Source organism: Sparus aurata, chromosome 3 (assembly GCF_900880675.1).
Source record: "Sparus aurata chromosome 3, fSpaAur1.1, whole genome shotgun sequence".
Lineage (NCBI taxonomy): Eukaryota > Metazoa > Chordata > Actinopteri > Spariformes > Sparidae > Sparus > Sparus aurata.
This window is the reverse complement of record NC_044189.1, coordinates 11742497-11871473: the sequence shown is the minus strand read 5'-3', so window position 1 is coordinate 11871473 and position 128977 is coordinate 11742497. Positions and strand designations below refer to the sequence as shown.

General features: G+C 44.7%; 1 protein-coding gene across 1 annotated transcript; it reads left to right on the top strand.

Annotated features, from left to right (window-relative positions):
* Positions 1–46317: 46317 nt before the first annotated feature.
* On the top strand, positions 46318–116364 carry efna3a (ephrin-A3a). Its single transcript, XM_030412906.1, has 5 exons — positions 46318–46964; positions 103527–103828; positions 104098–104163; positions 105746–105817; positions 113772–116364. Exons 1-5 carry the CDS (start codon positions 46855–46857, stop codon positions 113888–113890), a joined length of 669 nt encoding a protein of 222 aa, XP_030268766.1. The 5' UTR covers positions 46318–46854; the 3' UTR covers positions 113891–116364.
* Positions 116365–128977: the final 12613 nt, after the last annotated feature.

Below are 128977 nucleotides of genomic sequence, written 5' to 3'. Positions count from 1 at the left end.
TGGCGTCATGAAAACAAAACCTTTTATCAATCAATTGTTGACAGAGTGAGACCCAGAACAATCTCTCTCTCCCTCCCTCCCTCCCTCCCTCCCTCTCTCCCAGGCTGCACTCCCAGCCCTCTGGGACGTGTATATTTGCTGGACGTCACTGGCGGCACACTTTTATAACTAATGATGGAGTGGTGTTGAACTGCAGCCAGTGACCATCACGAGAAAGTCAGCAAGTCCATCGCAAAAAATATGACACATTTTATTTTCAGGCATCCTATACATCAGAGGTTCTTAAAGTTAGATGCCTGAATGCCAACGCAGGAAGCTGGTATATGATTGAGGGCTGCACAGGAAAGCCTAATAACTTGTTAGATTTGCGATCGATCTCATCATTTCTTGACCACCGATATCACCCGTTGCAGATAAGACAGATCACTAAGACCCCAAGGTCCGACAAAGTAAGAGTCGATCAATTGTTTCTGAAACTTTCTTTTTTCCCCAGTCGCCATAATAAAACATTGGGAGTGATGGTTCCCCAAACCACTGACAAGCGCACATGTGTACCTTCTACATGTCTACGAAATATCATATCACGTTCACATTACATGCTTATCACCTGACTGTGATGTCAGGAGGTGGATCGGATGGTGATGGAGTTACGGGTGAGAGGGCCTGCAGGCCAGTGACCTGAGTTCAAGACTGTGTTCCAACATTTGTAAGGGTCACACCACTGGATATTTTGAAGGAGTAATTTCCTGCTAACTCCTAACCCTAACCACTTTTTTTTGTGTGTATGAACCTGACAAAACCATGTTTTCAGTTCAACAGTCGTAATTCGTCATTATATGTGAACTGCTTGTCAGAAGTTGCAGACGTTTACATTATTGCTGACTTGACCTCGGAGCCCTTCACGTGCAATACTGACACTAGACGGGGGGAAGGCAGGGCATCATGGGTTGAGGTTTAGCGCCACTGACCCGGGCTGCCGTGTTGGAGGAGTCGGGAGCGAGAATTTGCTGCTATATCACAATGATAAGAGAAATCCCTGGAGACAGAATGAGAGCAGACATAATGTTTTTTTTTTTTTTTTTCCAACTTCATGCTGGTAACCACTGTTAGCCATTAATTTCTGTATCTGCTGGGTAAACAGAGTCTGACTGACCGTGAGACGAATCCCACCTCCTCATCACCAGGTTCATATTTTCTTTTGTTTCCTGGAGTTAGTCCATCCCTGAAAAATCACAACTAATTACCTCCATCAGTCCAAAACAAGAAACTAGTTTGCAACACATGAATCAGAATGAGCATCTCCAGCTGTTCCTTTCTCGCTTGGCAGGGATCTCTTGTTGCCCTGATTTTGCCTTGGAAAAGAAAGATTCATACATGAGATATTTTTTTTTCCTTTTATTGAGGCTGTCGGGGGAGCCTTTAACATAGAAATAGTGCTCAACAGGGTGTGCTTACCTGTGATCGAGGGTATGAAAATGATGCCATAACCAAACATTAGTGGCTTCTGAAGTTTTCTTCAAAGTTGTATAGATATAAGAGGAAAAACTGAGAAAATAGGTGGGGGGTGGGTCTCTATAGCTCCTTGATTATTAGAGACTTAATAGAGCAGCCAGAAAAAAAAAAAAGAACAAATAGCCATGCTTGATGGGAATAAACACCTCGACTGGATAATATCTTGCGCTAATCAAGTTTCTTGGACACAACCCATCATAAAAAAAAGAAAGAAAAAAGAAAGATGCCTGCTTTTCTATGCCAAAATGTGCGTGTAGCGAGAGCCCACTGACTTGTTGCCAAGCCAGGTGAGTGTTTTCATGAAGCTGCATATATTTTCATCCTGCTCTGACGTGAAGTGATGGGGGAGAAAGGAAAAGGGAGACTGAGGGAGGAAGCAGTGCAGCGGGCAACTATGACGAGGCCCATTAACAAGGCTGGTTGTCAGTGTCAGCGGGCTCAGCTGTGGACGGTGGGCAACAGTAGTTGCAGGGGGAACATTGTTAAAAAGGAGCAGCACTGTCAGATCTGGACATTCTCCTAAAGTGTACACGGCTGAGGTCACAGGGCGCATGGTTAACACTAGCAAAGGAGAATAACAAGTCCGCCGCTTTGTACAGATTGACTCTGAAGACTGTCCCAATGTGAATATCAAACCTCCACCATGACAAATAGGCGAAGGGGGCGAGGGATGAAGGACCAGGCAGGAGTCGAGAAAAGAGGGTGGCACGAGTGAACTGATGGAAAGAGGTTGCGGGGGGGAAAAGGAGGGAGGGTGAGACAGAGGAGGGAGAGGAGGATGTCAGGCAGATGGAAGGAGGTGACAGTGCAGGGGGAGAGAGAGAGAGGAAGAGAGGAAGAAAGAGACAGAAGAAAGAGGAAGGTTTGTGTTTAATTAGCGGCCCTGGAGAGTGTCTTGGTTGAGCCAAGAAGGAACATGGGATGTCCTCTAATTGGCCCTGTTCTGTGGTGAGGGAGGGGAGGGGAGGGGGGGAGGAGGAGGAGAGGAGAGGAGACAGGCACAAGAGGGAGGAGAAGAAAAGGAGGAGGAAGGACTGGACTTTTGTCTGCTTGGCTGCACGTATGAGCGCGCTGTTGTGTGCTGTATGCATTCGTCCATGGAGATACGTGACTTTACTGTGCTCTCTTACATCTCATTTAAGCCGTCCTCACTCATTTATTAACTCCGCCATGGAGGTTGTGTTTTCACTCACGTCTGTTTGTTGTTTTGTTGGCAGGATTACACAAAAAACTACTGAACATACTTCCATCAAACCTGGATGGAGGACAGGTCTCAGCCCAGAACAGACCCCGTAAACTTCTGGGGAGGATCCGGATTAAAGGTTTGACTTTTTTTTGTCATTTTTGTCAGTTTCTCAGGGAATAATGCATGGATCTTGACAAAAGAGTCAGGCATATTTAGGTGGTTGGTTTTCTAGATTACAATTTATGTGAGGATTAATATTGGATTACATATCACCGATTTCCAGGGGACTTTGGGTTCATGGCGGAGGTATGCTCTCTACTGAGTGCCATTCTAATGTTGCATAATTAAGCTGTGGTATATACCGTGGTAAATTATGTAAATTACCGTACACTCTATTACTTGTACTGTTGCAGAATTTTATTAATTAATAGGCATTCATCAATTACAGCCCTATAGCTATTACTGTTGTTAATGTATAATGTTTAGAATCACTCTGTTGCAGACAGTTACATTGAAGAACACTGTAATACGCAGCTGGAGCTGGGAGATGGTCGGCTTTGCTTGGCTTAGCATCAGGGCTTAAAACAAACCAAAGAATAGACCATATTTACACTGCCGCCATTTTCTTCCGACATCACTTTCAGGGTGGGAAGCTTAAATGTCATACCGCTGTGTTCCCGTTAGACAGAAGCTAACATTAGCATTCAACCACTTCCAAGCTAACGTTACCGTTTGATGTTGTTACACGACACTGATAGGAAAGGCGTGAAACACACTGTGTGTAATCAAATGGTAATGTTTGCTAGGAAGTAGTTGAAACGCCTAAACATTCTGTAATAGGAGGTTGTTTTACCTAATATCACACGCCCATGTACCTCAAAGTTTTCACTATCCATTGTCAATTGTCCATTGTCAGTTTCTGACTAACCAGGCAGTTGTGATATGATCGCAATTTGTCAAATACCCCACGTTTAAACGACTTGCAGCGACGAACACAGCAGCATAACATCATCCCAGCACGCCCATCCCCAAGCATGATGTCAAAGGAAAATGGCTGCTGTATGAACATGGTCCGTAGTCAACTTTGAGTGTGATCTTGGAAGCACCGATTGTAGTGGGAACTAGCACAGAAGCAGTTTAGAGTGCTCGTGTTTACAATGTTTATTCGATATCGTCACAACTGTACAAGGTACAAGAAGCAGGAAAGAAAACCTGACGGGTCCGTAGTTGAGATCGAAAACGAAGGCCGAGTTTAAAGATGGCTGTGGTGATAACTTAGTAATCACTCACGCCAACGCGTTGACAGGCATCGAGACAATATGCTCTTGTCAAGACTAGTTTCTTTGCGTGTTGTTTTTGTACAGATAAAACAAATCAGTTTATTAGTGCATTTTTGAGGTACTGGTAAGTAGATTTTTTTTCCCCCAAGCTAATTGTTATCAGCCGTGACAACATTGGCTGTTTTCACCTTGTGAGTCTGTTTATGTGTGGTGTCCAAAGTAAATAGTGGTATAGATAGATAGATAGACAGATAGACAGATAGATAGATAGATAGACAGATAGATAGATAGATAGATAGATGAGGTATACTGTAACATGGACAGAACTAAAAAATGCATAACCTGAAATGGTACAGTCACGTATTGACGTATTTCACAGTAATGTGTGTGTTTCTTCGCTGCACAGGGTCAAGGAGAAACTTGGTTGCCATGACACGCAACAAAGAGGAGTGGAGAGAAAGCTCAGAGGATATGAATAAGGGAGCAGGAGAGATGGATGAGGGGAGTGGGGAGAGGCAGCAGAGAGACAGAGATGGATGGAGTGAGGAGTGTGGCTGTACAGGGGCACCGCTACGGAGAGAGACAATTCACAGATGCACAGAGGAGATCCGGGAGAGACTTTGGAAAAATGACAAGTCAAGAAGTTGGGGGAGGAGAGATAATGAGCAAAGACAGAGAGTGTGAGTTTGTGTGCGAGAGGGGGGAGAGACGGAGGCCTGGAGGGAGATGTGGAGGAAAAAAAAAAAAAATGGGGAAGTTTATGGAAGAGAATTTAGAGAGGAGAGGAAGAGAGGTGCCGAAATAAGGGCGATTCGGGGGAAATGGTTAGAGGAAATAACTGTGACAGAGAGAGGAACGAGAAGAAGACTCCGGCGGGAGAGGGGATCTTCCAGAAACAAATCACGGCCGGCTCAGCTCAGTTCTTCTTCATCCAGCCCCATTTAAAGACGGCGACATTATTCTAACCATAGCCCTAATCAATATGTGTGACAGCGTATTGGTGATCAATCAAAGTGCCAGGACAGAATTGATCACGCTCAGTCAAATGTGACATAAGCAAGGCCTCGCAGTCGATATGATGTTAGTGTATTCGGACCGAGACAAACACCCTGTATCTCAATTAACTGCTCATTTCGCCCACTGTATATTTTGATAAAGGGAGTCATTTATGTACACCTAAGCAGCCGCGGAGTGAAAGATGATGTGTCGGAGCAACCGCTGGCCAAAAAAAGATTAAGTTGTGTCTCATTATTGCTTTATAACTTTACCTTTCCTTTATTTAGACCTGAACAATTGCATATCGAGCCGTAATGCGCTTTTGTTTCCCGGCGTCGTATGCACAGGGGACAAAAGTAAACTGCGAGAAACAAACTGGAAGGGAATTACACAACGTGTACACTCAAAGCATTTAAGTTCAAGTGAGCATCTTACTTAAGAAACAATCAGCAGAGGAACAAATTTTTTTTTTTTTTTTTTTTTTTTTCTCTTCTTGCAAAGTTAATAACACAGCACACCACAGCAAAACAATCAGATAGCGAAGAGCCAGGAGAGGTGCCTTAATTACAGCTAGGGGCTAATTATGCTAGATTGAAGTTATGCTTGCCGCGCCGATGTCACCGCTTTAATGAGACAGAGTGGAGCGAGGGTCACGACGAAGGTGCACAAGGCAAAGGACCAAGCGTCTTCATGCCGGGGTCATGCCATATCCAGACGCAGATTTTTTTCTTTTTTCTAAATCTTCATTAAAAGCTGTAATAATTGTGCAGCCCATTGGATGTAAACGAGTCCCGAAGATCGATACCCACGACGCTCGGCTCGGTCTAATGGAGAAAAGAGTGATGGTGATACACGGTTATAACGGCGCTGCCTCGCATTAAGGATAACCCTTGCTAACCCCGCGTACCCGCTACACCAGCAATTAAACGATAATGCCTGTGGGAGAGAGGCCCGCCGCTCAAAGCACAGATGCTTCTATCACAGCTAAATGATACTCAGCCTGACCCGGGGTGTAGCTAGCCACGGCGCTCAGGGAGCACTCGGAGCTGTAATGCACCATTATGATATTGAACGTCCGATAGGCCCCCACCCGCCATACATAACCCCCCCTCTGCTCCTCCCCCCATTCGGTGCTTATCCATGGAATGGGAGAGCGGTAGCATGATTTCCAACCCTAAGGGAGGAAGCAGAATGGGTGAATTGACCAGATTACTGAGACTAATTGGTCCAATCCCGAAGAAATGGCTCATTAAGGTGTGTGAGGAGATAAAGAAGCTCGCCACTGGATGCAGAATGTGTGAAAAACACGCATGCAAACACTGTACAAAGTACACACACACACACACAAACACATATTTCATATAATTGAAAGTGTTTTTCCCTGCATGGCACAGCATGTATAAATGAGATATTTGTTAAAAAGGGTCAGGATTTTCTCACTCAGCTCTAGTAGTCTCTTGCCAAGAAGCATGTACTTGTTCAGGATCTGAGGTTTCTGCCTCCACTTGAGTTCTATCAGCACAGCAGTTCCATTAGGCAACCCTGTCTCCGAGAACACATGTTTGTATAGAATCACTTGGCAACAGCAAAAGAACGTCGTCAACAATGTAAAGTCACCTGGATTACATTTTTTATCAACAGTGAAATGTTAGTTAAAGGGTCTGGCAAGTCACCAGATGTTGATACATAACAAATATCCGCTCGCAAGATACAATTAATCTTCTCCAAGCAATTAAAGGATGACACTCCGTTAAAGTCCCTCTGCAGTCAAGGATTTGTTTTTCTTCTTCCTGCAGTTGAATGTTTGACCTTCACTTTGCAGAGTTTGACACTAGATGTTTTTTTTCTTCACATTTGTTGCTGAAAGTGTAACATTTTCTCTGAGCTTGCTGAAAATCTGATTTTAGGAGGCGGGGCTATCAGCATGATTTGTGACATCACAAATAGTCTGGAAGCCAATCCTGGTTCAATATTCAGTACACACAAGTGCAATGAGGAAACTTGAAGCCTTCAGTGTATATATACTGAGATTGACTGGAACTCAGTCCGCACATCGAGTGGAATAGCTTTAATTGAGATGTTGTGGTGGGGACACGTCTCTGTAAAGATGTGGGCACAAGAGTCTCTGATTTCACATTGTTTTGCCAGCCTGAGTCACACTTGTCTAGTTACTTTTGCATCTTTATACACTGCTGTTGCCATCGGGTTTGAATGTGTTAATTATACCTTTTCCATGTCAGACATACATTAAAGGTTTCTTGTATGCCTTGATACATCTGGAAAACCTTGCCAAAGTGCTTTTGTTATTTCAGCCTATTCATACGCACTTAGGATGCAGATGCAGATCTCTGGTGTTCAAGTCCTGTGCTTTGTACACCCGACCACCACCCTAGTCACCCCTCAAAGTCACCCTGCCTTTGAGTTTCCTTTACTTTTAGTAGTAGAAATAGTTTCGAGGTGAAAAGGAAGCCCTATTATAACTGTTGACATTTGTTCTGGCAAGAGTTTTCAGTTCTCTGTACACCACAAGCAAAATTCCATTCACCTCCAAAGAGACAGAAATCTCCGAAATTGATATCTCCAAATCTGAACTGCTATAAAACAAGAGAAGAAAATATGTTTTCCTGTAATTTTGACGGACTGACCCTTTAATGCATGAGGGTTGACATGCAGACAATAAATAATTAATCACAATGATGTTTACGGGCAGTAAAAGATGGCAACAGAGTGAAGGAAGGGTGTGTTTCCCTGTTCTGAAGGCCTCGATCGCTTCATCGCCCCCTTCACCCCACAAGCCATCCCTCCATCACAGAGTGAAAGAGGGGAACGGACAGCGTTGCCTGAAGCCACCAGAGCGGTAGAGCGAGCAGCAGAGAGAGAGAGAGAGAGAGACAAAGAGAAAAAGTGAGAAAACACAGAAGAAAGGAAAAGGCAGAGCCAGGTGTGGAGGAGAGAAAATACAGGGAGACGGAGCAAGAGAGCATGAGAGGGACGCAAATGCTACCCGGAGAAGTTGTCCTCTCCTCTGGTTCTCCTCCATCACCCTGCCTGTGTTTTTCTCCATCCCTGTGACTTTCTTCATGGCCCTTTGGCTCTGTGACCCCTGTGTCGGCTGCCATTTCTCAGCCCGGCCCTGTCACTCTGCTCCCGGCTCACACGCTAGCCCACACCGGAGGGTCGAGTGTCGTCAGCGGAGCTTGAACCTCACACCATTGTTGTAAGACAGAGCAGATCCTGTGACGGACCAAATGTGACAGTTGAGCTGCTGACCTTTGGTCCGGAGACAACAGACAGAGACCGGCAGCAGGAGCAGCTACGCCCATGCACACATGGGTCCTCCACGGAAACACAACTGAAGTAACAAACACACACACTCAGCTGCGTTATTGTCCGTGTATGAGTGTGTTTGCAATTCACTTAAGCATACAGTTTATTAAAATGTAGCGTGTGCGTTTCGTAAGAGATGGGTTCAAGTACAACGATGTAGTGTGAAATAAATGTGTGTGTACGAGCATATTGTTTCTGAAGAAATAACATTTCAAATTAAGGCGACGTGTGGAGCGTCCTCCTTTTTGTGCTTCTAATTAGTGTTGTATAAAGAACAGCGGCGCTGTGACTAAGCCAGTTTTAATTGTGCCACGTTCCAGCCCGGTGCAGGCTTGAGTGAGCAGAAAGGAAAACACACCGAATCACACACAAAATATCTGAGTGAGGAAATTAGTACATGATTAAGAGGTGTGAGAATAAACACAGTGAAGTTCGGCAAAAAATGCATCTTAACAAGTCAAGCCTTTGAGTGTGAAAACCTTTTTTACTATCGCTTTTTTCTCTACTTCTGTTACTTTTTTAATTACTTTTCATTTAACGTGCTGTACTGAGCAGTAAAATCCATATTTTGTTATAACAGAGGGATCAGAATGGTTCATATGAAATGAAATAAACAATTCCCCCCCCCCCGAAAGGAAAATGTTGTCATTGCAATAAAGAAATGGCAGTAGCAATACGGTGCTGAAGGTATTTTCCACATTTTGGGAAATATTTGATTTCTATTGCAGAGAATCTAGAAGTATGGAGCCAGATCAGGGGGAGATTAGCCGGTCCTACAACGATCCCTTATCTTAAAGATGAGTTATTAGCATGTTTTATTTTGTTTATTTGTTCCCATCCAAAAACCAAAGCGTATCTCCTAACATGCTGGGAAACACACACTGCCTAACCCTAACCCATATATTTATATAATGTATATAAATCCACATTTGGAGCCATTTTCTATTGAACAAATCATGTTTATTTACAACACCTTGTGGGTAAAATGCCCTGGTATCACACACTAGCTTACATGAAGTTTGACTATGTTTTCATCATGTTATTTCAATGTGTATACATGTAATTCACTTTGGCTAATGTTAGGGTAAAGACCCAATTTGCATATTTGGCCACAAACTGAAGAAAAAAGGCAGTGTGAGTTAGTCAAAGATGTTGCTGTTGGGTAGATATCAAAGGCGCCATCAAAGCTACACAGTACATGAAAATACAGTTATGGCTGACAAATGACAACAGAAATAAACAAGTTTGCTGATTCCACATATCTCTTCAATGACTGTTACGTGACCTCATGGTGATTCGGTGTGTGGCTACTTATCCTGGATGTCGGCGGGCAGCGAGCCAGCTACGTAGAAGAATGATTTACAAACATTTTGTCTTCACAACTCTGATTGGTCAGTTGTTTCCTGCTAACTGCTAAAATCAGGATTCACTGAAAGCGACACTGGACTTAAATGAATTGCGGAAATACGTTTTAAAATTGAGCTGGCAATTCAGAGTTCACCATAAAAGTCACATTGGGACCACCTTCCCAGAAACCATCCGAAAGTGAACGTAAACAGTCCCAAGATGAAAATGCTGTTTCTTTACTTCATTTTTGACCAACTTTATTTGTTAGTTATAAGTAAACATATGCTGTCAGTTCAGTGTTTGGTGCTTCGTCTTCCTCCGAACACACTAACTAGCTCTCGTTGTGCCGATTCCAACACGGAGGATTTGTTCACAAGCGGAACAAGGATGTGACCCCTGCTGATAGTGAGTTTACTGTGTCCTCTCAGATTTGAACCTGTCATATTTTTCACAGGTCTCTCTGTTGAGTTGTGTTTGGTACGATTTCTCATTTTCTAAGCGATAGTTATAAATACATGCATACATATAAGAATCTTTTGTTCTGGAGGGGTCACAGGGAGGATTCTCAGTCCGTCTCAAACATATTTTTCTATCATCCCGGGAAGCCCGTCGTCTCGAGCCCTGCTTTGGATAATGAAGTCATATATGTTGATTACTTCCAAGACTTTTTAGCATCATTTAAATTTTACATAAGCTAGAATAATTGTTCTGAATTAATAATAAACCCATGCACATGCACAGCGTAATTCGCATTAATAATCCATGCGCCGTGTATGAAACGAAGCTCTAGCATTTTATTAAATACATCCACCATATCGGCACTATGCTAAGACATGAGGAAGCAGCGTAAGAAGTGCGGGATTAAAAGCTCACTTCTTAACTACGGCACTTTAGCTGAGCTACCATTGGTTTTTGTAAATGTCAATTAGTTTAAATAGGTTGTGTAATCCCCGCGGAGTCGTGACACAGGTCCCTCCCGCGACGGGCCGAGCCAACACTGGCTGGAGTGAATATGGAAATTACGGGGATTGGAGGTAAAAGGTTTCTCTGTCGCAGCCGCTCCGTGTGAGTTAAGGCTGAAACGTCCCCCGAGGCATTTTCTCCCCCCTCTGGCAGTCATCGCTTCTGTTTCCATCCACTCGCTCTCCTCAGTCACTTACTATTTCTCCCCGTGCTTTTCCACTTCTTTATACCGACCACATTTCACCTTCATTGCCTCCATCTTTGAAAAAAACAAAACAAAAAAAACCCGCCCCACTTCTGAGTCTCATTCTGGGCCCTGGTTTAGTAATTGGGGCTCTTTATCTCTCTTTCAGGCGACACGCACCATCCACCTCACTTTATTTACACCCATGTGTCTCCTCCCTAATGTCTCTCTTCTTCTTCTTCTCCTTCTGGCTTGCTTTAAAGATGGCCTGCAGTCGACTCTCTTCCCTTTCTTCCCTCGCTGTCTTTAGCCCTCGGAGCTCTCTCTTTCTCCCCCTCCCTCTCCCCCCTCCCGCTCTCTTGCAGTGTTTATTTAAGCAGTTTCACAGTCGCTGCACCCTGCTCCAACTGTGTCGAACGGCAGCACCACCCTCCCCTCCCACCCCCCGCGCCATCTCTTGCGGACGCACTTTGCGTTTGTATCTCTGTATCTCACCATGCACTCCTCCTTTACTGTATCCCTCCATCCTTTCTCTCTCTTCTGCCTGGTACTCCCCGCTTCTTCTGTAGACGTTTCTGCGATTGAGAGTTGCTTTAAAGACTTCACAGCTCCCCTCTGTCATCGGAGCTTTTTAGATCTGAGAGGAGCCGGCAGCAGAAGAACTGGGCCAGATAGGACCAGGCACAGGCAAGAGAAAAATATATCTTTACACTTAGACTGTCTCAGAGACGTGTAATTGTTAAATAAAAGAAAGATCTTTCTAGGCAGCTCGTAATTATCAGAAGAGATGGATGCCCTCAATGGGCAATTTAATAACCTGGAGAGGGCAGGGACTGTCGGATCCAGCTAATGTTTGAAAAGAGCAGCGTTAAGACACTAATCCCATTCATCGCAAGTTCTATATTCATTTTTCTTGTGTTAATAATAGTCGCACAAGGACACGCGAGCACTTCAGCAGCCTCTGTCTCTTTCATCTTTTTAGCTTTAAAATGAGTTTGTAATGAAATTATAGCTATCGTATCTCAAATAGGCCTACCTGCTGAGAGTAGTTATAATTATAAGAAGATTTTCCTCCTGAAAGTGGCGGCTGCGGCCAGACACTTCCACCAGCGAGATGGGCTGATTAACAATATGTTTACTGTTCCAACGTGTGAATTTAAACGGGCTCTATGTCACACTTTGCGCCAGTCGACATGTATTAATCACTTTTTTTATTCGAACCGACTTTCATCCGTTCCACTCGGTTTCTCTATACGAGCTTGTGGATGATTTGCAAGAGTTATTTAATGCTGCTGGACTGTAGATTTCTTTGTGAGGGATTCGGGTCAAATTTTCCACGACAGTCCAAAGGCTTTATGCAGGTATTGTAGCGTTTCGTCTCAGTGTCTTAGCTTAGAAATGGAGTCCACGAACTTAAACTAACGGCCGGCTTCCAGCACTACATAAAAGTCTAACAAAGCCCCATTTAAACTTCTCCCTGCCATATTGACGCCAATGTGAAACTCAAAACTTTACATGAAAGTCTGTCTACAGGTGCGTAGGTGTTTAAGTACCAATTTGTAAGAAAGCCGATTTTTTAGTCTCAATCGTCACATACCGACGCTTTGGAGACGGCAGCTGACCTGAACCAAGGCCAAGGCTCACCAAGACTCAAAAATCTACATCCTTAACAAATTGGACATTCTGAGGCTCCAGTGGGAGCTGTGTAAAGTCAAATGAACTGCCTCGAGTGATCCCACTGTAGTCAGCGTTTGAAAACTGAAAATGAAATCTGTGGGTGTAGCCCGCTCCTCAGCGTTGCTCGAGGCTTGCAGCTCGAGGCTACGGCCTAAGAGCCAAGTTTTTGCAAAGGACGAAGAATGTGCGTAATAAAAAAAAACAAAAAAGGCGATAATGTTGGTTCTGTTGCATTGATTTGTCTGGCCGTTGCGAGTATGTAAACGTTAGCTACAGGAGGGCAACATCAGCAGAATACTACATTTTCTACTTTTACTTGCTGAGAGTTAAGAGATGAGAAGTCCGATATGGCTCCTGCATCTATTTGAATTTAAAGCAGGCAGCACATTAGCTTAACTGTGGGGGGAAACAGCTAGACTAGCTCTTTCCAAAGCTACAAAATCAGCCTACCCACACTTGAGGTGCTCACTAACATATCAACTTGTTTGCAAGACTGTGAAAAACGGTGTGAAGGCGACGCGTTACGTTTTTTGAGGGCGGTTGTGCGTCGCGCCATCTGCGTAACATCCATATTGTGCATGAAGCCCGTGAAGAACGTGCATAATATCGCTTCTTTATGCATCTTCCATCTTTTGGAAAATCTGACCTGAGTCCTCCAGTAGCATTAAACAACAACAGAAATTGTCCTTGTATAGGCGACCGAGAGAGACGAGGGAGGTCTTATTTTTCATGTTGCGCTACAATCCGCTCACATGCAGCCAAACAAAAAAGATTCATGCATGTAAATTGCTGCAAATTGCTACCTTTCAGTAAAATAAAATCACCAGCTGCATTTTAAAACATGTTTTCCAGCCTGTGCTAAGCTAAGCTAACGTGGCAGCAGGTGGTAGCATTGCATTTAATGGACAGGTACCCGACTGGTATCACTCCTCTCATCTAACTTGGCAATGCTCGGCGCTGAAAACGCCGTCAGTATTTCTGGACTTCCCCTCGCATTTTAGAGATGAAACACTCATAAATGAAAGCTATTTAGCCATTCATCCATCAGTGAGATCACATTTGTTATTGGAATTCACTAACACGAGCCTATCTACTACGGGACTCTACTGCACTACCACCCACTGCTACACACTCAAACACACACACACACACACACACACCCAAAGCCCACCCCCTACATCATTCACGGCTCCATTGACAGCTAGAACACTTTGTAGTTCTATAGAATAGGTTGTGTTCTGCGTTCCCCCTCGCTCTCAAGAATACTTTCTAGCCCTGTGAGTCAGGGGAACTGTGCCGTCGATGACAGTAATGTATTCCGGCCCTCCCCACAGGCCTCCACGGACCTGGCTCCCTTCCTCTTCTTTTCCTCCTGGGACTTCCTTGATGTTGTGGGAGCTGAGGCCTGTTGACTACCTCCCCACCCCTCCTTTTACAACGTGTTTCCTCCCCTGTCGATTCCGTCTTCCTGCCGTTATTATGGGTTAATGTCTTCTCTCCCGGACCCGGAAAAAAAAGCAGCATCGTAGAAACTGTAAGATGCGTAGAGAGAGAGAGAGAGAGAGTGCAATATAGTCTCATATCGCTGAAAATGCAGAGTACGCGCCATGGACCCCAATAATGCCGCGATTACGTTCCCCGCTCCAAAAGAATTGGATTTTTGTAACAATAGCTTGATTTGGATTATGAAAAAGTGGCACAAATTGGATGAGCCCCCTTTTTTTGTATCAGTGTGTCACATGAAGAGCTGGATAACTTTCACAGAGACACAACATTGATTAAGATTGGTGGCAAGTTTTAGGGAGCTATAATGTGGCTGGGTTTATAAAATTACAAACAAGTGAATTAAGAAGGCACTCTGTAATCCAGAGTTTTCCCGCATCCTTCAACTCAAATCTCTGCACCCTTCTCTTCCGTATCTCAGTGTCAAGCTGCGTTCTCTTTGTCTGTTTCTAGTCATTTCATCCACTTGCTTTTTTTTTTTTTGCGCAGAGCTCTCTTTCATTGAAACATTTCATAATGTTGCTTTAAGAAAAGTTCTGGAGACCAAACTTTAAAGCCTGTAAACAATAGACCGAAAAATACAGCCGTCACTCCTCAAGGTTGTGCTAAACTCAGTTCACAAACAGTTTGGACTTTGAAAAGAGCGACGACTTCATTGTGTCTGACATTTTTAAGGCAGTTACTGTCAAATGTGAGCGCAGATTTGGCCGCTATCTGCAATGCGTATTAGATTTGTACTCGACAGCTAGAAGCTGCAGATGCCGGTAACCGGGAGATGGAGATAAGAGAGATGTGACATTCTCACATTTTAGACCACTTCATTGTGGCTCCACCAGATTTTCTTTCACACCAGTCTTTTCAGCTCCACACATGGGAAATGAATTGATTGATTCACTTGGGGAAAATGCTCAAAAGATACTTTTTTCTTTGTCACACAACTCGATGGACATGCAGACAACTCTGGTTGAGGTAAATTATTATAGATCTTCTATAGATAAAGATATATAGAAACATATGCCACTCTAAAACCAAAATAGTTCCTTCTTCCTGGTTGACAATTGTTTCTTTTGGTTTTTAATTTCAGCCACAGCTGTAACATTAGAAAATGTATAGCTAAATATGGTGGTATGACCCATCTGCCGTTTGCGCTGGGCTTGTTTCATGCACTGTAAAGCTTTGCTCATGTCTTTGAACAACCATATCTACCCAGCACTGACATCCCATTGCTGGTCAGACCGCTGCTAGTTTTGGGTAAACTCTCTGATAGTGTTTTTATGAATATGGGCTCTGTGGAACTTCTGTGTTGTGCCATGTCATTTATTATTTATTTTATTAAACGTTAGCTACCGCTGCTCTCCGTTGGCAGAGAGTGGAGAGAGGCACTGAGACGAGGCACTAGAGAATGCGCATTGAACATAGAACAGTCTCATCCATCCTCCAACCTGTTGCGTTAAACAAATTGTCCTCAGGCTCATATAGGCAACCCAGAGAGACGGGGAAGGTTTCACTGTTCGTGTCATGTTACCATCCGCTCGCATATGGGCGATAAAAAAGTGATTAATACATGTAAATTGCTTCAAATTGTTACGTAGGGCCCCTTTAAATGATTAAACATGCATTTTAGATGAGATAGAGCAGTGCACACTCAAAACATTCTGTCCAAAAGGGTCCGATTAATATTAAACATGTTTCATATTTATGATTTAAGATCTTGATGATTACATCGGAACATTCTGAGCAGGACCACAACAAACTAAAGTGACAGGTACCCCGGGGCCCCCTGACGGTAAACAATCTAGCCCTTGATGCTAACTTTAGCTAGCATTTTACTGTTAAGAGGCTGTGAATCTCACCTCCAGTTCTCGTTGAAAAATACAAAGCCCATGGAGAGGGATCTCATGAGGTGCGATAACCTTATCCGTAGTGTGTGATGCAGTATTATTATAAAATCTTGTATTGTGTGCATGTTTAGGATCAGAGAGAAGGAAATCTGTGGAGTTTCTCGTGTGACACAACCATTTTCAAGTCCTGTAGTAGTGTGAGCCCAATTTCAGTCTGTGAAGCCACGCCCCCATTACTGCACAGAGCGGTGTTCGCTGTTTATTCAAAATGTATAAAAGCGTGTTCAAATGGCACCAGATTCAACACTGCACGTCCATGGGTCCTCAGCAACAAACCTGCCAAGTGTCAAATAGATGAGAAGAACAGTTCTCGAGATATGTGAATTACAGACAGACAGACATGGATTCCTTTCTTCATAATTGACTAGATGAGGTGTTTTCACTGTGAAATAACAAACGAAAATAAGAAAATTGAATTGTATGTAAGCTTCACGATTCTCCGTAACCAATTGAAAACAAACGCTGTGATTGTTTCTGTAGCTGCTGAAGTCGCCACCATTTATCTGTACTGAACGTCGCCATGGTTACGGACCTTAATCACAACTAAGGCATTATTCATTGGTTAGGGGAGCTGATTGAGTTTACCTGTTGACACACGCAGTGAACTACTCATTTCTTTCTGCTCCGCTGTGCCCCGCAAATTGAAATTCACTCTCATTACCAGATAGCTTGTCAATCTCAAACAGCGAAGGTGTGGATGTAGCCACAGATGCACAGCGGGGGGCGGGAAGGGGGACCCGGGAGGAAAAACAAAAAAGAAAACAAACACTGTATCACGTTGGAGATTTTTTTTGAAACAAATCTGTATAATCTTTTGCCAGCCAGTCATGATGTCGAGCATGTCTGCCGTGACACGATCGGCAACCAACGATTTGTAATACAAGCATGCACGGAGACCGGCGGCGATCCGAGCCGCTAGCTGTAGGCGTGGATGCACCCAGATGGCCCGTGTGTGTGTGTGTGTCCACCTTAAACAAAGAATAAATGTTTGCATGGACGGAGAGGCATCAGAGTAATGCTGGTGTCTTTTTTTCCTCCCCTCTTCCTATATTTTCTATCTAACAGTATCTCTGTTTGTGTTCTTGTGGTGCCTGCCGTGTCCCCTAAACTGAATGATCACATTGACGCACAGATAAACAGATACACATATACACGGGCTGCAACACGCAGACTCCAAATTGTTAACAAACTAATGCCCGCGGCGGTAAGAACACGCACACACACAGAGACACAATCAGACACACACCTACAGGGAAACTCCAGTCAGCTCTTGGTATCTTCGGTAAATCTGTTTTGCACAAGTTGAATTTGGCAGTGCACTTCCTCCACTGCGAGTAACACTCAAACTAATGAGTTCATCTCCTCCACTCCTCCTTTCTCTCCCCCCGTCTTCCACATTTGTGCTCTTGTTTCTCGCCCTTCCTCTCCCTCAGTCGTGCCCTCTGCCTCGATCCGTCTCTCCCGTGCACTCTCCGCCCTTTTCGTCTCCCTTGCTAGTCTTCGCTGTTTTCTCTTTCTCTTCAGCGCCCGCGTGGACACCCTCTCTCTTCACCTGCACAGATGGTTTCGGCGGCTCCTCTGAGTCTTAATTATTCCTTCAATTACTGTGGGAAAATGTGCAATTAAAGTGGACGGTTATTCTGTGCCGCGTGGCTCCGTATTTATTAGGGTTACAACCGGATTTCGGGGGCTGGGGAGGATTTTTCGGAGAGCTCCGCGCCATCTTTTCTGTCACCTTTTCGGCAGGCGTGAGGGACATCTTGTGGGAATTTGCACAGTTTTTACTTCCCTAATCTTTTTCTCTGTAGGGATCCCCACTAATGGATGAAATAGTAATGTGAGCATATGGTCCATAAACAATTAGGACGCCACGCTACAGTATATCATATATCTTCCTGGATTGGATTTAGTGCTGAAATAGGAAACTGCATTCAGAATCTCTGTAATGGCATTGATCTGTTTTCTTGATGTGCCAATCCTACTCGGGGCTCGCTGCGCTCATTGCCAGCTTCACGGCAACCCGCAGAGAGCATTTCCCTGGGAATGAGTTTGTCAAATCACAAACTGTGGCGCAACCAAACACTTATGTGCTGCGTTAATCCGTTGGAGTACTGTTCTAACCTAGCCTTTGGGTCGGCGCCTCTCCCTCCGCTCTTCATTACGAGGCCTTAATCCTGACAGCGACACTTCATACGCGGGAGGGCAGCGAGAAGACGGACGAACGACAGGAGACCCGGAAAAACCCTGAAGTAAACACGGGCAGCTGCTACGGGTGGGTGAAGCTGACGGACGGAGCAGTGCGAGGGGGGAGAGGGAGGGACCTATATGCCGATCAGTACACAAAGTGTGACCAGCAGTCGTACGATCTGGATCTGTACCCAGCGCGCGCGCGAGAGAGAAGCACATTCGGAGAGAAAAAGGGGAAGATGTGAAGGGGATGCTTGGCTGAAGAGGAGAAAAGACTCCAGAAGGGGAAGCTGAATAAAAAAGGAGGGAAGTGGGTGGAAAGGGAAGAAAGAGAAGGAATACGAGTGAAAGATTAATAGGGAGAAGACGGAGATGGAGGACGGTGGTGGGGCAGAGTGAGGGGCCCGTGGCGCCACTCTAAGTCATTCTAACCAATGAGGGCCTGGGATGCTGAGAAGGCTTGTTCACAGCAGGCAGCTGCTAGCACATCATTTTGAAACCTCGCTCACATCCTTCTCCCCCCCACACACACATGTCTTTTCCTGCTCCCCTGCTTCCTTTTTTGCTTAGACTGCACGTCACTTTTATTACAATTGTTTATTTTAATCATTTTGCTGTTGATTTGTGGCTTACTTACGGAGCGGCTGCCTCGGCTTGAAAGCGAGATCATGGTGGGAGTAAGTTGGATGAAAAAAAAAAAAAAAAAAGGTTAATTGAAATTATAAAATAACATCTCTCCTCCTCCTCCTCTTCCTTTTCTCTCCATCTGTAGACTGGCAGTGGATGCACAACCTCTTCCTCCCGCTCATTATTGAAAAGATGTGAAGGAAGCCGAGAATATACACAACACGGTTTCGTGAATACATTTCGCTATCTCGAAGGAATATCGACTTTTTAAGCCTTTACAAGTTAAGGGAACGTTGAAAAAAACAAAACGGGCCTATCTGGCGAGCGCATATTTACCATCGCGCAGACATTTCCTCTAGTCTTTTGGTGCCAACTTCAGTCTCATCACGCTGATTGACAGGCTGACGGGAGCCACACTGTGTCGGCTGACTGTGGTGTCGAACATTAAGTCCATACTGTCACTCCATTGAAGTTCAATGGCGGCGAACGGAGGAGGGGGGAGAACGCATCGCGCCACACTGATAATTCGCGGCTAATGGGAAGCAAGAAGAAAACAACAGGGGACCTTATCAGCCGCGTGATGTAATGTTTACCGGCTTTTTAATTAATTATGAAAATTAGCCAACGCGGTAGGCACACTGAGAAGTGAAATCAGATCTTTACGCTTATCGCGGCCTCGCAGCACTCACAGCGCGCCACTTTGAATGACATCTCGCGCAGGAAAAAAGAAACGCACGGCCTCACACGCCGTCCCTCCCCGAGCCCACACACACACACACACACACCTGTACACATTATTTAAAAAAAGCATCTGCGAACACACACTCACACACACACACGTGCACACAGAGGCTTAGAAAGTTCACAGATTGACATTAATGTATGCAAACACAAAAAAAAAAACACACAATGCACCAAGAAAAACAAACAAACAAACAAAAAAATTGCTATTGATTGGATTTGGTTGAGTAAAATTAGATTTTGCCCTTTGATCCTTGAATGATGGCAGAGCGCGCCTCATTAAATCCATCTGTCAAAAAAAAACAAAAAACGGACCGCTAAAAATGCGAGCTCGCCTGATCTATATTTGTATGCATTGATCTGGGAAAAAAAAAAAAATGGTGAGCAAAATTATGCACAGAGGAGAAAAAAACTAACACGCAATTACTCCCATTGGCTGACATGACATTTCTGTTATTCGAAAAAGCGCATTTTGTTTTGTCGTGTCTCCGATCAGCGATCAGTTGCCTCAGTGTTTAGCCTTCAGGGAGAGTTTTTTCCTTTTTGTTTTCTGGTGGAGGCGAGTGTTCACAGGCGGCTGAGAATATGTGGGCTGTGGTAGTATCGCTGGCATCGCGTCATTGTTTTCAGTCTGTAGCGTATATCATTAACTGTGCGGCGCCGTGGCATGCGCGTGTGGGGGGGGGGGAATCTCCTCCTCTGTCAGGTCTTGATTACTCATCACACAAAGTTGGTCCCTGCAGGATGGAGATGGGCAACAGGCAGAATCCAATATTGCACCTTGGAAGACAACCCGCTCCTGTCATCTCCAGTCGGATTAGGGAACAGGATATTTAAAAAAAAAAATTGAGAGACACAGAGAGAGAGATAGAGAGAGAGAGAGAGAAAAGCCGGGCTGCCAAGTTTCCACCTCGTCCTTTTTCCAATTGGGTTTGTGTGTCGAGATGTAAAAAAAACGTGCACAAGACAGGAGGCTCTGTAACTTCAGATCAAAGTAGGGGAGCCAAGAGGTATCTGCAGGGAGAGGCAGGATTAGCTGGATTAGCCCAAAACTCACCAGCGATACAGGACTGGGCACTGCCGAGCAGGCAGGCTGGCAGCTGGAACCGTGTGCAGGGAGCCAGATGATCCGGGCCCAGCATTGTCTCGGTGAAACATTGCTCAGGACTGAGGTTAGCCGCACCTACCACTCGCCTCCTTCCCCGCGTTTGTTTATCGAGGATAAAACGGACAAGCTTTTGCTGTCAGGTGCAATGAATTCTAGTTCGGGCCTCGTGAGTGGGTCTCTCACCTCCTTTCCTTTTGGAGAATTTCCTGTTTTTCTGCATCAGTGCGGCTGATGGAGCGTTATGTGTTTGCATTGCTCGACCGGGCGGTTCGGGTTTTCGCGAAGAGGCACTGCTATTAATCACCGAATTATTAGGGATTTTCTTTTAGGTTGAATAACAAATGAATAAATAAGGAAGCATAAGCATAAAGCAGTCATTTATTTGGATGGTCGGCCTTGTGAGACCGCATTAATGACATGCTGTCACTGCACCCCACGCTCCTCTGATTTAACACAATGTTTTCCTCTTTGGATGTGTTTTTTTTTTTTACTTCTCCTCTATGCATTATGTATAGATTTTACACTGGATTTTACGCTGCAGATGCTTTGTTGCAGTCATAATCCCCACAAGTCCTCTCTGGCAGCATGTGTGCTGCACACTGCTGAATTTAAGCACTATATATCTATATGCATCTCGTGTGATACGGCCCTGGCACTCATTTCTCCGCGTGTTGCCTCAAGGGTTCCCGGCAGAATAGATTTCCTGTACTGTATCTATAACGGAAATCACACAAGAGAGAGAAGAAGGAAGGAACAAAACAGAGGAAGCGAGGGAGCGAAAAAAGGGGAAGGCGAGCGGTGAAAAGATGGGAGGAGAGCCAAAGTGGGGAAGCGAGAAGAGGGAGAGGGATGTGGAGTGGTGTGTTATTAGGCACGTTGGTGTCACATTACAGCACAGCGGAGTTGGTAAAGTGGCGAGATAACTCTCACCTGAGGCCATGTGCCGCTGCCTTCACTCACAAGGACGGTCATGCGGCGAGACTAATGCCTCTGTGCCCACTTCTGCCACTGTGCTCGCATATGTTTGCGTGTTGCCGCATGTGAGTGTGTTGGTCTACATGTGTGTGACAGATATATTTCGTTACTGTGCTGTGTAGATTGTTCAGGGATCTGTATCTTTTCATTTCTCTTTTATTTCTACATTTTCAACACAAATATCCCCACTTTCTACTCCTTATGCTCGTTACTTGAATCTGAATGAATCGGAACGAGAAATGCCTTTATTAGTCACAGGATCCAAAGGACTGTTCAATATACCAATAAACAATAATGATAAAAAGTTAAGAAGAAGAGCTACAGCAGAAATAGAAATAGAATCGTATACACGTAATATGTTCGATAGTATGTGATTGCATCTGGATTTTCTTATTTTCTTTATTTCTTTTCCGTGCTCGAGGCAAATACTGTGTGTATGTGACGTCCTGAGACTCTTTGCGGTGCATTGACGAGCAGCTCGGACAACAAATCCTACTGATTCTACCTTTGAGTTCAGTCGTCTTTATATTATATTGTTATCAGCAGGTCGCTTGTTTGATTCCCCTGGTCTGTGTCCTTGGGCAACCCCAAACTGCTCCTCACGTGCTGGTCGGCACCTTGCATGTCAGCCACCTCCATCAGTGTATAAATGTATGTATGAATCACTGTAAGTCGCTTTGGACAAAAGCGTCTGCTGAATGCCCTTCATGTAATTATTGCTATGACATGAGGTTCAGTTAGCTTTGCACAGAAATGTCCTTTAGAGGAATACTTTTCATTTTTATACTGTGAGTATACTTCGGAGCCTGTAAGGAATCAGTACTCTGTACTTAAATATATGTGCTTTTGCCACCTCTGGTATGTGAATAAGTGTAGCGTGTGTCGAGGAGCAGAGCTACAAAAGGAGCTGCTCCTGTAAGCCGGCCTCAGCTGGTCTGTAGAAGCCATGGAGCGGCTGTGATTAATTCTCCGGTCTGCATCGCGTCCAAGGAGTCAAGCATGTACTGTTATTTATCTGCTCCCTGGTCGGTCCCTGGGAGGGCTCCCTCTTGGTCCCCGGTGACACCGTGGGCTTGCACGAGACCGCGGTCTTATTGTTGTTCACCGCCGTCTTATCTGCAGTCGTGTCAGGAAAGAAAAAAAGGGGGGCGAGGACGGAGGTGGAGGAAGGAAATTGGCAGCAAGAAGGGCCGCCGGAGCGTTTTCAGTCCAGCTTTGCTAGAAGAGATTGCAAGTAAAGGGATACTGTAAAAGTCCTGGTCAATTGAGACAGTCATACATTTGAATGTAGATTAAAAATTTTCTCTTGCCTCTCGTCTGAGCGTCTGGGATGACAACTCGTTGAAACGCACTCCAGATATAGCACCCCGCCGCAGCGTGTCAGGGGTGGCGTATGTAGATGTCACACAGACTTATTATGGAGATTTACCGGTGGTCGCGCATATAATCCCCCCCCTCATGCCTCTCGTGGTGTATTACATGATCTGTGGATGTAGTATATGTGAGTGTGTGTGTGTGTGTGCGTGTGCGTAGGGAGACAAAGGCACAGGGAAGGAGAAAGGAGACATACAGTAATAGAGGACGGCTGTTTGTTACAGTACATTAGAAAACATTACGGCTCGCTTAGCAGAGCCTCGATGATGAAAGAACAACACCGGCAGGAAGGCAACGCACACACGCACATTTGCACAAGCACACCCAGTAATCACTGTGTGCAATCACACAGCTAAAGGGTAATTGCACATAGTATGAAAGTGCCACGGCTCGGTGCGGTATGTGAAGCACGTACTGGTACAGGAAAAATGACCTCTACGTTCCGTGTTCGGTCTCACCTTTTTTTGTCTTCGCTCTGCCGACATTATCACCTGCCCACTGTAGTAAAAGGCGGGCTGTAACTGCTTGTGATTTTACACAGCGAGGCTCAGAAGCACCCTGGAAGCTGCTCACAGTAAAAAAAAAAAAAAAGGAAAGGATTGAATCACTCCCCCAGCAGGGTTAAAAAAAAAAAACTACAGACCTATCGCAGCCTCACGGAGCCCCGGGGAACACGACCTGCTTTTTCTGCTTGTGTTAAAAGATGTTGCTCATTTTTTTTACTTTTTTTTTTTTTTTTCAAAGTCGAGGATTTTCGTCCTCTTCAAACAACCTTTGAGTCAGTTTTGTACATTTTAATTCCTGATGCTGGTGTTCTCCTTCCCTGCGCCTCTTTTTATTGTAATACCTACCCTGATTCTGGCGGTGCTAGTAAATGGTTGGCCCAGTTTGCCCCCCTCCTCCTCCCCCGCGCTCCCGCTAGTGAAATTACCACTCGGTTACTATAGAGACGTGTTTATAAATGCAGTTTATGTCCCCCTTTCTGCCCTTTTTCTCTCGCTGCGTTTACCTCCTCATTTTCCACACCTATCGTCCCCTCTTCTCCTTCCAAAAATGACATCTTCTTCCTTTTCCCCCCTCTTCCCGTCTGTCTGTCTCGCCGCTTTCTCCTTCATCTTGTCCCTTTCCGCCCGCTTCTTCTTGCCCTTTTTTTCTCTCCTTTCTCTTTGTCGAAATCTCATTATTTTGTTAATTTCGTCGCCAGCCGCTGTCAACGTGACTTGATATGCAAGTCTCATAGCGTCGAATTAATACCTAATTTACCCAAACAACTCGAACGGGGCTCCATTCAAACAGCCTCCCCAATCTAGGTGTTTACAATACCGCAGGGCCTCCATCTTTGTCTGGAACTTAAGTAAGTGTGCGGCTCTTCTTTAAGATAATGCGTTTGTGTGTGGGTATGTCCCGTATATCATTGTTTGCACAGCGCCCTTCTACCTTTGTGACCAGAGAGGTAATGTAAAGGAAATAAAAGCTGTGGGCTGTCTTTTCTGTACCCTCATGAAAGTCTAATGGAGGGCTGATTCATGCGCCGCATCTCGCCAAGAAGACAATGGACGTATAGGCGTATTTACACCACTCAAAGCAAAGTGCTGCTGAGGCTTCAGTTTTACTCCTACTGGGTTCAGGTGTGGAGGGGAGCTAATGCACAACAAAGGGTTACGCTTGATGCAATTATGTAATCTACCTCCACTATCTCGGAGCGAGACACTTATCGGCGGCTTGATTTATTCCACGAATTCGGGAGAGGTCGTTTAAAAACGCATCTACCGGTCTTGTAGTTGGGCGGCCGCGGTTAAGTCATCATGTGGGTTTGACTTTACCACTTCAGAAACTTCACCCGTGCCAAATTCAACAAAGAACTAAACTCCACTGAGAGGACGGCCACTCCATTCTTTTGTGGATGCTCTATTATCTTCATATATGTACGTTTTTGTGATCGACGGATCAAGAAACGGTACGGTCCACTTAAGGATTGTCTGAAATTGTACTGAAAGATTCTTACGGGTGTGAATACAGGACGTATAGATTGCGATATTTAAGATTACAGATAAGTATGATTTGTAAATGTTTTGAACCCCATGAACTCTTTTGTTTTCATCTCTTTTGCGGTCCAAGTCAAAGTCACCTGATCCCTTCCGCGAAGGTCCCTCTTCTCTGCAGCCCGGGGAGTGTGCAGCAGCGAACAAGCTGGCAGCCTCCTTCTGCTGCCCGTCCGTCCAGCTTGTAATAACACTTTCATTCTGGCAGCGTCGCAGCGTGTCAATCTGGCTCCATTATGTGCAGAAGGTAAAGCAAACTGAGCCCCATGTCACCTTTAATACATCGAAAGCAAAGAAAAGTGCGAAGACTCCACTCTCGTCTGTTTACTTATGGCAATGTGGGTTTTTGATTTTGAATGTTTCATGAGTTGCTTCTTGATGAGGCATCGTTAAAAAAAAAAAAAGCGCCTCATGGTCGTTTCTGCCTTCCTCCCACGAGACTTTTCTGTTTTGCAGTAAACTCGCCTCTTCCCCTTATTTTGTTTTCACAGGTATGTGTTACTGGGGGAACCAATTGTGAGGCAGGAAAAGGATGAATTCCTCCGCTCAGTCACTCCATCAAACGCAACGTGTTACGCGACTGCGTTACATTCTGGTTTATTTACACGACTGTGGTGAGAGCCTGCTGGTTTGCAGCGTTTTTCTAGTGTATGCAGAAACATTTCTGCTATCCAACTCGAGTGCCGTGGCGCCACAAATCATCTCGCTGTGATTTTATGCCAATTATGTCCGGCCATATATCTGCAGCCATAAGAAAAGCGTACCGACAACTTCCATCATAGGCCTGGCATTATAGGGAACAAATTCAACAGAGATATATAAGTCGGTTTGAGAAGGATATAGCCGCGTGTGCGTGGGCGGATATACGTCTGATTATGTCTGTCTGTTTGTGTATCCGCCTGCATCTTGTCCCCGGTTTTGTCTGTCTTGTCACTGCACCTCCATTCCGACGAGCTGTGCTGGCACGGCGGGAAAAAAAAAAGCCCGGCTGGTTAGATTATACCGTACAAGACAGTGGGACGCGCTGCCATGACATCGATGACACGACGCGTGTCACCCCTCCGCTGTTTCTCTGCCATTTAGCGGCGAAGCGCTCTGTGTGGGGGCCCACTCTGTATATTTCTCTCCTTCCCCCTTCTTTCAGCGGGATGTGATGAGGTGCAGTAATATATAAGAAATGACTTGGTGGCAACTCATCTAATATGATTTGTGTTGGAGCTCATAAAACCTCGCCAAGCGTAACTTTAAAAGAATGAAATGGAAGGGGCCATGTTGATTCGGCTCCCTGTGTCGCATTGCAGGGATCGTAAATGTGTTTAGAGCCGAGCCACGGGACGAGGACTTTTCCTGCGAAATTTCTTTCAGCGCTAATGACAAACACATCACTTCATCCTAAAAATGGAAAAAAAGTGTACGACGTGTGTCATCCGGCATCCGCTTCCATGACAAAGACCTCCACCTGGGTGACTACTCCTTCACTGTGTCATCCTGTGAGAAGAAGCAGTGGGGCGTCTGATCCCCCCTGCAAAATAAATAATAAACACATTTAATTAAAATGAAAACGCGCCGCATTTCCGCGTTAATCCTAATTTATTCGCCTTAATTGAGCCTCCGCTCGCTTTGCCAGTGGTTGGCAGAAGTGTTAATAAATAAGCCATTGTCTCAGATGCCACGGAGCATTTAGCTGAGCAAATCCTAATATACTGTAGCACTTCACCTGCCTAATCAGCAGGAGGGAAAAACTACTCAATGTCACAAAATTCCATATGCAGCATCACACGCCGCCGACACGCTGCTGCACGTATGCGAACGCACGCTCGAGCAACACCCCGGCAATCCTCCCACAATAATTACATCCTTTTCATATTGGAGACCCACCCCAACATTAATTATAACAGTATAATGCAATCACAGACGACTGTGTGTCGTATAATGTGCTGTGATAATATTTCCCGGCTCGTTTATCTCTCTCAGCCCCCCCCAGCGTTTGGTGTGTGGCCGGACAATCGATCTGTTTGTCCCCGCGCGTCTCCTCCTGCTCTGTGTGCTGCTTATTAGTGTCATTTGGTAAAGAGGATATCTTTGTGACGCCCTCCTTTGCTCTTCGTCTTTCCCTCTTTTTTTCTTCTTCTTTTCTTTAAAGCTAGTTCTCCTTCTCTCCGGGCTAGAATAATCTTTTTTTTTTTCCTACCCAAATCGAGGATTTAATTGCGAGTTAAAAGTCTTCTTACGAGTCTTTCATTGTTCTTGAACCATGCTCCTTTTTGTCTGTCATCGAACCAGCATGGAAGTCAACTCTCTCTCTCTCTCTCTGTCTCTCACTGCCTCTTCCGCCTGCGTCTCTCTTTCTCATTAGCGAACGTTTTCCCTTCATTACCCTAATGTCACAATTTTGTCTCTTTCTTCTTCGTTTTAGGAAAGTGTAATTGGGCCTGTGCGTGCTGGTGATTGTCGACTCTGCCTGCCGCATGTAAAATCAGCGAGAGTGAAATTTCACCCTGGGCGTATTTTCACCATTCTCTTAACCTCCCTGTTGGCGTCCCTGGTCTCCTGTTGAGAGACAATGAATAATTTTTGGGGGGGAGAGTGCTGAATTCAGAGAGCATGAAAGAAAAAAAGGTTGAACGTGGGGGCAGAATTGTCCTGCTGAATGTTTTTTTCCAATCTGACCGCTGACGGGCCGGCGCGGTGTTACGCTTCACGCATTCGAGGCGGTGTTTATTCGGAGCATCTGATCGGAGTCCATGTGTTTTTCTAGGGGCGTCGCGGATATCTGGTGGTATATATATCAAGTGGCGTGGTCCTCTTTCCATGTGGCTCCGGGCGAAGCATCTGCACACATCTGCAGAGTGCAGAGTATCCCCCGTTGCCTCGTTATCTTCTCCAGAGCTGCTTAGTGATTTATTTACCTGCTCACCGAATGCCGCTCAGGCAAAAAGGACGGGGGGGGGGGGGATGGTTGAGGACAGGTGAAGAGGGACAGAGGAGGAGGGGAGAGAAAGAGGGTGATAAGCGAGAAAGAGCGCTCAGGCGATGATAACATGCTGATGATGAAAGGGGGCAGGTGGAAAGACACATTCGGTCGTCGTTTACAGACTGACAGAGGCAATGAAGGGCGAGAGGAGCGAGGGGGGGAAATGAAAGCTACATGGCGGAGATTCAGTAAAGCTCATTGTGCCCCCTCGCGCGCCCGCTCTGAGTTCTAATCATGACATTTTTGGTCTGAGGAAAATAAAATCCATGCAAACCCCCGAGTACGCCACTTCACATTAGTCCGGACCCTGTCAGCCGTTCAGAGACAGCCGAGGGACACCAGGCGGTGGGAGAGGGGAGGGGAGTCAGTCAGCGACAACTGAAGAATTTCAGTATTTTCAAGCGCAGACACACAAAGATGCGATCTGTGCTCCGAACGTAAACAGAACCCTAAATGTTAACGACACCCCGCGAGCAAAACTCACCGCCCTATCAGTCTGAAATGATTTGACAAGTGTTTTAATGCTGGGAAACAACACAATCTTAATTATTAATACTTCCCGGGGCTGTTTAAGGCGTGTTTACATCAGTAAATTTTGGTAATCATTGGTGTAAAATGATTCCATAGTCTCGAGGATGATCGACTGACAAACACACTAATTATCCGGGAAAAACTCTTTAATTATGTATCGGAAGTTGGCTGGAGCAGTAATAAAAAGACAGAAGCGGGCCTTAAGTATTCAAGTTTATTGTTCGGAAGGTGTAAATGTACGGTTGGTTCTCAGAGCCCCGGAAACACTTGGTTACTAATCTTATAGTATATCTCCACAACATGAAATATTCACAGCTTCATAAACACCACTCAGAGTTAATAACACTTTAAAACTCAGCTTATCTGCTACATCAGGACTCTGTGCGTGTAGTTTGATCAGATTTGATTGACAGCGACACCAAAACCCACCAGCTGTCATCGTTTTGTATTTCAAAAAGGCTGAATTCTGATTGGTGCACAGGTAAACGATTTAATTAATTAATTTCTCAGGTTTATGGCGGTTTAAGTGATAAAAGCAGATGCTACATGGAGAAGAAGAAGACCAGTGCATTTGTAGTAGCGGGTTTTCATTTCATCGTAGAGATGTAGGTTTATTGTTCAACAGAAACTATACAACCAAATCATCAAAGTAAACGACACGAGATGTAGCTCACGCTTTTGCTGGCTGACACTCTCAACTGCAGGGCAGGAGCTGTATGTTCCACCGCCGACAACACCCACATCCATGTGTTTGTCCAACAGCTGTGCTGTGCTTAGAAATCAGTGCTGTGAACCTACGAGAAGATGTTGAGTGTTCTCTTCAGTCAGCTGAGATTGAGCCGGAAAGAGGGGTTAAGGCCCCGACACACCAGGCCGATGTCGGCTCTTTGGCATCGTCAGAGCCGTAAGTGAGTGTCGCTGCGGTGTGTCTCGCACCCGCGGCACTGGGTGAGCCCCTGTCTGCATCTTTTCGCCGGCTTGTCGGTGAGAGAAGTCTCTCTGATGGCTCTTCAGGTAAGTGGATCAGTAAACAAAACAGAAACAGGGGAAAACAAATGGAAGCCTGTTGCCCTGGTGCTCATGATTTCACCCATTTAGTGCGGTTTCTCCTTATTTTTCTCCTCTGCAACTTGTATCCGAAATACTGTTGATTAGAAGTGATTAGAAGTTGATTATTAGCGAGAATGGTGTCAAAAAATGCTGCTTAATCATAACAAATGTTTATTCGATCAGCAGAGGGTTATTGCCTTTCACACAGGCACAGAACCTACAAACCTGAGGCCACCAGCTGTAGCCTTTGCGGTGTGTTCAAGCACAGATTTGACCGAGACACAGGGGACATTGTAGCTCACTGAGCGGTTTTATACGAAGCTTAATGGTATTTTACTATCTTTATTAAAAACTTGCAAAAGTATCGTTGTGTCAATCATGGCACAGTTCCAACAGGATTGGACGTTTATTTTTCTCCTGCTACTCACCACTGTATAGATATCTTCAGAAATAAAGTTCCGCGAGGCAAACTGGAGGTGGCGTGACTCCGCCACTTCAGTTGCGTGACGTCATACATCTGTAAATATATCTGTATGCACTGTCTGCACTGTATTAGCATTCACCTTGTGCGATGACGGTGAGTAGGTGAGTCTGGAAAATGCCCAAATGGGTCGATACAAATGTCAAACTACCAGCATCATATCCGACTTAAAAGTTTCTCTCGACGTTGTGAGACCATCATTGTTTTGATTTTTGATCCATGAATTAGTTTTTTGTTGGTCTGTTAGGTCCATGCCACGTTCTAATTTTCTATCAACAAACCTGTAACAAGGCACCGCAGCTACCTCCCTAACCATTACATCTCTATAGCGAGCAGATGGGTTGGCAGCGAGTGCAGGCTTGCCAAGGTCAACCCCGGGGTACTCAGAGATATCGGCGCCTGCGAGGCAGCACTTTTATCCACAGCCAAGACTCACGCTGCTCCCTGGAGCTCTGCCTCTCCTCCCCATGCCACCCCCTCTGTCCCCTCTGGATCTGCAGGCTTAGCTAACTCAACCGTGTAAGCACATCTCCCCCACCGCTGGAACCAGACTCCGTGGGGGCCCTCGCTTGCTTTGCCACACAGCACGCACCAGGCACGCACCGCCAGTCTCACTGGAAGCCAGACAGACGTTCATGGAGAAATCCCCCCGCAACCACCCTCCTGTGCACTCAGCCCTTTCCCAACCCAGCATGCTGGTTTTACTCCAGAGGTTCAGTGCCAGTCATGTCACAGCAGAGCCCTAAATCGTCCGGGGGTCTGAGATCCAGCTACCACATTCCACTGATTTCTGTCTTGCTGCAGTTCGGGGGGTGAGGGGGGGGGGGGAAGAAGGCCTTGTTCAGACCAATCAGGGTTTTTTGGAGCTAGAGTGCTAAATGACCCTCTTAATGTCACTGGGGAGAAAAATGGGCAATCTCTCAATTTGGCATGAGCAGGTCAGTGGCAGCAAGGCGAGGACTTGATAGAGTGTGGAGGTTTAAAGCGGCAGGAAACCTGGTGACCTTTCCCTGTTTTCTGACGCGCTGACTCGATTGCCCTTTTGAAAATGCTAATACCAAATGGTTCTCCACAAAACAGGTCCTCCGAGGGGGCCCTCGGCGTGCCGAATAAAAAGGTGGGGGACGACCACGAGCGGTTTGTATTCAGAGGGCACTGTGTCAAGTTTAGGGGTTCACGCTCTGTGTAATGTGCGACTTGGCTGCATTCATTTCGGAGTGTGTTTCTTGTTTTTTCACGGCAGAACAACTTTTCGGCAAACATCCGAGTAAGTTCAAACAGCCAATTTAGTTCATGCAAGAAACATAACGGTCTTGCTCTCTCAAGATTTCAACATCTGAGAGGGTTATTTCGAATTTCATGGAACTGTTACGAAACCACCGAAAGCCTGCGGTTTATGATAAAGCATTCCTTCCTCTCCTCGCAGCACCTGGCCCAACCTCGCACTCGGCACGTAGCCGTTTAGTTTCTTGAGCTCTGCAAAGAAAAAGAAAAAAAACACATAAAGAGCAACTTAATTACTTGAGATTTTATTCATTCAACGGGCCACAGAGGTGTGCAGAAGGCAATGGAAGGCATAATTATCTTAATGGAAGACTGAGATGATGCCCTTTGTAACACAAGCACCTCTTAACAGACAAATCAATAGCGCACCACGGCTGTGCCCTCAGCCCTGGAGTGGATCACCTCCATCTCCACTATCGAGCACTGATGATCATAATAAGCTGCTTTGATGCAATTCACATCACCGCAAATAATGAGGCATCCTCAATCTAGAGAACGGCATTAGATTTCCCATCTCTCCCTTCGTCGCTCTCTCTCCCTCGCTCTCCTGGGGAAAGTTCAACGTTAATGCAACCAAACAAGTTTCTCTTCGATCCTCTCCAGGGTTTCAGTTCCCACCCAGGCATTTACTTTTTCGCCTCGTCTCGGTCCCTTCCCTGAAAGTGCGAGTGACATTTCTCAGATGATTAATTAACATCTGGAAAAAACCCATCATGTTGGGGGAAACTCAATCTGGCAGCCAGACGGGGAAAAAAAAGAACAATAGAGTCTGATGACCACCCCGGCACAATAATGCCCTCGTCGATTCGCAGCTCGTCTGAGAGCGCAGGAGAGGAAACGAGCAGGACACATTCATCCTTTCCAAGATGGCCGCCACACATTTGTGTTTATCCGGCTTAAAAGCAGATGTTGCTCCACGAGGATTGCGTAACCCCACGCGCCACCACGTCAGCTGTGTGTCACTGTGCTGTGTACAAGTAACACTGATTGCTTGGCTCATTACTCCTCCTCCTCCTCCTCCTCACTGGACTGCTGACTAACATCACTCCTCTGAGACGCTGCACTTGGCCTTTGTACAAGTGCTTACAGCAGAGCGGACTGTGAGGCTTGCTGAAAAAGCTCTCTGAGCATCAGCTGATCCCCCTGTGGCTCGTACTGATGTTCACCAAAAAAAAAAAAAAAAAGGAGCCAGGGCGCTTTGGGAGAAGCCGGAACAAGTGGGATCTAAATAGAGGCCGATGCTGCTTCGTGACTCCCAGTTGGGAATGCTGTCGTATAGGGTCACTGTCTGACATCTGATCGGGAGCAGACCTCCTAACTTGTCGACAGTGTGTGCTGGTGGTTGACCCGTCTGTATGGACAAATCTGGCAGTTGATTTCAAGTGATGGCATCAGTGAACTGCACACATTTACACTGACAGTAGAATCAGAGATGGTTTGACATTTTATTTGTATTATCAGGGACGCTTTGGCAATATTGTTCTCCTGAAATTATTGCCATTAAAGTATATTGAATTCAATATTAGCAGTCGCCCCTTCTGACAGCTGAGACGGTCAGCTTTTAGTCTCAGCTGCGAGATGTATGTTGGCAGGGGGTCTGCCATGTTTCACATACTCTCTTAGCTTTAAGTGTGTGGAAACGCAATCTCATATCTGTTGTCCTCAGCTTACGGAGCCATTACCTTGTTCGCTAATGGTAGCTATAGCTGCAGCAAAGTATAGCAAGCAACGAGCAGCAGTTATTATCAGTCTGGTGATACGCTGCCCACTATTTACCTCCAGATTCTGGCCATATTTTACAAATGACACCTTTTAGCTAAAAAAACCAAAACAAACAAACCTTAAAATGATCAAACTCCTCAATTTTATTCAATAAAGTCTTCAAGAAATACATGATTTGATAGAAATTGGTAACATGATAATGTAAAAGAATTCACAAAATTCAAAAGATGCTATGCAGGTTGTGGCTTATAGTCTTGTTAGAGCGGCTGACAACAGTATAGAAGAGAAAGAGACATCTTACACCTATACCTAGACTGAACGTTTTTATTTGAATGGCATTTGATGACTATAATTTCAACATGTGACAACTTCTAAAGGATGTCTTGGACAGGCTTCCTGGCAGCAGAGCTTGACGCTGTGATGGCGGCCTGTCTACTTTCGCCGACAACCCGGATCTGTCCGCAGCAATGAATGAAAGGCATCGAAAATGTTTCATTTTAGCCAAGCCATTGACCATCTGTTCTCGCTGTCACTCCCTCTGTCACGTAGATACAAGCACTGAATTAAAAAAGCCCACACACACACACACGCGTGCGCTCACATACATCCAAATCAGCCACATGCCAGACAGAACCGCAATTATTCAAACAGCTAATTAGGTCAGTCAGCTCCTTCGGCCCCGCAGGAGGAGGGTTGTGCAAGATGGTCAGGCCTGACATAGTGACCTCATGACGGCTTTCCTTGGCATCGGTAGCTGGGATTGGTCCAAAGCCAAAGGGATGAGTGACCCGAGCATCAGTTGGACTCATGATTGAAATCCTGAGCATCAAGTACAGGCCTTCTGGGCGTTCTGCCATGTGTCGCTGTGATACTGTACTCCACGGATATGAGACAACCAGGAGAAAGTCTTTTTCAACAGTTGGACAGGGTTTCATGTTTCACTCAGAAGCCAAACCCCTTGAATGAACAAGCAATTTGATTTTGGGGGGATAAACACGGACCATTCACATGCATCTGTGCAGGAATTGTCTTACTTAAATTGTATTTGCAAATAATTCCTAGCTTTGCAGTGCCAGATGGAGTCGACAACGTGGTGCAGTACGACAAGGAGAGAGGCGAAATGATTACAAAGGAGAGTACAGTGTGAATGTTTTCAGAGCTTCAACATCTACGGTTCCAAGCCAGCTGGGCAAACTCCATCTGCTGAGGAGGACTGTGAAACGGTCAAAAGCTCTGGGACAAAAGAGGATGTGTTGGAGTTGAGATCGGTTCTTCAAACAAGTATTCTAAGAGGTTTAAATGTCTTTTTTTCTGCTTTCCTGTCCTGGTACACTTGTCTGTGAGTCCACAAGTTTCCAAAAAAGGAGATCAAGGTTTGCTACACACACTTATCCGTGTTTATTTGACTTGGAGCCATTTCTGAGCGTTTAATCGCACTAAAATGGAAGTTTATTATGAAGTTTATTTGGAGGCTGCGCTGCCTGATTTGGGTTGAGTTGGAGTTTCGACTTGAGTCACACTTCCAGAATCTCTGCAACAGATGTGACAAGTGAAAATTAGCATGACTGTCTGAGTGACCACAGTTGTGAAAATAAGTCCCAAATCTCTTCAGCCCTCACGCAACGCCTTGGATTCATCTTGCAACTCCTTTGTGGGCTCCACAGCGGGCAGCGGTGGAGGAAGAATTCATATTATCACAGTACTTATACGACACTGTAAAAATACTCCATTACAAGTAAATTGTAGGCTCAATGTTACTTAAAGTACAAAAGCAGAGAATGTACTGACAGTAATAAAAGCAATGCAGAAAAACGATCCGGGTGAATGTATCTAGAATATCTAGTGACGTTAAGGTCATTTTGAACTTTTGCTGTTATTGTCAACTATTTTGTTTATCTGATTTTTTATCTGTGTTGTTCATGGAACATCATAATTAATGTTGCTTCACCATCATTTAAACTGGTCAACTGGGCTTTCTGTGTGATGTCATAGTTTAGAGAATCGGGCGGAAAACTAACATGCTAGGACAAAGTGATGTCGTGAGAGGTTCTATTTTAACCCAAAGCAAGTTTTCCAAGATCTAAGTATGTTTGATTCCTTCGCCCAAGAATTATAGCTCCCTAAACCAACAAAACAGCACTGGAACTTCACTGAAACGGAAAATACTACCATGTTCCTAATGGGATACAAACCCAGCAACAACAGCTTGATGTCAGAGTGGACTTTTTTATCAAGATACATGCATTATCCCCTGAGAAATAATGACAAAAAATGTCGTAGAGAGCCCTCTCCAGCAATGTTCAAAAAAGTGAGAAAAAAATTCCTGGATCCGTCCTTTAATGTGTACACTAAAGTTGACGGGGTGAGACCTGTCACCCATCCAAGTTCTGTGGAAATCCGTTTGGTAGTTTTTCTATAATCCTGTGAAAACACAACTTCCTTGGCCGACGTACATAAACAGTTTGAACTGACATGTTCACAGCATGTGGAGGTTTAACGAAGGAAGTCGGGTGGCGCAGTATAACAGGATGCCGTTATGATATTAAGGCTGAGCTACAGGGACTTGTTGCATGCGGACCATTTGGTGAGCGGCAGCAGGCTGCAGCTCTGACATGTCTATGAGTAATAGCCTTTTAACAGGTTGGTATACTGTAAATCACACGGCATTTTTCCTCTCTCCGCCTGGGAATGTATATATAAATACCCGAGGCATTAGGTGTCAGCTGGAAGAATATTGGACCTACTGTGCCATCATCATCCTCCATAATCAGCTTGTCTTCCTCCTCATCTTATTCAAAAGAAATCTGTGCCCCAACGTGCAGCCATAATCCAGCGGCTGTGGTTTTTTTTTAATGTCCCTTCCAGAGAGTGCGCGCGGGGAAAGGTTGATGTCCGCGCCAGGACTTGCTCTGGTAGCGATCGTGACATTTCTCCGTCTCCCTCAGGGCTTTGCTTCACCCCCTCGCCCCCCTCTGCTCCCTCCCCCGCCTTCCTCAGAACACCCTCTCATCCAAAATGCTCCAATTCCTCGGGAGCAATATCTTCTGCTCGCAGAGAAAAAGGTCACATGCTCCATTATTTCAAAGTGAACTTTCGACCTAACATTTACAGAGGAGACGAAAAATAGCCGTCGATGTGAGGACGCAGTGGGTTTTTAGTGTGGCTGTATATATATATATTTATTTTTTTGGGGGGGGGGGATCAAGGATGGATGGATGAGGTGAGCGGAGACAGCGTGTGAGGATTATCATTGTTTGACAGCTATGACTCTATAACAAGGGATAACAAGGCTAAGAGCTGTAAGTGTCCACACGTTGATCCGAGCCTTACAGCAACATGTACTGTACAAGCTAAAATGGCATATTGCAGGCCGTTTACATGCTAATAATAACTGTTCTCACTGTGCATTATGGAGCGTGTACACGCAGGATGCTGCCAGCCCCCGAGGCTCGCATGGCAGCGACTAAACTCTGCCTTTTGACTCTGATTCACACTGCCAGTCAATCCTCTCCGCCACTGCAGCTCTGCCTCCATAGCTTCTCATTAGAGCTGTGGGCAAAGCACAGTGATGAGATGCAAAGTGAAATCTTTTGCCGTTCAGAGTGTGTCATTAAGTGAGCGCAGAGACTACGAGAGGGGAAGCTGTGTTTACCGGTGACGCCCACCTCGCAGCCAATTACTGATCATTAAAGCATTTCGGCGACGCTACCTTTTACTTAACAGCAGTTGACAGCCCGGATGTTCAGAGAGGAAGAAACAGCAGGGAAACAATCCTTTATGAATACATTGAGATTCTTACTTAATTGCTGGCTGAATCGATGCTCCGACCTGTGGTCAGTCTGCTGATTCGAGCCTGGTTATTGACTCAGCTGCTGTTTGTTGGTGCTGGTACAACACCAATCCTCTGGGCTTCACAAGAACAGAAACAACTTTTTAAACAGTGTAAAATCACCTCCTCTTGGATCCCTTGCTATTCTTTTTTTACCTTTGTTGGCCCTCAGCATGCTGTCAGGTTTGTCGATATTTGTTTATGCTTGTGCTTATATTATTATATCGCAGCGCAAGGGCTCATGTAGTCATTTTATAATGCTTAGTGTTCCATAACCACATGAATCGCCAAATTTCCCAGACACAGCCGCATTGATTTGTAGTCATGAAGTCATGAAGAAGCAGGATTTTTTCCTCATTTCTATCTATCTATCTATCTATCTATCTATCTATCTATCTATCTATCTATCTATCATGTTTTATCTACCCTAAAGGTAATGGGTCACATGGGACACTGGAAGCTCTTTGACAGGTTTGTCAGAGTTTGAGAGTAGTGGATTTAACGGCGACATATTCTGCTCATTATGCTCAAAAACACATCAGTTTTCTTATACAGTCTGGTGCTGCATCACTGTATTCTCCTCCTGCCTGAAACACGCTGTTTTAACTCCTGTCTATTTAAGGCCCCTCCTCCTGAATACCCAATCTGCTCTGATTGGTCATCTCACACGCGCCTGAGCCAGCACCGCTAACGGCGACAGAGCATCTGCGCTAAATCAGTTCTCACGAGCCTAAGCCATTAATTATGCAAATATGTGACACGGTGACGCAGTGTGATGTCAAGAAGTCACGGAATTAAAGGTGAGACTACTGACGAGGTGTTTCAGGAGCCGTGTTTTCTGTGGGAGAGAGGAGCTTCTCTTGGCGCGGACTTTGGAATGGAAAGCAACAATATTAGTCAGGTTATATACAGTTAACGTACTCACTTATTAATTCATGAACCTGTGTTAGTTTGACAGTCTGTGCTGTATATTGGCAGCATATTACAGACACTTTCTTCATCACAGATCAAACCACATTTTAATTGACTTCATTCATTAATTCACTGCGTTGCACCTGTTTCTATCCATAATTCAGTATTCTCTAAGCTTTTCTGATTTGTTCTGTGACTCAAAGATCAACACTTTAATTCTCTTTTATGATCATGTGTCTTTCACCGGAGCCTCTCTTCCCACCTTTATTTGCATAATATTAAATCGTACTGGATATTTGCATATAATATCAAAACAAGAAAAAGATTAGAGCTTCAACTGTCTACGTTTCCCGATGTGTTGTGAAAGCTCCTCGCAGTTTTTACAGAGTGAACATTTCCAGCGCAGTTACAACTTTCACAGTAAAAAAAAAAAAAGAATTCACTTCAGTGTTGCGTTGTACTGAGAACACGAGTGTTCGGCTTCCTAAAGGTTTTGTGCAGTGGAATATGTTTCTCTTCCCCCGTAACAGTCATGCTAATAATTTCTCCTCTTTTTTGTTTGCTCATCAGACACATGCTGCTCGGCTCTTGTTTTCCCTCTCCACTCCTCAATATTTCATGCCATTGAGAGTGCATCTATTCTCGGCGTTTCCCCGTGCCCCACCACCTACCGACTGTCAAAACATAATTTTCTATCATTCGACACCCCTCCACCTCCTTAACCCTCTCAGTGCCTTCAAAGTAGAGGCCATCATGTGCATTAGGCTGACCGTAGTTGTGCTAAATGAGCTATTTTGTTCACCCTCTGAGCCACATTTAGGTTCAGTTAATCCAAAAACATCAAAACATCGTTTAACATGACATGTTTGCTGTTTGGCTTCGAGTGAGCCTGCGCTACTTGCCCAGGGCAGCAGAGGGTGAAAACTGTGTAATCTAATCTCGTAGATGACATTAGATGAGATTTGATACACACGCTCGAGGGCAACGTATTTTAGATTAAAAGTGTTTTGGATTGCTGAATTTATGAATACCAAAAGTGTCTGCAGCCTATAGAGAAATTACCATCTACCACACTTTGGTACTTTTCACTTTAAGAAAGCATTTTAAACATGCCAAATTTTATGTGATTTAAACCAAGTGATTCATTCATCAGTTCTTGGAATCAATCACATTAACATAAAACTTGCCAGTGCGAACTCAGGACACAGTCTCTTTAAGTTACAGTGTATTCCATCTATACATTGGCACCATGAAGTGCTTGTCAGTGTTCGACCCTCCAATTCAGACAACATATAAATGTAACTGGCAATTTCTGTTTCTTTTCAACAATTGTGAGGTATGAAAGAAAGAAAGAAAGCATGTTTTGAACATCTCTGTCAAGCTCTCTTCTTATTCTTTCTCCACACTGTTACTTCCACCTCGTCCTTTTTGTGCGATCGCACTTGGATATCCAGGTTTGGACAAAAAAATGAGAAACCATGTTGGGGTTCGACTTTTGGATTTGGTCGCGTCAACTGACAGTTTGCTTTCAAGTTCTTTCAGTTCATAAGTGATGGTCCTACTGTCTGTGTTGGGCCTGAGTTTTGTTATTTACGTGACAGTGCTGTGAATGCACCACAGAGGCTCTTTGTTACTTTCTTGGTGGCAAATATTCATTCAGCTCACAATAACTGCATGGGGCTCGGGTTGAGTTGGGATGTTAGGAAAACAGAACAGCTGTCGAGTTCAGGTTTGGGTTCAGCCATTATGTTGTCAGTCAGTCAGGTTTGAACAGAAAAATGCTGCCCGAGCTGAACTCTAATGTACGATGGCGAACCTTTCACCGAGCGTTGCGGATTAGAACAGCTCATCTCGTTCCCTCAGACACCAACGGACAACTTGTCCTACTATCTAAATATTTTTAGACAAACCTCTACCTTAAACCTCAGTAAAAGAGGGTATGGAAACTTTCGAACCATTCTTTTGATAAATCTCACACTGGTGATATCACATTCATGCTTGCTCACACACGAAGGCCCAATCCTTCTAACGTACGTTGTTATTGCTGATTTGTGCACGGCAGTCCTACATTTTGATGTTTTTCAATGCTGCATGTCCCCCTTTTGATGGCTTATGACACCCAAATTCTAACACAAGTCCAGCAGTGGAATTGTTACACTTGGCTAGGAGCAGAGGATGCTAATGTTAGCCTATAAACCGCCGCTAGTGGCCAGGTAATGAAGCAGTCTTCTTTTTTATTTGGTGACTTTGTTAAAACGTGAAGTTGAGTAGGAATTGCTAGCATCAGTGCTTTTCTATCTCTGTCAGATTGATGGCAAATGGCTTTGTGTAAAAACCAGGATCACAATAATGCAAGAAATATCACCAAAACTGAAAATAGCATATTTTGAAGGTATTTCCACCTTTTAACTCTGTTCTGAGGGCAGGGAGGAATTTGCAACACAAACATAAATTGGAGATGGAAAGTATTTTAGGCAGGTCAAGTCAACTCAAGCAGAGTTTTTGTGTATTCTTGTATAACATGCGGTGGCTTTACAGGCCAACCAACCAACGGACTGTGCAGCCAACTGTATTGTGATCATTTCTCTGCTTGTTTCTCAAGCCTTCATATATTCACATTTACTTTATTAAGAAGTATTACACCCCTAATCCATGCCAACTTACTCCTGACATTATTCTGCCATTTCATTTCATTTATTCCCCTGAACATATTGTCCTCTCAGTTCATCTCCTTGCTCCTCCAGCCCTCTGTCCTTTAACGGCCATTTACCAACACATCACTCCCTTCCCCAAAGGCTCAGCCCTCATCCCGGCATCCATTTCCCGGCGCTCCCTTTTCATCACGGCCCGACGCTGAGGAACATTGTCCTTGATTGCTTGGCAGATGCCATTATCCTGGGCTTATATCTTCACAATCACATTAGCCATTTGCACAGCTGGGTACTTACTGAAGCGAGGCAGGTTAAGCACCACACTCGAGGGGACAAAACGATGGAGGCCCACCTGGAGCTTAGGCCAGGACTCTCCTCAGCACCATGCCATTACTGAAAACACTGTTGGCCTTTCTTCCATTTAGCTAATGCTCCCATGTCTCCCTCACCATCTTCCCTCCCCTACACTTCTTGATTTCTCAGTTTATACTTTAGTCTCCTTTGACTCTACCTGCCCCTTGATTCCTACACTGTAATTTCTTCCCACCACCAACCTCGTGCCATCCATGCCCGAAGGCTTCCTGTAATTCGTCCTCCCACACTCTAACTTTTTTGTCCCTCACTTTTTTTATAAACCGCCCCACTTACTGGGGTCAAGGCAAAATGCAGATTCAAACCAAATGAAAAAAGTAAGGATAGGAGGAAGAAGACGGTTGGTATTGAGCACCATCAGCAGGCCGGAGATTCATCTTTAAACACTCTTCGGCACAATTCTATTTCCAATTTTTACCTCTACGCCTTTATTTCCAAGTGCCCCTTTGCCTCTCAGAACAGAGTTAAATCTCACCTATATGAAATTGGGCAAGCTTTAGGTCTCTGCCTAGTGTGCCTGATACTTGTCATGGGCGTCTGATGCAATAAAATGGGAGAAACGCAACATTGAAATACGTCAAAATGTGGGAGACTGTCATGCACAAATCAGCTACAGCAATGTAATGTCAGCGAGGTAGCTTGCTACCGAAACACCAGCAAATTAGTGTTGATTCTTTTGCGCTTGTTATGAAGAAATGACCATAACGACACCTCGCCCCTTGGCGTGAAATCGCAAAACGGAGGGGTAGGGTCAGGGGGTGTATTTGGACTGGTGCTCCTGCTCAGAGGTGCTTATTTGTCTGTGCCTTCGAGTTGTTGTTATTTTTTGTCACAGCTGCTATATATTTAAAGTTTGACATTTCACTTGATTAACTGATTAATCAAATAAATCGCTGTTTACCCACACTGCCACTGGACGTTAAACTCAATCGAGACAACCTAATTTTAATCCATTAACGATAAAGCCGAGATTACTCTGAAATGAGACGTAGGGGGATGAGGAACAGATGGGTGTGGGAAATTAGAGACAGATAGAAGCCGGGAGGGAGACTGAAGAAGTCCCAATGAGGAAGAAACCAACACACTCTCGACTTGGGATATTGCTTACTACGTGAATGAAGTTGGTAGGAGAATCAATATCAAGTCAGCAAGGACGCATGAAAGTGTTGAGGCTGATTGATGATAACAAATTATCTGAATAATCAATATGCCCATAGCTGCTGTTCATGAATTAATCACAGAGTCAGAGTCAGGGTAACGGGTTAGGCTGCGCCGATGTCTATTGCAAAATACAAACCTGTGCAGCTGCAGACGCTGCAGGAGGCAGAACGCATTCACAAACAGTGCATTACATGTTGGAAAGTCGAAAGACCAAATGTGCTCAATAACTTAGGCCGCTGTGAAGCTCCAGTCAGGCGCGTGTGTTCAGAATACACACTCATACACACAAAGCACGTCATAAATATGCATTTGTGCCTCTGCTGGTTCAGATGAGTCCAGGAAACATATTAAATGTCACTCCTTATATTTCCATCTCACTTTTATTGCCGCTGCGTTGTCGACGAACACGACGGGAAGCGAGAGATGATCAGTTTATGAAGAAATGTGAGTATATGCTCCTGATATGCAGCACTTTCCTCCTGAGCATGAGGCGACAAAAGGATGACTAATGTGAGAGTGGATGGAGGAGAGTGATCCAGTGGAGCCGCACAGATAGGTGGTGGGACAGAGAGAGGGAGAGTTGGATGGGGGGGGGAAGAAGTGATGGTACTTGCTCTTTCATCCGCCCCTTTACTCCAGTCGCCACGGCAACATGCCTGGAGGACACTCAAGAGAGGCGTCATCACTGACAAAAACAACAGAGAGGCAGAGAGTGAGTGAGAGCGAACGAGAGCAAACTAGACAGACAGTGTGTATGAATGAGAGCTGAGAGAGGAAGTAGGCAGCAGATCTACAACTCGACCCCGAACGCAAGTCACTCAGTAGGGAGGCAGAGTAAAGAACAATTTATAAAATAAAGCTGAGGACCAGATAAAAAAAAAAAAAAACTAAACAAAGTTCAAACCAAGAAAAGCAAAGAATAAATCAAAAGGCAAAGCAGAACCTAGGAAAAACACAAGGAATTTAAGACAGAAACAAACCGTGGTAGAAAAGGACACAAAGACATGGGAACAGGCTCGGGGGAACTAAACAGACAAACTGACAAAAACAGGAGAGAGCACACAGACTATATACACAAGGGCTGATTAACTAACAGGACACAGGTGAACACAGGGAGGCAACAAACCACACAAAGGCAGGAAATGAAAGCAAAACATGACACACAAGGGCAGAACTTTTAATTTTAAAAATCCAAAACATAAAAATGGTTCCACATCGCTTGTCCAGCGCAATCCAAGTCTGTGGAAGCCCCAAGACCCAAATCTGATTATATACGACGTTATTTACACCCTCAACATGTGGCTGTGCTTGTGCACCCACTTAAGACAAGGTGCTCGCTAATGCTGTTGGCTTTCAACCTACTCCGGCTGTTTCCCCTCCTCGCTCAAAGAAGTGTGAGTTTGACCTTCAGTGACTCGGCTAAGAAGTGTAATGAACGTTCATTCATCACTGGAGGTCACTCAGATTAATGTTTGGGTTGCTCGGCTAAAGTTTCACCAACAGCGACTGCGAGCATGTAAGCGGGTGTGAAAATCACTGATATCCCCTCCAAAAAGGACACTATTATGAGATATGAAATTGGCAGAGTTAATCAAACCGAGGCTAATGCTTAATATTTGGAATTAACTGAGCCATTAATACTGCGGGCTGCCGTTAGGATAGATAGAGTGGTTAAACCACCACCGGCGAAATTAAACAGGTTAATTAAAGTCTCAAATTTTCATACACTCCCCCCTCGGATTGTATTTCACCGCTAAACACACACATTGATGCACACATACACACACAAACACACACACACACACACACACACACATAATTACTCACACGTGTGTTATTACTTTACGTGTGATGGCCTTCCACCGGCCTTATTAATTTTCTAATATTAATATGAATCCTTATTCTCACCATCACTCCTGTTGAGAAGTGAAACCAAAATAACCTCATATCTCCAAATCTTTTTTCCTACACAGAAAAAAAGAAATCTTTCTTTTTTTCTTTTTTTTTTTTAATAAAGGCAGCAAACAAAATAAAAAACTATAAATCCCATCACAGTTACACCATTTCAGACCAAAAGCAGTGTGCATATGCAGGTTTTCGAGTAAAACCACTGAAACCCACAACAACACTGTCGGGGGATTGACTTCTTTCCCTTTTCCCTGCTTTATTTCTGACAAGTCAAATCTGACTTCACAAAGGTGCCAGATAACACAACTGTAGTAAGCAGCATCAAGGCCAGTGAAATATAGATATATATATATGTATATTGCAACTATTTGTTTTCTCTTTTTTTTTCCAGAGATCATAATTCAGGAAAATTAGTTTGAAAAAGCTGCCTAAATATTAAATTCCCAGTGCACTAGTGTCATTGTAGACGATAAGGTTTATTGAAGGGTCACTGCAAAAATGTTTGGAATTTGGCCGATATGTCTATATTACATATTTTTCACACACTGAGTATCGGTGGGGCACCAGCTGTGGTGGTTACTTTTTAAATCTTTTACTTCAGTCTCTCTTTTAAACTCAGCGTCGACTGATTGATGTTCAAGTGCTGCTTAAATGGGCACAAAGTTTTTAATCACCAATTTGAATGTGATTGCAACAAAAAAGTGCAGAAAATCAGCAAGAGTCATTAAATACCCTGGTGCAAAGTTATTTGACCCTGGAATTAATGGTGATTGTTCCTTTTTCCACTGAAGACAAAAGCCAGATGTCAGTGGGGTTTTTTGTCCAGTGTGAAAGGGCTATTACAGTCAGGCATAGGTGCCACCAATGGGGGCTCATGAGGCTTAAGTCCCAATTATTTTACTAATCATCAGTGACTTTCCTTATACTTAACCCAGACCATCGCTCATATGAATTTATGTGCATTGTGTGTCTAAGTAACTGTGGACTGGAGACTGACTATGAAAGTCAGGCGGCAGAAGAACTGTCTTTAACAGGCAGAAACCTCAGAGCAGAACTGGACTCAGTGGGCTGAGGACATAGAAACCTGAAGAAAGTCCCAGAGAGCTGAACAGTGGTCCGTTTCTAGTTCGGCCGGGTGATTTCGCTGGGAGGGAAGGCAGACTACGCGTTGAATCCTCAAAAATAGCTTGCAGGCTTCCACGATCCCTCGTGTAGTCTGATCCCACAATTAGTAGGCGCTTTCCGTCATCATGTTGATTTTTCTTCTAATTTGAAACCCATTTGTAAATCAAACAGCTTCCATTTTTCTGGTTGTTGACAGGAATTTGAAAAGTGTGCTTGTAATTAACCATGATGATGATTCATTGTGTGATAATGAGTGCTTTCACAGCCAGCGAGGAGTTTAGTCTTTTAGCATGTTCCCAGCTTAAAGGAAAAGTTCACACGAAAATGAGAATTTACAGGCGTAACAAGCGTTACGTAAGGGATAATGTATAGAACGGTGGTCATTATCGGGAAAATAAGTCCCGACAGGATGAACCGGACCACGACGCTTATTACATGGTTATTTGCCAACACGAAAAAAAACTTGACACAGTTTGTCTTTTTACAATCTATTTGTTACTGTTCATAGTGTTTTTCACCAGAGAAATATAATTCGCCAAACCAACGCCGTTTCACTTCTCTGTCTTCGCTGCTTTCCTGTCTTTTTCTTTTCTTGACCGGTGAGGACAACTCAAATGTTAAAGTAAATGTGAAACCGATCCATACTAGTGGCCTAGGAGTACATTGTTCCTGATATGAAGTAAACTACAGATCAGCTGACGTTGCTTAGCGACCGAAGACGCTGGGGTAATAACTGACCGGAATACTTGTGGAGCAAAGATTTTAGAGCGCGGAGTGCTACAAAATACGTGAATCAGAGGCAAAAAGGCCACTTTCCTTGATGACGGTCAAATATGCTTAGCAGTGGTCAATTATACGAAAATAATTGACCGCCGAACGTTGGGAAGCCCCATTCAAGTTAATGGAGCATTCTACAGCATTAAGAGCTGTGTAATAAATAAATACATTTTCATATGTAAATTATAGAATATATACACTCCAGGCAGTCAGCAGGCATACAGTTGCTACTGCTGTAGTGGCGTTATTTTAGATCACACTACTTTGCTCAGCATGACCTGCCCTACTCTGTCTCTGATCAACTACATCCTGCCCCTTTATGTAATATATGTAGGCTACAACTCTCACCAAAGATTGAAAAGAGGAGAGATGCCTCACTCCGTAGCTAAAATGGAGCATTTATTTTGATCTTCAATGCTTTTTTTCTATTGTTTTAATTTAGAGAATAACATCTTATAACATCATCATCTTATACACAAAGACAAACACACACACACACACACACACACACACACACACACACACACAGTGCTTGTTTTGAGGGGGGCGGGGCATCATAGGAGATGGACATGTGAGCGCATCTCCTCCATCAGAGGGCGGGCTTGTAGTGTTGTGTGCGCAGCGTGTGGCTGCTGCTGCTGCTGGTGGTGGTGATGATGATGATGATGATGGTGATGATGATGATGATGATGATGATGAGAGGAGCGGCAGATACACAAACCTTTCAGCGAAGATCCGGACAAACAAACACCGACCTCCGCTGTCACTTGTGAATGTGGTAGCCTCTGTTGCCTTATTATCATTCGCTCCTGTCTTGTGATCACCGAACACGTGAAGGAGCGTACTGGAAAAGTGCGCACCAGAAAAAAAAGAGAAGAAGTCCAGAACAGATTTGACACAAGTGGTGAGGTGTCCACATGGCTCTCGTCGCAATGGGATTTGAGTTGAGGAACACGTAAGCAGCGAGAAGTCAGCCGGGTCGAGCCTGTCGTTTAGGTAACTGGGAACTTGAGAGAAAAAAAAAGAAGAGAAAAAAACAGAAGAAGGGATGTTGTGAACGACGCGTCGCCTGGGACAGACGGAGCGGGGACGCGTAAAGGAAAAAGAGGGGATCCAGGGCTGGACGAGCAGCGGACGGAGGGGGATTATGGCTCTCGCAACGTTTTCTCTCAGCCTCGTCACGCTGGCGCTCGCAAACTTGCACCTGTCGAGAGCCAGCGACCGGCATGCGGTGTACTGGAACAGCTCCAACATAGAGTGAGTGTCCTCTCCGCACACCTCCGTGTGTTTTTTTTTTAAAAACTTGTGTCGCTCTTTTTGTTGGCGATGGCGCACCTGCGCTGGCAACTTGTTTACAAGACGGCGGTCCCCCTCTGCAGTGGCGCGCTCCTTTTGTTTATGACACAACAACTGATGTACATTAAAATAAGATCACCGTCCTCGCGGTTTTTATGATATGAGTGTCTGAAATGTGTTTAGAAAAAAAAAAAAGATGTGTTTTAAGCTCTCTGTTTATTAAGCTGGAGTACAGTAACGCACCTCCGCAGGGGAAAGTGTTTCTTCAGTGCTCCTCTGTGCGCGCTGCTGCATGCAGAGTGCTCGCTATATAAATATTTGATTTCTACCCCACATTTAATCCATCCACTGCATCTCAACAATGACTCGTTTAAGCAGACGGTCTTTTCATTAACCCCGCTCTCTCTCAGTTATTTTAATGTTTGTCACTCAAAGCTCAAACTTCCATTAATCTGCCTGGGCACACACACACACACACACACACACACACACACGCACGCACGCACACGCACACTGTTGTATTCCTGAGCCTGTCCTCGGACTTCGATTCCTTCTCCTACAACAGTCAGCTTGCTTACCTCAGGTAAGCTTCCCCAGGCTCTCATATCTATCTCTACCTGCGAGCCATAAAGCCGGCTTGCTGTGGGGCAGAGAGAGATCGATGTGGATTCTACTGCCTTTGTCTTCTCATTAGCCGACAGTGAATCCATCTTTCTCACATTCTTTTATCTCCTCTCCTCACACAACCCCCCCCCCCCCCCCCCCCCCCCCCCTACACACACACTCCTCCTCCTCCTCCTCCTCCTCCTCCCTCCTATCTGTGTTCCTCCTCTGTCCATTTGTATTCACCTCAGACGCGGGTCTCTCCTATCGCCTCTCTCTATCTCATACTTGGTTATTTTCTCCCCTCTCTTTATTTTTTCTGCTGTGTCTCACCAGCCCGGCCTGTCCCCCTCAATCCCCCCCCCCCTTTTTTTCCCTCTTCTCTGTTCAGCATCTCATCACCGCCCCCCCATCTGCTCCTCGGTCCCTCAGTCACCTCCCAGGCACTCTCAGCTGAGGGTGCGCATACAGTAGATGATTAGAATCAGAAAAAAAAACTGTATGGAAGTTACTCGATTTGCATGTGGCGTCGGGGCAATTCAAATATTTGAACGCCAAGCAGCGAGAGAACGGCGATAAACGTCTGATGGAAACAGTCGAGGCGCTGCTGCAGATCTGTCACCTCCTCATTAAAGGTGCGCGACGAGAGACAGTGTGATCAGAAGAGACAGATCTTTACTGAGGACAACACAATTTCATACTGTTTCACTTTGTTTGTATTTGGCGGACCCTGCCACCTTTCTAGCTTCAAACGGTGTTCTGGGGACCTTGTCTTCCTCTAAGAACAGCTGGTTTATTCAGTTATGGAAAAAGAAAATACCTCCAGCGTGTGTATTATAACCTCATTAATATCGTTAACATTATAATCCTGAGTTTCAATTTCTTCTTCAAAACTGCACGCCGCCCCTTCAATGTCAGTGTGTGAACGGCGGAGCCACGTTTCCAAACTGTTTCCAGATTTATGACCGCCGTTAATCCCATCAGTCTGACGCGAATAGAGAGCGGCTGTAATAACAGAGCCCGACTTGCGTTTAAGCTCCGTAAAGGTGCTCCGGTTTTTGAGTGTCACAATCAGTATCGGTCCTATCTATCAATTTTAATTAGTCTTTCAGGCGTGCGCTCAGTCTGAAATGATTTTTCGCAGCGTGGGGAACGTGGATCGGCGTAGCCGTTTATTACAGTTTTAGCACATTCTGTGGATTTGAATTGGCATTTGTGTGTTAAAATGACAAATACGCACTTGTGTTAATGAATTCAGGGTACTCTGTGTGTGTGTGTGTGTGAAAGAGAGGGAAACAGAGAGACAGAGAGAGAGACAAAGTGCAGGTGTGGGTCTACATGCCTGCGTGTGCAGAAACCTCTCCTCCCTCCACAGTGGGATACAAATCTCTAAAATAATGCAAAAATTGACCCAGTTTGCAGGTAGCAGACAAATCCTCAGAGGCTGTGGCAGGAATACTGATGGCCATCAAGCTCTAAAAAGGCCTTAGGCTTGGGGCCACTTCTCTTCCGCTCTGTCCACATGCATAGAGAACCAGCTGAAGGCCTCATTCACTTGTTCAACGATGCAGCTCCTTCCCTCATCCAGCTCTGGTTATAGAGACGAGCTCAGGAGGGAGGAGCGAGGCCGAAGGCAGCGACAGAGAGCCAGAGCTCACAGGCCTTTAGGGCCAAAGTCTGGTGGAGGCCTTAATGTTTTTACCCCAGAGCGCGGCATTCGGTGCAGATGGTTACGGCACAGCTGCAAGAAATGGGATCACTTGGATGCCAAGCTGTTTGTGCCAAAGCCATGAAAATGGCTTTTTATGATAAAGCGCAGCTAGACACGTCCTGCTCTGGTGTATTGAAAGTCCAAAGAGGACCGTCACACAGCTGATACCCAGTAATGCTGTGCTGTTTGACTCCTTGCAGCTTTTCCGAGGTAAACAACATGAGACGATTTAATACAGCTTTTTCCTCTGCCGCGGACAATTTGAAACGAGATGTCTCGATTATCATAACCCGAAAGTAATAGCTCAGAGTGCTTTGATTACCGCCCGAGTCCGTCACGATCGCACTACCCCCCCATTAGAAAGTGTTGCTCTCAGCTTCCGCTCTCAGCAGTGCGCCTGGCCAACTCGTTACAGATGTCCCTGCTAATGGCTGACTGAGGCAGGAAAAAACACACACGCAGGCCATTAAATCATCTCGCATCTGAGGCCATCTGCCAATTAGAGGGGGGAGATGTGGAACATCTTGAGAGCACGCAGGAGCAGCGGTGCACTGCGGTAGCCTCGCCTACCCACGAGCAACGTCCCGCGCTCCCGCCACCTCCTCCCATCAGGTGTTTGGCCTCACTGGTTAGACAGGCCGCATCTCCATAATTGGGCACCCCGTGTCAGCATGATCAAAACAACTGCGCTGCTTCCATTCACTTTCCCCAGTCCTTCCCCAAGTCACCTAGTGTCTCTACTAATGCGTGTGACTTAGCAGGAGGCCGGAGCTAAAAGTCTTTGCACGGGCGTGGGAAGGAATCGCAGGGAATTGAGTTTGAAAATGTGCCACAAATTTCTTTGCTAAATCGCCGTTCCCCTCGACTGCTCAGCAAGATGAAAGTCTTTGTTTTTTTTCCGGCGTGTGGCTAATCCTCAGTGAGTTACAGCTCTGTGTGTTCCACGCTGCACATTTATGACCCCGGTTTGGACCCTGAATCGTGTCTGTCAGGCCCCGAGACCACATGTAATAAAAACAAGCCAGTCCCCGGCACACCATATCTGGTGCTGCAAAATACATTATCACCCTGACAAATAGCTTCCCTGAGAGTTCGAGGTACGGAGGCGCGGTGATCAATGTTGAATCGAGGCGCCGTCTTACTCAACAGGCTCATTAACCGCCAGGTCGGCCTGTGTGGGTGTGTGCAAGACCCAGCTAGAGTTTGAGGGCTGTTCCCTGTGGGGGAAGAGGAGAACCCTGACACCTGACTGGGAAAAAAGTTTGTATGAAGTTGCGGTGAAGGGGAAATGTCGCTGAGGGAGTGATGGAGAAGGTGATGAATAGAGAGAAATTTGAAAATAGATGGAGGGAAAGAAGCAGGATGCAAAGTGTGAAGAATGTGGCTGGAGGGGGAGAGGCGGGCATAATGGAGAGACTGGCGGAGTGGAAGGAGAGCACGCTGGAAAGGTGGAAAGTGGAGCAGTCTGTCAGGAGGAGAAAGCGAGGCAAAAGATTGATTGAGTTGGCCAAAAAAGTCAGGAGGGGTGAAAGGGAGCGCGGGTTTTACCAGATATAGAAGTGAGGTTATTTGGCCGAATGTGTTGTAGCTGCTGTTTGTAGCTGCTGAGATGATACCCAAGGGAGCTGATCCGTGCTAATGTGGAAACAGGCCGCGCCGCTCGTGTGGACCGATGCTCAGAGACAACAGCACCGGCCATCCACCTGCCCCTCCGCCCCGCCAAACACGGCGCAGGCGGAGCATACAGGAGACGAGCGGATTTGATACCTGATTACATGCACGTCCGTCCGCCCGCAGCTCCATCTCGGGGCTGTCTCGCCGATTTTGCATACAAATGCGTCTTATTCACTGGCGTTCAATTTATGCGCTCGCATTCATTGGACCACGAAAGCTTCTCAAACAGCAGAGGATAGCGTGTGGTTTTTTTTTTTTTTTCTTCTCCCGGTTGCAGTTGTGTTAAAGGAGAATGTGTGAACGACACTGACTGAAAAGTGCAGATTGACCTTTACTGAAGTTTTTGAATTAGACGTGTCTCTCCAGCCCTAATGGGGCGTTCCTCTCTGCAGCTATTCAAGATGTTTGTTAGAATCCGACTGCTTTATCTCTCCTAGACATCCAGAAGATTAGTTTGATGAACGGCGCTTTTTAAACGGGTTGTTAACTCGACATTATCACCTAGCTTCATTATGCTGTAGAGCTGCAGTGGTGTCTCAAAGCTTACTGGCCTGCTAAGTGGCACGCCGTCCATTTTTAGCTCGGTGAGAATCTGCTATGAGTCACATAAATGGATGGATGGAGAAACGCTGAAAGGATGTTTAATAGTTTGCATGGATCCATGAGTGGGTGCAAGGATCAATACATTAATATGGTATGGGAAGGTGAATGGACCCTGGCTGAACCAAGAAAAAAAAAACACAACAAGGCTGCTCTCTGAGTAACAATCAATCTGGGTTCATCGGGTGATCAATGTCCAAATGCATTTTTAATTGAATTTCATGGTGTCAGTAAATTGCCGTGAAGTATTCAGAGCTCGGCTCGGGGGAAGCGCAGATCAAGTATTGCCTTTGAGCAGCATGCTTGAGAATTGATTGCTACGGGCTTGTCAGTCACTCCTCCTGGGTTCACGCTCCGTGGAGGCCTTAACTGCTTCCACACAAAGCCAGGTCTTGGTGTAACATCGGCAGCCATTTCAGAGAAGGCGAAGGTTAAAAAAAAAAAGAAGAAGCTGGGTACAGATTTAAGATGTGTCTGAAAGATAAAGGGAATACAACGTATTCCTCTGTAGGATTTAAGAAAAAGGGAATGTGTGTTTGAAAAAGTGAGACAGAAACAAACACGTTTTTTCATCGCCGCTTACATTTAGATTCCTGCCACACACACTCAAAGGTCAGGTGAGAACAGAAGTAGACTGTACAATTTTTTTTTATAAAGGGGCAACAGTAAGAATTTTAGTTTAAACCATTCAGAAAGCAACTAAAATTATCAAGGTAACGTGAAGAGACAACATTTTTGATGTATTGTGTTACCACTCAAGTTAGCATGTTAACCAGCTAGCCCCAACCTGTCCCGATCCAGAAGTCCTGTGCTAGCAGCGCAAACACCAACACTCCCCCCGGTCATCGAGCAGACAGCCCCTACTGCTAGCTGCACAGCTAACTGAGCTAAAGAGCTAAGGGCAGCCACAGTTAGAGGCAGTTAGCAGTAACTCTGCCACCTATTTGTTTTGAGCGTGAACTAACAGCTGGCCTATTGTTACATATTGCACTTTAAACACTTTAAAGTGAGTTAAGACAAATAATAGGAGAGGTTGTTTTTAATTGAGGTACAATTCTTCACACTTGCGGCCGAACTAGATGGAAACGAACTTCATAATAATTGCAAAAGAAAAGAGCACAAACACATTAATGTTCATTTTGGATTGATGATCTTGGTAAACAGTAATTTGACTCCGCAGTGTAATAAACACAAGTTATATTTAAAGTTGTGCAAGGTTACATATAAAACCTCAGGAGGAGGCACTTTAATCAACCTGGAATTTAATAGATATGAACCGAAGGGAAATCGTGAAAGCTCTGACTTCTCTTTCTTCTTGGTGTGTCTACTTCTTAATCCTCTCTGGTCCCTCTGGATGTCTGAGGCACCCCAAGCCTGCTCAGCTTGATTATGACGGGCAATTGGCAGGTTTGGTGGGCCATTATGGCCTGTTCATGGGCTCTGATGGGAAAGTGCCATGGGACTCATCTACAGCTACCCCAGGTGAGGCAGAGTGCTTCTTACTTCGGAGGAGTCCAAAGGAAAACATAGTTAGGCCCTTCATCAAAAGCCATTAGCATTCCTTGCGCTCCAAGGTTATAAAAATTGCACTTAACTGGCAGTGGTAACCCACAGGAGATAGCTCTGATCCCAGACAGGTAGAACCAATTTCAGACTCAATGATTTGAATGCAAATGCTTTCCACAAAGAGGGCTTTCCAACTTCCGAATGGTAGCTCCACAGTACATTACACTGGGAGTCTGCACCGCAGTGCCCGTTACCCACTGGGAAATTACACTGCTGCTATGATGGAAGCGGCTGCCATGTAGGAAAAAGATCAAAGCTGTTGATAGGTGGATGGTCACTGGCTGGAGTTTGATTATTTGGGAAATGGGCCTTGTTACGCTACATCGGCTGGAAAACGATATGGCAGCCACAGCAGTTGCTCAAAATAATTTGTTTTGTTATTGAAGCAGAAGGCCTCCTCTGAGGTATTGCATTTGAGGTGGTGTTTTTGCGCCGACCAGCGCCCTCAGAGTTATCAGTGTCCCTTTGTAAGGAAGACACCGAGTGAGGACACAGGTTTGTGCGCTGTCATATCTTGTTCTCTGTTCATTCCCTTCAGGTCTTGAGCCGTGACAGGTCTTCCCTCTAATGCTCTTGGGTGCTTAACAACAGCGGTGTTACGAGAAGTGGAAACTGTCCTCACAGCTTAGCAGATGATACGGCTCCAGCTTTTCCTTTCATGTGAGGGCAATTTTCGAATACGGGCGGCGTGATAATTAGGTATTCTGTTATAATTGAGATTTTTCCTATTGAAGATGTAATTATATGAAGGTCTGAGACCCTTTGGCAGCCGTCATCGCTGTAATGAGAATATTTGAAGAAAATTGAAATCTCTCTCTAGTGCTCTGTGCATCCAGAATGACTAAAAGTAATTTGACCCTTCAGCGGCAGCCACCACCTCCAGTGGTTTAATGTATCCCTCTTATATTGTTAGAGGGAACATTTAAATCGCTACATCTTCAAGCGAAACTGTTCTATTACAAATATGATAGCAAAGTCTTCAGAGCTTGAAAGTGTGATGTGAGTGGATTGGATGGGAAGCTGCCTACTGGCAAAAAATTAAACTTATATTCTTGGGAGGAGGCTGGAGGGCTGTGCTGCTCAAATATTTCATACATTTATTTATATATTATGTTGAGGTAGCTACATAGGAGTGGAATAAAACCCCTTTTCACTGTTGTTGTAGACCTACAACCTGTACACACAAGCCATTATACATATTTGAGCCAGGATTGTCAGGTAGGACGTCACATGGCCCATAATGATGGGTAGAATAATAATTATTAGGATAGCTAAAAAGACCTTTCAGTACATTGCTGGTACGTCACGTCAGATAACTGAAGCTGGAAATATCAGACTTCATCTAAATGTATCCCGTTGATGTTCTTAGTCTCTTGTCGTGTTGCTGAGCTAACCTTACATTAGCTAACCTTTCGTTAGCTAGCATTACATTATCACAGCTTGGCAGAAAAAGTAAGTCAAGTTTATTCAAAATAAAGATGTAATCTGATGTAAAGAAGAAACAGACAAATTCCCCCCCCCCCCCCCCCCCCCCGCTTCCCTGTGAAAGTACTGTCGGAACTGATGTCCCAAAGACAACATTAGCGATGTTAGCAGCCCGACGACTTTGACCACCAACGGTGCTCTCTATCGAGTTAATGCCCCATCCTTGTCAACTCTCGTTTGGCCATGCCCTGCATCACTCTCCCTCTTTGCCTTCAATGCCTTCCAAGCAGAAAAAGTCGTCTATTGTCTCTCTAAAGATAACAGGGATTCTGACTGTTGTGTACTCCCATTATTACTGTTTGTCAACCATACGCAATGTTATTGACCTTGAATCTTGCTAGCATGACATTAGCTTTCTGGCTCATTGCTGAGCGGACTAAAATATCTCCCGTTGCCAAGTCGTATCTATGGTCCGTCCTATTTACTGGAGGAGTGAACAACGCTTCCGTTGCATAAGAACCTTACGGGAGGGTAATGATTGTTCCAGGTTTTAGTCAAATCCTCAGGCGTTACCAGGGAAACTTAGTTATGGCTTGTGAAAAACTTTATATTTTGAAATGCATGAAATATAAATTAATGGTCTTAATTTCTTTTCTTTGGCAAGTGACCATGGTATAGGCGGGATAACGCCCTTCGAGGTGTCCAAAAACAGGAATGAATGGACTTCGCGGAGGCCATTAATTCCTGTTTATGGACACCTCGTCGGGCATTATCCCTTACATAACCAATACCAGTACTCTTACAGTGATACAAATAGAATACATCATATATATTTTTTTCTCTTTTTCTTAACTTACCAGAAGAAATTGACAGTTGTGGAGGAAGTCATTTGCTCGGCGAACACGGTGCAGATGTCCACCCTGAAGTTCTCTCCATGCTTGATGAGTCACGTCATCATTAGTCATTGCTCAGGTTACTGTTATTCACAGTTTTTCTCTGAATAATCCTTCCACCGTTTTCTGATCAGACATCACAAAGTTATACAACACCATTGCAATACTTTCTAAAATGTTTTGGCGGCGTCTCGCCAGCTCTCTCAAATACACAGTGCCGGATGATACCACGCCACAGACCGTATATGTTGTAGCTTTTTTTTGTGAGGTAAAATGCTTTTTAAGGGATCCGTAATTATTTATTATCTTTCATAATCCAAGCATGTTGGGGTGGTGGTATCATTTGGTGCAGGAAGTCAGTCAATTAAGCGAACTTTGGATCCTTTTTGGATCCTAGAAATGTTTTGCATCGTAAAAGTACAATACTGAAGGTATTTTCTGGCCCATGTCCCAATATTGAGTTTTAGTTTTTGCCCTCTAAGGGAAAAAGTTTGGGCGACTCTGCCTTTAAGCCGTATTGCACAGGTTTATAGACCCTGTCGGCCTTTGTGAACGGTAAAAACAAACAATCCTTGCTAAATATATAAAACAAATAAATAGTGGCATTTCGCTCCCGTCACTGGCTTGTGATGCATTTTATCAGACAACACTAGAAAAGGTTAGTTTTGTAGTTTGGGTATCCCACATAATAAACGCTGATACAGCTTGTAAAATCTAAAAGATGAGACGCCTGCTAACAGCTTTGATTCTGCCCTTCATTTTATGGGGGACAGTTGGGGCGCGGGAAAGTTTTATGTTCTAAAAAGGGGTCATTGTCGTAATCTCCGGCTCACACCCTGCATACTTAACACAAAGTTGGTGGCTCAGAGTGCGACTCCCGTCTACCTCGCCTCTCATTTTTCCCTTCCATGCTTCCGTCCATATCTTCAACCTCATAATTTAATCAGGTCTCGTGTTGGTCTGCATCAGAAATCTATTTGGAATTCATTTGCCGCCTTGATGTGTAAATTCAGTTATGGTTAATACATGAGCTACGGCACACGCATAATCATGTCTCTCTGCTCGCACACGTGGATTTGCTGTTCTCACCCATTGATTTATATGGACAATACGTGACTCATCTCGCACTACTGGCATCCTCCATCAGTGGGGGGGAGGAGGAGGAGGGGGGGGTGTGCTCCTTTTACCCTCCTTCTCCCTGCCTTCTCTCTCTGGATCCGTGTGTTGTATTGGGAGGAGGACCAGCTCTACAGCGCAGTCTGCTATTTGCATTTGTTACAGCCGGAGGGGGTTAATTCGAGGAGGGGCGGGGGGGCGCCCTGCTTGTTATCACTAAATTTTGAATGCTTGACTATTAATGACTGGATTATAGAGGAAATGTATGGCAAGAAAAAGCCAGTAGCCTACCTGTTCACCACACCACACCTTGTTTAAACTGAGTGAACCCTCCCCCCCGGGCTGTGTGCCAATCTGCTGCAAAGCTTTTGTTTGTTAAGGTATTTATTTGGTTGGTTCAGCTGCCTTTTTCCGGTGGATTTGGGCTACGTGCGGCAGGCATCTGTGTGTGGTGTTCCCGTGTCCGTCGTAGTGTTAAAGCCTCGCTTTTCTCACACGACATGTGCTTCGTGTGTGCCAGATAAATGGCTTACATCATGTTTTTTTTTTTTTTCTGTCCAGCCACCTTTAATGCTGCGTGGGACTGTGCCTAGACCAGCGTAGTGTGTAAAAACCAGGACACACACACACACACACAGCGACGAGCCCAGATCCTCACCATGCTGTGTGTGGGTGTATAGAATATCAATGTCCTGTTGAGCTCTCTCTCACTCTCTCTCTCTCTGTGTGTGTGTGTGTGTGTGTGTGTGTTTCTGCCATTAGGTGGCATTTAAGGTGTTTTCACGTCTTGTCTCGTCTGTCTGGGTCATTTGTGTGTTTGTGAGTGCGTCCGTGAAAAGTAATGGTCGCGTCTCCTCGTCTCGGCCGCTCTCTCTCTCTCTCTGTCTCGTCTGGTCAGCGCCTGTGTTTCCTCTCCTGTTCGTTCCCCCTCTCTGTCTTCCTGCCGCTTCGTTTGAAGTGTTTTCGCTCAGCCTTCTGTTCCTGCTCCGTTCTCACCTTGCGTGGAGTCAATGGGAAGTCCCAGAGAGACCGCTTCGCTCAACCGCATTGCCGTTGCGTGGGAGGAGAGTGGGCACTGCCGCCCATTCGCCGCCCTTTAATTTATTGCTCTGTTGCTATTGAGAAGAGCATCACATGTAGTGAATCACTATTTAGAAAATTCTGCACATTCACTCGTCTTTCTAGTACAGAGCAAGTACACATGAGAGAAGCTTCCTTTTTCCTCTGAAGTCTGTGCATTTCTGTGTGTGTGTGTGTGTGTGTGTGTATCTCTCAGTATGGCATAAGATATACGTACAGTAAGAGATAGATGGTTATGATAAACAGATTTGCTTTTGCAGCACTTAAAAGGGATTCTGTGCCACTTCCCAGGAGGAAGAGGAAGTGAAAGTGGAAGAGAAATTTACGACAAAAAAAATAAGAATATATATATATATATAAAAGAACCAAAGGAAGAGGAAGAAAGTCAGGTTGGGGGAAGGAAGCTTTGCAAAAAAAAAAAAAAAGAAGAGGAAGAAGAAGATGGAAGAGGGAGATGTAAGGTAGCGCAGAGATGTAAAGGCAGAGAGCGGAGTGGAAGTGGGGATACAAGGAGGTGTAGGAGGGAGGCGGTGGGGAGGGGAGGTATGTAGAGAAGAGGAAGAATCTGTATGGAGAATATTAATGGCGTGTCAGGAAGTAGAGTATCTTTAAAGACCTCAACCTTTCTTCTGGTGCTCATGCGTACTGTATAGGAACAAGCAGCTTGGAGGCACTGCTGCAAAAAAAAAAAAAAAAAACACCATGGAGGAACAAGCGGAATAAGAAACTGCATCAATGGCAGAATTTCCGCCACAGACATTCATTACCACGAGCGGAGTTTGCAGGAAACAAATCCTGACAAACACAACAACGGCTGGGGATGGAAATTCAACGTCTACTACGGTATCGCATTCGGTGGATTCGGTGGCATTCAAGAGCGCTTGTTTGGCTCGATGAAATGTGTTTATTAGGAGTGACTTGTTTGCTTTTCCTCTCATGATCAAAATCAGTTTTGCCTGGAGGTAGAGATCTGGCCCAGAACACCTGCTGAGCATGCTGATTTAGATGCCTCAGACATCTATCTATCTATCTATCTATCTATCTATTTTCACTCTTTCTCATTCACTCTTTGCACCGTTCTCTTTGTATTATACGCACATACTCAAACACACGCGCCGATTTTTTTGGAGCTGCGGCTGTGTCAGGACTCTGAAATCCCTTCCAGCACCTGTCAACAGCGGGATCTACAGCGAGAGAGGAGGAAGAGAAGGAGCTGCATGTGTGTGTGTGTGTGTGTGTGTGTGTGTGTGCGTGAGAGGAAAGGAATGAAGAAAAAGGACAGAGAGGATTCAAGGAAGAAGAAGGAGTAGAGGGAGAAGAAGAAGAAGCGAAGCTCATTTACCACATGATGCAAGGAAGAAACGCGCTGTCTCTCGAGGAAGCCGGTGTCGCAGGTGACACTCGGTGACAGGACCAAGAACAGGCCTGTCACAGTGACGGGAACCAAAGCGGGGTGGAAGCGCGGGAAATGAATATGGTATTCCTCATATAGCGAATGACAGTGAGATGCGAAAGGAGCGTGGGCATGTAGAGCGGGAGAGAAAACAGCTGAGCACATTGTTAGGAGCTAAATGATGTCACAAGGAGTGTAACATATACAGCCTGGGGTCGTTGTTTACGATGGTAGAAGCGAGTGTGACACGAGGCAACGGCAGAAGATGGATTCCTCGTGTGGAAATTGGTCTAATACCTGCAGGTTTTTTATTCCCCGGGCCCTGGCTGCTGTTAAGAACAGTGTGGGTCGTTATTGGAGAAAAGAGAGAAAGAGAGACTGTAGATAATCAAATTCCCATCTCTGGCTGGTTATTTTTTTCATTTGATCCGGGGTAATGTTAATTGGAACGTCAAGCTCTGGCTCTGGTTTCTGTCAACATAAATCCCGCCAGCCTGCCGACAGGGAAGTTTACTTGAAGCATTGTCACGATCTCCCAACGTCCCGAATAACTTGTGACTTGGCATTTGCAATTCATAAAAACAGGCTGTAATCCCTAATTAGCAGGCTTTAATTTCCCTAACGGGAATGAACTTTCAGTCAAATTAGAGGTTCCATTAAGTTTTGATTCTAACCTCCAGCGCCGGCTGTATGGGGGCAAATTAGTGGCGAGGAAACCATATCTCTAGCTAATGTGCGGTGCCAGGAAGATAACAGCAGTTTCAAAAATGCCAGGGACATTAGCATTCCTGCGTCGTGCTGTGTGTGTGTGTGTGTATGCGTGCGTGCGTGCGTGCAAGCGAGGTCTCCGTTTTTTTTTTTAAATCTATAAAAAAAATAAATTGCTGTTCGTCAGCAAAAACCCTGCCTCCCCCTCCCCCTCCCCCGCCTCCTCTTCATTAGACAGTTCATCAGCAATCTATCATCATATGTATTATTTATGAGCGGAGCCTGCTTCATTCTAAACACACAGCGCAGGTTTCTTTAGTTATTTAGGTTTCAGTAATATTTTCAAACTCAGTGTCAGCCCCATTGTGCGTGTATAGAGCGAGGGAGAGAGTCAGTCTAAGCTTCAGAAAATGATGCTTTTCTGCTTAATGAGGACTCGTTTGCCTCCCTGCCTTTGCCACCTCCGCCCGAGTGGAGAGCCAGGGTTTGCCGCTCTGCCAGCACACACACCCCCCCTTTTGCTCGGTGCCTTGTATGCAAATACCCATTTTTCAATCAACCTTGTGGTTCGTTCTGAGACGTTCGATACAGCTCCGTCCTTCTGCGAGGCAATTTACCCAGAATTCTTTTGACCCCTCGGGGTCAGCCGGTGGAATGACACCTTTAATCACTAACCTCCACTCAGTGTTCGCGGCCTCCGACGAGAGACAGAGGAGGTCGCCGAAAGTAAACTGACTGCGAGTTTTTTGTATTTAGAGGAGCTACAGATGGCGGTGTGATGGCACCGACTGAGTCATGTTAGCACCCGGGGATGCTGGGTAATAAAAAAAAATTAAAAAAACTGCCAGAATTCGGTTCTCACTAAATAGGTAATTTTGCATGATAATAACATGAGCCCTGAACTAAAGTTGCTGTTGATTGAATCATCAAGCAGCAGAAAAACTCAGTCAGGTGTCACAGAAACAATCTAACTGGAAATAAGTAAGCGCTCACAGTGTAATAATCAGGAAAAGATTACTGCGGCAGCACTAATGAGGCAATTAACAGCGAGCAGACTTTACTAAATAATGTAACAAGGCGCTTTATTGTCAACAGAATTAATGCCACTTGAGGATACATTGTCTTTATGATTCAAGACTTCAATTTCTGAGACAAAAGTTGAGAAATTCATTAACGCGACTCCAGTGATTCCCGTACGACTGCCGCCTGACCTTCACAGTCCTGTTGTGACATTTCATTAAATCCTTTGAGTGTGTGTGTGATGTGAGATGAGGGTGTGAAAGACCCACAGCTGACTTCACATCGGCCGTCAGTTTGGTTAAATTAAAGCAGGAGACAAGCAAAAATGAATTGAAATGAATTAAATTAAAGGTAATAAAACAAATTATCTTAAAACGATACCCAGACCTACAGTAGGACACGTGATGATTTGTGTTTAAGGGTTCGCCTCAGGATTTGCCTGAAAATATGCGCGTACCTTTAGGAATCACAGCCGTAACAGGAACATTTTCCACGATTCCATTCAGTACCAACGTTAAGGCTCACCCTAATGATACTTAAACCTTTATTTATTTGCCACAACCACAACGACCTCATGACCTCAACCATGTTTAGGTATATATTCTACGTATATGAAAATATTGGCTAATATATCAGCGTCAGCAGTATATTTTGCTTGCTGATATCGGTATCAGCATTGGCCCCAAAAATCCAGTATTGGTTGGGCTGCAGAGTCCATTGCTGATGTTTTTGAGAGTTTGAAATATGTAAAACATCTGAATCGCTAGCAGTACGCTGTTTTTCTCAAAGCTAGAAGACGACTTTGCCCTTAGATGTTTTTTTTTTTTTTTCAGTGTTTCAGGTTGGACGTCACGAACGTGTCTCAAAACAGGAAACAGGAAAGCAGCTGAGACCAGTGACAATGTGACTTTCTTATCGATTTTACTCAAGTCTCCCTTTCAAACTCAACGCTGACTGAATGATGTTTCAGTGCTGGAGACGGATGGAAAGGTGTGTACGAGCGCAGCCGGAGCAGATAAATACCTGTGAATACTGCGGTTAAGTCCTGTTTCTGGGTTCTTTTTTTTGTCCAGTTTGAAAGAGGTGTTTTTCAGCACGTTCACGTCAAGGTGCCCTTGGGCAAGGCAATACAATTTTAACTGTTCGAGTATGGCTGTTTCATGGCCAGTGTTGCAAGACTGGGTTTTACTGTGTGTGTAACCCTCCTCCCTTGTGACTGTAGGCCACTGCTGTAAAGAGTGTGATACCAAAGAGTTAACAGAATCTAAAGTCTTTTCTTTCAGTGATAACAATGTAGGAAGGTATTACGCCAAGGTTGCTCCCACTCTCTGCTTCCCTTACATCTGCTCACCCACCGCAGCATCCAGATACAACCAGTGAGCACGTTATACTGAGATGTAACATCAGTCTCCGTGCAGTAACCTCACCACCAGGTATTCTCCTGTAAGCCCCGTGATTTACGCCGAGCTGCACTGTAAATCCGGCCCCGACGATGCCGTACATCTTGCCCGCATGCCCACGCGACACACGCGCCCACGCGTGGCGCGGTCTGACTCAGCTAAAGATTTCCTAATCGCCTCCCAATTGTTCAATTCAATTGCCTATTGAGAAATTATGCAGATGATCTCGTTCCGCCCTTTATTTTCCCCCAAATCCCGACAAATTGATGCAAGTTTTGATTGTGGGCGAGTTTTTTTTTTTTGTTATCAGCGATGTGCTATTATAAAACAGCTAATCAACCCAAAAAAAAAAAAAAATGAAATCTTCGTACGACCGCAGTAACATAATGTCTAGCTAATCAGGGAAGACGGGGCCACACACACACACACACGCAGAGACAGCAAAGCCGGTGACTCTGATTCTTCTCTGTAAAGCCCTGCAGGTGTGGTCCACTCCTCCTGCGCTGGCTATTAGCACAGCCTATCATTGGTATTCATTTCCCGCTCCTAATTCCCCCCACAGTATTTTTTCCCCCTCTCACTTGACAGAGGACCGTGGGTTAAACGCCGGGGGGAGTGCTCCATCACGACTAGATCTGATCCAATTAAATATAGATTTAATCAGCCCCGCAGTCGGCGAGTGAATACACAATCTGATCAGGCCCGGCTGGTAACTGGAGGCCCCGGCAGCGTGGACGCTGGTTTCCATCCACGGGCCGGAGGTCTGGCGTAGCGGGTGAGGAGATTCATTGATCCTATCTGACCTGTCGATGGAGCACATCCACACGTCTGCAGACAAGTTTGATTTTTTACTTCTAACATGGCGCGTTGTGTCTGTTTCTCCGCTCGCGCCGACGACCCCTTAACCGGCCAAGGAGGCGACGGAGGCTCCTGTGGAAGATTCACCGTTGATGCGAACTCTCACTTAATTAATGATTTAGGGGGCTGGATTGTATCTGTGGCAGTCAGAAGCGATCGGGGGGAGGTTAATCTTTGGTTGACGGGCAGAGCACCTGCGTAGAAAGCGGGGGAGAGAAAACACTCCCCCCACCCGCCCCGCCAGAGGGGGACGATTCTTTCCCTCCTTCCTCCCAAATGGCTGCAGCTGCTGATTGTTGAAACCTTTTACTCTGCAGAGGAAGCAGTCCTGTGATATGAAGTACAGCTCCCCAGTGCCCCATCAAAGTCCACTGTAACTGCTGTGTCACCTTCAGAGTTCCAAGGGAGGGTTTGTACATGGGGAGCTGCTGCAGAGCCTACTAATGAGAAGTCGTCGGGAAGTGGGTTGCTTTTTAACACAGCCCGATGTCCGGGGTCAGCTCAGTTACGACCTGAGACTTAATTACAAATGCTGCTGTTTAGTGTATGTTGTGTGGGTGAGTGTGTGTGCTGTGAAAAAAATGCTGATTTGGGCTGTCGCTCAAACGTCCAGCTCTAAATAAGTAATGGCTGCCTCAGTTTGCCACGTCCGACTCAATGCAAACGTGACACACCACGGCATTAAGTGCACTGTTTAGTGTCTGAACCAAATCCAACCTGGCAAGCAGATCGCCCGTGGCTGACGAAGTTAGCGAGCTGAAGGGTGGGTGGGTGGGGAGGGGAGGGGGACGATTCCTCATCCAGCGTGCCAGTCATTTATGTTAATGCAAACAAGTCCCCTCATTTCTGTCTCCTTAATGCGTACAGTGATGAGTTATGAGCTATCAGATCGCCTGCCTCGCATCCCGAGTGTCATTGGCATTCAAGGCATTCCTGGCAACCTTTCATTGAAAAAAAAAAAACACAGAGGAAAGGCGCTGTGGATTCTTTGCCTCGTTCGGAAAAAGCTTATCTCGGCTAACAAAACCTATAATTAATACAAAAATGACTTTAGGAGATCTTGTAGTGTTTCCCTTTGAAAGGTCTAAAGAGGTATCATTTGTTAATTACACTGTGAAATGAGTCCACTTCTTACTTGTGAGCATTCCAGCCACACTCTGCCCCTGGGATGGACATCTTTCTCTCCTGCTTCCACCTCACATCAGTGGTCTTTAATTGCCTCTCGTGTTTGGCGGAAGACTCACCTCACATGTTATTTCCAGGTGTAAATGAGACAAGGGAGAGAAAGGTTACCCGCGAGCCCCCACAAAGCTGCGCAGTCCTTCGGGGTGGTCTCGGCTCACCCCTGCCGCGGCCTGATATCTCAAACATAGCTGTGTTTGAAGTGCTCGGTTGGTTGCCTCCGCTTCCTGCACTCGGGCGAGAGTCGCGGCGCTTGTTCAACTCTGGCAGCCGCTCTGTAAGTTCCTTCTTTTGTATTTGCATACCGAACAAACAGGAAATTGTGTTCATTTGTATGCAAATGTGTTTGTCCCCAAGGCTGGGATTTTGAATTAAAAGTTTTACCGTCCCATTAATTCCAAATTACACACAGGCACTGACAGGGGCTCCTCCGCCCGGCAGGGGGGGTATCCAACTTGCCATCCGAACGCATCTCTGTCAGTTTAGGCTGTTTAGTTTGCCATCTGCAAAAACCGGAGTCGGAATTTGGATTTAATCTGGTCCGCTGATTTGCAGATTGATCGTGTGCGCCGCGCTGCAATCTCCTCTTAATTATGCCGCCGAAAAATATGCAAAGATTTGGGCGTGATTGATATCCGAGGATACTGCGAGAGACAGACGTGAGGAGGCCTTGGAGTGGGTTGACTGACGGGGCTGTGTGGAACGTGGCGAGTAAGGGGGAGTGGTGAAGGCCGTCCACCAATGTCGATGCAGCACACCTCATCAGCCCCGCTCATTAAAATACATGTACAACCTTATGAAAAATGCATGACCCCATCAATGACGTGTGGCATGTATGGCCTGATGCTGACCGTCAAGGTAAGATGAAAAATTAGCACCTGCACGTCGACTCCTCAGCAGGGACTTGGCATGAATGAAGGGCCTTGTCTTTGTCATAATGTTGCCGATCAAGCACTAACATTGCATTAATTCAGCTGGATAGATAGATAGATAGATAGATAGATAGATAGATAGATAGATAGATAGATAGATAGATAGATAGATAGATAGATAATGAAACAGTTTACTCTATATTTCTGCAATTTGCAGCTACTCAGGGGTAGCCGAAGCAGCTATTGGCACTCGAAATAATGAATGGGATAGCTCGTGTGCAAGCAAAGATTAATTAAGCAGAGAAACCGATGGATCGATGGGTGTTCTGATCTAAATTACGCCTTCTCGAGTCTTCCTGTTTTCGCCGGTGCCAAGTTTGAGAGAATAAAAAACTCACAAATGCATCCCGTTTCCAGCTTTTTATCAGGTTTTTTTATTGCTTCAGCTTGAACCTACTTGGAAATACCATAACAAAGAAGCGATAAAGGGCATTTTTACCGAACTGCTCTTACTCTGTAAAGTGCCGTCACTGCGTTAGTGTTCTTTTGCTCTTGTGTTCTTCAGTCGTTCGGCCATGGTTGTAAATTATTTATCCTGATTTGTCCGCACACTTTACGAGTTGCGCTTTTCAGCTCGCGCTTCTGCTGTGAATACATCGAAAAATATTTGCGAAACAAATTCAGTTAAAAAAAGGAATAAAAAGAAAGTCTGACCTGGTTCTCACGAAGGTGTTGCGGCTGCTGGATGAACATCGCCGTCTCAGAATGTGTAAAAAATGATTAATTTTTTTGCACACGGAGAAACAAACACACACATACACGCAGTGCTGTGCCTCGGATTAATAATGCATGGAGCACATCTTGTACACATGCAGGCTTTTGGCAGGCATCTGATGTCTCTGTGTGATGAGCCAAGGGGGACACATCATTTTCGACTCTCCAGTCACAGAGCGATGGTGGCTGAGTGCTCTGTTGCCAGGTTTCGCTAATGAAAGGGGGATATTTGGCTTTGTGTCGTTTCAAAGACTTTAAAGCGGGTTATGTTGTTTGGAGGTGGTACAGTGTCTAACCTGGATGAAGCCGATGCCTGACAGGATTAAAAAATGACTTTGACACTGAGACAGACTTAGAATAAGTAATATCAGCTCAAAGGGAAATTCTGCCTTTTACTAGGAAAATATTGGAAAATTTAACATATTATGGCTGAAACTGCTGGGCAACAAAAAACTGGCAACATGAGTAATATCTGTGATTTGTCCAAATGCATTCCTTGTTTCTCATTGAGGGTAGCAGAATTTAGACGTGTCTGTTTGTTTGTTGGTTAGCTGGTTTGTCAGCAGGATTACACGAAAACTACTGAAAAGATTTCCATAAAAATTGGATGGAGGGTTGGTCTCGGCGAAACAGGGTGTTTTTTTCAGTTTTTCTTTTACTTCTCCGGGAATAATGCATGGATCTTGATGGAAAAACAACAGGCCTATTTCGACTGGTATGTGGCCCCAAATAACAATCTGGATGTAGCGGATTTAGATATATTGTGCTCAGGTTCATAATTGTATTTGTTTTGTCCAGTGTTTCAGTTCTGTATTCCCCCTCTGTCTCTGTTTTAGCTCCTGTCTCTTTAAGGCCCCTCCTCCTGAATACCCAGTGTGCTCTGATTGGTCAGCTCACATACACCTGAGCCAGCACCGCAAACAACGACAGAGCAGCCGTGCTAAATAAATTCTTACATGCCAAACTAGCTAAATTATACACGTGTGACATGGTGATGTAGTGCAATGTCACAAAGTCGCGGAATTAAAGGCAGGACTACTGACGAGGCGTTTAAGGAGCAGTGCTTTCTGTGGGAGAGAAGAGCTTCTGTTGGTGCGGACTTAGACCCTTTTAACTTTGAAGACCTTTAACATACACAAGAGCCTGTATAAAACACTGACGGAAAGGACAGAAAAAAAAAGCATAATAGGTCTCCATTAATGAGCATTTTTTTCACACATTTTCACACATTTATGAGGCAAAGATCTTGATTAAGAAAATCAGGCATATTTAGATGAATGGTATCTATGACTGAGTAGAATTTGATGCAGATAAAGGAGACTGCTGGGCCTTGGTGGAGGTATTTGCTCAATGTAATGATAAACCCTCAAAAATGAACGTATTAAGGCTTGGACTACTGCGTTCGAAAAAATACAGGCAACATGCCGAGTATCTGTGATTTCCCTAAATGTATTCTTTGATTTTTTTAAGCACATTTGTCTCACTGAGAGTTGCAGAATATAGACAATAAGAGAACCTTTTAATGTGTTAGAATAAAAGCTTTTCTTGCGACATTGTTCTCTAGAAGACGAAGTTCTTCTCTTCGTTGTCCTAAGAGAAAAAGAGGAAGCCGCCCGTAAGAAAAAATAAAGCAATAAACGGCATATTGAATGAAACACACTTTCACACTGTATATAACAATCTCCCTGTATTGATTTTGAGTGGATAAGTGCAGCTAATACTGAATTCAGTTATCCGGGCTCACAATAATAAACAATATTCAGAACATCCATTCAAAGAAATTGGTTTTGCGCATTTCGTGCGTCTTGTTTATTATTTGCCACTGGAAAAAATCTATTTGAAATTGATCAAGGACAGATGGAATCAGGATTGTTTTGCACCTGAACAAAACCATTTTTCTCGACACTCAACGCACCAGGCAGACTTCTGTTTTCATTAGCGGGACTGGCAGCCGCGCTCCCTTCCCGGTTGTAGCTCGGGCTCGCATCGCTCTGATTACGACGAGGATGTAAAAATCCCCCTGTCGCTGATTGTTGTCATGTCAGACACCCAACCGAAGATTGTGAACGACGCCACATGTAAAGTTTGAATATAAACTGCAGTGAGTTCATAGTTTTTTTTTCATATGTTGCTTACTAGCAATTGCAGGAAAAAAAGCATTTGTGGATGCACCCTGATTAATAGTCATTAGAAGTTAATCGTACTTTACCAGCAAGTCTGGTTAACGGAAATGCAGTGGATTTGGATTCAGGGTAATTGGAGCAAAACTACTGAATGTAGATGTGATTGCTCTGTGATGTTACCATCCTCCATCGCTGTTTCAGAGGGCTCGCCGCCTTTGTACCGCGTGTGACAGAACGAACGGCTTTGTAATGAGAGTTGTTGATGTGTTTCTGCACCGGTGCCATCGAGGCAAATTAGAGTGTGTTTATTGTACTTAGCGGACAAGGTGAGCCTGTGAGGGAAAACAGTGTTTCAGGGATGAGTTTGTGTGCTGCGTACCAAACACTGGAGCTACTAATTATCAAGTCATAATGCAAAACAATCATGTCGATGTTGGGAAATTAGAATAAAAGGCCGACTATTTTTCGAAACCGAGAGTGAGTCTTTCCGGCATTCCCTGGTGACACACATTTAAGCAAACGCACGCAGAAAATAAGAAGCAGCTTTAATCAATCACAAGGCAGAGCAACAGACAGCTGATTAATATTCGTCAGAGGAAAAAAAAAAAAACTTCAAAATCCATCGGTAACTATTGAATCCGTCGACTGCCTGTGTTCCCCCCCTCCGCTGTTTCAATCCCCTCGCTATTGTTCCGTCCTCGAATGAACTGTCACAGAGCGCATTGTTGTCAGCGGTGGACATTTCCTGAGACGGAGAAGGGGTTGTCACGACTGCCACGAGTCATTACAAGTCATGAGCGCTAGAATGAGAAAGCGGTGACTCAGAACCAGAGCGAACCCGAGCTCGTTGGAAAATAGTTGGCAAAAGAGGACCGAGGGGTTTCGAGGAGGAACGTGGCACAAAATGTATCGGCGCCATTGTCACAGCCTATCCTCGGACACCCCTGTCCACCTGTTAGAAGCGCCGAATTGGGGCAATTGAATTAGACTGACTTGTCTTTAAAGGGCTCCTAGAATCTAGCTGCCAAAGCCTTTTCTGCCTTTCCGCCCGAGAGCCAACGAGGGTCAGCGGGAGCGCGTGAGTGGGCAACGAACGGCAGTCGCAGCCACTCACAGACGCCCTGGAGGGGGGAGAGGAGAGAGCCGACCACAGCTTGGCAGCTCCACTGGAGTCTGATAAGCTTTAATGGCACCAACCACAATGATTCACACCATGCGAGAGACACACACACACACACACACACACACACACACCTCTAGCTGGCTTGTGAGGAATGATTTCTGGACCCTGGATAAATTTGCAGTTGCAGGGAGTCTCTATTTACCAGTAATTGCATTTCTCTGCCCTCTTTCAGCCCTGCCTTCAAAAATGTTCTGTGCCTCGGGAAGTTGAAGGTGGCTGGGGAAAAAGCAACAGAACATGTTGTTGGCCTCACACGGCGCTCTGCCACAAGTTGACAGCTTATAGGCCAATCTGCACCATACGTGGGTACAAGCTGTGTAGGGTACATGACCTGTCAGATGGACACGTTGCATCGTCTGCATGTCCTGAAAGCCTGCTCGACCGAGACAGAATGTGACCACAGCGAGTGTGCTTCTACTCGCTATACAATGACTTAATTGATCCATTCATTTACTCACCATCACAGACTCAGCAGAACTGCGTCCTGGCAAATGAAGATGTTCAAACGCAACATCTGTACTCTCTGCAGCTGTCTGTCGGTGCAAATTATGATGAACGGTCTGGCTGTTTGGTTAATTGTTAATGGTGGAGGGGGCTCGGGCTTGCCTGTAGGCATCAAAGGCAAACAATAAAGGGAAGAAATAAATAAATCACAGCAATATCTGGGGAAGTATTCCTGTTTTGGACGATTCTAAATGCCACAACTTGCATCCACTACCAAAAGTTCAGTGCCAGCGCAGGAAAAATGGATAAGAGAGAGACGTAAGGGTGGCAGGGCTGCACCTACGGATTATTGTTATTAGCAAATAATCTGCAGAATTAACTGATGTCCAAAAATTTTAAACATTTAGCCAAAGGGGACATCTTCAAACTGTTTTTTTGTCCAACCAACAATCCACATCTCAAAGACTAGTAATGTGCATCATAAATATAAAAAAACAACAAATCCTTACAATCACGATGCTTAAAAAAGCAAATTTGACAATGACAATGAAATTATTTATTGATTAACAATAGCCAATTAATGTATTTTGTTCAGCTTCTTGATTGCTTGACTCGTCATTCCAGCTCTAAAGTGTGGTGAGGGATGGATGGGTTTGTGCAGTGCAGCCAACTTTCAGACTGGAGATCAGAGTTTACGTCCTGTCACGGCCCAACAATTGATGTTCACAATCTTTCCCTAACCTTGAAGGGGTGTTTCAGTGATATAGTAGTTGAGGGACATGTAAGAGAAAGATTAAAAACAGTCAAAATCAAGGCTGCAGACGCACCAACAGAGGTAGTTTTGCGAAAATCAACTTCCAATCCCCCGCTAACTGCTGAACACCCATGTCTTTTAAACTCTGGGACCAATTTATATGTAATTTACAGAATATGTGGTATTTAAGATCGTGATCTACAGTTTATATCCCTACACCTCAGGAGAAGTGCTGCCCAGTGACATCATGGCCATATAGTTATAGCTTTATCTTGATGTGGAAATACTGTACGTTGTATGTATTTATTAATTAGCTGAATTTTTCTTCCTTTTTTTTTTTAAAGATACAATACACAAGAGTTGGCCACCTGTGGAAGTCATACTCCAAACAGATAGGGGACTTAATTTCACAAGAGCTACCGCTAACTAGTGCTAACTGTAGCTGCCATTGAGTTCAACCGTGCAGCTAGCGGTCGTATTAGCTGACTCTGCCTAGGTTGGTTAGCGTGCTAGCTTCAATAGATATCTCTGAAACACAGTACACAGACATGAAAGCTGACATGTAAAACTGTTGGCTGTTAAGCTTTAACTCCTACATGTGACACCTTTTTTTTTCATCGACCGCTACCTTCTCCTTCTGAGTAAGGTCCTCATTTTTTTTTTCTTTTATGTCGGTGGGAACTGGAGGGGATTTTGAGTCACGTTTGTATGTGAGTTTGTGTGCATTTTATTTAATCTAAAGTTTTGAAGTAAAATATTCCAGAAAAGAGTAAGTTTATACCTGATATAGTACATAAATATCATAGATTATAATCTCCAAAAATCGTACATATCCCATAATGCAACTCGATAGCATGTTTAATTAGAGCAGTCTGGTAAACGTCGACATCCTCAAACCATGTTTGTGTCGTGTGTTTTTTGTTGTTTTCTCTTGTTTAACTTAAAATAATCCAATAATAAGTAAGAATTTAACCAACGTAGCACCGAAATATCACAATCACATCTCTGTAGATAATACATATACCATAATGCAACTTGATAGCGTGTTTCATTAGAGCAACCATAAAAAAACAAAACAAACAGGCCTTCTGTTATAGATCCCCGGTGACATCAAAAAGTTATTATCTCAAACAGCAGGAGACATTATACAAATGTTATCGCAGGCTCATAAAACACTGCACCAACCATGAAGAGCAAACTGATCTCCGTGTGTGAAAAATGCTGCAGTGGTCCTTTAAGCACACTGTATTTGCCACGCACACACACCACTTTGGGTGGAAGACGGGGCCGGCCATTAATCATAAGGGTTGGCGGCTTTATCCCCAGCTCCTCCTGTCTATATGTTGAAGTGTCCTTGCAGCAGGACACTGAACCCCAAAAAGTGCCTTTTAATTCGTGCAGGGAAAGAAGAATGTACGCTTCCTTTGACAAAAGCAAGTGAATTAAACTTAAAAAAATCAATAATTTATTTATTTGACAGTGAATCTGCGGCGTCGTCGTATGATTAATGTTCTGTCTGGTGGTAAGGTTAAGTAAAACAAGAGAGGGAGATGCACCGGCCGCGACTTACAGTGCGTATCCTCATTGAGTGCGATCAGAGGGACTGTGTGTGGACGAATATGAAGACATATATGCTTGTACTAGAAGAAGAAAGGGTCGCAATCATGAGTGATGGAGTGGAGCAGTGCCTCTACTTAATCTACACGGACTTAAGTTGGCGACACACGGGGAAACACCACATGGACGAGAGAAAGAAATCAATAGTCTGAAACAGTTGCTTGAATAAAATACCCAACTCTTTCCAGCCCACTGCAGTTTTTGAAGCCTCACCCTGCCGAAAGCCTAAGAACAGATCTGCTCCTTGTTAGCAGGAAGTCACTACAATACAATAATGCACTTAGCAGCTTTGTCTGTAGAGACTGACTGCTGTGCAGGCTGCCAGCAAGTGGAACAGATTGCAGTATTGCGTATGACTCAAAATGTCCATCTGCCCCCATTATGTGTGCAGTGTCTTCTTCCCCACGTTTTTTTTTTTGTTTTTTTTTGTTTTTTTGCTGCTTTCAGCATTATGCGTAAAGTGTGCTCACACATCTCTCTCTGCTTCTGGGCGTTCAATTTTTCTTTTTTCTTTATTTCGCATGGTACTTAAACACACACACACACAAGCAGGCAGCCTCGGTACAACAGGTAATTATTTGCAAAGAATGGCACCAGTGCGTGGGGTGCAAATTGCATTGTGGGATGGCTCCGCGGGACAGAGGGATGTCAATTGAAGAGGCTTCCATTTTTTACGTACACCTCATCTATTGTTCTCTGTGGTGAATTGCGTGCGGGGGGGGGGGGGGGCAGCGCCACCGTATTTACTTGTACCTCTCAGGACGTGGGTGTATTTTCTCTGTCTCTTGTCAGAGAGGATGATTTGCCCCCCTCGCCTCGCCGGAGAACACTGGCTGTGCACAAACTGCCCGTAAATGGGAAACATGAGTTTAGCAATAATTCTGAACCCCTCCTGAGAGCGACGCCGAGGTGTGCAGAGAGCCTGTCGCCACCTGTCATAACCCTCAAAACAGCGGGTAGGGCGCCAAAAAAACAACCCACCTGCCTGTCAAAACTCTTTTCTCTCTCTAATTGTCCCACACACATTCACAGGATTACTGGTTTAATTCTGCTTTATAATCACCGCTCATTGTTCCCACTTATTGTTTCCTTGCTCAATTTGTTTGTTTGTGTTCACACTTTGGCAACACAAATGTTCTTTTGTCATGCCAACCGAGCGATTTGTGCGCAAGGCAATTGAATTTAATCTAATTTAAGGAGAGAATAGAGGAAGAACGGCGGCAGCAGCAGGACGGGGAAATGAAGAGGCACCTGCAGACATGGGAAACACATAAAGCAAAGACGAGGACGCAGACTGAAGACTGTTTTTTTTTTTGTTTTAATTCTTCCAGCCGACACGGGCAATGTTTTAACCAACATGCAGACAGAAAAAGATGGATAATTCATTTAGAAGGACACCATTACCATATTAAGTAGTTTTTAATTCATGAATCAGACCGCTGTATGTGGTGCTTGCTCGTCCGGAGACACGGTACTGTAAGAACAGAGCAGCACTATCACTCCTGGCCACCCGCGCTTATGCCTTCAGAGATGTGCTTGATAATCCCAGGTCGATGCCGTACACTTATCTATTGAGATTAAGCTTCGGGTTCCGGTAATCCTTGATAAGATCTCCCTGATAAATCTCGTTTGGAGACTATGGCGAAGATGATGTTACAGTGTTTTCCAGTTCCAAACAGAGGACACGTTACCTGTTTTTCTCTACCTGATGTATTACAGAAAATAATTTCGCAAATGTGGGATGAATAAAATACGTCATGCCAGCAACTGATGAAAGTGATTTGCAATTTACACTTGTGAATACAGAGCGACAGAAGTACAAGGTTTGGCAGTTCGTAATACACAATTAACTGCACCGGGCTGCTAGCACCTGCAGCTAACATCCGGGAACTAGTGAAAGGCTCCATGATCTGCCGTTGCTGTGAAAAGACGGTACATTGGAGTAAACGCAGATGACGCGACACTCTCTATTCAAGGGCTCGGGTAGCCACTAGCCGCCACTAGCTAGTTAGCTCAGTCTGCTGTGCAGGTAGTGGCCCTATCAGCTGACCGAGTCTGCCTGGACTGAAAGATCAGAGCCCCGCCTCAGAGTTGCTGTTACCTTAAGTCTCCATGTCTCGTTCATCATTTTCCTATTAAACTCACAGTGTTGTTAACCCAAGATGCTCGGTAACATTGTTGGCAGCAGTAGTTATTTTCTGTGGGCCGTTGGTAGTGAGTTCATTTCAATCGTAGTATTTGCTCTTTCTTAGCTCAGCTTCCTCAGTTTAGCAAGCCAGCTTACTTTGTTTCAAGTGACCGAGACTGGACGCTGCTGAGTGACGGCAGATAGGAGACAAACCACTTGGGGCATTTTTAACAGAAATGTTTATAAAGCTAGAGATGGCAGTTGTATGACCACCAAATAGTCCGCTGTAAGGAAGCTGAACTGGGAAATATATCAGCCAATCGCGTTGTGGCATTTATGGGAGCACACAGTTGAGATCTATGACCGTTTCAACTGGAAATCTTCTAATAGAAATGGAATAGGAGGAAATCACTTTAATGCCCATGGTTACCAAGAAAGGCAAGGTCATTCAAAGACGGGACATTAAACTCACATTTGTTTAAGTGCTCTTTTGGGAGCTGCACTCCGTATTGAGCCGTGGAAAAGGTTGTTGGGAGAAACTGTGTGCATGCAGGTGTCAGTGTAACCTGTTGGAAAAGGGCATATTAAACCTTAGTTTGGTGCAAAGCCGCCAAACCTTTTCAGCAGTTTCTTTCAGATTTGACTGGTGATTCAGTCACACATTCAGTTTTTTATGTCCAGGTGCCCGTTGAAAGGAAAAATCTGTCTCTCTCCCCATTCATTCAGATAGAGGCCTGTTCCTGTTAGCCCTGAATAACTGTCAGGGGGCATTGCCAAGATAGCTGTCGAGTAGCAAGACCTGCCTGAAAGGACTTTGGTTGCGGACATGTGGCGCTGAGATGAAGACCCATTTAAACCAGGCACAGAGATGTGTACGCGATGCCAGACGAGGCAGGGATGTGAGAGCTGATCCGACTCCCTTTGCTGGTGCTGGGAGACATTTTTCTCTCTGGGTGATGACAATGGGAAACAGCGACGACTGCAGTGGTGTGCTAATGAGCAATCCATGCCTTGTGGCAACTCTGTGGGGTCACACTACCTGAAATTCAGAAAAATATAACTTTCAACCCAGCCAGGTGCCTGTCGGAACAGTTGGAAGACGAACTAAGACATCATTTTTAATAAGCATGCTTCAGTAGATCAGATCTTCATCAACGTCTTTGACATAATGTCAAACTTAATTCCTTCATATTAGCTCCAACTATATTTTACACATTGTGCCTTTAACAGAACGTGTTCAATCACCTGCTGTTGTCCGGTTTAGTAGTGATCGTTACCTGTGAAGTGAAGTGTGACGTTCCACTGACTGGAACGTGTCCATCTCGCTCTCAGCTGCGTGGTTCAAGGCCCTTTGCCCAGCACGTAGCGATGCCCAGGGGCAAAAAGACAGGAGACTGATCGAACTGGTTTTACACCGGGGTTGTCAGAGGTCTCCTAACTTCCTCGCAAATCGATACGGGCCTTAAACCGCGGCCAACCGGCTGAAACTGGATGCAATTTCCTCCCAACTCAATGGCATTGTCCATGTTTCTCATCAGTAATGACTGAGCAGTTTGAATTGAGCCAAACGCCCCTGTGGGCCAGAGAACACTGACTCATGTTGTTCTCGCGCATTAATAATGCATTATAGCATGTAACACAGGGTAATTAACTCTGCTGCTAAATACTAGCTCAGTCCAAAGTGCCATTCTGTCAGGATGCTGTTTGCCGAGCGTGAGGAAGCTTAGGGCGATGACTAAGCCATCCATCTTTGTTGTGAATGATTATAGGCTTTACACTTGGGTTTTTTTTTGTTTGCTTTGCATTTAGTTTCTTCATTATGTCAACAAGACACGCTATGACTATGTGGATATTGATCGGCTGCTTTACCATGAGCCAAACAGAACTTTCTTTATTCCTCCAGTCCAACGACATTCAGTCAGATTGACAGTGTGTGTGCGATAGCGGAGTTTCACAGGATAATCAAATATCTGACTTATTTATGGGATTAGTCAGTGATTACTGAAACTTCTACATCGGCCTGGGTGTCACACACACACACAATCATTGGTTAAACGTAGATTTTGGCCTTTTGTACAGATGTAAAAGCCAAACTGACCTTTAGGAAAACCTCCCTCCAGGGTCATAATATTTGTGTTAGAGACACAAAAGGACACTGAAATACAATAATACAATACAATAATGGAAAACAAGTTGCACAAGTTTTCTGTCCTGTTTCAGTAAGAATGGCCTCAGCCCTGGTACCTATAGCATATATGACAGAAAGTAAGAATAAAAGTGAGTAAGTAGGAACCGTTCAAACAGTCAGTCAAAGTAAAGTCAAGTCTTTTCTGTGGTCACGCAACAATCTGCTTCCTGTTTGCACTGTTTACACATCGGCATAGTGCATCTGGCCAATTTTCGAAATAAAACAGGCTCTACAGCGCAAGAAAGTCAGAAATATTAGCAATAAACACACTTAAAAACTGAGAAATAACTGAAGTGATTTGACTGCGTAGCCCACTCATCCGCAGTAGAAGCACAAAAATCAAGGGGAGGTGATGAAATAAACACAACGTGGGCAAGTCCGAAACAGTCTCCAGTGGAATGTGAAGTCGCGTGAAGGACGGAACAAAACAGCGTCGGACGCGGCAGAAAAACAGAGACGTGCCCGGTGGAATCAAGGGGTTAGACTGATTGGTACGGCCTGTTATTCATTCATGGTGTGAATGCTGCTTACGCTGTAATTACTTCTCAGCCCACGATGCCAGTAAAGCCTTGAAAGTGCTGCCGGTGCTTCATCTTACTTTCTTACGTGCAGCCACCGTACGTAACCGCCATGATGGTTTACCAGTAACCCGTTCACTCCTGCTGTTGTTCCCTCGTATTAACCGCGGATCCCCGTCTCCTTCGCCGCCGCCTGCTGCTTTTAAGTTAAGATGCGACATCGTCCGCGCATTACGAACAGACCGATCCTGACTGTGATTTACATTCTGCCAGCTCTCATCTAACCGGTGTAACAATCTAATTGATCACTTAAGTTTAATTGGAATCACTCCAAGCTTTATGCTCCAATCCATGTTAGCCATGCTTCAGTCCCCTCTAACATTGCTTTTTTTTTTTTCCCTTCTCTTTTCTCACCCTCCTTCCTCTCTCTTCCCCCTCTCTCTCCCTCTCTCCCTATCCCCGGTGGTTCTGCTCCACTGCTCTCCCTCCATCTCCCCTGCTCTTTATTGACTGTTGAGTGTAAGGCGGTGTTAAACCAGCCTCGATGTAATAGTGGGCATTAGCCCTTTGAACTGCCCTTAATCTAACTGTAATAAACTCACATTTATTTTGGTGGCACACACACATACACACACACATGCACACATATATTAATATTTGTGGATGGATATCTGGGGTTTGTGAGGGAAGAGAGCTGCTCCCTGCTTAAATGGCCATTGTTATGGGGATAGCAGCGCGCCCAGAGCAAGGCCTGTCAAAAGCTCTTCTGCGGTGCGGTGTACTAGAGCCGTGCTTGAGACTCGCCTTTAATTGGAATGTAATTGGAGAAGCACCATTGATCATGAATCACATTCAGCTCCGGCTCCCTCCTCCTCCTCCTCCTCCTCCTCCTCCTCCTCCCTGAACTGTGCTGTGCCGCTCCACTGTTTTCCACTGGCTGACTCTCTCTCTCTTTACCACCTTTCGCCTCCTCCTCCCGTAAGGAGAACGTCAGTCATGTGCAGCGGAGCGATGCCGAGGAACAAGGCCCCCTACTGGGTCCAGAGCGTGTGGGTCAATGTGTGTCTGGGGCACAAACCACAAGAAACAGGGAAAAAAAGAAAAAAAATGCAGGCGATGGAGGGAGGGTGATAAAGGGAGACGAGATTAAGAGGAAAAAGAGGGTGGGAGCGATGAGATGGAGCGCAGGAGTGGAATCATTTGTAATAGCCTGCGCGCTCTATTGCGCCATTTCATCCAGCATTTAGTTAAGCGAGATTTGTTTTGTTTTTGCCTTTGTTGCCGGGAATGCTCGGAGAAGTCAATTTGTTGGCTCATTTGTCAAACGCTGGACTGCGTCAGCGGCATCTCAGCGGTGTCATGGAGCGGAGAAAAGCTCTCTCACTCAGCTGGAGTGTAGATGGGAATCAGGCGGGTGGAGATTGCCTGTGTGCCGTTTTAAATGTGGACTGGAAAACAATGAAAACTAAGGGCACTGGCAGTGCACCTCTGTCCCAAATTGATTCTTAAGTGGAATAGGGGCAGCGTGAGCGATGATTTCGGGAGGGGAGGTAAAGAGCGAGGCGGAAAGATTGCGAGATGCTGTATGTAGGGAGCGGAGCCCGAGCCACCGCCGTTTGAGAGTTTCTAGATTTTTTAAATTGCAAAAAAAAACAAAAAACACGAGAAGCTCACATAAATAACCATGTCTTAACAAGCTGTGGGAGGTAAAGGTTTTGCTTGGCGCCCATCGATTTCCCAAACTATGACAGCTGTTGATGGCAAATTTACAACTTGGCTGTTGTTTTGCGGTTGTTATTGTGCTCATGCATGTTGGTGACGGTGTGAACCCGTCCAAAGATAGTTTTGTGAAGGAAAAAAACACCGCTTTCTTCTTTGTTGGTGGTCCGATCAACCAAGTTTCAGGCAGGACTCTAGCAGACAGAGCTGTGAAATCTCCCAGTTCAGCTTTTTAAAGCACAGGTTTAGATAATGCGATTAATGATGGCTGAATTCCATTGAGCTGCTTCAGTTTCATTCTCCTGGTATTATGGGTGTTGGCTCTCTGTCACACTATCACAGCTTACTGGGACACTTGAATCGAGCGCTGCAGGAATGAGTTCTAAAACCTAGAAATGAGTTCCCATTTTTTGCATTTCCCGCGTCTCAAAGTCGAGGCGTTTCTTTTTAAGTTTTGGGCCAAGCCCGCATCATGTGACAGACTTTCGCTTCGTGTCTGTGTACACCCGTCAGACATAGCAGTTATGTTTGGCAGATATTCTCGTTTAAGCTTGCGAGAAGTGTAGTATGTAATCCAAGAAAGGTGAGGAAGCTGCTTTTAGTTTCTGCGCTCCTCATCTGCTGGACAAGCTTTTAGGTCATTTAAATCTAAAAACTGTTGACAGTGGCTTCCCAATAAGCCTGATACATAACTTCTTTTTAATCTCTAACTTTGTATTTGCTTGCTTTTGCTTTTGTTGCCTTTTAATGCAATTTTACCAATAACTTGATGTTTTTATGTCTTATTTTAATGCATTTCTATGACCCTGGTGAAGCACTTTGTCTGAATTGTGCTATATTGTAAAAAAAGAACTTGCCTTTATACTGTATTAAGGTTTGTCTTGAGCATATAGATGAAAAATAAACCCTCGAGAGACATGTCCCATTCCTTCATCTGACAGTGGGACCCCTGGGTCATTTTCTCATTGTTCTCGAATATTAGATATAGGAGGATTATATCTGTCTGTACTCTGATCATAAATTATTGAGGCCTGACCCTTATTTAGCATACGACCCCTAGCAAAGAAGTGGGTTAGATGATGGGAGGATAGTCGGAAAATTTGCAAACTTTTTCATGCATGAAGTCCCCAATTTTTAATCAATGTGAATCATTTTTTAAGCATTACGCATCTTTTAAAAAGGCGGTTGCTAACAAGTGGCTAAAGGAGACTATACCTACACGGAGACTCATTTACTCACAAACAATTCCACCTCTAACTGTCCAACTTTTAGATCATTCAATTCATAAAACATAGTGTAGTGAGCCGCTCAGTGGCGGTGATGTCATGCGATGTAGTTCATCTATAGCGATTTTTATTATTTACGTTTCAAAAATCCTCAAAGTGATGTTCATTTGTGAAGACGATTTTGCTGAAGGTATCATAAACTAAATATTCTGTGTTAACCCAAAATCCAATTCAAAGATCTCATAGACTTTATGTCGAAGGAACCAATGAATTGCTAACTTTCGGGTTAGCCTACATGAAATACCTCATCCCTGCCGCTCTCTGAAGAAAAGAGCTTTTTTTAATGTTCTGCATAACACCCATCTTTGAATGCCTAATACAGTCAGTTCAAGGATAATACAAAACTCACCCCACATTCAGAGTGGATAAAGGTTACGATCTCTGGTACTTAAGGAGTATTGATATGTTCAATGCAATAAGTGGAATTCAGTTAGCTCATGCCTTGTCAGAAGGTTATTACAGTTTGTATGAACACAGCAATAAAAGTTCAGTTCCAAGTCATTTATCTTTTATAAGAGTGTTTTTTTTTTCATAATCAAGACTGTTATTGTTAGTGGTACAGTGAATGCGAACCAAAGCTGGATTCCTCTAAGCCTTTAAAGCTAACATTCTCAAGCAGTGACATGGCATCAGGTGTCAGATACAGTATCAAAACATTAACAAGGCGCATTAAAGGAGCAGCTTGACCTAATTACCATAACCGGCCAACTTTGAATCAGTTACAAAGGATGTAATGCAAATTTTGAATGTCATGGTTACGTTTGAATATTGTCTGTTCATGTCAAGTATGCTGCTACATCATAAATGTTGGGCAAATTGGTCACATTAGTATAATATGTCAAGTTTACTTTGAGGTCTTGAGACATCTTTTGCTCGACCATTTCATGTAACAAAACTAGAATGGTGCTCAGCAGAGCACAAACCTCCGCCAAGGCTCAGCATTCCCCTGCGATTCAATTAAACCCGACCCAGTATCAAATAAAACATTTAAATCCGGTTGATCCAGATTATTTTTTGGATCATAGTTACCATAGAATTTCTTTCATCCAGATCCATGCATTATTCCCTAAGAAATTAACAGAAATGTGGGAAAACTGGCAATGTTGAATAAAGTCAGGATCTGGACCTATCCCTTTATTCAGAACCACACCAAAACTTAATGGGGTCTATTCTGGGCCGAGACCCATCCTCCATCCAATTTTTTTTGAAATCCATTCAGTAGTTTTTGTGCAATCCTGCTCACAAACCAACCATCAACAATGAGTCACGGCTGAAAGCATAAACTTCTCGCCTTAGGTTGTGAAAAAGCTCAGAGATCAACACAATTCGCTTACTTGAAGTTTAACCTGTGACTTTTTTTACTTCTTTAAAAATGAAAGATGAAATACAGCAACAAGCAAGTACTATTAGTATTTGCTTGTTGCAAGTATTATTTACTCGATGCCTGAAACGTACAAGATACTTTGTGTTATGTGATTATGTGAGATATACTGTAAATATATCTTGATATCTACGTGAACCCCAATTACGGGTCTGGTTTGTCAATCATCATATTATTTAAATTGCAGTCTGCTCCTGCGCGTGGTGCAATTTGTATATATATATATATATAAATCTCTTCAGGTCTTTCAGCTCTGATAAGGAGCGAAGTTGTAGAAAGCATCGAGGAAGAAGAGAGAAGCTGATTGTGCAGGAAACTAGAGCAGGGTCAGGGATCCTTCTTGGATATTTATGAGACATAAAGAGTGACATGAAAATGTGATCAAATGAATGAGACGGAGTGAGAGATGAATGCTTGAAAGCGATTACTGATGAGGGTCTGAGGACTGAAGTAGGGTTGCAGCATTAGAGAGAGCGAGAGTAAACAACGAAACCAAAGCTGAGCAATCAAACAGCCAAACAAAAAAGGGCGATGAGTAAGGAGTGGCAAATGAAAATGAATGAGGAGGAATGAAGTGCGGGTGGGGGGGGGTGTTCATGAGATGTGAGGAGGCTTGGAGAGAGAGAGAGAGAGAGAGAGAGAGAGGCCAGAGGGAGGTTGAGAGTCAGGGTGAAAGGAGACGGAGAGGGAGAGGAAAAAAGCGAGCAAGCAAAAGGGGGGAGGTTGTTGTTTTAAGATCAGGACGGATGAGTGCGTTTCCCCTCTCTGGGGAGGGGGACCATCGGCTCTCTGTGTCTGTCACTCCACTCGTTTATGCCTCGCTTCAAGGGAGAGGTAAAGGGCGCTGAGTTGTTGGGGGGTGTGTGTGTGTGTGTGGCTGAGGTGGCTTATGTGAGAATCGGGGCAATTTTGAAAAGGAGTGTAATCAGCGAATGAGTCACCCTTCCTTTCATTAGGGTTGTTTTCCGTCTCTCCTAAAACCCCTTTCTTCTCTCCTGCTCTGGTTCTTTTCCTTCCAAATACAGGTTTGCACTGTTCTTTCAGCTCGCGAAGAAGCTTCTAAAGAGCGTTCACTCTCATATTATCCTGTTGTTTGATGGCAGGTTTTGAGGTGTGGATGACCACATTTGGTGTGAGGCTGAATTATTTGAATTAGATTTTTATACGTTTGTTTATAAATGTTCAGAAAATGTTGAGAGTGAAGGGGCTGCATTCCGAAAAACAGAACTGGCTGACAACAAAAAAACAAAGAAGCAGGCTCAGGTAGAAGAGTTAAATCATCCTAATGAAGTCGGTCGATGGTCGACATTTTGTGCAGATAATTAGCTTTTATTTATTCATTCACTTCTCCAAATTTTCATGCTGTGTAGAAGACCGTGCGCCTCTTTAACCTCCCACTGGAAAAGGGTGGAGGGAGTTTAAAAAAAAAAAAAAAAAGGTTGCACTCAAGCAAAGGTAAAATGATTTTGTTATTCAAAAAATACGGGTGACTTTGTGGGAGTAATGCTAATAAATGACGGTAATAGCAATTAGTCACTCTCCCCTCGTGCTGCCCACTTAAAATCACCGACTAATGAAATGTATTAAGTATTGGCGGGGACCCTGCATGCTCGTGTAAAAGCATTAGAAAGAGTCTGTGATTCATGACCGCTTCTGAGTGAAGAATAAATCCACAGAAACACATTAAACAACTAAATGAATGAATAAAACATGAAAGTACGATAAAAGTCATCGCCGGTTTTTACGGTCTGTTTTTAAATATCTGTGGAGGGAACCAAACCCCATTATTTTATTTTAAGGCACTGACTGTCTGACATCTGATATTTAATTAAAGGCCAGTATCAGTCAAATATATTAGCACGCTGATTTATCAGTCCAGCCCCAGCAGTAAGTAATATCAGCCCTGTCGTAAAATTAACACTGAAGCAGGACTCTGTTTCGACGTGATAGCGCTCGTTCGGTATAAATTACAACATGTCAGGCGCTCCGTTTTTCGGCGCTAATAGCTGTATCGGCGTCGTAGAACTAACTGGCAGCAGCCCTCAAAAGCCCTCGCGGACAAAGTTATCATTGTTTTTGCAGGTAGGCAGTCCTGTCAACCCGAGTGTGTGTTTAGCCCAGTTGCCATGAAGGTTATCAGGCCAGCGCACAAACTAGACCGGAGGTGGAGGTGGAGGGTGGAGGGGAGGCGGGGGCGGGCTCCCCACAGGTTAGGAGGCATAAGTATGCAGCGCCAGTTAGGTGCTTATTTTTACCTGCGTGTGTCTTTGTGTGTGTGTGTGTGTGTGTGTGTGTGTGTGTGTGTTTACAGAGCTGTCTGTCCATGTGTATCCGCTCGTCTCTCTGTGTGTGTTCTCGCGCGCGTGTGTGTGTGTGTGTGTGTGCGTGCGCAGAGTCTCCCAGCAGGAGCAGCCAAAGTGCGTTCCTCTAATGTCATCCTGTGGCCGTCCTCCAGCTAAAAGCCAGCGGCTCTCTCTCCTCCACACTCCTCCCCCAATGTCACCTTTCCTCTCCCGGCGTTTTTACTTTCTCCTCCTTTAACACCTCCTCCTCCTCCTCTCTCTCTCTCTCTCTCTCTCTCTCTCTCTCTCTCTCTCTCTTTCTGCGTGTTTTCTCATTTCTCATCATCCGTCCGTGTTTGCTAATCTCCGTCCTTTTTCTCTGCTCTCCGTCTCAATTCATCATCTCTACTTCGGGTCTTGTGCTGAAGGTTAGCGGGATCGCTGATAGAGAGAAGACGACGAGTAGACGATCATAAAGACTGACAGGGAGGGGAGGGGAGGGGGTTATCCTCTTATCTCTGCCACTTTTTCTCCCCCCCATCTTTCTCTGTCTCTCCCTCTCTCTCTCTCTCCTCCCCTCCTGATCTCTGCCCCCTCCATCTGCCTCCTCCTGTCATTTCTACCCTGACACCGCTCACCTCTCCTCCCCCCGCCAGTCCCTACCATACTGACAGCCGTCAACTTTTCAGACGGACGGACACACTCCACAGAAAACAGTGTGCAGGGCTGTCCGTGTGACGTGAAGCCTGTTTAGCGCGACCCCTCCGATGAGGGTCGACGGCGTGGGCGGCACGTGTTTACCGTTTGATGCGCGCATGTTAAATACAGTGGGATCACCTTGCTCTGTCGTGCTTCGGCGCAAACACACACACACACACACACAGCTGAGTACATTAGGCTGTTAGAGTATTCTCTATCTTTTCGCACATAAGGTCACATTCAGAGCTTCCTGTATGCCTCGCTACACAGGCCGGCAGCATTAGGCCCCGGTACCATGGCAAAGCGGCCCTGCCCGTCTCTATCTGAAATTCTAATCACCACTCGCAGACATTACTATTCAGCCTGTGCTCCTGCCGGCTGCCTGCCTGCACGACGGCTCAGCTTTGCACTAAAGTTGTGGTTAAACCGTGAAGGCCAAAGCCCCATTTCATAACACCCACATTTGTATTACATATTGATAAACACTATCTGCCTGTTACTTTTCTGCACCCCAATCTGCCGTCTCCTCCTCCTCCCCCACCCCCTGTCCCTTCACCTTGGCCTCCGCCCGCTCCCCGCTCCAACTTCAAAACAACGCGTTTTTTTTTTTTTCCTACTTCATTTGGGGCGCATTCAGCGGATCCGTCCACCTTTGTCACGACTTATTTATGCATTACACATCTTTTCTTAATAATCTCTCCTCTCATCTTTCAATTTTCCCTCCTTTGCCGCCCTCCGTCTCTGCATCCCCTTTCTTCTGCCTCGCTCTAAGCGCTTCACCTCTCCGCTATCTCAGTACCTGGGCAACCTCCTTCCCCCCTCCCTCCCTCCCCCCCCATTCTTATCTTACCCTCTATATTCCTTCATCTCTTCTTTTCCTATCCTCCCTCTCTATCTTTCTGCCCAGCTACCTTCCTCTCTGTGCCCTCTATCCCCCTTCCCTCTCCGTCCTCCTGCCTGGAAATTAAACCCCGTTGGCGTGGGCCCGGCCCGACCACGTCTCCCGCCGAGCCTCAGCCGCACGGACCCAAGAAAACAGACCTTGAACAACAAGATAAAGTACATCAAAACTGCACTGGGTTCACCGCTCCGTGGCCAGCGTATATTTTTGGATACCATTTTCACATTTTTTACACTTTTCCCCGCCCTGCTCCACCCAGTCTGTCTGCGTCTCTCTCCCCCTCCGTCTCTCCCTCTCCCCCCCCCCAGACAGACGTTGTCGCAGTCTTGACAGTGAGGCGAGTCTGCAGTGATTAACATTGATTAAAGTGGCTAACGAGTCTCCTTTTCATTCTGCTGGTGTGAGGCTGGGTGTGTGTGTGTGTGTGTGTTGAATATGTGAGTGTGTATCTTTGTGTTAAGAACATGTCCGTAAAGCTGTCACTCATCTGGAGCTGCAAAAGAAAAGCCCAGCTGTGAGTGCTTAGCAGTGAAGGTGTCTTTGTGTTTAATGGGATGGTACGTGGGTGGATATGTGTGTGTTTATCTGTGTGTGTGTGTGTGTGCGTGTGTGTATACAGTTTACATGAAACACATTCGGTAATTCAGCCGCCTGTTTAACAAAGACCCTCGTCCCTTTGTTTTCCTGCCACGCGGACACTTTCACCCACGGATCCGCACATCGAGAACCTGCAGCTTAATTTAGTTTACCGATCAAATCTGGCGTTTTGTTTTTTCCTGCTAGTCTCGGATAATATTTTAAATTACTCTTAGTGTTTTGGTTCAGAAGGCAGTGATGGATTTGGCGTACAGAATAAAAGCTGTTAATGTGTAAATGGATTGTTGGACTGTGGTTGAAATCATTACAGAAATGGTCAAAGATGCTCTAATCAATATTTTCTCATGGTTTGGGTGTTGGGGTTTCGTCATTTCCCGTTTTACTTTGTAGGATCTCTCTTCATGTGTCATGTTTTACTTTCCACTTCCTGTCTTAGTCTTTTTCCCACCTGTTTTCTGTATACACCTGTGTTTCTTTAGTTAATCAGCCCCTGTGTACTTAAAGTCTGTGTTTTCCTTCAGGCTTTGTTGGTTTGTTTGCGTTTGATGTCTTTTCCCCGGTCCTGCGTCGTTCCTCATTCGTCCTCTGTGTCCCTGCTTTGTTCCCTGTTGCTTCCTGGTTTGTACCGTCAAAGTTTTTGTGTTACTCTTTTTCTTTGATTCTCCTTTGCTGGGCCCTTCTGTTGCATGGGTTTTTTATTCCCTGCATTTTGGGGATTTTGGACTTCAGCTTTGCTTTTTTGTTTTTTAACCTGCCTGCCTCCAATCAAACACAACGTATTTAATTATAACAACATGATGAATTGGTCTCTTATGGCGACAAACCGTCAGTGTATTATCCCCTGACTCTGCAGCTTCCCTCAGCTCTAAGCAGCATTTTAGCGTCTTTCAGGAAGTTGTTTTTGATTTCACAACTCGTGACTTTAAAGGTACAATATGTAGGAATTGGCCACCTGTTGAATTCATTCATTCACAGGGGGCAGCTTAGCAACAGAGTAACAGCTAACTGCTGCTAGATGTAGCTGCTGATAGCTAGTCGTGCAGCTAGCAGTCGTATTCGTTGACTGTGCCTGGGCTGGGAGCTCAGAGCACCTGGTGAGCGTTGGTGATGGCCACCCTACAATGTGGCATGGGGCTAGCTGGTTAGCATGCTAAAAAATGCTAAAAGACTTGTTATTTCTACACATTATACTAATAATATGATTGACTTTTTGAATGCTTTACACCAAAGTTCTCACATTTTGGACCTTTCGATATCTTCATTCATTCTCATTGGTTTCCTCAGCATCGTTTCAAGCAGCAGCAGGCAGCTGTTGACCACAAAAAGACTTTAACAAACCCACTAAATGCTACTTTTCAGCACCAAATGGAAGTAGTTAGTGATCATAGTGGAGAATTTAGCGACTAAAAGAAAGAGCCAAGTATTCCTTTCAGGGAGAGAGTAAATATTAAATCAACCAGGTGGCCATAAACACAACTTAAAGGTCTGGTGTGTGGAATTTAGGGGGATTTGTGGGCAGGGATGTTATCTGATATTTATAGTAATGTTTCCATCAGTGCATAATCACCTGGAAATAAGAATTGCTACTGATAGATAGAATAGAATAAGCCTTTTTAGATCAGGCCGAGCATTTTCCCTTCCATTGAGTCCGCCATGTTACATTTCCATATTTCTACAGTAGCTCTACAGACCGGCTTTTATGCCACATTTTTATTCACGTTTTTTGTCGACTACCATAGGGGAGGGTGAGTGTGTTCAGTTGGTAGCACAGGTAGATGACACTAAATCCTACACACTGGGCCTTTAAATGTTGAATGAATTTTACTACGTATCTGCTCAACAGTAACAATTTATTAGGGCTATGTAAGGGCAATGTTTTTACAGCTTTTTATGCTGCCACCAAGTGGCAGAATCGTCTTTTGTTTAACAATGTATTTATTTGTTTTCACTTGAACAACAAGTCAAGGATGGATACATTATGAAATCCACATGAGAAAGAAAAAAAGGCAAAAGTGCCAGCAAACAAGCAAACAAACTGAACAGCTCAGATTTATAGATGCGGCACCGGCAGAGATATCAGGCTGTATGTCCTTCAGGTAGGATTCACAGATTCATAGAACTGATGATTGTTGTTACTTCTGCATTAATCCACCTTATAAGATGAATCAATCACAACTCAACGCTACGATTACCCTGAAGCTTGATAAAGGGTAACACTGAATTTCCTGTGGTCGGCCGCACTAAAGGAGACCTAATCGTCTTCATAAAAAAAAGGTGCTACTGTCTGCAGCGGCTGAAAGAGGAGCAGAGAATTTGCATTTGCTGTGTGACCCAGGTGTGATTGAGCGTGTTGATTTAGTGCTGTATGGTACCTGAGCACGGCAGCTCGAGCGGTATCCCTCCCGGCCGAGGCGGGTGGAGGCTGAGTGAGCCTTTGAGGCGCACAGATTCACATCCGACATGGCTGCCTGAGCCATAAGAACAACTCCATGAATTATGAAAGGGCACAAGCCCATCGCAGGACTGCTCTGCGAGGGGGAAGAGATGGATGGAGAGATAACTGCACATTGTAGATGGATAGGAGGATAGTGTAGAGTGAAGCAAAGTGGAAAGAATAAAGCAGGGGAAGATGCACCGGTGCAACAAGAGCGGGGAAGATAAAGCCTTGCATGTGTAGTGGAGTGAAAGGGTGTTTGTTTTGGAGTGCGGGGGGGAAAGTGTGTGTGTGTGTGCTCGCCTTTGTCTGAATTCTTTTCGCCTGTCTCTGTGTGTTGTGTTGTGTGTGCGCGCGCGTGTGTGTGTGTGTGTCAGGAAGATCGACGCCGCATCCCGTCCAAATCTAACCAGCTGCGTAACTGTGCCATTGGATTCGGGGCTCATCGCCGGGGCCCACAAAGGCAACATTTTCACACAGACATAACATGCGCCACGCAGGCTTTGTTCCAGCCTCTTCAAACGGTTTTTCACTGCGGAGGTGTGACAGCATGCCAGGCGGGGATCTGCTGCCCACCATTTCCAAAACCTCAGCAGAAAAACAGAAGAGAGATGGAGACGAGGGTGGGGTTGGGGGGGGGTAGGGGGATTTTTTTGCACCAATTATCTAATGTGTGATCTGAGGGCCCGGCTGCCTGTCATGCGCGGCCGCTGGTTTATTCTGTCTTTTAATCTTTCTAGTAATCTTTTTCGCCACTGCAGAGCCAGTGTCACAGCAGTGAACTCCAAGACAAGGCAATTCCATTAGGAGATGGCATGAGGCGGCATTCATTAATGGCCCCGGCCAGATGCTGCGCCGCACATCGATGGCAGGCAGGGGGGTCGAGTTTGATTTGATTCTTCAGGATAATGTATTGTTGTGCCTCATGACAAAGTTGTTCCACAAAGGGGGTTTTCCGTATTCAGGAGGAGAGCAGGTGGATTTTCCTCGAGTATCACTGTGTGGTGTAACAAACTCCCCTCCCATCCCCTCGCCCAGAAACGCTCGCTCGGTTTCGGCTCCGTATCCGTCGGAGCCTCACCTGAGCTTGCTCAGTATTCTCGACTGTCCTCTCAAATCGTCTCTCAATCCATCTGGAGTGTTTAAACAGAAAAAAGCAGAAAATGTGTATCATTTCAGCCTCCTGCACCACCGCCGCCGCCGCCAGTTCCCTTCTCCTGTCAGTGTCTGCATGCATTACCAAACAGCAGCTGTGGTGTCAGAAATTGTCCTGGAGAAGTAAACACGCTGAAAAGATGCCTCGCCTCTCCAAGGATGTCTCACATGGAACCCTTTCAGAAAAGCGCTCCCCTCTTTATCTCCTCGGTTACATAAGCACCTATATGTACCGACAACCTTCACAATTCATAGCCTCGGGAGTGATGGAGAGGGAGTGGAGAGATAGAGCGCGAGGCGGAAAGAAAGTACAGAAGACGGGAAGTGGAGGAGAGAACAATGGGAGGAGAGGAAGGAGGCGCGCAGGTGACGCAGAGTAGATAGAGGGGGGGAGCGAGGAGACGTGGGCCGCGGCCGGTCAATTATTCAGAAGAGAGCGGTCCGACGCACCCTGGGAGCCGCTTTGAACATGCCTGCCTGGCATCACCTGCTAATGGGCCACAGATTGACATGCTACCTGAGCAAACTCCCCTCTTCTCCTCCTCACACAGCACCCCTCTCCCTCTCTCTCACTCTCTCTCTCCTCCCATACAGGCTCTTATCAGTGCTCTGTGGCGGAACGTGTAAATAATTACTCCATGACCACTCTGCTGTGCGAGCTGGAGGGTTGTTTGCACAAAGAAAAGGGGGTATATTTTAAAAGGGCGATGGGGTTATTTTAAGAAAATGGGTGAATTATTCATGGAGGCCTGCTAGGACGGTGGTTTGTGCTTCTGTATGTTTGGTGTATTCGGGGGTGTTGCGTGCTGGAAGTGACGTAACGTGCGGGGTGTTTTTTTTAACAGTTGGTCGTCTTTAAGCTCCGTCATCAGGGAGTGCGTTCGTTCCGCTTTGACGTTTCTCTTATAGTTTTTGAAAAGTGCACTTTGTGTGTGTGTTTGGTGATCTTTAGGGGGAGGCGGGCTGCGTACCTACATGAAACCCAGCAGTTGCCATGGCTCGGAGATAAAAGACCAGATTATTCTACTTGGCACCCGTTCGGCTGGCGCTGCCTGAATATCGTCCAGTCTTAAATCTGACCCAGAACTACTTCCCTTCATCTTCCTTTCTTCTTCTTCCTCTCCACCTCTCCCCCTCTCTCGCTCTCTCCCCTGTCTTTGTTCTCTTTTTCCTCTCCTCCGCTCTCGCCGAGAGAGGGATATGTGTGCCAGCCCAAAGTAGGGGCTTAAAGACGGAGGTCTCTGAAAGCGAACGCCCTACTGTGGTTGACTTCCTGTGAGAGCAGCCGAGCCCCTCACACGCTGAACTTCAAAGCCTGCATACCGCACTTTATATACAGATAATAGAAGTTGTCTCGTGGCTCATGAGCCTCTCTGTAGACTTACTGTCTTATATTTGAGTCATATTTTTTGTATGTAAATTTGTTTTTTCGGTCTGTTCAGATTTTAAAGGTCATATTGAAATCATCTTTATGTAGACATATCCACATAAAAGTGCAGAAAAAAACCTTTGTAATGTGATCGTGAATTAAGAACTTTAAAACATTGTCAGATCCAGCAAAATTGTTTTGTTTAGTTCTTATTTAAACAACGTTAGTGAGCCAGGAGTGTAACTCCGGTGATATCAAGTGCTATCTGAGTTTCAGCAGCGGTCAAGAGTCGTGTCTAATTGTCTAATTTGTATCATCTCATTGTTTGGCGTTGGTTCGTCTTTCCACTATTTACTCCACTAAATAATATATGTTGCCCGTCTTCAGTCTCCTCTTCCATCGCTGTGATCTCATCTCCCGAAAAAGTTTGATCGTCCCTGTCCAGGACTGGGCAGGCTTCCTGACTAAACCCTCATTCGTGCTGACATCATATAAGGTGAATCTCAAGACAGGTAGTGGCAGTTGACTTGAGATTGATTGATCACAGGTGCCCGAGTTTCAATTAGGATTCCTAAAACCTGCTTAAGCAAGGTTCTTCACACTCAGCATCTTTTACAAACTGAACGTAAGCACACCGATGGAAATGATCTCAAGTGTAAATCTAAGAATCCATTAATAAATGAGGCACCTGATGTCTAATTCATCAGTTGATTCTTTAGTTGCAGGAAGCTGACGTGTGAACCTGTCTTATGTGTGTCCTCTGCTCTGTCAGTGGGCAGACGGTTGGAGATGGGCGAGATAAGCACTTTGTGTTTTTTTGGACATGGCCGAGGCGGGCTCGCGGGAGCCGCCTGGCACCCTAGCTGAGGGCGTATACTGTGGAGAATTCATCTTGATGAGAGCTTCTTTTGTGTGTCACAGCCCCTCCGCTATCTCGCCTTCCGCCTGTCTGTCTGACTCTCTTTAAGAGATCCTTTACATTGAAGCAGCAGTGTGCCTGAAATAGGACTTTGTGTGTTTTCACAGGTAGCAAGTCAACGCTCAGTGTGCCCACATCCATTTCAGCAGCTGGACCAAGATACATCAGTGAAAACTATATTGACTGTTGATTTCAAATGAACAGTTTCAGTGTCATTTCACCCAAGTTAGAGTAACATATTCATAACAAAATGAAATGTGTAAGGCAGATGAGGCTGTGTCCTTGATTAAGGTTGCAGCATCTGCTGTGTGTGTTCTTTTCTCTGTTTAAACGTTCACTTTCTGTCGATTTTACACTATTTTATTAGTAATTTGCACATGATTCATCATTTTATGAATTTCGACTCAAACAGTTTTCCGCTCCGTATTGCAGCAGGCACCATATGGCCGCGACGTCCATTAGGTGAAGGTACTTAACAGATGTTTAGCAGAATAGCAAACAGAATATACATACAGATTGTATCAAACATGGTGTTGGAATTATATTTTATTTAACATATTTTATCTTTCGAAAGCAGCTGCCGATCACAACCAGTCTCGTATTTTATTTTGGATTTTGCACCATCTCTTTACCCAAAAAACTTCACATTCAGGGACCTGAGTTCATGTCATAGCAAACTTGTTTGGATTGTCCTTACCCAAGCACATAATGCACACACACACACACACACATTTGTTTCTAACAAGGTTGGCACGCTCCATTATCGCTGTATGAATGTGGGACCTTTACAGAAGAACACGGGCCAAAGGAAAGAGGAGGATTGAGTGGCGCTTTTCATGATCTGACGACTTCATTCTGCAAAGCAAGTGAATAGTGAACGAGAGGCAGGAGGAGTGTGTCGGGTGTGAGGCGGCAAATGAGAAGTGAGCTCACAGAGAGAACCAGAGAGCAGATGTGGGCGATCAAGCCTTTAATGGTGAGGTACAATTAGAGCCTCACCTTGAGAGAGATGGACCCTTGTTATCGCCGCTTGTCGCGGGATATAATCACACTACCAGCTCAGCGGGATGGATGACTTTTAGACACTGCCTGCGACTGCGGTCTGACATCACCTCCTGATACCTCTGAAGGTTTTCTCTCATTAGGATCGGAGGATTTCCCGTCACCTTTTTTCAACATTTTTATGTCTTTTTTTGAGCGTCATCCATCCTGTTCTAACGCGACCAGAGTTTTTTGAACATTGCGGGGACAATAGCGCTGATAATTTAGCTACTAAAGATTTCTACCAAGCTATACTCACTAAAATAGGGAGTTTATGGTTGGATTTGAGTGCTCACTAAAATATAAGTCATATCAGTGCCAGTCTGGAGCTGGTACACTAATGCAATGCCCACAGCACAGTGGCCAATTATAGCCAGAAAAAAACATTCCCAAGTGGTCCTTGGAACATTTCACTGTAATAAAAGGGGGGGAAAAAAAGGATGCCCAGTGTCCTCTATTACATTTATTTTATGCAAAGAGTCTAGTTGGAGGAGAGCCACAGTTTAATATTCAACTGTGTCATCCATATTTCTGTTTGATATTTAAAACTCCTCTGTGGATGTCGAGAAAGTAAAGAGCAGCTTAAGCCACATAGATTAATCAATGAAATTTATGCCGGTTCATATTTCCTCTGAATGAGCTGGCAGCGACCCATAATGCTTTGCAAATGATTTAATCAGAGGTTGGAACTGCGGAAATGGTGTTATTATGTTGATCATGATCACATTTTGTTTCCCTCACGGCCACAATTCAAATAAGGATGCCCACTGAGCCTGCTTGTAAACACCAGGTGACATTTGTGTTCGGCCGGTGTCGCCCAACTTTGTTTATTCACTTTTTTTAATCTATGACTTCTTAAAGGCCCAGTGTGTTGGATTTAGAAGCAGAAATTGAATATAATGTTCATTATTATGCTTTTATATGTGTATAATCCCCTGAAACTAAGAATCATTGTGTTTTGGTAACCTTAGAATCTTCTTCTACAGAGTCTGCCATGTTTCTACAGTTGCCCAGAACAGACTAACCGAACACTGGCTCTAGAGAGGGAAGTTTTTTATGTTCATAGTGGCCACGAGGGGTGTTCAGTTGGTCGTAATCTTCAGCCACACCACTAGATGTCATTAAATCCCTAACACAGGAGGTTTTTAAAATGTAGCAATTTCTACCCATGACCAAGTTTGTATATGTGTACAAGTTGCAAACAGATGTTAGATGTTGTGATGTTTTGTTTGATATATTTGAAAAGGTTACAGAGGGGGAAAAAAATATCAAGCTTTTCATAAGAAAAAGCTGAAAAACTTAGTTTAGCATACATGATTACCTTCGCCAGGGAGGTTATGTTTGTTGGTTGGTTTGTCAGGAGGATTACACAAAAACTACTGAACGTATTTTTTGAAACCTTGTCCAGAATAGATCCGTTAGCTTCTTTTGGTGTAGATCACTTTCATTAACCTTGCAAGACAGGGCAGTTTTCACCATTTTTGTAATTTCTCAGGGAATAATGCATGGCTCTGGATGTTAAAATCAGATTTATTTAGATGGCTGCTATCTACAATGAGCACTATTTGATGTGGATCCTACATCTGGTGATCTTAAATTATGGTGAAGCAGTTATGGGTTCAACATTTTGATTGATACGGGGCTATCTAGGTTGGTATTGGATTATGCTTTGATTGAATTAAAGGGGACTGTTGCTCCTCCTCAGAGGTATGTGCTTTACTGAGTTCCATTCAAGTTTCTAATTTAAAAAACACATTTTTTATGCTTTAATGCTTAACATTTGACGCTTCTAGCTTCTCAAGTGTGATAATTTGCTGTTTTTCTCTCCTTTGTATGATTGTAAATTGAATTTGAATATAAATTGAATATGAATATAATATATCAATATGAATACATTCAGGTTTTGGACCGTTAGCCAGACAAGGAGGCGATATGAAGATTCTCTTAAGCTGTGTGAATTGCAATAGTGATAACTCATCATTTTCTAATGTTTTATAGATGGAAAGATGCATTTATTACAACCCTGATTCCAAAAACGTTAAGGACGCCGTCTTAAACACAGATTAAACTGAATAATTTCCTCATCATTTTTTATGAATACTCAATGATACATTTACAATGTCTTTAATGTTTTGCGTCATCAACTTCAGTTATTTCTGTAAATACATACTTGAATTTGATGCCAGCAGCACGTTGCAAACAAGTTGGGACAGGAGCAACAAGAGACTTGGACGTTCGTGGACGTTTAGAACGTTCCACAGGTGAACCGGTTCACTGGTAGGAGGTGATAGTATGACTGGGTATGAAAGGGGAGTCCATGAAAGGCTCAGATGTTCATAAGCAAGGATGGGATGTCCAAGCCTTTTGTAGTAAAAGCTTAGATGTAAAATAAGATAAAGGTCCTGAATCAAACATTCAGACACAAGCGGTACTTTGTATTATGATCTTATGATCTGTTTTTTGTCGTTTAGCCACCCGTTCAGGCTGGAGTCGTGACCTGTCTCTGCATCATCTCCTCGGCCGGCTTGCACTATGAAATCCAGGGGTGCTGCCAGATATAATTCTTAATACGCGACACACTGCATGCCCTTCTTATAGATGTATTTTCCTCAGTTAAGTTGGCTAATATGATACATTTTTGGAAAGGGTCCCTCGAGCCCCCACCCACTTTACTAAAGTCACGCCCGGAGCGAGGCTGGGGGAGATGGAGGCAGCGAGCAGCTGAACTGCAGGCTGGAGTAGTGAGCAGAGAGAGCGGCGTTTAACTGAAAGATCCATTTCTCAGCCCCTGTGTCGGCAAGAACGGGCCCCACAAGCTGCTGCTCTTTAGCTGAGGCTGCACTGTGACGTCCCTCCGAGAGAGGCGAGCAGGGAGGTTTTGTTTAAAGGAGATCAATAAAATATCACTTAAAAGCTGAAATCTATAACTTTCTGCGTGTAATTGAGCGTCTGATGTTGCACTTACGAAGTTGTTCCACGTCATCGTTGTTGGCATGCTGTGTAAATGTCATGACAAGGCAACGTCAGCACAGATGTATTAATTACTGAGGTGATTAATTCTGTAGAAAGCTCCGGCGTTTTGGCACTTCTCTGCCGCAGAGTCTCCCGGCAGAGGAGTACATGTGGATATAATCTCCGGTTTACATTAAAGTGAAGCTGCTGGACGGAGCAGGAAACATGCCAACTGGGGTCAGTATGGGGACGGAAAGGTTGCAATGTGATTGGTTCAAATTGATAAACAGCTCCTAAGGTGATCGGCTTGAAAAAGTAATTGCTCTCAAGGTGTCCTTGAGCAAGAATTGTAATTTCTTCTGCAGAACGACTGCAGGCGATGACGCACACTCCCGCTTTACAGGATGTCTCCGAGCTGTGGATGTCTGTAAATGTTAAGAAACGTTATTGCGAAAGCTTCCCTGAATTAAATAAAGGCCAGGAAATAAATGTGGCAGAGCTTTTTCGAATGAAGGAAGCCAAGGTGGAAGCCGTGGGGAGGTTTATACAGGAACGGGTAAATATGAAAAGGTAATTTTCCTCAATTTCTCTGAGGCAGAAGTGGACAGAGGCTGTAGAGGAAACTGGTGGATGACTCCCTGTGGCCCAATAGCCATAGAAGAGAGTTGCAGCGTTTGCCTCTTCCCACAGACTGGCTCAGCACTTGTTCCACCCTCAATCCTCCATTTTGGATCGAAACATTGTAAACCGGGCCGTTAATTGTGCCGTTAACTCAATCAGTGACGACTCACAGGAGATATTGTGCCTTCTTCGTGTGTGTGTGTGTGTTTGTGTGTGTGTGTCTGATGGTTGTCTGCGTCTTTTTGTGCATGTGTGCGTGCACCAGTAATGAGTTTTGGTGCTGAGGTACAGAGAAAAACAGCAGAGCCTAGCTCAACTCTACCAGGGGACTCGATCGGAAGAGTCTTCTCGGTGGTAAACACACGATTTGTGAGTGGCGTTCAAGCCACGCCATTTCGCGCATCGCTGGTTTATCCTCCTGATGAGGCTGATGTTGATTACCCCAGAGAGTGTGTCTTTAAGGTCATCAATGATGATGCAAAGCTGACCTCAGCTTTGCTGAGAGAAGCTTCTCCGGCGGTGCTGCAGAGGTACACAAGAAGCACAAGCTTTTACATAATTAGATTATAAAAAGTTTAATGAACTAGTTTTTCATGGCAGGCATCCTGGAAGGCAATAGTGACAAATGATGCAGCCTCCAAAAAACAACTTGTTAATTACTGTCGTGGAGGGTGTGATAGTCTGTGCAGTGACAAGAACATTTATGCAAAAGTCGATTCTTTAAATTGAATCATACTCATGGCCCTATTTTTGACTGTGCTCATTATTGCTTTGTAGATGTACTGTATTATGTGCAGCAAAAGTGGTGAGGACTCAAAAGACACTCAGGCAGGCAGAATAAAGAACAAAAGGTGAGCTTTAATAACAAAGCTGAGGTCTATAACAAATCCATAAAAGCAAGTACAAATGGAAGTCGACAAAAAGCACAAAATCTAAAAAGGGTACAAACCACCCCAAACTAGGAACACAGGCAGGAACACTAGGAACACAGGCGGGAACGCAGGAGACACAGGACCGGAATTTGGTAACAGCACCAACAAACTGACCATGAGTAAGAGAAAAACACAGGCTTAAGTAGGGACTAATTTACAAATGGAACACAGGTGACCAAGAAAGAAGGCGAGAAAAGGAAAAATAGAGGAAGTGAAACGTAAAACAAAACACAACACATGGGGAAAGAACTACAAAATAAAACAGGATATCATTAAACCAAAAGCCCAAACCCTGACATGTACAAGGACATGAAGCCAGATGGAGAAAAATAAAATCTCTGGCTATTTTTGCAAGAAAAAATAACCAAGAAGCAAAATCTGGCCACATAAAGCAGGGGTTGGAAGCTTGTAGGCCTGGGAAGAAAAAAACACAGTTACATGATTGTGTTCATTTGCATACGATAACACTGTTGTAATTGTACTGTTACTGCACCTTTCAAATGACAAGGGGTTGAAACCCACGAGTGTGTTTTTCTTCCTCACAGTCGAGCTGTTACCGTCTTTTCTACTGCAAGGTTGGACTACGTTTGTCAAAAAAGCTACAACTTGTCTCTTCCAGCTGTTTTAATGGATTTTTGAAAACAGTTGGAGCCTCTGGCAGTCATGTAGGGCGAACCTGCAGCAGAACAAACAGCACTAACTTCAGACTGTGAAGAATACCTTGGTGGATTCAGACTTTTCATATCCATTCTTGTCAGAGGAGGGGGGGGAAAAAAACAACAACAAATGCAATTGCGCCGGTATTATTTTTTTCCTTGAAAGCCAGCTGTGAGCACTCGTGTTCCCGCTTTCACTTTGATGCAATCGAGCAAAATTATTATACGGTGGGGGAAGTGACGGGGGAGGTGGATTTGTTTTTAGTTATAAATTCGGCGAACCAAAACCAGGAAATGATTGGCATCGCTCATGTGGAAAGTGAGGGAATAGACCCTGATATTGTTTCGTGTGTTTGTTTGTTTTTTTCTCATTTTTCTGTTACAAATGACTCTCCGCAGGCATGAGGGCTTCTCTGCGTCCGCTTCTGTCCGCTGCGTGTTCCTGAGTGTCTTTAAGCTGCAGCGCTACCTCACCATTGTTATTTATTGATACCCGCAATATCCTCCAAAGACTCTTTTTAGCGCAGATGTGAAAAGGTGCAGCGGTGCTATCTTTGTCTCATCTTCCTCGCCGCACCACCCTCCTCCTCCTCCTCCTCCTCCTCACCCCCCTCCCCTCTCTCTCTCTCTCCCTCCCCTGGCAGTCTCCGCCAGCTTGTGCGGCCTTTTACTAACTAGCTGCGCACTCCCACTCACAGGAAAATGATGATGAGACAGCAAAACCACTGCAGAGACAATGCACAGCGGAAAGAGAGAGAGAGAGAGAGAGAGAGAGAGAGAGAGAGAGAGAGCGGGAGAGGAAGAGAGCCGGAGAGGGCTGCGGGAAAGGAGAGACAACGAGAGAATGAGAGCCATCAGTCTTTTTTATGCACTTTTACCACATATATGTTGGTCCCCGGGGAGCACTATGTCTCTGTCGAGGCCTCTGCCTCCCTTATTCGGCGCCTCCTCTCTTCTGTTGTCATCATTCAGTGCATTTCCCCCCCCCACCCACCTCCCACAACCGTAAGTTATTAAATCTCCTCTCACCCTCTTCTTCTGTTTCTCTCTCCTCCCCGTCTCCTCCCTCCATGCCTCTCTGCCCTGCAACCTTTCTGTCTTGTGCCACTAAGTGGACTGCTTATATAACAGCGCGCACCTAGAGGGACTCCTCTCGCCCAAGCCAGCCTGTTCCTCTCGCTCCACCCTTTTAGTCTCCTCTCCTCTCTTTCCCTCCTGCACCACCTTACCTTCTACTTCGTCTCTCCCTCCTCCTCCTCCTCCCCCTCTTCTTTTTTGCTGCTGTATCTACATTTGGAACAAACGGTCCTCCCGCTGTGTAGTTACGTCTAGTGAGGCTGAGTGAGAACCAAAACAGTAAAACATAACAGGGTGGCATTTATTCATCACGAGCTGGAAGGATCAGTTAACCAGCAGAAAGATGAATCGGTGACAGTTTTGATAGTAATTAAAGAAAATATGCTGGATGTCCCAAACTGTGCTGCTGAGATGTGATGCTTTTTGGAGTTTTGTATGACTGTAAATGAAATATTTGGGGATTTTGAAGTGCAGATTGGACGAAAAAGAGCAGTTTCAAGACGTCACCGCTGGCTTTTCGCACTCTTCAACTCTTCACGTTCTACGATCTGACTGTTCTGTGATGCTGAGTACGGTAGTTGGTTTGATTCACTTTCTGACGTGGTCAGGTGAGGAAAATGTAGATGTCTGATGAACGTGATTCGCGAGCGCCACTCAGCGCTCATTCGAAGCGACTTGGAAGTGCTGCTCGAACGTTCTCACTGAGGAATGCTGTGTTCAGTTTGAGTGGTCCACTCAGCGCCAGCCAACCCAGTTTAATATGTGTTCTGTACAATTGCACATTTTGCGCCTGCCTGCTCTCATGGTTATGACTCGGGTACTGATATTCTACCCCCAAATTTTTTTTTTAGCCTCGGGTACGATCGCTCAAAGCTGCTGTAAGTGTCGTTGCCTTAACTTCCTGTTAGCGTCACTCTTTCCCTCTGGACCGCCTCTGTATGCAGTTCTCTGTCCTGATTGGATAAAGGGAGCGGGGATGACAGAACATTTAATTCTCTCTTTCACTGCTCGAGCAGGTGGAGGAGAGACATGGGTTACTGACCAAACAGCGTACCACTGTGATTACTGTTGGAGTACCCAGCTACTTAACACCTATTTTAATCAGATAATTACACTTACAGCAGCTTTAACATTTACCATCTGGCAACTATGGAAATTTCAAACGCTCACTTTTTCACTACTTCCTGACATTTAAAAGACTAATGCTAACCTTCAGACAGCAATGCATCACTGGCTGTCTGCGTTTGCAGGTACTGATCTGTGGACTGAGATAAACAAAGACACGGAGGAAATTGATGGAGTGGGCGGATTCAAATTATCTGATATACTGCTGAGATGTGCCGTGGCAAGTTCCACTCATTTTATTAATCATCTAATGTAATATACGTCCCTTACTTTGTGGAATTCATGGTCACTTGTTGGCGACTGTCTTCATATCCCCACAGTGAGACTAAGCACGCTAGCTTTAAGTCTTTGTGTCTTTCTTCTTTGTTTATCCAGTTGGATCCACGTTAGCAGCTGCTAGGGTTGCAGCGACTCTTTCTGGGGTCCACACACACACAAAAAACATATAACATATAGAACAAGATACATAACAAGTCTTGATAAGAAGTCAAATCAAATAAAAACTGAACAGCACCACTGGCCAAATTGAAAAATTGTGCTTGTTTAGGTCATTTAATTGGCATGAAAATTGTGCAATGAGCCTAAATCCTGTATTTACGCTGGATATACTTTCTATTTTCAGTCTCAGTGCTGCCCATCAACGCAGACGCGCACTCTTCTTCCTGCTCTTGCCTCCTCCGCCGTTGTCCTCTCACCTACTTCTCAGCGACTGCATCGCTCTCCGACTTCTTTTTTGCCCGCACGCCGCTCGCATCCAGGATTCTCCTCTCCTCTCTCCTGTTTTCATATTCAACGCACCCTCTTCCTCCCACTTTCATCTTAGGTCTATCTACTTACAATTCTCCCTACCCCACACCCCATTGTACCTCTTTATCTCTCCCTCTACCCCCGTCTGCCCCCTCCCTCCCAATCTCAATACCCCACCACCTCCACCACCCCCGCAACCCCCCCCCTTCTCTAAATATAGTCCCTTTGAAGCGTAGCTGTGTTGTCTCCTCCCGCAACACTGCAAGACAAAAGTCTGTCATCTCACATCTGAGCGCGGGGGATAGAAGGCGCAGATAAGATTGATGGCCCAAAAAGAAACACTGGTTAAGAGAATTGATATTCATCTGCCTCGGTGTGTGTGTGTGTGTGTGTGTGTGTGTGTGTGTGTGTGATGGAAGAGAAGGGGTGGAGATGAAAAGGAGGATGGAGAGGATCCAGAAAAAAAATATGGCGAGACGGAGAGAGAGAGCGAGCGAAGGTAGAGAGAGGTGCTATGACATTTCTGATCCACATTTTGTAATTGAATAATAATCTCCCAGGAGGCCTGACCCAGTAACGTGTGCACGTGCGCGCATGTTTGTGTGTCCACAGGTTTGTGTGTGTGTGTGTGTGTGTGTGTGTGTGTGTAGGCACAATGTATACACAGCAAGGGGATGGCTCTGAGTGTACGTGTGTGTCCCTTTGTGTGCGCGCGTGTGTGAGAGAGAAAAATGTCTGAAAAGAGGAGACAACCAGGAGGAAAGAAAAGAAATGAGCGTAGAGGCGACAGAGGAGGATGTCTGCTCTGCAAACACACTGCAGCACCATACCTCCACCTAGTGGTGCGGGCGGGTCGTTACAGCGGCGCCCGCTGTAGGTTACACATCACTGCAGCCAGCTCATCAGCTCACCTGCAGGAGCCCTTCTAATGACTTCTACTTTGTCTAATTACAGATTGTGTAATTTACATAATAGGTATACTTAGTATTATAAACAGCCGAGATCACAGCGTGGCGGCTGAATGTGAAAATCACATCATTGTCTCGGTTGTTTCAGCGTGGAGCCTTGAATCAACTGGAGGGTTACTGTACCATCACACACACACACACACACACACACACACACACACTCACTCACCTCAGAGTGGCCTTCCTTCCCTGCTAACAGCCTGCTCGTCCATCAGTGGCGGCTGCGGAGGGAGCTCGGCCCATCATACGTACCGCGTGCAGGCCGGTTCCCCTGCGGCCAGAGCATACATCGCCCCTGACAGGATCTCCTTCCGCCTCAATGACCCGGCCTGTAGCCGGCTCAGGGGAGACGACGAGGAGTGCAGATTATCATTCTCAGCGTTCGCCCGCGAGGCATTTAGTGTGAAAAAGTGTATTTTTATACGAAGAGGAGGGAGAAAGGTGTAATAGTTTGTGAGGACAGTGGAGGGAAAGTGCTGCCGGGGTCTTTATGGTGATCACATACAGGTTTACGTACTGTGTATAATTAAGGGCTAATTGCATGTGTGGAAAGGAAGTCTTGATTAGATATAAAAGCAATCCAAGGCACACTGCAGGGCTTGATTTAAACGTCAGTATGTTTTTTAAATGACCAACACGGATGAGCCCTTTAAAGCTTCAACGTGGCCTTCGACAACACAAACGAACATTCAAAAATGTAATCGCCCCAACTTAAATCAGTCTGAGGAAACTCCAGGAAAAGGAGAAACGTTTGACTCAGACAAAATCACATTATCAGACTCCTGGAGAGAAGAGGTGGTCCCAAGAGGATTACCCAGTAAGAAACTCCCATCATTAGGCTCGGAAAATCTCTAATTCACATTTGTCATTTGAATCACATCTTGCCTTGCCTTGGATTCTGATGTTGCACAAAGCCTGGAATGTTTTTTCAAGAAAACCTGCATTTTGTACCTCTTATCAACACCATATTCCACCCATGCAGCGAGCCCTTCACAAGAAGAGTAAGTTGGTTCATCTCATGAAAACGAGGGTGTTATTGTACGCTGAGGGAAAAATCTGAATATCTCTGGGGTCTATGTTGCTATTTATTTTGCAATTAATTATAGAGTTGCTCAGTTTATTAGCTGGTCAAAAAGCAGAAACATATCTGACAACGACTTTGATATTTGAATTCTCTCTCAAATGTGAGTTTTTATTTTTTTTTCTGTGAATTAAACATCTTTTGGGGCATTTTTCACTATTTACTGATCTTTTATAGACTTAAGAAACAAGCAATGAATTGATCAATTGCCTAATCCTAACCCAAAAAATTCAGAGTCTGATGTGCATGTTGAAGCTACTACAAGGAGTTTTTAACTGGTTATGAAACAGTTTCAGTTCAATACCGATGCCTCTATATGACCTACATACTCAACCAAGACTGAATGTTTCGTTTTTACAATCAGATTTGGAGCGTAAACACTGGAAACTAGGGGAAACGGCTTGCCTGGCTCCGTCCAAATGTACATAAATCCACCTACGAGCGCACCTAAAGCTCTCTGATTAACATGCTGTATCTTGTTTGCTTGTAAAAATGTTTTTTTTTTTAATGACAAGGTGCAGTTTTATGAGGATTATGCATGCGAGTGTTTTTTCTTTTTCTTTTTTTTTTCTGGCTGTGAGAGGTGATTTTCTGAGGCTGGTTTCCTGGCAACCCTAACGCTGATGACTGGATCTAAATGTCAGATTTCTATTCCTCTTATTCCCTTATTGAAAACAGTTAATTATTTGCAGCCCTGGTTGCTGATTGCACTTCTGCTTTCTCCCTCTTCCTCGCTCCTTGTCTTATTCAGGTTAAGAAAAGAGGGATACACGGTGCAGGTCAGCGTCAACGACTACCTGGACATCTACTGCCCGCACTACAACACCACCCAGCGGGGGACGCTGGAGCGCACCGTGGCCGAGCAGTACATCCTCTACATGGTCAGCTACCGTGGCTACCGCAGCTGCGACCCCCAGCTGGGCTTCAAGCGCTGGGAGTGCAACCGGCCCCATGCGCCCAACTCTCCCATCAAGTTCTCGGAGAAGTTCCAGCGCTACAGCGCCTTCTCGCTGGGCTACGAGTTCAACGTGGGCCAGCAGTACTACTATATCTGTGAGTCAGGACACAAAGCACCAGCCACTGGTTTTTATTGTGATGGGAGCCTGAGGATGTTGCGCAGCCAAAATATTTCAGTATCTCCTCCTCAGCTGCTGTAACCCACATGAGCTCGCCTGCGTGTGGGTGCTGCTAATAGATTGTGGAAGTTCAGCCGAGGACAGGCGGCTGCGGCAGCGTGCGCAGCTGATTGTTGAGGGCGTTGCGGCCTGCAGAGGGCACAAGGTTGACGCGCTGTTGTTTGTGTGTTTGCTCTCTGTTTTCAGCCACACCCACCCACCACCACGGCCACAGCTGCCTGAGACTGAGGGTCTACGTCTGCTGCTCCACCGGTGAGACCCGGCAAACTCTCGTTTTCCTGTGTCACTTCATCCCCACTCTCCTCTCTTTCCATCTCACGAACGTGCAGAGAACCCAGAGACAAAGATAGGGAACAGACGGAGACAGAGAGAGGGAGGGAGAGAGAGAGAGAAAAACTAAGATCTGACAGCCTTGTCTCCGAGAGAGGCTTCTCTGCCGCGCGCTGTCTTGGCGAGGTTTTGATTATGGCGTCTCCCCCCTCCTCCTCCCCGAAGCAGCGCTTTGAGAGTGATGGCTTAATGTTATTCTCTGTCTCAGTGCTATTACAGTAATGCTCTATCTATCTCTCTCTCTCTCTCTCTCTCTCTCTCTCTCTCTCTCTCTCTCTCTGTGAATGACATGCTCTCGTGAAGCCGCACAAAAGATGCGAAAAGGAAAAAAACTGTTTTTCGGCTGCACCCAGCTCGCTCTGCCCTCCCTGTCGCTCTCCATCCCTCTCTCCCCTCCAGCTCTCTTGACCAGCCCTCTCCCTCCTCCCCCTCCTCCTCCTCCTCCTCCTCCTCATCCTCACCGTCTATCTCTTCTTCTTCTCTCTCTTCTGGCTCTCTGATGCCTGCTGCTCTGTGTAGCGTGTGTGTTATTTTTACCCTGGTAGCCTGCTCTCTCCCCTGCAGGCCTTTGATCAGGGAGCCCAGCGCTGAAAGCCTCCCCCTCTCCTCTAACCTTGTCAGCACTAATACATCCCACACTCAGGCCAGTGTCAGCCCCTGTGTACACATCACCTAAACACCCCCCACCCCTCCATCGCAGTGTCACGGCTAATCTATTGATGTGTCTACCACGCCTCCGTTTGCCTCTACGTGTGTGTGTTTGTGTGTGCACATGGCACTGTGTCAGCCATAAATTTTCTTCTTTTTTTTTTCACGTGTGTATGCATGTGTTGCATGAATGGCCGTGTGTGTGTGTGTGTGTGTGTGCGCGCGCACCGGTGCATTTTGTCGGTTTACAATCCGCAACCTTTACTCAGCAAGGTCGTTTTAACAGCTTGCTATCAAAAAAGCTGTTGATTTCAGCTGCCTCCACGCCGCTTTTTTTCATTCCCTCTCCACCTGAGCCCAACTTCAAGATAAGAAAAGGGGACGTGAATATTCATGGCATATTGCTTTGCGCTCGTTGAAGGGCTGCGAATTGATTGCCACCGGCTTCCAGGCGAACTTCTCGCTCGCTGTGCATCAGAATCACAGGCTCGCGCAGACGTTTAATTGACAAAAATGCACAAAGACGCGCGTGCGCGAACAAACCCACACATCATTCATTCGTGGATGATTTGGCAACGGCGGCTGAATGTAATTCCGTGTCTAGACGAACAGTTAATGTAGAAAATGATTTCTGTCCGCCGGTTCCAAATGCTTGTAATCATCAGATGGAAGTCGTCTGGAGAGTCGGGTCCAAGATTTCTTCGTGCGTTTCTCAGCGACACCAACTGTTCTGTTCTGTTTTTCCGATAATGTACATTTTACTCAGTCTTGTCGTTTTAATGTAGTATTTCTTCCCTCCTGTCTCTCTTTGATTCTCTCCTCTGCTTCTTTTTCTCTCTGTCTTTGTGTCTCTCAGTTTCCCAGGCGGATGATGACTCTAGTCAGACTCCTCCTGACTACACAGTCAGGCCAAACATACACAACATCGGTGAGTGACTCCCGGGTCGAAAACAAACGGCAGCTACTTGCCAGTTGCCGGTCAATATTCGGCTGCAAAGGCTTGATTTGTGTTCCGATCACTGTGGAAAAGGAACCCACCAGTAGTCAGTTTACTTTATGGCTGGGAAAAGAAAATCAACAGGTCATCGCTGGTCGATGAGTAAAGCTTTGTTTGGGGCTGTTGACAGACGCAGTATGGGTAAGACAATGAACCAGTGCAACATGAATCAGCGGTAATGACAGTGTTCACCGACATCTGTGTGAGAAGGCAAACATGAGCGTCCGCAAATGAACCCAGCATCCCCATGACGGTTCCAGTTAATAACAACTTGTGTTTTTTCATAACGGTAACATGATACTACTAAAAAATCAAGCCAAAACCCCCAAAACGGTATTTTCCAGCTCATTTGTCAGAGTTATTATGAAATTCAGTGTCTCCTCGGTTACATAAATTCGGACATAACAGATGATTACCCTTTTTTTTTTGTGCCAAAGTGTTCACTGACCTCGTGTTTCCTTATGTACAAATTATTTTCTTGAACTGCACACAGCACACTGATGTACTCAAAATTTACAAAACTCTTAAAAAGAAGAGCATGACCTGTCACATCGATGTTGCTGAAGTCTGAGAACACAGCAGTCAGAAACCACTTCAAGGGGAACTACTGTATTTAGTTTCGGACAGGAAGTTCAAACTCTGCATTTTGAAATTTACAATAACAAAGAGGTAATAATACAAAATCAGAAATATTTATTGTTCTCCATTTCTGAATAAATAAGGTGTTCTCAGGGAAATTTGTTTTCAAAAATCCTTATTTAACAGCAAAACTGCGCACAGCTATGATAAGATTATAAGTCAAAATTGAATCAAAGTGTTGGTCTGTAAACTATGGTGACTGTGAACTACAGACTGTTGAGGGAAATAATTTTTCCCGGAAAATTTCCAAACGAAAAAAGTTCCAAAAGTTCAGGCAGGCTTTCTGACATCACTTGCCGCTGTTGTTCCTGTTATTCCTGATTAATGTTGCTTAGGACAAATGAAACCGACCGATCACGTTTTTGTCATATAGCATATAGAGGTAATCCTTTCAAACACATGCTTTACACATTTTAACCCAAACCATGTTTTCCTAAACCTAACCCAACAGTAAATAATAAGTGAACAGCAGTGCATCAGAGTCGTACGCTCAACCCCAACAGACCAGTATCACATATTGTTTGAATGTAGGAATGTAAGCGCAAAGAATTAAAGAGCAAGGTATTGTTTTCATCTGTGTTCAAATGAGTTTTGTTATTGCAGTTGTACAAGCTCGCTAGCTAACAAGCTGCCTTTTTGAAGAACGTCCTGTCTTTATTCAAATTTGCAAAATGTAATTTCCTGAGCTTTTCAACCCAGATCATCAAATACCGACGCGTCCATACCGAGCTACCTGTCAAAGCGTCTGATGATCCAGGGATAAAACAATTGGCTGTCTTTTTTCTAGGAAGTTACATTTGGTTGCTTTAAGTAACGTTCGTTGTGCTTTAACCACGCCGTGTGTTATCTTCATCTTACTATCATGTTATGCTTGTGCTCCATACCTCGGGGTCAGGGGTTTTAAATAGCATCTGATTGTAATTAAATGAAAGTCCGGCTAACCTGGGCGTTCGTTAATCCCTGACCATGTTATTAATACCAATCAGAACGATGGCCGAAACTATGAAAACAAGTAACCCAAGTGGTATTACACCAGAGTAATGTTTTTTAAACCCTGATATATGAATAAAGGAAAACTTAACCTCCTACAGTTTGCCACACACACACACACACACACACACACACAGGTAAAATCTTCCCTTTTTTTTCTCTCTGGAGCAAGATCCACAAGGTCAGTAGAGGTCTTGTAAAGAATGAAAGGTCCGTGTTTACCTAAGGAGAGAGCATGTCAGCGAACGAGTCAATTGTGCAGCCGAGTGGTTACATAAACCCTCTGTTTCTCCCTCCCTCGCTCCCTCGCTCCCTCTCTCTCTCTCTCTCTCTCTCTCTCCTCTCTCTCTCTTTCTCCACCTCATCTCAAACACAAAGCCTCTCGCCGGGAATCATTTAGTGTGCTTGTTCTCCGGGAGCTGTGGGCAGCCTGCGACGAGGGCTAAGAGAGTGTGACCTGCATGAGATGGAAACTGAGACCGGCCCGAGACGCGGTGAAAAAAAAAAACCAGAGCTCTTGAGCCATCTGCGACGAGAGCACCTTCAGAGAGAGAGAGAGAGACGGAGGGGGGAGACAAAGTGAGAGATGAAAAGCGAGGAAGGAGGCAGTGGAAGAGAAACGCAGCCTGACAGACACAGGGACGGATGAAGGCAGAAAGAGAAAGAGAGAGAGAGAGAAAGAGAGAGCGAGAACAGGCCGAAAAAGGAGAGATAAAACCGGAGCAGGGGTGCGGAGAGAAGGGGCCGAGGAAGAAAGAGAAGCTCGGTGGTGGGCGAATTGCTCAGCAGTAACTCGGGCTCCGGCTTACGTCGAATTTAATATAAAAAAACACTCGCTGCCAGAGAATCATGAAAAACCATAGCCTCGGGCGCTGTGATGCATTTCGCTGAATACATTTGGTGGAGTAACAAAATCAGGACGCGCGGAATTAATGCGCGCACGCACGCGCGCGCACACACACACACACACACACACACACACACACACACACTTACAGGCGAGCCCGGCCCCTGATGGCCCCGCTGACCGCTGGACACCCACTCTCTGACTCACCCTCAGGACCAGACCAGCCCACAGACTGTCTTAGCATCAACAAATCTCTCCATCTCTCTCCACATATGTTTGGACTCGCTGTCGTCCTCCTTTGCTTTATTATTAGCCTTCGCCTTGTACGTCACATTTTCCTTATTTAACATGTTTTTTGGAGGAGGATTCCAGTCTTTTGGGTCTCGTTTTGCTAAATAACAAGTTTTGGTCTCGCCAAGGTGATTAGTGAGATCCGGGAACACAGTGACGGGGCATGAAACATAAGCAGGAAGATGATCGCACAGGTTTTTAGCAAATCCCTGCATCAAACAGACTTACTTGGAGGTTAAAATGAAGGCCAGCAATAGAACAGTTACACAACCCCGTCATCACACTTTGTCATTTGTGAAACAAGGCGCTGCCATTTTCAATCTGTGAAGTAGTTTGAAGCTTGGAAGCTTCATTAACAACAGTGACATTACAATTTGACTGTGCGTTGCTGTCACGCTGCAGCAGCATGTCGTTTCTGGAGTCGCTGATTGTCGACTTATTCAGTCGTTTAGGTGTGAGGAGGTATTGATTGTTTCCGGCTTGTCTGATCCATACAATTCCAATAACTCCAATTCCAGGAGAGTCCAAAAGCAAAAAATGGATTGAAAAAAGACTTGCTTCAAGCCATATTTGTTGACATCTTGCCCCTCAACATCCACATTTGTTTGTCTGCTCTCCTGCTTGTTGCAAATGCACGCAAATGGAGACTATTTTGTGTATCTGCATTCACTCGATGCTCCATTTAATCCAGTGAATCTCTAATATTCAGATTGAGGATTTTAACATTTCTTTTATGTGTGATTACACAGACAATTGAAGTTCATTCAAAAACCTTAAGAGAAGTTTGGGATTTAAAAAATGGCACAATCCTGTAGTAATATTGATTGACCTGGTAGCAAAATTGGGCCAGACACGCTCATCCGGCCAACATACCGCGTGGAATGACGCCACTTGGGCGGTCCGCCCCTGTTTGCGAGATCTGAGCCTCAAACCGAATGAACCAGGACTGTCCTCCATCTGGGCCACACATCATTTCTGTTCTGGTTTGCCTGGATCTGGCCCAGACTTGGACCAGTTCTGGTTCATTGGGTTTGCTCTTGGCTGACATGTGACCATGGTATGACCTTTTTGTGGCTCTGGGCCACAACAGTTTTTCTATGTTGGTGCAAATCTCTTTCCAACCTGCCAGATTATCCGACTGGCTCTCTTGCCCCATTAAAAATTGTAACATCGTAACATTCCTAACATGAACTACAAAACGATGTTGCTGTAAAGCAGCGTGACTTGATTCGCCTTCTCTGTGACTTTTGTTTTCTAAACTCCAAGAAGCTATAGGCTTATGGCCACACACATGCTACAAAGCAGTCTTGTGGCTTGTGCCTTGAATAAATCATAACCTTGTAGTTTTTCTCGCAGCGTTCTTCCATCTGCGACACACTTGCCCTCAAACACTTCCCTCCTATATTGAGTGTGTGCAGCAGCAGTGGCAGAGGGCTGAAGGCTGAGACATAAATTGTGGTGTGGACCAAAAAAAAACGCAGCCGTAGACAGATCATTTTTAAGGTGGATCAATAAGCACTGGCACCCATGACTCATCTGGTCTGAGTTGTTTGTTATGTTGCGGATTTTCTCAAAATCTGACCTAAAATAGTGGCAGTGCAGTGTGAGCAGTCTGTGGAGTCTGCGACCAGAAACATGTGGGACCACCTCCAGAGCTGATAGCAGCTTTAGCATCATCATAGACTGATAATCAGACTTTGTTTTCATGTTTCAATGTTAGCCATCAAGCGATGCGTCAATCCAGCTGGTGACATTTTAAATCGACAAGACAGCTACGACAGCCAGCCCAATCATTTCATCAGAGCTAAAGCTAACATCTTTAGCTTTAAGGGCACAAACACATTAGTGCTTGGTACAAATCCTTGCAAAGATGAGACTTTTGTTTTGCCCTTGCTCTCATTCAACTGTTTTTCCTCTGACATCACACTCAGGTTGGGTTAGGGTTAAGTCAGAGGCTACGATTGTAGGAAACCTGAAATCAGTTTCATTCCACTGCTCCCTTAATGACTTGCAGCTGACAAGACAATCAGTAGTGAAAATATAAAGGGACATTAGGCCATATGTCAAGGTAAATCAACATATTTTATAACCCATTGGCTCAAACTAGCATTCAGCTAACTGGGAAGTGGGTGAGTGCAAGCTAATGAGTTACCAAATATGTTGTTTTACCTTGAAATATGGCCCAAAGTCCCTCCAGATTTTCAAAAACTATCATCCTTCAGTGGTGAATATGATCTACTAAGTAAAACATGAGTGGATTTCACTCTCAATGCTCCTCAAACCATTCAGAGCAAGTCTTTCACTGGGATCGAGATAATTATCTTTTGTTAGTAGTCATGCCCTTGGTTATGAATGCATGAGGTTGTGATGATGCTAAGGCATGTTCTGACATTAAGGCACCTACAGTGTTTAACAGACGGAGTGTGAGCCCGCTGAAAGAAGTCCACCCTATATCACACCTCCCCCCTCTGAACCTGTAGAGCTGTAACTATACGTGATGCGTCCGTCGCCTCGTGTTGTGTGCGCATCACAGCGAGTGCACCATCGTTGTGGCGTGGTTCGGCGCCACAATTTATCAGACCAGACAACCTCTTTCCACTCATCGACGGTCTGGAGCTGATGTTTCTTATCTCACTGTAACTGCCTCGGGCGGTTTGCCCCGGACAGGAGCAGAGCTGCCCCGTGTGCTCTCTGTTGTTGAACCCCATACAGGCGAGACTGCGCCAGATTGTGTTCTTGGAAATTGATTGCTGTATCCCACAATTGCGCTGTGATGTTCGGTGTCATGCTGTGGACCTTTGATAACTTGTTATGGCCGGAGGCGCCCGGCGTCCCCCACATTCATCTTCCAAGGGCGGCTTCCCTAAATAGCGAGGGGTTTTAAAGAGGTACATATTGTGCTGCTGCTGCTGCTTTGTGATTGTCAAAGCAGCGCGCGCCCACAAACTGAAGAAGGCAAGACAACTGGAAATGAATCAGCTTACATGTGAGGCAACGAAATGGATTTATGTCTGTGTGTACTTGTTCAGCTCACTCCTTGTGCAGGGACAGGGCGTACATATCTTCCTCTGGTCAGTGAGTGTTACTTCTGGAGAGCCTCAGACCGGATGGTGTGAAAGTCCCCGCTGCGACCTGTAAGGCCCTACCTGAGGCGGTGCTGTTTTGTATTCTGCCCCCTGCCTCCGCTGCCTGTTCTCTGTTTGAGTTCATGCCGGTGCACTGCGGTGTGAATGTTGGTGTCGTGTGTCTTCGCTGCAGACAGATGCTTCGTGTTCCTTGAGAAACAGCTCTGACGTCAGCGCGGCACATGCGGGCCAGGACAAACCAGAGCAGCCGGATGGTTTACTTTAAAAACAAAATTCCTGCCATTCATCAAACCTCAGCTGACGTGTGGTTGTTATCTCTACCTGTTATCTTTATCTATCTGTATCTCCGTCTGTCATCGGGCTTCTTGTTTTTGCTCGTAGACAATTACTGTCTCCATTACATTCCGCAGACTCCAGACAGGACTTCAGGACGTCTCACTTTGTTTATTTGATGCATCTCTTGCTGAAAGCTGGTTTGATGCAATGATGACAGCGTAATGAAGTGAAAGTTATGGGATTTTAGTAGACAAACGCACAGTTTGTGTCAGCCTTGGGGTACAATTTGTCAAATAAATATATCTTTTCGTGCATTTTTGTCATCAGTGCGATTTTAAGCCGTTAAATCAAAAATAATCTCCTAATGACAGCATGTACAAATCAATATGTCATGTCTCAAGGTGAAGTGTGAAACTACTGGATGTCTTGGGACAACTTCTAGCCTTGTTGGTGGCGACCAAAACAGGCAGGTGAAGCCAACAATGTGATGTTCTCCTTAACCTTACTGAGTGTTTGATGTGCCTAAACCTAGCCAGAGCATAGGCACAGTGTTGTCCGAATATAAGTTAAAAACTGAAGATATAGAAGCATATATTTGCAATAAACAGAAATGTATAGTTTCAATGTATTTGTGGTTTGCAGAGACGTTCGATGCCAACATTTATTATGGCGAATGGGGGTTTGGATAGCAGCTGCTAGAGCGATAAAGTTCTGGTTCTCTCACATCTTGCAGCGTTGATTTAATGCATTTCCTGCCAAAAAGCGGGTTCGATTTAATGAGGACAAACAGGTTGAAGTGAAAGCACACAATTTGTGTCAGTTTAGGGGTGCAATTTGTCAAATGGATATATCTTTTCTCGCATCAAAACAATATTTTTTTCAAACCCTTCCCTGATAATACGATGTAAAATCAATACGTCATGTCTCGGGGCTTTAAACTCTTCCTCCCTCTCACCTGCGTCTCGCTTTCTTATGTCTGATGTGGGCTGATGTGACCGACACCTGGAACAAATTGGAGCTTTCTTCTTCTTCTTCTTCCTCTTCAGCATTTCTCTAACAGCTTAATACGTGCGGCCCATTTTTACCCTTTAACTTGTGATGGATGTGTACGCAACACAGCTCTGTTTGGTTCCTTTTTGCTTTTATTTTAGCACGTAATAACCCCCTCAATATAATGGGAAGCATTATGTTCGAGACGGGGCATAATGACTCAGTGTAATCCACTTTTTACCGATTTTTTTTTTTTTTTTGCAAAATGCGCTCTCCCGGCTTTTTTGTCTCCGTCTCTCCCCTCCAGCTAATGTTCTGTTGTGTCTAATCAATGGCGAGACCATAGTAATTTGGTTTGATTGAAATCCCTCCAGGATAAAAAAAAAAAAAAAAAACATCATTACGCAGAAAAAAGAGGAATACATGAAAAAAAAAAAAAAAAGGAATAGGAAAAGAAACAAACAGATCAGAAACAAAAGTGTTTTTAATTTTCCGTCCCGCAGGGGGAACCGGCCATATAAAGCCGCGCTGATGATAATTGGTGGTTTGTTGATAATTGCATCATGTCTCCTTCTCTGCATATGTTAAAGCACAATTTGCATGCATCACACGCCGCCTTTAGATTGATGAATTAATAATGTAGTAATGGTTCGTTTCCTTCTGTCTGGCACACATGCTCTCTCTCTCTCTCTCTCTTGCTCTTTCACACTTATTTCTCTTTTCTCACTTCTCTCTCTCTCTCACTGTGCTTTTCCTTTTCCTCCAGATGAATTCAACCCCGAAGTTCCCAAACTGGAGAAAAGCGTCAGCGGCAGCAGCCCCTCACGTGACCGCCTTCTTCTCACCGTGGCGATGCTGCTCGTGTCCGCTGTCCTCTTGTCCTAGCGAACTGTCGCCGCGGGTGACACTTCACGCATAGCTGGACACCGCCTTGTCCAAAGGGCTTCGTATCCACCCAGTTGTTGATGTGAAAGTCGGCGGGAAAACGCAAAAGGGGATTGAGAACGAGGTGAAACGGGAACCGCAATCAGAGGGACGCAGGAGGAAAACTGAACTTAACTTTAAAAAAAAAAAAAAAAAAAAAAAGGAGAGGCCTTTTTTTTGCTGTCATATTTACGCCAGTGTATTCTGACGCTCCATGTGTTGTTGGACATCAACATCATGTGAATACCGCTGCATCTCACGCAGGTGTGCCACGACATGGAGGCCGCAACCGCAAACCTATATTCAGACTCGGACTTCAGTGCTGCTGTCACGCCTGAGAAAGCGGACTTGTGATGAGTTGGATGTAGACTACACACTCTTATCGTAGCATGGACGTCAGATTAGAGCTCCACTGTCTTCAGCAAGGCTTTTTTTTTTTTTTTTTGTAGCTGTAGGTTTTGAAGAAGGTTGGACTTCTTGCAGTGGACGTTTATGCCTTGGATGTGGACAATGTATTAGATGTAGTGAAGAGCCAGCTGGACTCTGGAGCTGTGCTACTCTTACCTGTCCTACAGGATATTTATGTAATCAGTCAATGATGAGAAGTGCTGCCATTATCCTGGACACTGAGGAATGTTTTCACACTAGTGGGATTGAGCTGCTGGTTATAAGAGGCCGAGCTGGTTCATAAGAAAAAAAGGGACTTTGTGAGAATATCCGCAGGCCTTTCAAGAATCCATTTTCTCCAGACATCAGAAATACCCCCGGCTTTGTGATAGGTACACATGCAAAGCCCGCGTCTCTTAGAAGATAGCGAGTGCCCTCTTAGAACTAGTCGTTTGTCTGTATTTCCTGCCTTCACACTGTAACAACCCGAGAAAAATACAGACCCCAGACTAGTAATTTGACGGCACTTAGACCCGCTAGATGTGTGTTTTGTTCTGATGCATTTACCTTCAGCACTCGGCGTAGATTTTCCCCCGGATGTCAAACCTTTCTCCTCGCAGCAATCAGCCGAGTCATTCAGAACACCACTAATTTACGATTCTGAAAGAAATAAAATAAAAAAAAAAGCCTCTCTCTGCGGCAGCAGCAGCAGGTTCCCTTTTAATCCCAGACAGCCCCGGTCTAGTCTATCCCTCCTTTTTTCCACTTGCAGAGTGCTGCCAGCCAATCAGCGCCGACGGCCATCACAGCAGTCACGGTCACCATGGAAACGACCCCATACAGTCGCCAGAGCGCGGCAGGTGCCTGGAGGAGAAATTGTGCTTTGAGTCTCAAAGTAACGCTGCCGCCATTTTGTTAAAAAAAAAGAAGACAAAAAACAAAAACAAACAAAAAACAAAACACGTATGAATGTGCAAACAAAGAGTTCACTTTTTTATATTGTAATACAGGACGACGTAGGCTGGCATTAATCAAACTACAACGTTGTGCTTTTCTTTTTTGTTTTTATTTATTTACTTTTCAAAATGTATTTATTTTAACATTAAAAGTATATTATTTATCTACCTAATTTATTAGCGTGCACTTGTAGGCCTTTGCTCGTTAAGCTACTGTGCCAATTTTTTAATTCTTTTTTTTTGTTTTTTTAAACAGTGGAATTTTTACTATTTTTTTTTTTTTTTTTAAAGCTTGTGTAGATAAAACGGTCAGATGTAATTCAGCCTGACAATGAGAGGAGAGGGTTATTGGTTATGACTAATCAGTAGGGACGTACGGTACGGTACGGTACGGTACGGCGAGTAACCCTGCTCTCGTGTAACAGATACTGCTAACCGGAGCGCGTTATAAACCAACTGTGAGTGCACGGACGAGCCGATGTTGACGGAAGGGCGGCATTCCTTCAAGTGCTGCACTTACAAAACAAAGGAGTCTGCATTGTAATGTATATTTATAACACATGCCGGTTATGGAATGTGCGCGTGTGTGTGTGTGTATGCACAAGCGTGTATGGATGCGTGTGTGTGTGTGTGTGTGTGTGGCTTTATCTGCCTGCTTTCTTGCGTGTGAGCGCGCGAGCGAGCGAGAGATTAAAAAAAAAAAAAAAAAAAAAACAGCAGCAACATATGTGTGCACATCCATGTGCGTATGTATGTTAGAATGTGTTCGTCCGCGCTTTTTTCCAGTATGTGGCATTTAGAAAAAAACAAAACATTTCGTACCCGTCAAGGAGTCGTTTGTAGGATCTGAATATGCAAAGTGCGTGTGTGTACGAGAGAATGTGCTCTTCTGTAATGTTAGTTTACGTTACGGGGTTTTGGGAAGCGGGGGGCGGGGGGTGCGAAAAAGCATTTAACTGATGTTGGAGACAAACCACGAGAAACGTGTTTTACCTTTGACGAGAGCGGATAGAAAAAAAGAACAAAAAAACTGTAAATTGATCCACGAATGATTAAAAACAAACGGCAATTAAAATCTTTTTTGCAAATTTATTTGTGTGTTTTCTTTGTGGCCTTCTCCTTCTTCTCCTTCTTCTTCTGTGTACCCACATTTCTTTATCTTCACCGTGACCTCCTTCACCTTCACTCGCCCTCCAACTCACTCCTGTTTGTTTTTTTCCCCCGAGCACTCCACCTTTCAGACGTGCAAAACCAACCGGCGCACACTCGCTGCGCTGCACACACCCCGGCTGTAAAACTCTCACCCCTCTTTCTCACACGGCCCATCCTTTTCTAGTCACTCTCGCAAAAACACTTCGTCTGCCATAAAACATAATGACAGCGTGGGGGGGGGGGCAGTCACGGCTTCACATCTCCCACTCCATCCATCTCTCTCCCCTCAAGAAAAAAAAAAGAAAGAAAACACCTGCAAGCCATTCATGTCTCCACAAATCTTTCTCTCCGTGTCGCTCTCTTTTTCCCTCTGCCCCCTCAGTCAGCCTCTTTTCGAATCTTTGTGCGCAGGATAGAGAAAAGGAGCTGACAATGGGGAGGGGGACGCGTGTCTCGGACGCACTAAATGTCCATGTCAGGAGGAGACAGAGGGGGGCAGATAAGATGTGCTCTTTGATGTCGCACATCAGGCCCCGGTATCAAACGAGAGGGAAAAGAAGTGGAGCGGATCCTGCTGTCGGCTTTCACTTCCAGACCTGGGTCAAACAGTCTGCAAGTGTGTGTGTGCACGCGTGTGTGTGTGTGTGTGGAGGGCTCGTGCCAAGAAAAACTTAAAAGCTAATTAAATATACTTTAAATTTGCTCGACAAAGTGTGAGTCATACTTAACCAAGCAGGTGACAAAGAAGTGATCGCGTCTATTAATATCTGTTTCGCAGCTGTTTCGACTCGGCTGAGAGGGAGCGGCTCCTGATTCTCCCTGACAGTTTGGAGCTGACGGGCTGATAATTGTTGAATATTACAGTAGGTCTTGGCTTACAGTCCCTTCTCGCCTGCTTATAGGTTTGGACTTGCACATAAACGCCTGAGTGTTTTGACGCCGGGGTGGGGGGGTGGACAGGGGAAGGGTTTTAGCTTCTGCTCCGGGGCCTGAGTTGACAACTTAAAACCAGTCAGTTTTGCTGCAAATCAGGCTGTTTTGGCAGCAGTCTCGTCTCTGGGTAGTTATGCAAGAGAATTAACGCTGTCACATTAAAACACCTTCACTTCGCGTCTGGCAAAGCTTATGTTTTCGCCTGTGCCCGAGCGAAACCTTAATTGATCTGCTTACCATTCAAACGAGAGGGTCAGGAGTGTTGCCAGTGGATTTTAAAAATGCCAACGTCTCCCCGAGCTGCTGTCACAGAGCCTCACGTTTCCACCGTGAAACAGAGATCTAACAAGTGCTCCGTCCAGGATCTAACCGGGGAAGACATTCCATTAGAAACAGGAGATGACCTTTTCTCCGTTCTGAGGCATATTATCGTTTTCTGAGTCATTTACCGTGAGATAAGCCATCTGTAGCATGGGCCGGGCCCGTGCCGCGGAGGAAGAATTCCCCTGACAGGCCGCACCGTCTGGTCCAAACAATGAAACAGATGCCTCCTCCTCAGAGAACGTGGTATAGCTCAGGACGTCAATGAGACAATCACAGAGGCTGGCGCTGCCTTCGAGTGCTCCTTGGAAACTACTGCTTCAGGGTTGGGAGGCTCATAAAAATGAGTTGTGGCTCATTCAGATGCATCTGGTCCGAAAATGATGTAGCTGACTGACTGGCACCCCTTCATTAGACAAAGTGAACTCAAAATACATATATTAATGGCGACTATTTACACAAAGTGCCACACTCGTCACAGGCTACTTCATTTGGAGCTCAGTGTGTATTTGTGCTATTTACTTTAATTAAAAATCCTCCGCGGTCCAGAGTCGCTGCCAAGTTTCTCTCTGTCTTCTCTCTGACTCTTAGTCCCTCTATGCATGTCCACATATTAAAAATATTAGGTTTTTCCCTCCCCTGCTTTCAAGGGCTTCAGTTTTCTTCTGTTGTTTATCTGTGACCTGTTTGGGAAGCCTTTTTTCCCCCTATATTTGTGAAATGCTGACCACCGATGGACCCAGGGTGGAAGCCCTGGTGCCGCCATGTTCAAAAAAACACTACGAAACTGCCCTCTTGGATGCCCCTGTGTCAGATTGAACATGATAAAGAGCCCCCGAGTGCCCCCCTTCCATTGACGATGAATGTGTCACGACTTGAATGATGATGATGAGGAAAACATGCTTCCAGACAGCAGACATCATAAGAATATTCTGCATATGAATCAGTGTCACCGCCTGATCTACTTCCCACCCATAGGTGTCGCCAAAGCGTCTTTTCAGTCTCGTGTTCCTGCCGCTGGGATGTATTCAGGACATCTGCAACACGTTATGCTGCAGATTGACTGTGAGTATGTTTGCCTATAAGATAAAAACTGAGAGTCATAAAAAAACAACGATGACAGCGGTGGGTCGGTTTATGTGTTGCGTGGCCTGTGTACCCTTAGGAGATTTGTCTGGGGCAGGTCTGAGTTAAAGGTTAAGCTGCTGAAGTTCACTGGGACCAAAATTTAATATCTTCCCAAAACTCAAGAGTGCCTTCACCATGAGTTTGATTGATGCGGCGCTGCTCCGGGACACTCGGTGTCAACAACAACATGGAGGGATCAGTGGCGCAAACAGAGAAAAATAAATCAGAGTTAAAATAAGGTCGTCAGTGGAAACATAAGGCAAAACAGAGATAACCTCGTGGAATCTCTTATGCAACTGTTTGACAATGCGAGCTGACCTACTGTACTGACATTTGTTCTCAACCGATCGGGATTATATTAAATCGGAGGTGAGTCATCGCAGATTAGGAGCAAAGTTAGATTTCCACGATAAACAGACTGTATTACAATGTCATCTATTTCTGTTCTGCGTGGAATTCTAAATTTATCCTCGTCATAATGCATGCATACTGGGGATGATGTGTTTTTTTTTTTTACTCTTTTAATGAAACAGACTGTTCTTATTGAAGTTCAGTACGCAGGGCTGAACCCCGCCGCTGCAGATGGGTCGTGTCCTCTGTGTTTCTTCTGAAGATCCGGGGTTGCAGCAGCCTTTGGGGGGGTTCACACTCTGCACTTAAAAGTAACACTTGCATAATGTCATAAGAAGATTCAAGTATATTTTAGACTTCGTATCATTTGCTTAGTTTTAGGCAAACTAAATACGTTATATGAATACGTCAATAAAACGCTTCAATACTTTCCCACCACATTGTGGGTGGAGAGGCTTTGAAAACAGCGTTCAGACCTTGATGTTAGAAAGTAGAATGAGTACATCAATGAATAATTGAATAAAACGTGAAAATCGAAAATAAGGGCCTTCACTGGTGTCTGGTGAACGCTTTCTTTGTATTTCTGTTTAAAAAAGATGCAGTTGCTTTACCAAACTATATCATCGTGGTAAAAACACAAAAGTACCAAAATACCGAGGGATGATGTGTGTTGTGTTATAGCAGCTTGACTGTATGATTTGTAGAAACAGGTCTATCGTCCTGACTGTTGCTGTCCCCCAACTTTCATCCATCCTTCCCTAAAATATTAAGTTAAACAGTTATACAGTTAAAGGTTTATGAAATATGATGTAAATTCACAAAAAAAAAAAAATAGGGAATTAAGTAACTTAATCTTGTTTTTCCACTAATTTGCCTAATTCAATCTGCATCATAAATATCGACAAATACCCCTTTTTTCCCCCCAGAACAGCCTTGACTAATGTTGATATCGACTGGGTAGTTTTCTATTTGAGTATGAAAAACATGACTCTTTCAATGTCTCGCCATGTCTCCAGTGGAGAACGAGGCGTTCAGACCCTCTACTTAAGTTAAAGCAGCCACACCACAATCTAAAAATACTCATGTTACTTAAAATGGCAGTACAGTACAACATAAGAGTACACAATACCAAAAATGTCTTCTTTCGGCGTTACAGTGTCATATGTTTATGAACTATGATTACCAATGCATTATTATATAGTAGCATTTTACTGATTTAGCCAAGGTGGAGCTAAGTTAACCACCTACTAATCAAGGTTAAAGGTCCCATTCGTAAGAAAAGTTGACTTTTCCTGCAGAGTTAGTTAAGATAACTTTCACATCTGCCCATTAAATATAAAGATTGCCAGCTTAGCTTAGCAAAAAGACCAGAAACAGGGGGAAACATTAAGTCTGGCACTAAAGAATCCATCCACCAGCGCCTCCAAATCTCACTAATTAACACATTTAATCTTGTTTGTTAAATTAACAGCTAAGAGTTGCCATTTTCCACGGGGTTAGACGTCAGGAGGTCACTACACTCAGCAAAATGTGGAAGGCCTATCATACTCTCATTATTCCCTGTGAAAAAAGTGTTTTACTTAACACGACAAAACGTCTGTAAATGTGAGATTAATTGAATTTAAAACAGAATAGGGCCTACCTTTTTCCCCGTTTCCACTCTTTATGCTAAGCTAAGCTAACTAGCTGCATCATATTAAACACATTAAAGAGGTAACAATCTTCTTATCGAACTCTCAGCAGGAAAACAACTGAACATTTCTCAAAAACCCCAAACTATTCCTTTAAGCACAGTACTTGAGTACATTCTCAGAATCAACTGGCCTAAAAGCAAACACCCTCCTGTATCGTAACTGTCATAGCAGTGAGTGAACCGTAATAAAGCAGTTGACCTGTTCACCTGGACGCAGGTGGCATTTTCAGCTGCGTGTCTTCTGCTCTGAAGAAATCCTAATAGGACCTTGTCAAATCTGCCCAGGATTTCTGGATTTGTCCTGACACTCCTACAGCTTCGGATCACTGTGAGTCAACTCAGACGGAAACTGACCCGGGTGAGGGGTTGGGGGCCCAGATGAGGTGAGGAGACATTTTGGGATACAAAATGACGTTGTTTAAGCCCCGGGGGGAAAACATGACGTCGGCTCCTGCGACTGAGATACTTGACAGGTTAGAGGTGGTGTGACGCGACGGTCCACTGATGACGCAGGCTAGCTATCGAGGCTGGTCGATAAGTAAGTGTCCACTTTATTATGTTCGCAGCTGCTGATCCGACACATGATGCGCTTAGGCAGAGAAGGATCCGGTCCCTAGGAGGAACGAGAGTTACAGTCTGAATCTGCCACATGCAAAAACCTGCATTATTGAAGAGACATGCTGCTCCTAAAATTAAATCAAAACTTCTCATTTCACCATGACAGCTCACTCATTTAGGGAGTTTTACGAGGCAGACGTTCTTGGACATGTTGTTAAGAGAGGAAAGGGAAAAAATGTGAATGCGCATCTTAATTAGAACGGCGTTAAGCTTCCTAGAGGGCTTTGCTTTTGCGCACATTAATTTGGGCTCTTGCCAATCCTCCCCAGATCAGTTGACTAATGTGTTGACAAGTGGAGGGAAAGTTATCGCGGAATATCAAGCAGGCCACATCCGCCGTCTGCGTCGGCCCTGTAGTACGAGCGGCAACAGCGCTGGTGTGAAAATGTCTTGGAATATTAAACAGAGCGGGATTTGAAGGGGTGTGACCCCGGGGCTGGAGGAAGTGGAGGCAGATATCAGCCTGTGAGGGGAAGGAGGCCGTATTCCCCTTCGTTGATATGCATGTACATTTGTAAACATATCGGTAAAGTCAGGCTCATATAACCTTGTTTTTCTGTGTAATGTATTTTTTTTTTTCCATTCAACAGGCTAAAGCCTCTTATGAATTCTTATGAATGTTATGAAAAACACATTTGAACTCGGCTGAAAGCTGCACTGTTCCCGTAGGCAAAAAACATCCGGCCGTTCTCCCCGTGTGTGAGTATATTCATGGATGTGAGATTTAGGTTGCATTAACCACGGCTTCTTCTCGCCTTCTCTGCCGATTGTAGAGGAAGACGAAGAAATCGATGAATTTGTAATCAAATGAGATAAAGAGTGTGCGACAGCCTCATAACATCCCACCGTGGGGTGGTGTTTCTTTCTTGTCATCCCTCCAGCCTCTCATCTCTCCTTCCCTCGTTTGTTCTTTCGCTTTGTCGAAATTTTCTCAAATGCTCCACATCTCACCCTGCGTCCCCTGTCGATTTCCTGTCTCATCCTCCTATCCTCACCCTTGTCTTCATTTTAGACAGTCGTACTTTCCCTCCGGTCGCCATACTGTCCCCTAATCACCTCTTCCTCCTGCTCCTCTCCCTCCAGATTTAGCTCTAATCCCTCATTTCTGGTTGCTACATCTGCACAGCACTCAACAGCTGGGGACCCACTCACAAACACACAAACAGCCATGGACCTTGTGCTGTGTGTGTGTGTGTGTGTGTGTGTGTGTGTGTGTGTGTGTGTGTGTGTGTGTGTGTGTGTGTGTGTGTGTGTGTGTGTGCGTGCGTGTGGGTGGGTGTGCAGACACTCTGGGCATCTGGTCCAAACTTAAGCCCAGGAATAGCTAATGCTCGTCTCCAAAAAAAAGATGTTGTGACAAAGTATTTATGTCAGACAGGATGTTGCCGATTGATGCAAATAGATAACAGAGTTTAACATTTAGAGAAAGCTGCAAAGAGATTACATCTTGTCTGGCTGGTAAACAAGTTTTTGAAAGGAAATCCGGTCCGAAATTCTTACGATTTGATGTGTGGCTCGAAACTGCTCTCATCCGAAGTTTAGAGGAAAAGAGAGGATATCACCTCACAGCGCCATCAAAAGACACATTCTGAAGATTCTTCACTATCAAACAGGAGACCCTTTTTCATAGTTTAATAAATGTAAATCATTAAAGGCTGTAGGATTTACGGAGTGTGTAGGATTTCGGGAACATTTCATATAATATCAAGAATTCTGTTTTCATTTATGTGTAATCACCTGAACCAAGAATCTTTGTTTTTGCACTGCCATGTTCCTACAGAAGCCCAGATCAGACAAATTTAAAAGTGGCTCTAGAGAGGGCCTTATGTGTGCCTTAGGGATGGGTGGGACGAGGTGTGTGCAGGCGGTCGCAATGTGCAACGTCACCACTAGATGCCCCTAAATCCTACAGACGGGACAGTTAACTCCAATATGTTAACAAATGTTGGCGAACTTAAATTAATGCCATATAAATTTGAACTAATTTAAAAAAAAACAACTCCCAAGAAGCTCTGTGAGGCTGTAGCCTTTTCAGGCAATACTTTGAGCTACAAGCTAATGCTCAAGTCCCAGATCACTCTGAGACTCGTTGCTACAGGCGTGGCCGCTTCAAAATTAGAAGCGACGTGCCGGCCAAAACAGCGTGTCTTGAATGTGGATTGGAGCGATCAAATGCAATTAGTGGAAGCCAATGGCTGGAGCCAAACCCAGCCTACATCAGGCGAGCGGTGGGGTGCACCCTGGACACGCCACCAGTTCACCACAGGGCTGTGTGTTAATGTTTAGCAGTGTTAAATTTTGCATCTTCGCACTAACAAAAAACAGAAGGGCAGGGGCTGAGCAGGGATTCGGTCATAAAAAATATCAAGCATTTAAAAAATCTGACCTAGCATTGGAAGATGAGAAGTCAGGGGACCCAGAAAGTCAGAAGGGTTCATCCTGTGGGCAGCATGAATGTCTGCACAATATTTCACGGCAATCCATCCGACAGTTGAGATATTTCAGTATCTACCAAAGTAGAGGACCAATCCACAGACCAACACTGTCTGCCATAGAGTCAAAATTCAGGAGATTACCAAAGTCATTAAGATTCCTCTCCTGGACATCATGGACAGTTTATGTCATAATAATATTTTATATCATACCAACCAATACTTGTGGAGTAATCTCAATAAATCACAAACATGTCAACATCTTTGTCCTCACACTCTGGGGATCATGATTGTTTGTACAAAATGTCATGCTAATCCAAATCTGTTAATTCATTCTGTGCCAACGTGGTCGACCAGCCAACACTGCCATTTCGAGTGATGCCACTATCATCCACTCTGATGTCTGATACAAGCATCATCTTTAAATTGCATAAGATCATGTAGTGTGAATAGTTCACTGGGGAAATTGGGTTGAATGACACATTGGCTGTCAACACCAATTATCTGCCCTGTGCCTGCTAAACTCCTCAGTCTGATGACGAATCACTAATATGAAGGGGTATTTTATTAAAAAGTAAAGCATGTTGCGCCTCATAACCAAATTTTGTACCTTGTGTGAGCATGTGTCAAATCCACTTGCCTCAACTGTCTTGCTTCAGATGTCATAAGGTATCTTGACTCACTTCCCAGGGGGAATGGATTCTCAAATGTCATATTGACAAAGTAATCTTGCAAATGCCTCTCAGTTTCAGTTTTCTTTCTGGGTTTTTGCAGCCTTTGATGCAAACTCAGACCGACATGTTGGGGGACTTAAAAGTACACATTCAAAAAGAAACTCAAATGTGGAAACCTATTTCATGAAAACATTCGTGATTTCACAAACAATCTGTGCTTAGAAGCGCTTTCATCGTGTCTCGTTGACAGCTTTGCGCTGACTTCACCGGAAGACTATTTCTTGTTCTCGAGCATAAATAATCTCTGAGGGTTAATGCCTGTTCACGGCACATGAGACTCGTGTGAGCACCACATTACACCGACAGGCTGCGGAGTGTTAATGGCCACAATGATAGATGAGATGTTGACACATATTGGTGAAGCGTTCAAATGAAGTGACAGGACGGAGTGACATCTCGTTGGAAGCGTCGGAAATGTGCACACTGGAAGTTATTTTTGAGTTGTTTATATGAATCAGAAGTCTATCAAAAAGTAGCAGGCTCTTTTCTAACAGTGTCGGCATTTTCAACATCTGTAGATGTCTGCAGTGTTTGCGGACTGTGCTACATGTTGTCCCTACAAATGAGCATTTTTTTTCCCCCTCCAACAGCAGCAGCAGCAGTGACTGTTGGTCGGAAGCCAGCAGAGGTCTTGCCTTTAACAAGCTGCACCTGTGCCTGATCAAACCCCGGCATTTATATCTGTGGGTTTCAGTAAACACTGAGGGAGGCTGGGACTGAAATATAGAATGACTGTTACTTTAAACACTACATGTTAAACTGTGGCACATGTGTTGTGTTTCATACGCCGCCACAACCTTCCAAACTGGCTTTTATATAAAACAATCAACCAATAAAAAAACAATGCAAACATTTTACGATCGGCTCCTTAACGGATATCCGACTGATTTACACTTTTGAAAATGCAGACCCACTTTAAACGTCTTCCCCGCAGCAGGAAATTTACCAAATCGAAGAAGACAGAGAGCGTTGGTGTGCTGAATGGCGCATCAGTGATGACAAATGTTGAAGGTCTGTCCAGTCAGTGTGGGAGGTTTGTCGTGTGGGCTGCTGATCCCTCTGAAGCCATCCATCTTAAAGGTAATTTCATTGTGAATGGAAACAAAGCCACAGCTGACTGGCCTACGGTCTGAGAAGCTGTATAGACTCACTTTTTCTACAAACACTAAAAGGGCCAGTAATGTGGAACCAGTAGGGTTTGATTCACTGATGCATGCAAGATATGGAGTTAGCAAAAGATTAAGATTATTCGCTATTAAACCCCTTTGACATCTTGTGAGTGAGCTTTGAGTTTACGGTATTTCATCATTGGATGTTGCGCGTACACTCGCCGGCTGCCTTATCGGGTACACCTGTTAAACTGCATGTTAACGCAAATATCTAATCAGCAAAACACATGGCAGCAACTCTGTACATTTATGCATTCCAGCACTTCCGACTCAGAAGGGTAAAATTAAGTCAGGATTCGAAGTTGGGAACTCGGGCAAGATACGCTACGCTCGACTTCACTGACATAAACACACAAGACGTCACAGCAGCAGCAGTTTTCATCACTTTTACTTAATGTGTTTGTGTTAGGAAGTGTGTTGTAGCAACTCTGAAGTTACCATCCTCATTTCCAAGTCTGCTTGATATAAGTCTCTGCAAGCATGTGATGCGAGTCGTCTCTTTTTCAAGTTTGCTGTTTAATCAAGTTAGTTTAGTTGTCTGTGAAGTTCAGAGACTTTCCGTTCAAGCATCCATTCGCTGTGGAAGTCCATGTTTTTCCCAGGCAGTTGCACTGGGACACATTCAGATTGGGATAATGACCAGCAGCCTTCTACTCGCAATGCATTGCAGCATTAGGCTTGCAGATAATAAGCTCAAACCAAAGCGTTACACTGGGGAGGGGAGGTGATTTTTAGCGACATGGTTGTTGGCACCAGATGGGGCTGGTCCAAGCATTTCAGAAACTGCTGATCTGCTGGGATTTTCGCGCACAGTCATCGGACTGGACTGTCTAAAGAGCAACAGATCTCTGGGTGAAAATGCCTTGTTGATGGCAGAGGTCGGAGGATAAAAGGCAGACTGGTTGGAGGCGACGGTAAGTCAGATAACCACTCACTGCAATCGAGGTACGCGGAAGAGCTCCTCTGAACTCACAACACATTGAACCTGGAACCAGATGGGCAGAAGACTTCACCGGGTTGCACTACCATCAATTAAGAACAGGATACTTAAGCTATGATTAGCATTAGACCACCAAAATTAAAAAAAGAAGACTGGAAAACTTAGCTGGTCTGATGAGTCTTGAGGTGGGACCACACTGCAAAAATCGAGAAAACATGTAAGAAATAATGATGAATCTGTGAAGAAAAGGGAAATAATCCATGCAGCGAGAAAATGGATTTTGACAAGAAATCTTGAAATAAATTGGTCCTGTCTACAAACGAGTAGGCTGTGTAAGTGTTCAAAATGTTTGAAATAAGTCAGAAATTGTTTTGTTGTCTTTTTAGTTAAGTTAGTTGAGACCAGACACACTGGAAAAATGAAGGCCTAGGTAACAATTACACTTCATTAAAACAGGTGGAGCTGATTAGCTACTGAGGCAGGTATTTTTTATTTGTCAGAGAGAATGATGTGTGGCTTAACCCTTTTTGATGGAGCTCGTTTTTACCAGTAAATCACTTCACTGACTGATAATTTCCTGATTAACTGAGGCATAAAAGACATATTGATGATCAAAAAAAAAAAAAATTAAATGACTTTTTAAATGAGCTGATTAACTTCATATATCCTAAGTCCTAAGATTTTCTTGGCAGGAACATAATTTTTCTGTTGTCGGGTACACACAGCTGATTCAAATGATCGGCTCGTCACCAAGCTCCTCTGAGGCCTGATAACAGCCCAGTAATTTGAATCAGGTGTGTTGGAGCAGGTTAACATCTACAACATGCAGGGGCAGGGTTCCCTTAGCAACACGGGGTCATTTAATACCGCATTTGAGCATTCTTTAAACGCAGCAGCCTGCCCGAGTATGGTTGCATTGTTTTATACCAACAGCCAACACATTTTGTCATGCAAACTCCCAGCAGGAGAACGTGCCACATCACAAAGCTAAAATCATCTCGAACTCTAACTCTAACTCTATTGCCATGAATCAAACAATGTGTTCTTTGCATTTGAGGCGCTCTGTGGCACATTAAACGCTCCACGCGCCGATCAAAGAGCTTATCAGTTTAACCAGCTGGGAGGCCCTGATGAGGGAAAACCTGACTGACCAGCTTGGCCTGCTTTTTTTTTTCCTGCAGGGTCGGAGGTCACGGCGTGTTTTAGTCTTATATCCGTATTAATAACCGCTAAAATGGGTTGTAATCCCAACCCCTCCCGTGGAGCATTGATACAGCGATCAGATTATTTTTATCACTTTAAATTCTCGTTTTACAACCTTGTGAGTAGCCCCTTCAAAGAATGGTGATGAAAAAATACATTAGTGCGTGTCTCATATGAAATAATACTGCTGAGAACTTGGTTTGTTGACCTTTAAAAACGTTTTTTCTCAATTCTTCTTCACCTGTACGAGCTCAGTCCTACATTTAGTCGTTTCTTTCAGCTCGTTCAGTAACATAAACATGTCGGAGCTAGCAAATTAATTGTGACACGTTCATATAATTAGACAAATAACATCATGGAGGAGATGATTGACAGCCTGTACCTCAAAATGAAGGCAACACCTCCCTTAAACACCTGTTTCCTGTCAAGCACAATCTCATGTGTCGTTCCCGGAAGATCATTATTAATGTTGTTCACTGCAACTGACCGATCTGTGTTTTTGCAATGTCATGACTTTGCAACTCGGGGAATAAGACAAGGAAAATACACACATGGGGGAAGTTGTCCTTTCAAACGTGTGTTTAACATTGTGAGAGGGTGTCATTTTGAGCCACCCAGTACAGTAACAACACCATCACAGAGATATCAGATGCACCTTCACATCACAAAGGGTATTGCTTCTTGTGCATTTGTGTTTTTTCTTTCTCTTTCACTTAACTGAAGATGCTTCTTAAGTCCTGACCCATTTCCTGTTCAACTTAGATGTGCTTTGTACTAGGTTTGCCTATGATGAAAAGAAAAAGAAGAAGTAAAGAAGATTTTTAAAAGATATTGCCGGGCGGACCTCTACCTGTACCTCGATGCCCTGACCGCGTGAAAGCGGTGTTGTTTATTTCCTCCCCAAAATCGAAGACATAATTTGTTCAATGTAAGTGGATAAGGCTGCACATTAGACCACAGACTTGCGCTGACCATGCAGGCTAACTTACGGTTTAGCGCGCGGCTATATTCAATGGGAATACAGTGAGTCA

What these genes read in the sequence shown, in the direction of transcription:
- efna3a (XM_030412906.1), top strand. Translation starts at nt 46,855, where the DNA reads ATGGCTCTCGCAACGTTTTCTCTCAGCCTCGTCACGCTGGCGCTCGCA. An exon ending in CCAGCAGTACTACTATATCT is followed by an intron (nt 103,829 to 104,097) that starts GTGAGTCAGGAC and finishes CTCTGTTTTCAG; the next exon opens with CCACACCCACCCACCACCAC. An exon ending in GCCAAACATACACAACATCG is followed by an intron (nt 105,818 to 113,771) that starts GTGAGTGACTCC and finishes CTTTTCCTCCAG; the next exon opens with ATGAATTCAACCCCGAAGTT.